This window comes from Trichomycterus rosablanca, chromosome 25 (assembly GCF_030014385.1).
Source record: "Trichomycterus rosablanca isolate fTriRos1 chromosome 25, fTriRos1.hap1, whole genome shotgun sequence".
Lineage (NCBI taxonomy): Eukaryota > Metazoa > Chordata > Actinopteri > Siluriformes > Trichomycteridae > Trichomycterus > Trichomycterus rosablanca.
In genome coordinates, this window is record NC_086012.1 from 4,209,398 (window position 1) to 4,353,576 (window position 144,179).

At 40.5% G+C, this 144,179-nt stretch overlaps 5 protein-coding genes across 10 annotated transcripts in view; 3 read left to right on the forward strand and 2 right to left on the reverse strand.

Annotated features, from left to right (window-relative positions):
• Window positions 1-11,081: 11,081 nt before the first annotated feature.
• Window positions 11,082-88,913, forward strand: dock10 (dedicator of cytokinesis 10). 3 transcript variants are annotated; one of them, XM_062988145.1, is made up of 56 exons: window positions 11,082-11,219; window positions 49,064-49,183; window positions 51,332-51,421; window positions 53,928-54,010; window positions 55,060-55,132; window positions 56,529-56,666; window positions 58,318-58,452; window positions 58,538-58,724; window positions 59,013-59,098; window positions 59,195-59,278; window positions 59,892-60,035; window positions 60,307-60,561; window positions 60,691-60,813; window positions 61,699-61,781; window positions 62,050-62,172; window positions 62,260-62,339; window positions 63,072-63,259; window positions 64,210-64,275; window positions 64,368-64,460; window positions 64,543-64,666; window positions 64,762-64,883; window positions 65,420-65,503; window positions 65,602-65,694; window positions 65,831-65,949; window positions 66,772-66,841; window positions 69,239-69,352; window positions 69,451-69,522; window positions 69,646-69,792; window positions 70,237-70,320; window positions 70,611-70,707; window positions 70,829-70,861; window positions 71,526-71,704; window positions 71,892-72,008; window positions 72,800-72,902; window positions 73,113-73,234; window positions 73,350-73,464; window positions 74,083-74,149; window positions 74,823-74,870; window positions 75,851-75,952; window positions 77,769-77,878; window positions 78,281-78,396; window positions 78,701-78,838; window positions 79,144-79,326; window positions 80,197-80,307; window positions 80,759-80,974; window positions 81,808-81,865; window positions 82,691-82,789; window positions 82,998-83,104; window positions 83,252-83,374; window positions 83,469-83,582; window positions 85,431-85,577; window positions 85,881-86,091; window positions 86,258-86,448; window positions 86,534-86,634; window positions 87,211-87,349; window positions 88,128-88,913. In XM_062988145.1, the coding sequence occupies exons 1-56, from the start codon at window positions 11,109-11,111 to the stop codon at window positions 88,164-88,166; spliced, it is 6,477 nt and encodes a 2,158-aa protein (XP_062844215.1). In that variant the 5' UTR covers window positions 11,082-11,108; the 3' UTR covers window positions 88,167-88,913. The 3 variants fall into 3 exon arrangements, with proteins under 3 accessions (XP_062844215.1, XP_062844216.1, XP_062844217.1); XM_062988146.1 differs by lacking the exon at window positions 82,691-82,789; XM_062988147.1 differs by lacking the exon at window positions 75,851-75,952.
• An 11,062-nt stretch (window positions 88,914-99,975) lies between these two features.
• On the forward strand, window positions 99,976-114,599 carry cul3b (cullin 3b). Its single transcript, XM_062987560.1, has 16 exons — window positions 99,976-100,225; window positions 104,597-104,794; window positions 105,960-106,073; window positions 106,172-106,332; window positions 106,922-107,036; window positions 107,131-107,359; window positions 108,075-108,220; window positions 108,311-108,487; window positions 109,253-109,423; window positions 110,105-110,212; window positions 111,574-111,698; window positions 111,874-111,970; window positions 112,295-112,429; window positions 112,522-112,708; window positions 112,932-113,077; window positions 113,482-114,599. Exons 1-16 carry the CDS (start codon window positions 100,163-100,165, stop codon window positions 113,611-113,613), a joined length of 2,304 nt encoding a protein of 767 aa, XP_062843630.1. The 5' UTR covers window positions 99,976-100,162; the 3' UTR covers window positions 113,614-114,599.
• Window positions 114,600-118,350: 3,751 nt separating this feature from the next.
• LOC134302772 (protein FAM124B) lies at window positions 118,351-123,112 on the forward strand. Its single transcript, XM_062987974.1, has 4 exons — window positions 118,351-118,522; window positions 119,437-119,468; window positions 119,947-120,695; window positions 122,105-123,112. The coding sequence occupies exons 1-4, from the start codon at window positions 118,449-118,451 to the stop codon at window positions 122,666-122,668; spliced, it is 1,419 nt and encodes a 472-aa protein (XP_062844044.1). The 5' UTR covers window positions 118,351-118,448; the 3' UTR covers window positions 122,669-123,112.
• A 577-nt stretch (window positions 123,113-123,689) lies between these two features.
• mmp28 (matrix metallopeptidase 28) lies at window positions 123,690-136,632 on the reverse strand. The gene is made up of 8 exons (XM_062987228.1): window positions 136,546-136,632; window positions 134,373-134,449; window positions 133,250-133,437; window positions 129,751-129,972; window positions 129,180-129,425; window positions 124,949-125,092; window positions 124,540-124,707; window positions 123,690-124,433 (listed from the first exon to the last, which is right to left on the reverse strand). The coding sequence occupies exons 1-8, from the start codon at window positions 136,630-136,632 to the stop codon at window positions 124,027-124,029; spliced, it is 1,539 nt and encodes a 512-aa protein (XP_062843298.1). The 3' UTR covers window positions 123,690-124,026.
• Window positions 136,633-138,185: 1,553 nt separating this feature from the next.
• The window catches only part of taf15 (TAF15 RNA polymerase II, TATA box binding protein (TBP)-associated factor), a 7,207-nt gene continuing 1,213 nt past the window's right edge, over window positions 138,186-144,179 (reverse strand). Inside the window, exons 4-16 of one of the 4 annotated variants that reach the window (XM_062987781.1) lie at window positions 143,657-143,726; window positions 143,480-143,576; window positions 143,229-143,344; window positions 142,946-143,129; window positions 141,158-141,192; window positions 140,661-140,693; window positions 140,469-140,578; window positions 139,575-139,704; window positions 139,396-139,491; window positions 139,197-139,311; window positions 139,022-139,101; window positions 138,700-138,922; window positions 138,186-138,553 (exon numbers count right to left, since the gene is read on the reverse strand). In XM_062987781.1, coding sequence (XP_062843851.1) covers window positions 138,514-138,553; window positions 138,700-138,922; window positions 139,022-139,101; window positions 139,197-139,311; window positions 139,396-139,491; window positions 139,575-139,704; window positions 140,469-140,578; window positions 140,661-140,693; window positions 141,158-141,192; window positions 142,946-143,129; window positions 143,229-143,344; window positions 143,480-143,576; window positions 143,657-143,726 — 1,329 coding nt within the window. In that variant the 3' untranslated portion in view covers window positions 138,186-138,513. Of the gene's footprint in view, window positions 138,554-138,699; window positions 138,923-139,021; window positions 139,102-139,196; window positions 139,312-139,395; window positions 139,492-139,574; window positions 139,705-140,468; window positions 140,579-140,660; window positions 140,694-141,157; window positions 141,193-142,945; window positions 143,130-143,228; window positions 143,345-143,479; window positions 143,580-143,656; window positions 143,727-144,179 lie in introns of all 4 variants that reach the window. The other 3 variants (XM_062987780.1, XM_062987783.1, XM_062987782.1) reach the window with 3 other exon arrangements.

Sequence of the window (144,179 nt, forward strand, 5' to 3'; positions counted from 1 at the left end):
TAAGGGTTTTATTTTGTCTGTTCAAAACCAAATACAGGATTTAATAATAATCTTAAATCAACAGTAAAACATGGTGGTGTGGAAGTGATTTGTGATTTGCTTTTTTTTTTTTAATTTATTTAAGAAGAATGTAAAATCATCTGACAATGAGCTGAAGCAGAAGCATAAGTGGATTATGCAGCAGGGCATTTATCCAAAATACAAAATGAAGGTCCCATCTAAAAAGAAAGTTTTCTTGTGACCTACTTAAAGTCAAGTGTTGAACCCAGTGGAGGCTGAAAACCAAGTAACGTGTTTGATTTAAAGCAGTTAAACTTATACAACATTAAAACTAATATTTAATCATGGAAAATGTTCAGTTGCAGTCATTGCAGCTACAGGTGGTAGAGTCAGTTATTAAACAATTTATAATGACTTTTAAATTAAGTTGGTTTACTCAAGTTGTATCTGTATAATATAATAAATTTTGTTTAACAATCTACATCACACCACTAATAAATTTCACACCACTGTTTATTAGCCTGTTTTGCTAGTTCAAATTCTTCCATTTCAAAATACACATTCCTTCTGTCTCATTTTCCCTATTTTCTCTGGATCATTTCCTCCCGTTGAATTCCACACCCTCTGCCCCGGTGTGGCCTTTTTTTATCCAAAAACCCTCTACCAGCCCATGTGCTAATGATCTTTCAATTTAAGTTTGCGCTTTGCACTATGCTAACTCATGCCTCTAAGACCCAGGCTTAATGAAAGCAAAACAAACCAACGATTTCCTGCCTGCCAGAGGAAAACTGCACAGTTAGGATTTGAGAGAGGCCGACTTCATGATACATTAGGAATAGGAAGTCTGATCTGTATTCTGTGTCAGACAGATTTGGACAGCAGTGAAGGAATGGAGGAATGAATAAAGGAAGGAAATTATTTAGATTACAGAACAGGGTGGTTGAGAGCAGGGAGTCTTGATGTTTTGGTGAATCAGTGTATATATTGTACTGATCTGTATTTAATTTAAATGCATTCCTGAAAGTTGAGACAGGAGCCACAATGTTGTGCTACATCACTTTTCCTTTTAATGTAATAATCATTAGGGGACTGAGGGGGGCTGAAGAGACAAGAGTCACTGGCATTTAGTAGTGATTTTTGGCCTTTACACACCTAAATTCCCTTGGAACTCTTAAATCTTTTGATAATATTATGTACAGTAGAAGGTAAAATATTTTAAATCCTTGCAATCAATTGTTGTAAATTATATATATACAGTGTATCACAAAAGTGAGTACACCCCTCACATTTCTGCAAATATTTCATTATATCTTTTCATGGGACAACACTATAGACATGAAACTTGGATATAACTTAGAGTAGTCAGTGTACAGCTTGTATAGCAGTGTAGATTTACTGTCTTCTGAAAATAACTCAACACACAGCCATTAATGTCTAAATGGCTGGCAACATAAGTGAGTACACCCCACAGTGAACATGTCCAAATTGTGCCCAAATGTGTCGTTGTCCCTCCCTGGTGTCATGTGTCAAGGTCCCAGGTGTAAATGGGGAGCAGGGCTGTTAAATTTGGTGTTTTGGGTACAATTCTCTCATACTGGCCACTGGATATTCAACATGGCACCTCATGGCAAATAACTCTCTGAGGATGTGAGAAATAGAATTGTTGCTCTCCACAAAGATGGCCTGGGCTACAAGAAGATTGCTAACACCCTGAAACTGAGCTACAGCATGGTGGCCAAGGTCATACAGCGGTTTTCCAGGACAGGTTCCACTCGGAACAGGCTTCGCCAGGGTCGACCAAAGAAGTTGAGTCCACGTGTTCGGCGTCATATCCAGAGGTTGGCTTTAAAAAATAGACACATGAGTGCTGCCAGCATTGCTGCAGAGGTTGAAGACGTGGGAGGTCAGCCTGTCAGTGCTCAGACCATACGCCGCACACTGCATCAACTCGGTCTGCATGGTCGTCATCCCAGAAGGAAGCTGACGCACAAGAAAGCCAGCAAACAGTTTGCTGAAGACAAGCAGTCCAAGAACATGGATTACTGGAATGCCCTGTGGTCTGACGAGACCAAGATAAACTTGTTTGGCTCAGATGGTGTCCAGCATGTGTGGCGGCGCCCTGGTGAGAAGTACCAAGACAACTGTATCTTGCCTACAGTCAAGCATGGTGGTGGTAGCATCATGGTCTTGGGCTGCAAGCTGAGTGTTGCTGGCACTGGGGAGCTGCAGTTCATTGAGGGAAACATGAATTCCAACATGTACTGTGACATTCTGAAACAGAGCATGATCCCCTCCCTTCGAAAACTCATGGCAGTTTTCCAACAGGATAACGACCCCAAACACAACCTCCAAGATGACAACTGCCTTGCTGAGGAAGCTGAAGGTAAAGGTGATGGACTAAACCCAATTGAGCACCTGTGGCGCATCCTCAAGTGGAAGGTGGAGGAGTTCAAGGTGTCTAACATCCACCAGCTCCGTGATGTCATCATGGAGGAGTGGAAGAGGATTCCAGTAGCAACCTGTGCAGCTCTGGTGAATTCCATGCCCAGGAGGGTTAAGGCAGTGCTGGATAATAATGGTGGTCACACAAAATATTGACACTTTGGGCACAATTTGGACATGTTCACTGTGGGGTGTACTCACTTATGTTGCCAGCCATTTAGACATTAATGGCTGTGTGTTGAGTTATTTTCAGAAGACAGTAAATCTACACTGCTATACAAGTTGTACACTGACTTCTCTAAGTTATATCCAAGTTTTATGTCTATAGTGTTGTCCCATGAAAAGATATAATAAAATATTTGCAGAAATGTGAGGGGTGTACTCACTTTTGTGATACACTGTATATACAGTATATTGCCCCACTCTGACTGAGGAGAACTAAGTTAACACACGCCCCCTCCGACACGTGTGCAGTAGCCGACTGCATCTTTTCACCTGCACAAGGCGAGTTCTTATGCGGATCAGCCTTGTGTACAAAGAGCCACACCCTGATCAACGCATTATTCCTCGACTCTGTGGCACCATCAGTCAGTCAGCAGAGGTCCTAATTTTATCAGTTATGAGAGATTTCCTATCCGGCTCCCATCTGTATGAACAACAGCCAATCGTTGTTCATGTAGGCTCCCAGCCCAGCCGAATGGCAGAGCTGAGTTTCGAACCGATGAGTTTGAAATGTCAGCACTGGTGTGCTAGCGCGTTTTTTACTGCTGCGCCACCTGAGTGCCCGTAAATGATAATGTATTACATTTAAAAATCTGTCTTTTGCAGTTGGATAAAAAAAAAAAACATTTAAAACATTTAAAGCTTTGTTTTACCTATCTTTATACTGTTGCCAATAATTGTGTAATCTTTGTAATATGTGTCTGTGGCTTCTTTCTCCTCCGTTACTGATTTTTGCTTGGTGTGATATTCTGCTTAGGCTCTAATGAGTCGTAAGTAAGCAATACTTTCTTGTACAGGAAGGCCATGTCAAACTAATTAACATTTAATGAGAGGAAACCACTGATTAGTGTGTTTTTGTTGGCACATTCCAGGATGAAGCAGAGTGCAGGGCACACACACACACACACACACACACACACACACACACACACACACACACTACATTTATGGCATTTAGCAGACATTTATACGGTGCCAGCAATTTAGGGGGTCCAACAGTGGTAACTTGGCAGTGGTGGTGCTTGTATTATCAAACTTCTGATTAACAAATCTTTACCTTATCTACTGGGTTACCACTGACCTCAATAAGTACGAGGGGTGTCTGCATGTTTGACTGTACAGCCAATGTGGTTAAACTGTATCTCCTAAAGCCAGCTGAACATGGCTCAGGTCATCTATTAACACATTAGATTTTTCACTGCAGTTCCTCAGAGATCATTAGTAAATGGTACAATAAAGCACTTATTACACTCACTATGGTGGAAAACTAGAATACTAAGAAAACTGGGCCAATGGTTCTATAACTTTCAATTACAAGACCATCCATGTCCACCATCCCAAAAATCCTCTTTTGTAATTATTGATCGTTCACATTAATAATGCAGTCAGGTCGACAATTATCTAAAAATTTGAGAACTTCAGCAGTCAGTTACTAAAGCTCTCATTGGGAGCGATCTGTTCCATAGTGGGACTCCTTTGATGTTCCGAGTTCAGTCAAAAAGCTCTGAGAGCCTGAGCCCTTCCTGTTTCATCCCTCAATTACTACATTAGTTTGTAGATGTTCTGCCTTCATCTGTCACAATATGGTTCAGATTTGATAAAGTGGCTGAAGAAAAAAGTGCAGAAAGCGAGGCAGAGACAGCTGACGGTGTTTCAAAAGCACCTAGACCCTTAAAGATGATGTGTGTTTCATTTCATGTGCCGTAGCCCAGGTTTACACACCAGGCTCTGGGGTTTCTGCTGATTTTGAACACGAGAGAAAGAAAATCTGTTTGATTTGTCTGAAGTTCTGGAGATTAATATACGGCTGTCACGGGCCCAAGGATCCACACCTCATCAGAGGCCTTTCATCTGTGCAATTTCACCTCGGGCGTTAGACAGGGCACACACACACACACTCACACATACTCTCTCTGTTTTCAGTTTCACACACTCGTGTATGTTTTGAATTCAGTTTCAGTTAAACTACACTATACATGTATAGTCAGAAATGCACAAAGCGAGGTTTGACAAGTTTGATGTGAGGAAAATCCACTGGCTCTCACAGAGCCATGATCTCAACCCCTATTGAACATCTTTGGGATGAACTGGAAAGCCTTTTTGTCCAAATGTTCAATTATAATGCCCAAATTTAAATTTTTTGACTAAATTAGTGCAAATACCCACAGTCACTTTCTAAGATATTGAGAAAAGCCTTGCCAGATTCAAGGATGATATAGCTACAAAGGATGAGAGAGCGATTTGAAATGGGACGTCCATGAAGCTCATGGTCAGTTTTTTTTATTCTTTTGGCCATATAGTGTATACTGTATGTTTATGTGTTATTGTATAATATTAACACGTTTGTCCCCGAGTTCAGTAACTTTAATGGTTTATCATTGTTTATTGTTAATTTTGTGTGTGCAATTGTGTGCACTTAAAATCATTTCGTTTGGTTCCATATTTTTAAATGATGCAATATTTCTTCAAATGAGGATTGCATTTATTATAGTGTTTTTTCCTCATCTTTTCATAATAAAGCTGTTTACTGAAGATTTGGACAGTTTAATACTTGGCACAAAAAGGAAATAAGCTTAAAATAACAATTCAACTACTGTACTTACGTTACATAAGTTTTCTCTGCCACCTAATGGAATCATGTTTAGATTAAAACAAAAAAAGAAATGGAATTGGAGGATAATAACTGTAAATAACTATACAGAAAATATATAATAATTTAAAAATTGTGTCTTCAAATAAATTGTACTGGTAGTCACATGACTGTGTAATATCCAAAACTTGGCAACATTTTATTTGAACCCTCCTACATTATATAAAACTGATATAAGAATGCCATAAGCCTGTCATGATTGGTTGTAAGTGTTGATAATTTATAGTAGGTAATGCCATGGTAGATTTTGGTACAGCTACACTAAACACTACTACAAGACCTGGAATTATAGCTGTTGTGATGACCGTGTTCTTCGTTCAAATGAGATGCTGGATAAAAATGCCTGACTCACAATTTCAATTACAGTTACAATTTCAATTCACCCAAAGATGTTTAATGGTCTTAATGTCAAGGCTCCACACTACCCTCCTCTGATCATATCTTTAAGTTTACACATTGCTTTTGTACAGTATTTGCTGGAACAGTATCATGACTTTTACAAACTTTTGCCACAAAAAAGGTGCAGAAATGCTGAAGAATTCAGGACTGATACTGTATATATAATATAACTATGTAACTATGATCATTAGTGCACATTCAGTCAAAGAGCATTTGTGGGGTCAAGCACCGATGTTGGAAGCGGGTTTTTAACATCAGTGCTGAAAGCCCACCTCACTGCAAGGTTTAAATCTTCTGTGCTTTCAACACATCTTGATAGACTTGATAATTAGCTGATCAGCTGGATGTGATTTGTTGGGAGTAGGAAAAGAATCTCTAAACCAGAGTTGTCTCCTGCAGAGTGTTGGGTTTACACATCAAACCCAAACTCATAATTCATGTAATTTGCAATACTTTAGTTCCACCTACTGCTATAGTAGTGAACTGCAATAGAGAAGATGTTGACTACAGTTTACTGCTGATGGTTAATGCATTATAATTTTTTTTTTTCATTAATTCCTTTATCCTGATCAGACTTAAAGTGCGTATGGCTCCACCAATAAACGCTGATCATGCAACCAGTACAAAACACCAGTTTATTGAAGAGCAACAAACCTAGTGGTACATTTAGCAGAATTGTTATGGATACAATGCAAGCAATTGGGGGTTTAGGGGTTTGCTAAGGGGCCCAACAGTGGATACACCCCTACATGTGACAAGCCAGCTTTCAGAAAAAAAGAAAGACATGGAACTTTCAGAACCCAATGTTCCAGTTTCCAGTATGAAATAAAAAATCACACTAGCCACATTTACATAGGCACAGAGTATGGTAGCCAGTCATCACTACTATCAAACAAGGTACATTAAGGAACTTTCTACACCACCAAACACAATCTAAAGTTGCTGTAGTGTATATCGACCAAAAGATATTGTCATATTTGTTATAAAAACCACAGTAAACATATGGAGTAGATTAATTTATGTTGTTCATTTTATTTATTTTATTTTGTAAAGCGTTTTGTTTTTGGAAACTAAAACTCCAAGACCACTCTTTTACACCAAACTTGTCAAACCATGTTTTTATGGATCTACATTTACATTTTCGGCATTTAGCATAAGCTTTTATCCAAAGCGATTAGAGTATACAGTCTGAGCAATTGAGGGTTAAGGGCCTTGCTCAAGGGCTTAACAGTGGTAACCTGGCAGTGGTGGGGTTTAAACCAGCAACCTTCTGCTCACTAGTCCAGTATCTTAACCGCTAGGCTACAACTGCCCTGATCTGACAACTGATCTGACCTGTCAACAAGGGATAGTCATGCAAGAATAGAAAAAGTGTGGGGAAAACAAAAACTTAATCATTATGAAGGTGGTCCACAAACTTTTGGACATATAGTTTATGTACAGCAGGGGTGTCCAAACATTTCTTGTTGGGGGCCAGATGCAATAGAAATCTGCCACAGACTCTTTTGTAATAAACAAATACAAATATAATACACCAGCCTGATTACTAACAATTCCACTTGCTTTTTATTTTAATGACTAATGATTTATCGTCAACAGTGTTGTGTAAACTTAGATTTTTATACTTCTTTAAATTAAACATACTCACTTCCCTCTGAACTAGTACTTTTAGTATCTTTGGAGCTGCCATGTTTATCCAAAAACTCTGAAACATAAATGTAGATGTAACGTTAATGTTTTGAGTCTGGTTTAAGAAAATGGGGAGAGTTTTAGATGTGTTTTAAGTGATAGTGATTCCCAGATTTCAGACAGTTTAAACAGTGTTTTAAAACTTGCTTAATAGTGGCACAACTTTAATTTTAATTTTAGGGCAAGCAGTAGCCTAGTGGTTAAGATACTGGACTAGTAACCAGAAGGTCGCTGGTTCAAGCCCCACCACTGCCATGTTGCTGATGTTGGGCCCTTGAGCAAGGCCCTTAACCCTCAATTGTTCAGACTGTATACTGTAACGTCTGATAAATGCTGTAAATGTAAACTTTAGCAACTTCATGATGGACTGACTGGTGTTAATGGACGATAATTTAAGCATTAACAGGATTTTCTTGGTTTGTTTGTTGTGTTGTTACAAATTATTGCTAAAAACCTAATAAAAATTGGTAAATATTTCATTTACTGTTCGTTTTAAATGAAGTGTTTTGTTTGTTTCCAGTATTAACACTCATCTTGTTAACGCCATTTTCTCCAAACTTTTTGAGGCGTTTTTGGTTTTAAATTCGAAAGGCTTATATTTATATTTATATGTATTTATTTATACTTATACGTATACTTATCTTTTATATATATTCTAGTTTAAGAATAGTGGCGTTAAGAAATATTTTATTATTCACTGAATGGTTTATTTCCTCAGAGTTGTTGAAGACGTCGTTGGCACAAGATGGCGACATTACCTCAGACATTAGTAACGTCTTCACCCACTAACTACAGCTAAGCTCTTTACTCTGACTACAGACCAGACTACTGAAACGATACCAGATGTTTCACCAAGAAACAACAACAAAAACTTTTCATTTCATTATTTGCTTAGTTTGGTACACTTGTGAAACAAACTGAAAGGCAAGATTTGGTATTTTGTAAAGTCATAATATTTAATACAATTTACTATTATTATCATACAATTATGGGCGGCACGGTGGCTAAGTGGGTAGCACTGTCTCCTCACAGCAAGAAGGTCCTGGGTTCAATCCCCAGGTGGGGCGGTCCGGGTCCTTTCTGTGCGGAGTTTGCATGTTCTCCGCAGGTCCGTGGGTTTCCTCTGGGTGCTCCGGTTTCCTCCCACAGTCCAAAAACATGCCACCAGGTTAATTGGAAACACTGAATTGTCCTATAGATACCTAGCCGCTAGATGTACAAACCAGTGCATTGTAGTGCCGGTCCCAAGCCCGGATAAAATAGGGAGGGTCGTGTCAGGCTGGGCATCCGGTGTAAAAATTGTGCCAAATCAACGCGGATCATGATCCGCCGAGAGCCGACCCCGCAACCGAACGGGACAAAGGCCGAGGAAGAAGAAGAAGTTATTATCATACAATTATTTTCATTATATGCAGGCCGGTAAAACAAAGGTTGTATTTTTGCTTTGTACCACTAAAACCATCTAACAAAAATGGGACGTAGCCTAGTGGGTAGAGCTTTGGACTATCAATTGAAAGGTTGAGAGTTCGAATCCCAGCTCTGCCATGCAGCCACTGTTGAGGCCCTTGAGCAAGGCCCTTAATCCTCTCTGCTCCATGGGTGCTGTAGGATGGCTGACCCTGCACTCTGACCCCAGCTTTCAAACAAACTGGGATTTGTGAAGAACGAATTTCATTGTACTGTATACGTACATATGACAAGTAAAGACCTTCTATTCTATGCTATTATTTGTTAGGGCAGTTGTAGCCTAGAGGTTAAGGTACTGGACAAGTAATCAAAAGGTTACTGGTTCAAGCCCCAACTGTTGAGCCCTTGAACAAGGAAGGCCCTTTACAGTCAATTGCTTAGACAATATACAGTGGACATATACAGTATACGAGGGACAGTGGTAGCCTAGTGGGTAGAGCTTTGGGCTATCAACCGGCAGATTGGCGGTTCAAATCCAGGCTCTGCTATGCAGCCACTGTTGGGTCCTTGAGCAAGGCCCTTAACCCTGTCTGCTCCAGGGGCGCCGTAAGATGGCTGACCCTGCGCTCTGACCCCAGCTTCCAAAACAAGATGGGATATGCGAAGAAAGAATTTCATTGTACTGTACAGGTGTATATGTATATATGACAAATAAAGTATATGTTCATACTGTCACAGTACTGTAAGTCGTTTTGAATAAAAGCGTCTGCTAAGTGGCGAAAATGTAAATGTTATTTTTTAGTAAAATGGTGCATCCTAACAGTGGTGGTTCTGGGGGGGGGCAGCGGGGGCCAGTGCCCCTGTGACGACCAGCTTATACCCACCCACCCCCACCCCCACCCCCTACGGCCCCCCTAGGAATACAGTATATGGGTCATTCTATAATTTGGGGTACATTTCACATCACCAAAAAAGTACAAAAACAATGTTCTCTCTCAATAAAACAATCAGTGGTTCAAGTTAATATATTCTTTAGTGTAACATATCCACTATTTGCAAAGCTTAAACATTATTTTTTTTAATTTTTATTTTAAAGGGACAGTAGATGTAGACTACTAGGTAACTTAGTTGACAGGTAACATAGTTGACAATTTCCCTATTTTGACCCATAACTTCAGTGGTAGACCTTGCCTGGCTGACCACATGTCATTTCTTGAACAGAATAATGTCTAATTTGAACATACGTTTGAATTAAAATTATTTAAAAAAATTTAACCATAACAATGTATGTAACATAGTTGACGGTCAATTAATATACTCATTGACAATGTTCTATTATAGATAAAATATATAAAAAAATAAGAGGACTTTCACCACAGTGTGTTCAATATACCCTCCACAGAGAAAAATGATATCATGTAATGCTGGTCACATAGTTTTAGAACAAACCATTTTTGAGTTGCTGAGTGGAGTTCTGTTAGTAACATAGTTGACAGAACTTTTGCGGACATTAATAAATAAAGATATTTAAATTATTTAAAAGAGAAACTCAATTTAAAAAATATTATTTTTCTTTGGTATTTAAACTTTTAAAATAAATAAAAAAATAGATGTTGTTGCCCTTAATCATTTTATTCATTATTTTAAAACCAAGGCACCCTCAACTTAAAAAACAGACACAGCAAAAACTGTTCATTTAGGAACATCATGACAAATTTCAAGCTAAATGAAGCATAGGATGCACATCATGTTTTTGTGATATTACAACATGTTTTCCATTAATAGGTAAAATATGACATTTTTAAAGAAAATAGTTAGAATAAATATAATTATTATCATTGGACATGGAATGTACCCCAAATTATAGAATGACTCATATATGTAACTCACATTGAATATGAAAAAGAAAAGGACTGAATAAATGACATAATGACTGCATAAATCAAATGTTGAATTCTATTGAATATCGACTGTTATTCAATAGAATGGTCTAGAACCACCACTGCATCCTAAATCAACTCTAATGTTGTTGGCTGATCATGCATGTTGTGGTTCTGTTGTTTGTATATAAAATGATATCGGTGCTTTAAGTAATTGGTGCTTCAGGAGGAATCAGGACTCGCATCTGTACAGCGGTTGTGCTGTGAATGAACAGAGCAGCCCTGCCCGCACAGAGAGAGAGAGAGAGAGAGAGAGACTGGAGCTGGCTGGAACAGCAGTCGCATACTATTGATTTTGATCGGATTTTCCTTTGCTCTTCTGATCCAGAGGTGATTAATCGGACCGCGCCGATGTGCAAATGGCAGCGGAACCATCTACCCGGAGATTCACCAAGAACCTGCTGAAGCCCGGCAGCGCGGCCGAGATCCGCCAAACAGCATCCAGCGCTGTCAGGATATCTGCCCTGTCGGTAAGCTGTTCTCCATCAGCACCCACACACACACAGTACACACGTTAATACATACAGACTACTGCTGTCAGCCAGGAACGGACCTTCATTATTGAATCCATCACGTATAACGGACCCGCTGTGCTCGCAGTACCTGGCACCTTTTTACGCTTTTACGCTTTAACGAGATCCGCCCCCTTCCATAGAACCGCTGCGTTCAGTTAAAGCTTGGGCAGCAATTCGTTCAACACTGCAGATCATCTGCACTGGATGTGTGTGTACGATGTATTGGGTACAATGCGGCACCACTATCGACCTTTTGTATTTGTGAAATTCAGCAGTGTCCAGTCTGTGATGTTAGGAAACGCTCACATTAACCCCTTCATTCACCCAGTCATCCATCCAGCATGGTGGTTGGTTTCTGTTTCTCTTACTGGGTCACACTGTCTCAGTCTTTACCCACATATCACTTTAGATGAACTGTATACACCTGCTTCTTAATGGAATCATGTAGTATTAGAAGAAGATAGAAGATATATTTTATTTGTCATTTATACATATACAGGTGCTTTCTTCGCATATCCCAGCTCGTTTGGAAGCTGGGGTCAGAGCGCAGGGTCAGCCATCGTACGGCACCCCTGGAGCAGACAGGGTTAAGGGCCTTGCTCAAGGACCCAACAGTGGATGCATAGCAGAGCCTGGATTTGAACCGCTTGGGCAGCAATTCGTTCAACACGCTGCAGATCATCTGCACTGGATGTGTGTGTACAATGCATTGGGTACAATGCGGCACCACTATCGACCTTTTGTGTTTGTGAAATTCAGCAGTGTCCAGTCTGTGATGTTAGAGAACACTCACATTAACCCCTTCATTCACCCATCCTTACAGTCATCCATCCAGCATGGTGGTCGGTTTCTGTTTCTCTAACTGGGTCACACTGTCTCAGTCTTTACCCACATAGCACTTTAGTAGATGACCTGTATACACCTGCTGGGGTCAGAGCGCAGGGTCAGCCATCATACGGCACCCCTGGAGCAGACAGGGTTAAGGGCCTTGCTCAAGGACCCAACAGTGGATGCATAGCAGAGCCTGGATTTGAACCGCCAATCTTCCCAAAGCTCTACCCACTAGGCTACCACTGTCCTTATCAGCCAGTCATGTGACAGCATGCAGTGCCAAAAGTAAATGTTCACAACAGAAATCATGATGAAAATAATTGAAATTAAGGCAGGTGAAGGCAGGCTGGTTTCCTGGGATTCTCATGCACAAGCTTCAGAGTTCTCATGGTGCAAAAAACAACAAGAAAATCTTCCATTGAGCTGTGGATTTTAATTCAAAAACACCTTGTTCATAAAAGAGGTCAGAGGACAGGGGCCAGACTGGTTTGACCGGACAGGAATGTTGAATAAAATACCTTTACTTTGAAACCGTAATAGGAAAATAATTAATAATAATTTTCGAACACTAGAAGATAACGTCAGTTTCCACTATGTCAACTAATAACAGGAATCTGAGGCTACAGTGGGCACAGGCTCCCTGAAACTGGACAGCTGTTAGTTTGACTGTTAAAATGTCATCTGGTCTGTTTAATCTTGTTTTTCGCCATAAAACCCAAATGGTAGGATTAAAATTTGGTGTATATAGCATAAATCCATAAACCCAACCTGGCCAGTAGTCTCGAAGTGGTTTTGTGAACTTGACATTAAGTTAAGCTACTTCAATGGACTTCGCATAAATCATAAAACAGCTGACAAATCTGCATATTTATATTATATTATATTTATATTATATTTATGTATACCTACCTATCTGTTAGTCATAAAAGGATTTTTGTGCAGGAGATAGTTCGGATTTGGCCATTTCTTTCTGGAGGCAAAGTGGATGTGTACATGTGGATGCAGTTAGCATGCTTGCTAGCCTTGCAGACGGCTGGCGTCTGCAGCACACTGTCTAATCACTGTCTAATGCCCAAGTTGGATGATTCATACATTCTTTGTTGTTAACTTGTATTGGCAAAGCAGAAAGGTTTGACTGTCTTATTGTGAGTTTGTTTTTATGTAAGAACGACACAGTCTTAACTTAATAGTGCTGTGTTTTTATTTCAATTCCAAAAACATGTAATGTCATACTTAATACTGTATGACTGAAGTGCATCCTTGACCTCAGGGTAATGATGACTGTGTTTTACACAGCATTTCCATGCTTTGATGTGGTTTATTCTCTTTATCGTTTGCTTTGATGTTCTCACAATTTTTTCCATCCCTGTCTGTTGGACAAGTGCATTTGACTGGCACCCAGGATGTTGGTCTATTCTCAGTTTTGCTATCAGATGTTCAGTGGGCCTGTTGGCAGAGGTATGTCACTGTTGAATGTCTGTATCTGTCACACATAAGAGGCTGTCACCGGCAATAGAGAAAATCACACAGAGAATCCATCCAACTCTTTTACAGGACTTATACCTGTAGTTATTCAATTTAGCCATCATATAGTATGGCCCAGTGTTTCTCTAACTGGTGCACAATTCAGCTAGAGTTTATGTATTAAGGACCATTGACTTTGCAGGCATGACACAGATGCTGTGTTCCATCAGCAGTGGCAATGATGTACTCATTAAATTCCAGCACAAGCAAGGACAATAAAAGAACCAGCTTTATTATAATGAAACCCCTACCAGAGAACCAGAGAGTGACCCACCTCCTGCTTGCACAACAAATTAAACACAACCTGCATGCAACACATCATGGCTTTCGGTGGGCCAGACGTCGTGCATCATTAGACGCTGGATCTAAACCATGACTCACCTGACAATACTACAGTTTTCCAGTCATCTGCAGTTCAGTGACAGAAGTGATTAGCTATCTTTAGCCAAGTTTCTTTGTGTGTAGTTGTGAACTGAGGTTTCTTCCAGGAAACTCCAGGCCAATTGTTTAGAAAAGGCAATTTTCTTCACAGTGGTTTGTGCAAAAATCACTCAGAGCCTATTTCTGCCTGATTTGGAAATGGTTTCCAGCCAGCTGTAAGACCTGGTGAAGAGCATGGCTCACACACTGGTAAATTTGGCCATACCAAATGTGAAGAGCTTTTTACACAACGTCATGTGTGTTAATACAGCTTCTCACATGTTCTGCACACATCACAGAGTCAGACCAACATCTGACCTATTGGTTTCCTTCTATCATTATGTAGCTGTACGACCTATTACCATTAAAACAAAATGCTCTACTAACTCTGGAAGTGACAACTGTTTTTGTCAGGAAAGCTATTGCTTAATAAGTGGGTAATTGGCTTTTTGGACGGTTTGGTGGAAATCTCATACATATTAATGGCAGTGGGTCTTATTTGTGCTGACCACTTCTTAAGAAATATAGAACAATGTAAAACCTTCACATATTTTTTAGTTTGTGTATGTCTTTGCTTGCAAGAGCAGATCCAACTCCCATGTTGATTTACAAGCAGTGGTCACAGCATCCAGCAAACCTTCCTTCCCATCAGGGAAGATTTAAGCCTCCTCAGGCAAACCAGATCCTTGTTACTGAGCCACCAGCGTGTTCTAGTGTCAGTGTGGGTGTAAATTAGCAGGTCAGAGTTGGTCTGGTTCCAGCATAAGAATTCTCTTTCACATGGAGTCTGCTTTGGTTGGTGACTATCGATTTGTATTTTTGCATTTATTATATAAAAGATTCTTAATTTCTTTTCCATTGTTTCAAAGATGTATGTGCTAGACTTGTGGCTTTATTTAATGCTCAGACCTGGCATCATTTTGGTCTAGTGTCCACCAGTACTAATTCACCCCAAAAGTGTTGAATTTCCAAACAGTTGTCACAGTGTTGGAGGAAAATCATGCTCTACTATCCCAGTAGATTTTACTTCACTGGAACTGAAGGGACCTGACATTTAGCATCAAAACAGACCCAAACCATTATTCCTTTTCCATCGATTTTTACATTCGGTGCACTTTGTACCCACGTCAAACCCAGATTTATTTTGACAGCATGATCTCTTATTGCTCCAGAGTCCTATAACAGTATGCTTTAAACCATTTGAGCCAAAACTTGGCATTGCAATGTTTATTCAACAGTTGTTAATTCTAGGTGTTTTCACTCTACAATGACAGCACTCACAGTTAATTACGGAAGATCAAGCAGGGCAAGAATTTGCCCAACGATAGGTCATTCTGACCACCTGACCCTTTCTATTGCCAATTTATTTCTGCAATCTTGAATCTCTGTATGCGTGATTTTCTTTTATATTTTTTAAATAGCCGAATCCACTTATTAGAAGTGATGCACACATACTTTTGGCAGTGAGTATTGGCTCTAGCATGAAAGAACCAAAATTAAAATCTAACTCGAATTGTTTTGACCAGACGTAGAATGCAGTCTTCCTAGCACATTATTTAGTATTTGCAGTGTGTGCAAGTCCAAATGGTCTCCCACTGACCTGAATCCTAAAAAGAGGCAGATTAGTCCAAATGTTGTTCTTTCCGATTTCATAGGGGGGTGAATATGCTTTGTGAATATGCTTTGTGTGCCAGCCAGTGCCCTTTTGCTCCCCTCTTCAACACAAGCGCCCAGCTTCCGCATGTATCCGAGCATTCAGAGTTTTCACCAGATTCATCATCTTCATCGGCATCTGCCATGACTGAAAAAGCTCTTTTACAGATGTTTTACTGAATGTAAAGCCTGACCTTGTGTGTGTGTGTGTGTGTGTGTGTGTGTGTGTGTGTGTGATAATAGTTCCCCTCCACCTAGCATATTTATGAGTGAACAGAGGTTGTGATCTGAATATTAATGCCGACATAAGACATTGAGCCATGAAAATCATGGCTGTGTAAACAGCCTCAAAAACATTTCCTCATCTTTTTTTTCTCTTCACATTCACTCAGGCCTTAGCCTTTTTTCATGCTTCTGTTTTTGTCTAACAGTATTTCTTCTCTGTTTTCCCTGCAGCTTAATTAGGGCAGATAGGGCAACGCTAGTCTTCGGTAAAATCTTGTGATGCTTGTAATACAGTGACGTTTTCATTTTCGTTTCGTTATTTCGTTATTTTTTATGTGTTTGCATCTTCTGTTTATTCATTTCCCCCTTTACACCCAATCCAGTCATGCTCAATTGGAGCCTTTCTTGCTGTCTGTCCTTGCAACCACCCCCACCCCCAAACGAGGAGGGCCATGTCTGTCACACTCCCCCTCGCGTGTGGAAAGCCATGCACTGCCCATCCGTGATCAGTCGCCCTCTGTGCAGTCACTTCGACCGGCCAGAGGTTGCAGCACCAAGGAATCTTGCTTCAACCATAGTTGTGTGTCTGTGTAGGTGCCCAGCTGGTCGATAGCACAGCAGGGGTCTTTTAGGGGTCTAATTTATCACATCCTGACATCTGCAATCCAGTAACCGGAGATCCACAAACCAGTAACCAGCTACCTCTTATAACCTGAGCGTGAGGGGGTCCACACGGAGCCATACCAGCGATCCATATCGCAGAGTTGAGACACAACTACTGCTAACACAGCCAAATGTGTTTGTTTTATGCCCAGCCAGGTCGGTGGCACAGCTGAGATTCAAGCTCAGGCCAAATCATTTATTTTACAGTTTGTGCTTTCTGTAGTGTATTTCATTTAAAAGAAATTCTGAGTGGCACCATCCCGGGTTTGAATGTCAGCAGCGCTACACATGGGGGATGGCCAAAGCCCTGAGGTGGATTCCTGTCTTATGATCAGTGTTTCCTGGTAGTACTGGACCCGCCGCAATTCTGACCATTATTAAATGAAAATTTAATTAAATGCCTAATTCTTCAGTGCTGTATTGGAAAACTACACTTTGGTCTGCTCCTGATGCTTTAAAAGCTTGCCCTGCCACGTGCGGTGGTGATTTCCACACCACCGAGCATGCCAGTTTCCTGTGGCTCTGCCTGGCTTTCTGCCCAATCAAGCAAGCTTGTATAGGAATCTGAGTATGCCGACCCCAAAGAACTGAAGATCTGTGCATGTGGGTTTTGGCTGCAACTCAGGCTCTGAAATTCTGCCACCATTTCTAAAAAGATCTTTGTTGAAGAAAAAGGTCACATTGTTTTTTTTGTTTTCTTCCCCTCGCTGCATGTCAGCAGGACGGCAGATTTTTTTCTTTCTGCTCCTCTTTAACTAACCCGCTAATGGGAAAGAGGTTTTGCTTTTCCTCTAGTTCTTTTTCTTCTATTCCATCATACTTCTACTTAACTACGTCAACATACCAAATATCTGTGTAGGTTGTTTGTCTCCCTTCCTGGGCCGGAAGCTGCATTAATATCTCTGTGCCCCAACTTCAGCTTTGGCCCAAGGGAGCTTATGGGAGAGGTCGAAGGTCATTTAGCACGGCTATATTTGGGGACTTTTGTGTGATGGGGGTTGATACAAAGCTGTGAGAACCAGCGACTCTCCTTTTGTGTTTACATACATATATATTAGACATGGTAGGCTGTCTCTATGGCGTAGTGGAGAATATTGGGGTGGCCGAGGCATCTTTTCCAGGCTGTGTTACTACATTTCAGATTTATCAGGATAGCATGGATAAAATGAAAAAATGAAATGCTCTGATACCCAGGCATTATTATGAACATACCAGCGATTTTGCTGGTAAACTGAATGAGAAAAGTCTTCCTTCCTGTCCTGGATAAGACATGACATCTTTTCTCTGATCCTTTTTGTACTCCTCCTATCCTTAAAAGTGCTTCTTCCTCTTAGAAAAGATGTTATCACATCCAAAAATGTGATGTCGCCTTAGCACGATAGCATGCTTGGACTCCAAGCTTGGACTGTGTATCACACTGCACAGAGCTTTGTGGATATGCTAAACCATGGGAGGCTTTTGGGGTTTCCACGCCCCCGTACTCGGTAAGATCTGAGCATGCTGAACAAGCAAAACGTGAGCAATATAACAGGAAGTCTTGTTTTGTTTAGAAAGGTTAGCATTAACCATCAACCGAAGGAAGTGACAAGACTGGTGTTTTACAAACCCCAGCACTGCTGATGATTGTGATTGTCTGGAACTTAGAGGACATTAAAGAATGTGAGCTAATTTCCTCTCAATGGCCGTGCCAACCAGCAATCTAAGCACACGGAAGGAATGCCTTGAGAATGCACACCCTGCATTTCCTTTAGATGTAACTGCTTCCAATTTACTTTATCAGTGTCCCAGCCCAGTCGGAAAGACGATGGAATTCATGAGTGTCGTACTGCCTTCCAAAATCCAACGCCCTACAATACCATGCATAGATTTTTACTGATTTGAATCTTACATTTGTTTATACACAGTTACAGGCCATACATGTAAACAATCCAGAAGCTGCAAGTAGGGTGGCCACATTCATAGTCACAAAAAACATTTTTTGACCAATTAAAGCAGAAATTCTATAACAAATTACTGTTTTACTCACCAAATTTTGGCATTTTTACAGCGTTCCTGAGCATGAGCGCTGACTAACTGACTCAGGTAGAGGTGTATGCAGAACAGAGCGAGCGTGCCAAATTCAACCGCCCAATCACAGACTAGCATTTAGAGGGCGGACCTTCTGCGATTGGCCAGACTCGCCCACCACTGGCCAATCGCAGCAGGTCCGCCCACGATAGGTAGCACTATAAGCAGTCAAATGAGGCTGTTAAACCAATGAAATACAAAGCATTTTTTTTTACATGTACCTGAGCCAATGACAGATAATATTAATCAAAAATGTAACCAGTTCACTCCAAAAGGAGGATTTTTAAGTGTCCGTCCTAGCGTTGCATGGGCGGAGGACTGGCAGCTGAAAAACCGGACTGTCCGACCTAAAGCCGGACGGCTGGCCACCCTAGCTGCAAGTGTGTCATATAAATTGTATTCTCACTTAGTTGTTAGACAGCAGAGCAGACTTTTTTAGATTGATATGCAGTACGCACCAGAAATAGATTTGGGTGTTTTTACACCTTCACTATTTTGTCCGGTTCAATCCTACTCAGGTTCATTTCCCCCCTTAATGCAATTCATTCGGGTAGGAGCGAACACAGTAATTGGACTTGGGTGCAGACCAAAGCAACCCCACTGAGACCATTAAGTGGGTGAGTCTTGGTCCAGTCTCAAACAAACTCTGGAGCAGTTCATTTGTGGTTAGTAGAAGGCATAGTAGTCTAGGACCAACGACCTATTGATCACTAGTCCAGAAAAATCCCAAAATCAGAAAAAATGTGGACACACATCAATGACAGTGTGGATTATTTTTCCCTAGTGCTCTCTGTCCTAGTAATACTGAGGAAGACATAGCAATGTCATTCTTATACATATACAAAAGTGTGAGTGTTTACATACACACACACACACACACACACACACACAGTAGTAGCTGTACTTTGTTGGCTCAGGCCTCATTCTATCTGTAAGCCGTTTTTGTCCTGCCTGGTCTTGATGATGTCACTTTGTTAGTAAACCAGCATGAAGAGTATACTGTACTACTGGTTTTCTGGTGTGTGTGTGTGAGAGAGAGAGAGAGAGTGAAAGAGAGAAGAAAAGGGTGAGCCGATGCTGAATTGCCCCAGTGTTTGAACTCTGTATGATCTCAGTCACAGACGGAGGCTTGATATTTTTTGCTCCCAGTCCCCCGGTCTCTACAATGTGTGTGACCTAAAGATCACGCCTATGGTTTCGAAACCATTATCATTAGCACCAAGTTGTGTTTAGCTGCTTCATCTGCCTTCATTCTTCTGGGAAAAAATCCTACTAGATTTAGAAACATGGCTGCATGGATTCACTTCCATTCAGCCACAATAGAATTGGTGCCAGACAGATGCTGGATGACTTGCATTTGACATTCCATTTGGTCCCACAGTGTTTGGATGTGGTAAGGTCAGGGCTCTGTGCTGTCTTTAAATAACTAAACACCATCTTAGCAAAATATTTCTTTATGGCTGTTGTTTTGTGCTCGGACAGACTGGCATGCTATGTCCGCAAAGTCCCCAAAGTTTAATTCATGTAACTGCTGTAGCATTAAGATTTTAAATGGAACTAATTATCAAACATTAATATTTCAGTTTATTTGGACATTTAGGTACTACACAGTATTTATCATAGTATCATATAGTACTAATGATTCTTTTGATTTTGTTTTTTCATTTGTAATAAGAAACATTATACACCTGCAATTTTTAGTCTGGTTAAATTAGACTCGGGTTAATTTCCCCCCTTAATGCAATTCATTTGGGTAGGAGGGAACACAGTAATTGTACTTGGGTGCAGACAAAAACAACTGCACCAAGACTCTTAAGAGGGTGAGTCTCGGTCCAGTCTTAAACTGGAGTGGTTCATTTGTGGTAAGAGCGTGGTCAGACCTCGATCCGACTCAAGTAGCATGTCTAGGACCAATGACCTATTGATCACTAGTCCAGTAATTTGTAAAAAAAAAATTAAAAACCATTTAAAAATACGCTAGCCCATAACCAATGGGATCCAGGATTCAAATTTCTAGCAGTGCTGGTCAGGCATCTGGCTGCATCTACTTATCATTATTATTATCAAAGTCATGATTGCCATGCAGTATCATATCAAGACAGGTATGCAAGGTGGGTATGCAAAACCCTACAATGAAACAAAAGTTCTAAGTTGATCATAGGGTCTAGAAGGACCCAAACAGAAGACAGCGTATTTTGGAGAATATCTATCCATAAGGTCACTTGGAGGCAAATTGACTTGACGGCACTTTAATAATAATAATGATAATAATAAGTTAATAATAAATGAATAGCAGCATTGAATAATTCGTAATGAATTAATTAATTACAGCCACAACAGTTACACAGCCACTTCATGCATATCATGCATATTCTGTGCCTCCATGCCACCTCTGTCTTCTATATTTGGGAAGGCAGAAAGACATGATTCAATAACTGAGCTGATCTCCAGAGCAGGTGGGCTTGTTACAGTTGGACCTTTTTGGTGAAACTGGGGTTAAGGGTTCTGGGTTTGATTTAAAGCAAAGCAAAGATCAGTTAGGCGAGTCTAGTAGAAGAGTGGAATTTGCAGTATGTGGAGCTTTCTGGAGCATATTCTGGAGAAAATCTATCCATATGGTTACTTGGAGGCGGAACTGACTTGACAGCACTTTAATAATAATACTAATAATAAGTAGTTAATAAATGAATAGCAGCATTGAATAATTAGTAATGAATTAAATAATTACAGCCAAACCAGTTACACAGACACTTGTCAAACTTGTGTAAATGCATTTTATGACTATATGTTTTGTGTATGGTGGTTTTATGACTGTGTCCCTTATTCATGCACTTGTAAGCAGGTTTGGCTGATTAGAAGGGGTGTCAACACACTTTTGGCCATGCTGGGTATCCATCCAGTGCTGGTAATCTCTGGCTGTGACCAGTGCATCCTGTAGATCATGTAGAGTTTCATGCCTACACATGCTAATCCCTCAGACTGACTGTGTGTGTGTTTCAGTGTGACACGTTCCTCAGACTGAGTGGCCCAGATTTAAGGATTAACACAATCATTCGACACAGGGTCACACAGCGTGTGTGTGTGTGTGTGTGGTGCGTGTGTGTGCCTGGTGATTATTCACATTTACTAACAAAACCTATTGTCATTTATTGTAATTCCACATGACTTTCACCTCCATATGCTGATCACACACACACACATACACACACACACTTTATCATGAGTAACATGCTTTGTTCTAATGTTCACAATGGCTGAAGTGGCTCAAGTAGATTGTTGTATTCAGAGCTGCCCACTCAATCAGAATTGAGATTTTACACTGACAGGGAAAATCGTTACATTGAGGATCTTGACTATCATTCATCCTTTGTCTTTCTTTCTTTATTTTATTTGATTTTTTAATGCTGATTTTACATTTGTGCTTAATAAATTGCTCTCAGGTGTTGGGCAGAATACATAAGACATTTATGGTAGAATGATGAATCAACTGGTTTACATGTATTCAAATTAAATAAATAAATTCTGTGAATACAGTTAATTTCCAGCCCTAGATGACCCTATATTATGTTATATACTGTATAAGCAATATCACACTTGAGGTTGTTCTATTAAGGTATAATAAATATCAGCAAATATTAGTGGATCCCAGCGTTGGTCCCACTCATCCAGGACGGTTCCCTTGTGATGCTCAAAAAGTGCCGTCACACCAGCTGAGTTCCCAGAAAGAGATGTGTGCTAGTTTCATATGCCAACTGCAAACTGAAGTCACAGCTTCAGAATAAAGCAGGTTACAATCAGAGGAGCTTGCAAATCTGTGAGGAAGAAACTGTGCTAAATAGAAACACTTCCACCTGGAGAGAAATAATGGCTAACAAGGCGTTAGTGATATTCTGTGCCTCCATGCCCCCTCTGTCACCTATATTTGAGAGGGCAGAAGGACACGCCGTTGATCTCCGTGCCAGGTGGGCTCGTTACAGCTGGACCTTTTTGGTGAACCTAGGGTTGAAGGCTCATATTCAGTAAGCCTGATTCTTGTGCACTGGTGTATAGCAAAGCAAACATCTGTGTGAGGAGGGGACTGTGGGATCTGCCCATGTATTAATAGTCCCGCTGTCTCGCGGCACTCTTTAAACGAATTCTTCCGTTCTCTAAGGGCTTGCAGCATTCCTGAGTAGGAGGGCTCAGCAAGCTGACGTCCCCCGTGCAGTCATTGTGTGCTGAATATATGATCAGAAGTACAAACATTTATGCACACATTTCTGCAAACACCTACACACCAAGTTCACAATATGTTCAAAATCAAAGCCTTCTTCAGATGTCGCTTATCATTGTGATGGGAGAAACAGAAACGTCTTTTGTTCCTGTGAGATCTATTTTGCCCTCTCTCTGCTGTTCAAGGTTGAAGTGATAACGTCTAGCACCTGCAGTTTTTTTTTTGTCAAGGACAAAGTGGGTCTTGTGTGGGGCTGTAGTTTTTCATCAGTGTGGGGAGATGCAGGTGGATGCTGAGATTCAGACTAATTTGTGTGTGTCATCTGTTTCATGTATGCCATGTATAAGTTTTCATTTGGTAACGAAGGGCAGCACGGTGGCTCGGTGGGTAGTGCTGTCGCCTCACAGAAAGAAGGTCCTGGATTCGATTCCTGGGTGAAGCAGTCTGGGTCCTTTCTGTGTGGAGTTTGCATGTTCTCGCTGTGTCTACAGGGGTTTCTTCTGGGAGCTCTGGTTTCCTCCCACAGTCCAAAGACATGCAAATGTCTTTCCAACCGTATCAGTGGTACCCTAAAATATGTTTTACTGTATTTAAAACAATAATGCAAGCTGCCCCCGCATTTGATGTACAGTTCTGACTTGGTAGACAGCAACATGATCAGAGAACCTCTGCACTGTAGCACTGAGATTAAGTTAGTGCTCCCTGAGCCCGACCTTGCAACTGCAGTGCATGACCTGGACGAGAGTATTAGTTTCGTAATTGTGTTAATATCCACAGACTCATAGGGCTTTGGCCGCACATGGGCATCTTGCTGAGGGCACCATCTGCCAGTGCACGATCACTGGGGCAGCATTAATCTTTCATGGGCACACACAATTGCATAAACACATTTACAGTATTAAACCACTCCACGATGCTCCAGGAGTTTCCATAATAAGTAGCACTTAGTCAAGTTGGCTGGCCAGATCGAAAAGCTGATGTATTAGTTAGAAGAGCTGCACTCACTTGTAGAGGCTTCAAAAACACATACAGAAAAAAAGGGACAGTGGTCATTACACTAGCCCACCATGGCTGAGATCCAGGTTGGAGTTTCAGCTATGCTACCAACCGACCAGGCACCTACACAGACATGACTGGTTGTGTGTCTGTAGGGGATATTGACACTGGTTAAGCAGGGGTTCCTCTTTGCTTGTTTAGGTGCCTTGCACTAGGGGAGGTTAATCACAGATGGCAATGTAGGGCTTACTGTACACACCTCTGGCAGGTGAAAAGAAGCGGTATGTGGCTGCAAGTGTGTCCGAAGAAATCGAATAAGATAAGATTGGTGGAGAAAGGGCAAAATGAGTTAATAAATGATTAAAGACAATTAATAAAAGCCCTAAATAAAAACATACTCTTGACAAATGGGTAAAAAAAACAAATCAGTAATAGCTGCTACAGTAAAAGGGCATGAGGGCTGAAATGGGGTGTGATGGGATACGAGAAAAAAAAAACGATTGAAGGAAAGGAAATGGAGGATCAGAGAAATTTGGAAAGTGAGCTCTTGTTCTGGAGTGATACATTATTTTTCCAGCCAAGTGAGCAGCAAACACATGTTGGTCAAAGCCTTTCAAAATCATAAAATAAAAAATGGTTCCGCAAGCTTGCTTTTACGTCCCTGGGACCCTAATCTGTTTCATTTCCGTTACCAGAGTAAGCACCTTTAGATTGGACCATGTGTATAAATCATCCAGGATCTGTTTAAATCTCTAACTCCCAGCAATGTAAGCGACGGCCCGGCGCCCTGACTAGAGCCAAGGCTTTTCTCTGATCTTCATGATCCAGACATGTGAATATGGACACATAAAACCACAGCATATACCTAATACAGCCAAAACATTACCTTCTTGACCTCAAGAAACCTGGCTGATCAAAATCATTTTAAACCAGCAGTTCAAACTGACCTAAATCATGTATCCTCCCTACTACACTTGCAGGTACAACACAGGAAGAATGTTCAAACCTCCCGTTCGACTCTATACATGCCATTCATGGTGTATAAACAAAACGTAAAGCTGAAATCTTCCCAGAGCCCTCAGTATGTCCAAGAACATTACAAGCACGCCTCCAACCTCCACAGAACCCTTGTAGCAATTGATATATCCCTGGAGGCATCACACAGCTGCACTGAGGACTTTTCCATATGGCTTTCTCAGCACACTTTTTTTTTTTTCTTCTTTTGATTCTTTTCTCCTTATATTTTGTGTCTTGGAATCCCTCATTCAAACCCCCCTTTTCTTGAGCTCTTATCCTTTTCACAGATCCATGCTAAGTGCAAGCCAACATGCACGGCCGCCTGCCAAACAATCCGCAGACACAGAACAAGTCCAACGCATTCATACGCACACACAAGCGCAAACCCTGGAAGCCAAACAGCAACCTTTCCAAAACAGAACGCATCACATTTTGTGAGGTTTGTTTCCCAGCTGGTTGAGAGGGAATGGAAATGTTTCGAATTTGTAAGCTTTTCAGATGAGACTGGTTTATGGGAAAGCAACACAAATGGTTGCGCTCGGGTGGTGCGGCGGTAACTTGCGCTGACCCACTACCGCTGGTATCCATGGTTTGTGTTCCCAGCGGTGCTGTCGGTCGGTCGGCGTCTAAACACAGACATTACTGGCTAAGCCTGGAAAGGGAGGGCGTATTTTATTTCATTTTCTAACGCTGTTTTGTCATGGTCAGTGTAGCAGTGGGTCTGATTTCTCTGGAAACACTGGGCGCATTGCAGTAACACACCCCAGATAGGACGCCAATCCATCGCGGGGCATCGGCTGTCCTTCCACCTCAGACATAGCCAATTGTGTCTGTATGTAGATGCCCTACCGGGGTCCCAGTAGTAGGGGCTTTCATGTAACCTTACGAAAGCATTTTATCACACAATATATGGCCAAAAGTATTTGGACACCTGACCGTAGCTGGTTGGACGTTCCGTTTCTAAAGCAAATGATATTAAAATCCCACATAGACCTCTCACAGTGAGCTTTATGTGGTTTTCATGTATGACAGCCACTCTTCTGAAAAGGCCTCTCACAAGACTCGTGTATGTCTGTGGGAATTTGTGCCAATTCAGTCAAATAATAATTTTCTTTATATACAGTATTTGATTTGTTACACCTGCTTTCAATTGTTGTGGCTGAAACTACTTTTGTCCATATAGTTTTGCATATAATAATTACTTTTACTGAGTTTGTCTTTCAACACTTGTGTTTATAAAGCACTTTTTCTCTCTGCTTTTTTACTTTTTCTTTCTTTTTCTGTTTCCTGTCGGCACAAGTTTGACTCTTTAGTAGCAACAGTGGCCGTGAGCCCGATTGCAGCCGACAGCTTGATTCTCCGTCTGGATCCAATTACCTAATTCCAGAGTTAAACAGGGACACAAAGCTCTGCTAGTCAGGAACATGCTTCTATTTCGCTGTGTCTGTCCTTTCTGGAAAGTGGTTCGAACTCAAAGGTTGAATGTCATTTACATTAACACACAGTCCAATCTTGTTAGCATGGTAAGAAGTCATATAGCATTTCATTAACACTATAAATCACATTCATTGGTTTGTAGGTTATATAAACTCAATCTGGGGCTGAATTGTGCGTTTTTGGAGAGTCTCATGCAGAATGTAGATTCTTGTAAACCATGCAGTTCCATTTGGCTTCGTTAAAATAGGTCAGATCTTGAACCCCTCTGGGTCTGGCTCATTGTATCCCTGCCAGGTAATTAATGGGGATCATATATTACGTTTGGAGAGACGAAGTAAAATTCGGTCCAGGTAAGGCAGAGGGGAGAGGGAATCTGTGGTGAATGCACTAATTTACAGTGAGCTTTTGAATAGAAACACAGTAAGGCAAACTTGGAAGGTGATGTGGACAAGTGAGCTGTGTTTTCTCACAGTGCTTTCCAGAATGAATTTACTTTGTGGCATCAAGGAGGTGGACAACAAATTAAAAGGACAACCGAAACCCAGAACAGCGTTAATACCATTCAATGTGCTAGCATCTGTATCAGGGTGGCAAGTGGAACCCCGTACCTGTGAGAATTAAAGATGAACCCGATATGCTGCATGCTTAGCTAAGGTAGAACAATAGCTTAAGAGACATGACCAAAATACAAAAGTAAGCGCAACACAAAAACTTACAGTCCATAGAACAGAAAAGACTCTCAAACAAGGGGCCCGCTTATAAGAGTGTCATCATGTGTTCACCTGTATAATCTTTGCATCATAGGGTGTACTCACATTTTAAGCAGCCAGAAGACTTTGCACTCTACAGTTGGCAGCAGACATTGTGGGTTGGAGTCATCTTTTTGATTCCTTGAAACGTATTTATGTTCATATATTGAGAATATTTTGACGACCCCATTAGTTTTTTATTGCTCAGGGGTCCAGTTCTGTGCTTCAATAAATGAAAGCCCCGCAATAAAGTTTAGCTCTGTAAAGCGTTTTTGTTATGACTGGGTTATCGATGTGCTCATTCAAAACCTGCAATGAGTGTGGCTGAAACAAACGATTTGAATTTAACGTTTAGGAAGAGTGTTCACATACATTTGACTATATAGTGTACCTTGAAATTGTACTAGCAGAAAACCGGACCCATTGTGACTCTGACCAGGATAAAGCAGTGGTAAAAATGTTAAGAATGGGAGGTGCATCAGTCTATTACACTAGCCCACCACTGCTAATATCCAGGTTTGAATCAAAGCGGTTCTGTTTGCTGACTCGGTTGTTACACAAATGATTGAGTTTGTCTAGAACAGGGGTTTTTAACCTTTTTGGACATGTGCCAAACCCCCACCACCATCATGAAACTTCGAATTCGGATGCAGCCATTCTTTTTGTCACAGATTAGCCCTATTTTGCGGGTCAACACTGGCCAATACTTTGATAACATTAGGCGTGCATGTGTGCGTGGTCAGCGAGACCAATCAAATATGCCTAATCAAATATTGCTTTAGTTTTAGAAGTAAAAAAATCTCATAATGTCATGCTACCCTGGACAGGTACTCACGCCCCACAGGTTGAAAAGTCCTGGTCTAGAGGATGGTTGAACCCTGCAATGGATTAGCACCCTGTCAATCCATTTCTGCTTTGGCGCTCAGTGTTTTCCCCCAGTGTTTCCCGGTGGAACCGGACCTGCCACGGCCTTTGTCAGGATAAAATGTTAATGAAAATTAAAAAATTAAATAAAATGTTTAGAAACTGAAAATACTGTAGTCGGTATGCACTGGCATAAGATTGGGGTCATGTGACTTTGGGGTCAGAGAGAAAGCTTGCAGGCACGTGGGCAGATGAATGCCGTTTGTGTGATTTTCTTTCAACTCTTATTTGTCTTCCTTTCCCCTCTCTGCCCATCTCTCCGTATTAAGCCGTGCCCCCCGGTGCAGTGATGGAAGCGCACGAACCCCTTGCTGAGATTTCAAGAAGGTCTTATGTAACCAAAAGTCTGTTTCTGTTGGACGGCGCTTTACTGGAGGGACCTTTTCATCCTTCACTGTGTTGATGCACTGAACTGCAAAGCAGACAAAAGCCAGCTTGATTGACTGCACAGAGAAAGTTCTGCTCACACCGTGCATTCCTTCTCTTCTTCCTTTATTCTTTTCTACTTTTAAATGTTTCAAGGCTCCTGCAGGGTGGCAAAGAAAAGCGTTTTCTTCAGTTCACTGATCTGAAGAAGAGTAAAGCGAAGCAAAATAGGAAACATGACATCCTCTATTTTGGGTGCCCCCTTTCCTCTCGAACTCTCAGGAGTTTTTTTTACTAAAGACACTTTAATAACTTCCTTTCATAAACAAATGCCTGCACAGTCAGCTAATGTGTCTCAGTATGCATCTAAAGGTGATGCTGCCATCTACAGGCAGTACAGCTGACCACAAACACTCGCCCATACGACCACAACAAGGTCTCCTCATTGTACTTTTGTAGCTAGATAACACTCACCTGACATCTATAATTATTATATTATATTATAACTATATAATAATATATGGGGCCAGTGATAGCTCAGTGGTTAAGGTACTGGACTAGTAAACAGAAGGTTGCCGGTTCAAGCCCCGCCACCACCAAGTTGCCATTGTTGGGTCCCTGAGCAAGGCCCTTAACCCTCAATTGCTCATCGTGTTCCGCTTACTGTGTAAGTCGCTTTGTATAAAAGCGTCTGCTAAATGCTGAAAATGTAAATATATAGTAGTATATAAACTTATTCTATTGCCATTACAATGTTTTTGCTGGACAGTATACAGTACAAATACTTGTTTGTTATTTAGATTTATATTTTTTAATACTTTTATTTCTTTACTGCCCAAACCTGTACAACATTATTGGGTTTGTACCAGTGTTTATGAAGAGTGGCATCAATTGCATAAATAAGCTAAATAAACACACTTGCAGCAATAGTTTATGCTTGTTGTGAAATCTGACCATCACTAGATGGCACAGGAGCAGCAGACTAGAATAGAGACTCAAGTTTCTCACTAAACCCTCACAGTGCATTCTGATCCTGAATCAGCTCCCTCACACACACAATCTTGATTCAATGGTGATTCAACAGTCCCAGCAAATGCCGGTCCAGAAGTGATGATTGAAGGGCTGTACATGTGTTAGAGATGTGTTTGAGCTCTTTAGTAGAAGAGAATATATTAAAAATAATAAAAAATGAACTCTAATGGCATTCTAGTCACATCTCAAGGATAATAAGAGCAAACAGCATGGCCACAATTTGAATACTTTTCTGGGTAATTAAGTGCAGATGATTGGAAAAATGGCATTTATATCCATCCTGAAGGCGTCTGAATACTTTTTGAATCCACTGGATAATATTGGAAATCTTGTCAAGGGGACGCTGGATAAAAATGTTAATTAACACCAGAGGTATTAATACATAATCAATTACTACTTAGAACGTATAGATATGCTTAGAGCATAATTGCCAGTAGTCATATTCCAATATTTTAAGACTACTGCTACAATGGAATGTTACTGGAAAGTGGTGTACATGACAAGTAGGGCGTCACTTACATTGTATGACCTTCAAAACCCGGTTTTAGCTGGTTTAGACCAGTTCCTATGTGCTAGCTTAGAAATCTCTAAGTTAATTCATGTTAATGGTGGAATCTTCCACTGTCTTACAAGGTCACTGATGGGAGTCCAACCAGTCTCTGAGGTATTTCATTAAAGGCTTTTCCACCACAAGGATAACAAGGTAAACTGGGTAAACAGCTACCAATATTTTTCCCCATTTCTTCTAATATTGGTCTGATGAAAATATATTCATATAAACTCATAAATGTGGATGCTTTTTGTCTTGGCTTTTAATTGGTTGCTTATTCTGATGAGTGGCTTTTTGGTTTTGCGAAGCTTGCTCTTCAAATCTTTGAAGAAAACAAAGGCTTTATCACTAATTCCTTCCAGATGTAGCCACTCACAGCTTCCACTAACCTGTGTGTGGGTGACTCGGCTCAGTGAGTATGTCCTTAACTGGGCCTAGCTGATCCATCAAATCAGGACATTGACGACCCCCTGAAGGAATCACCACAGTAGTAACCCAGTGTCTCATCTGTGCTCAGGTTCTTCTGACCCATACAGCATGGCTCACTCTAAAACCTCTGTGATACGTTCTGGCAAGATGTAAATAACACAAGCAGACATGTATTTCATTGTGTTAAGAGACAAAATTGATCCGAAGAATGGATTTTCCTAATAAGCGTGCTCGTCTTCATTTGCAGCACAGCTGTCATCATGTCAAGATTTTGGCATGTTGGTGCGGAGACGTGGGTCCTTGTTGAGACTCACAGCTCTGAAATGTTAACGAAGTCCACGTCAAATACAGCCCATCTTGGTAAAGTGCCATCTGAGCTCATCGTTTTGTTGGAGCTAATAATAGCAGCTCTCCTAAACAAGAAGAATGAGAACGGAAGGCGAGCCTGAGAGAACAGAGACATTAAATAGACGAGATTAGCTGCCGTTTCCTTGCCTCAGCGTTCCTTATTTAATTATGAGCAAATTTTATTCCCCATTAGTTAGAAAGAGATTCTCACAATATTCAGTGGATGTATTTGCTGTACCGATTGGGTTTCACAGTGTTAGCTGTTCATGCTTATCACACGCATAGAGTGCTGAGAAAAAGTAGTGGTCGCTTTTTGGGTTGCCTCTGTTCTTATGTACAGTAGTTTTATTTAAACTGCATCTTTAAAAAAAACAAAAAAAAAAACATAGCTTCAGACCTAGAGAACATTAGTAAAAATGTAAGTAGCACAATGCATTTTAATAAAAATAGCTTTATTTAAGATGCTCAGGTGGCGCAACAGACTATTACGCTAGCATGTCAATTACTGACTGAAGCCTGTCTGTTGCTCTTTACATTTGGTCACCCTCCTTTACACTATATATCATATATAGGTTTCAATCTCAACATTAAACCAGATTTTGGTCTTTATTAGTGTCTTATTTTCAGTCATATTATTTCTGAATAGAAGTAACACCAGTTGTTGAGCTCAGAGCATGCTTTAGCGCTGAGTGCTAATAGGATTAGCTATTCAAAGTCCCTTGCTGTTCATTCTGGTAAGCTTCAACGTAATGAAATTGAGTTTTCTCTTCTCTGAAGCCTGTTGGCCTTTTGCCACAACTGTCTGACATTTGAATCCCACCGAACAGGAGTAAGGGCTTAAATTTATTTTCTGGTGTTTAATTAGGGCAGTTGGAACAATTAAGGTACCGGACTAGTAATCTAAATGTCTTTTTCCAGGTTTCCACTGCTAGGCTGTTTAAGGGAATAATGCAAAACAATTCTGCAAAGCCAGATGTTGGAAGAGACATTTAAGCTATCTTCTCTATCAACATCTGCTCCCATGAAATTTGAGGATTAGCTGTTTTAATGGAAAATCTGATATCATGAGTGTTGGGCGGCACAGCGGTAAAATACTCTAGCACACAATCGGCTGGTCGGGTATCTACACAGACATGATTGGCTATGTCAAATGGGATGGGATGGTCCAACAGCCTAGCCATTGGGATGTGTACTTGTCAGTGCGCTCTCATTGCTGGTCTCAATCTCGGGTAAAACAAGGCATAAAACTGTGCCAAACAGGTATGCGGATCACAATGATCCAACACGGCAACAAAACATCATGACTGTCATTGGCACTCTGGTAGTGATTAACTATGCTAGCAAATTACCAATGGAATCCAGGGATCGAATCCTCAGCAGTGCTTTCGGCATCTACAGACATGATTGGCTGTGTCTGAGACATTGGCCAAGGCCCTGTGATGGACTGGTATCCTGTCTAGGGTGTGTTACTGTATTGTATTAAATGATCCTGGAGAAGCAGGACCCACCATGACCATGACCAGGATAAAGCGGTGGTAAAATCCTACAAAATGAAATAAAAATAAAAACAGAATAAATGACTGATACAAGTGAATCATTTTCTTCTATCAAACCTAATCCTCACTGAGATCTTTGCAGGCAAAATGGGACTTACTTCTCAAAGTCAGGCCGCCCTAATGAAATTGTACCAGATCCAGACATCGTCGTGTAGTTTATGACAGCTTCAATCAATTTTAATATGGACAGACGGTCGGGCACCAAAGCACCTGGCACAGATTCCAACCCCACTCAGCAACGTCTGCATCACAGAATACCTGCACACATCCGCCGGCTGTGAGCAGATCACTTTAATTAAACAGTAAAAACCAGCACAAAGAAGTCTGGAGATTTTGCCACCCCACCCCATCCTTCATCCTCCATTAATTTCCTTTATTTGTTGCATATTTAAAATGTTAAGTAAGGTGAGCTCATCTGGTGTGATGATAAGAGCCACGCCTTAGTTTCCAGACTCAATTCCTGGGCTGAGCTCACAAATACTGAAGAAACATGGCGTTACATGAACCTAGCCTTCCTTTGTTTGTTTGGACACTTTTGATCACAGGATGCTGTTGGCGGTTGAAGTGATATTCTCTTTCCAGCTTTGACAGTGAGGTGTTTAAAAAAAACAAAACACTACTGTACCTGAACACAACACAAAGTACGACTTAATACCATGTTAATTACTATGTAAGTGTAATTGCTGTGAATAGTCCCCCACTCAAATATCATCTGGTCAGTGGAGCTCTTATGGGGGTTCCTTTAGATTGGTGAATGAAGTACAGAGAGGTGGCCACGTGCACAGAGCAGCAGATAAGCTACAGTCAATAGTTGTATACCCAAAAAGCTTAGAAAACCACACCCTGTAATAACTTTTATTGTTAGTTTTATTTCATATGTACGGTAGTGTTTATTTTCTGTTTGTGCATTTTTGCACAGACTTTATGTTTCCCGGCATTCGGGCATTCGGGGTGCCGCAGCAGTCTATGACGTTCTAACCACCACTGAGTTTTGGATTCAAATGTCAGCAGTGCCATTGGCTGGCTGGGCATCTACACAGGCATGATTGGGTATGTCCAGGGTGTGATCCAGACCCACAAATCTGACCAGAATAAAGTGGCTAATGGAAATAAACAAAAGCAAACAAACAAATAAAAACATTTGTTTAGACTCCTGCTAACCCCTGCAAAGCTGATCATTGATAGAGCTTGTGTACTTAAAATCCAGATCATAGTGACTGGCCAAGTTTTCCTGGCACTGCATGTGGAAGAATAAATTGCAGCCATTCAGTACATTTCTTCTTCCTATTGATATTTATTCTGGTTTAATGATGCTTTTTCTTTTCTTCACAGCCATCTGTTAGCTTGTTAATTTTGTGTGCAGAGTTTAGCGCTGACACAGCAGTTTACTGTATCAGTAGGACGTGGATTTTTGGACCTAGAAGAGAGATGTAGTGTTTTTCAAGTGATGTGGACACACTGCAGTAAGTGAAGGCGCCGTCGTAAAGGAAAGCTGGAACGCTTTGTTAAAATCATGCCATAAAAATCAGATGTACGGTCTCTGTGACAGATGTGACACAGCTGCCACCCCTTCAAATGTCTCCTTAAGCAGATCTTGAGCTTGTTGCTTATTTTTCCAAGTAATATAAGACGTTCTCAAGGAGGTTGAAACGTTCATGTTTGTGGGGCAGTGAGTGTATATGTTGCTGTGTATTTTGGCTGCTTGCTCCAGTCAGCTGATCCCAAAGGTAGTCTGTGATTGGGAGATCCAGTTGTGCACAGCTGCCCTGTATGCAGATTTGCACAAGACAGGCTGGCCAGTGTCTCCACCTCAACTTTGCTCTGCCAGCATCTGAGTGTATGAGAGAGAGAGAGAGAGAGAGAGAGAGAGAGAGAGAGAGAGAGCAAGTCTGCAGAAACCACAGCAAAAGCTACAGCACAGCACCAAGAATCAGGAGTGGGAAGACCTGCAGAACCCGGAGCTCTCAGAATTAGGATTATTAAATTTATAACATGAAGCTGTGCTTTCTGATGTTTCGGTCCTATTCTGGATAATGCTGATACATTGCTGGACTCAACAGTGCTACCTTTTCAGGCTGGAGCCTCAGGACTCCCTGTGCAAGCAAACTCGTTCTGATTTGGGTACATTTTGAGCTTATTCTACTCTGGAGTGTAGCCTGAAAGCTGATCTCCATTTTGGTGCAATATGAGCATGGTCTATGCTGGGAACCATCCTAAATGCCTAGTTTCCACTAGGATGCATCATGAGTGATAGACTGCAATAGGATGCATCCTAGCTTTAGACTGGGGTGCATCCTGGGTCGTGTTCTTCATTAGAATCCTGACATTATTTGACTTCATCCTATGAAGGTCCTCTTCATTTTTGTGGTGCTACATTGGGCTACTTGAGGTTCCACCAAGGTGCATCCAGAAGTCCACCCTCTGGTTTTCTCTTTGGCGAATCCTTTAGACAGCATGCTGTAACCTTCTTTCGGTTTGCATCCCCAAGAACTGGCCACGATTGTAGTATGAGTCTTGACTTCTTTTTGGGGTGCATCCTAAGTGCTGCTTTCCGTTTGAGTCAATAATACGAACTGTTTGGAGTGCACCTTTAACTCCGGGTGTGGTAACTGTAACGGACACTTGATACGCAGGCATGGGCTGCACAGCCAGTGTGGTCCTGCTCCATGCTTTGCGCTCGCTGATGAGGGGCAACTGCGCTAGGACATGCAACCGTCAGCAGGAGCTAATGTCCCCGGAGGTCTTACCGTCACAGGATGGCGAGAGGGAGGACAGCCGACCGCGCACTATTATCGTCATGGTAACTGCATCCTCCCTGTATTGCTTTTTTGTTTTGAGACTGGCCTGAAGTGCACCCCAGAATTCTTTATTCTGTATGTTGGCAGTTCTGTTTTGCTGTCTCATACCTAGTTTTGGTTAATTCAGCTGAGAATTCGTTAATTTTGGAGCAAATTTAACCCAAAAAATGAAATGTTTGAAATGACCCTTACAGATAAGATGTGGCTGGTTTCTGTGCTGCAGCTTTGCAGATGAAATATGTCGAGAGAGAGAGAGAGAGAGAGCGATGCATTATCCGGCACTCAGAGCTGTTTCCGGCACAGCTGAGAGAGTGTGAGAGAGAGAGGGAAAGTTCGACATGACCAGAGGGGATTTGACTATGGGAATCTGGGGTTCTGTGGGAAAAATGCTGTGTGCGTGTGTTCTGTGAATGGACTGCTGGTCTGGAACCATGTGTGTATGCATGTGTGTAATGTTTCCACATTACATGCCTGTTATTTTGTCATTCACACACACACTTGTTTTGGGTCATTTGGGAATATGATCCGTTGCTTTGTTACTTTAACCCTGGGTTGGCAGTTGAAGCCAGGCAGGCTGGTCTAAGAGGGTCAGAAACTGCTGATCTTTTAGAATTTGTATGCACTGTTAAGAGTTAAAAGTCTGTCAAAATGGACTGAAAAACAAAACACAAAACATCCAGTGAGCAGCAGTTCTATGTGCAAAAATGCCTTGTTTATGAGAGATCTTAAGAAAGAATGGTCATACTGATTCCAGCTTTTCTGTACAATCGAGACAAGCATCTTTGAATGCACAGCACGTGAAAACCTCAAGGCGAATTGGCTTCAGTGACAGAATACCACATGAGGGCATCAGGGCAGTTGTTGTCTAGCAGCTAAGGTACTGGACTAGTTGCCACTGCTGGGTCCTTGAGCAAGGCCCTTAACCCTTGATTGCTTTGATTGTATACTGTCACAGCTGTAAGTCGGTTTGGATAAAAGCATCAGCTAAATGCTGAAATGAAATGAAAAATGAATACCACAGGAAGCTGAGGCTACAGCGGGCGCAGACTTAACAAAACTGGACAGTTGAAGACTGGAAAAATGTTTTCTGCACTGATGAGTCTAGATTTCTGCCGTGACATGACCAGGGTCACTGTAAACAGCATTTTCCTGTCTTACAGGAGTTGAACCCTGTGTTGTCCTTCGCTGTTGTCGTTCATCCACCTCAATATTCGACGTGTTGTGCATTACGAGATGTTTTTCCTCACAGCGGGTGTATAGAGTGGCTATTTAAGTTACAGTAGCCTTACTGTCCGCCAGAACCAGTTTCTTCTGATCAAACATCAAACCTCACTCACTTTCTTAACCGCTTATCCAGTTAGGCTTGCGGGGGGGGGATGGTGCTGAAGCCTATCCCAGCTTTTCAATGGGTGCAAGGCACACAGTAACACCCTGGACGGGACGCCAGTCCATCGCAGGGCACACACACACATACACACAAACACATACACACACACACATACACACACCCATTCACCGATAGTGTCTCCAATAACCTGCACTGTCGCCTCACAGCAAGAGGGTCCTGGGTTCGATCCCCAGGTTGGGCGGTCCGGGTCCTTTCTGTGTGGAATTTGCATGTTCTCCCCGTGTCCGCGTGGGTTTCCTCCGGGTGCTCCGGTTTCCTCCCACAGTCCAAAGACGTGCAAGTGAGGTGAATTGGAGACACTAAATTGTCCATGACTGTGTTTGATATAACCTTGTGAACTGATTAACCTTGTGTAACGAGTAACTACCGTTCCTGTCATGAATGTAACCAAAGTGTAAAAACATGACGTTAAAATACTAATAAACAAACAGAACATGCAAACTCCACACAGAAAGGACCTGGACCGCCCCACCTGGGGATCGAACCCAGGACCTTCTTGCTATGAGGCGACAGTGCTACCCACGAGCCACCATGCCGCCCTAAACATTAAGCCTCTAATTTACTTTCTTAACATAAAAAAATATATATTTGTGTAGGCACTCAAATATACTGGTGCAGTGGTCTACTGGTTTAGCCCACCACCACTGAGGTCCAGGTTCGAATCTGGACAGCTGTGCTATCGGCCGGCAGATGTGATTGGCTGTGTCTGAGCAGGGTGGTATAGGCCCTGTGATGGATTGGCTCCCTTTCCACAGTGTTACTTCTTTGCACCCAGAGTTTCCTGCTGGATTTGACCTGTCGTGACCCTGACCAGGATAAAGATGTTGATAAAAATGAAATAAAGCATATTTACCTTGACGTATTTGCCTCATATGTCCCTCTTATGATTTCCTGTTTATCTTTTGCATACGTCTCACTAAATGGTTTCAGATCCTTATAACAAATGTATTGAAAGGCTTGAGCGTGATAACACCAAACACACTTTTCTAAATATGCATGTTCATTTTACATATTAAACCTTCATTTTTTCATTGTCTGTTTTCTCATTGGTTTATCCTGGTCAGGGTTGCAGTGGGTCTGATTCATTAGGTGAAAAGTAGGAAACACCATGATTAGGTCTCCGGTCCATTACAGGGCAGGCACACATTCACACACACAATCACACGTCACAGACATACAGTGTATCACAAAAGTGAGTACACCCCTCACATTTCTGCAAATATTTCATTATCTCTTTTCATGGGACAACACTATAGAAATAAAACTTGGATATAACTTAGAGTAGTCAGTGTACAACTTGTATAGCAGTGTAGATTTACTGTCTTCTGAAAATAACTCAACACACAGCCATTAATGTCTAAATGGCTGGCAACATAAGTGAGTACACCCCACAGTGAACATGTCCAAATTGTGCCCAAAGTGTCAATATTTTGTGTGACCACCATTATTATCCAGCACTGCCTTAACCCTCCTGGGCATGGAGTTCACCAGAGCTGCACAGGTTGCTACTGGAATCCTCTTCCACTCCTCCATGATGACATCACGGAGCTGGTGGATGTTAGACACCTTGAACTCCTCCACCTTCCACTTGAGGATGCGCCACAGGTGCTCAATTGGGTTTAGTCCATCACCTTTACCTTCAGCTTCCTCAGCAAGGCAGTTGTCATCTTGGAGGTTGTGTTTGGGGTCGTTATCCTGTTGGAAAACTGCCATGAGGCCCAGTTTTCGAAGGGAGGGGATCATGCTCTGTTTCAGAATGTCACAGTACATGTTGGAATTCATGTTTCCCTCAATGAACTGCAGCTCCCCAGTGCCAGCAACACTCATGCAGCCCAAGACCATGATGCTACCACCACCATGCTTGACTGTAGGCAAGATACAGTTGTCTTGGTACTTCTCACCAGGGCGCCGCCACACAAGCTGGACACCATCTGAGCCAAACAAGTTTATCTTGGTCTCGTCAGACCACAGGGCATTCCAGTAATCCATGTTCTTGGACTGCTTGTCTTCAGCAAACTGTTTGCGGGCTTTCTTGTGCGTCAGCTTCCTTCTGGGATGACGACCATGCAGACTGAGTTGATGCAGTGTGCGGCGTATGGTCTGAGCACTGACAGGCTGACCTCCCACGTCTTCAACCTCTGCAGCAATGCTGGCAGCACTCATGTGTCTATTTTTTAAAGCCAACCTCTGGATATGACGCCGAACACGTGGACTCAACTTCTTTGGTCGACCCTGGCGAAGCCTGTTCCGAGTGGAACCTGTCCTGGAAAACCGCTGTATGACCTTGGCCACCGTGCTGTAGCTCAGTTTCAGGGTGTTAGCAATCTTCTTATAGCCCAGGCCATCTTTGTGGAGAGCAACAATTCTATTTCTCACATCCTCAGAGAGTTCTTTGCCATGAGGTGCCATGTTGAATATCCAGTGGCCAGTATGAGAGAATTGTACCCAAAACACCAAATTTAACAGCCCTGCTCCCCATTTACACCTGGGACCTTGACACATGACACCAGGGAGGGACAACGACACATTTGGGCACAATTTGGACATGTTCACTGTGGGGTGTACTTACTTATGTTGCCAGCTATTTATACATTAATGGCTGTGTGTTGAGTTATTTTCAGAAGACAGTAAATCTACACTGCTATACAAGCTGTACACTGACTACTCTAAGTTATATCCAAGTTTCATGTCTATAGTGTTGTCCCATGAAAAGATATAATGAAATATTTGCAGAAATGTGAGGGGTGTACTTACTTTTGTGATACACTGTATTTCAAAGTGTTGTGAGAATCCTTCTCAGATGTGTGGCTGTTGCTCAGGCTGAGAAGACACAGAGATCACCCTATTTTGCCTATTGTACCTACTTATTACTGCCCTTCATAGGCAGAGGCACTGTACTGACACGTGAACTGGAAGACAGCAAATTTTGAAAATCAATATTTTATGATGACACGGCTGCTTAATCACTGACCAGAGTAATAATCCTACTTAGCGTGTAAGATATAGCATGGTGCTGAGATGAGATGGGCTGTTTCACACTGGTCTTTGAGGCTACAAATAGCTTTCAGTTTCAATATATAATCAAGTGTGATGATTGGCAGAGTTGCAGAAGACAAAAGGCATTCTTTAAAGGTATTTAGAGTATATTTGAATTGCTTGGGGGCACTACAGATCATTAAATGATAAATGGAGTCCCCATAAATTGTGTACATACAGATCGTAGAAGTGTTTTTTAGTCAAATATAAAGCCTGAATAAAAACAATAATTGGCCAAAGGTTTTTGGACATCTGACCAGCTTTTTGGACATCTCATTTTAAAACAAATGGTATTAATATAGAATGACCTTTGTGTGACCCCTTCTCAGCTATAACAACAGCCTCTTCTGAGAAGGCTTCTCACTAGACTTTAAAGTATGTCCTTGGGAATTTATGGCCATTCAGTCAAAAGAGTATTTGTATGGCTGGGTACAGATGCTGGTCAAGAAAGCCTGAGTTGATGTTCCAGTTCATTCCAAAGCTGGTCAGTGAGGCTGAGGTCAGGGTTCTGTGCAGGACACTGGAGTTTCTATAAACTAAGCTTTTCTTCATGTCTTTATAGACCTCATTGGAGCACAGGAGCTCACAGGAGAAGTCAAGCTGGAACAGAAAAGTACCTTCCCTAAACTGTCGCTGCAAAGTTAGAAGCATATAATTTCCTTTATATGGTTGATTATTTGTCTTATGTAAAGCGTCTTTGAGTATCTTGAAAAGCGCTATATAAATAAAATGTATTATTATTATTATTATTATTATTTATTACACGTTAGCAATTGTTATTGAGTATTGAGTGTCCCAATATATTTGTCCGTATAAATCAGGCGCTCTGGTGGTGCAACAGTCTATCACGGTAGCCCAGCACCTCTGAGATTTGGGTTTGAATCTCAATCTCAGCGATTCTATCAATCATCTCTGGCTTGTTTTTTCATTTGTTCCCTTGTTTCTGTTATTTTGGCCACAGTGTTGTTCTGCCTTGGTCAAACATCTTGCACTTGTGTTCATTTTTAATTCTTGCTGGTGTGGGGCTTCACCCGGTGCTTCAGTAGCGAAGTGTGTCCCACCCTGTTACACAGCAGGCAGAGCTAAGATACAAACCCAAAAGCTCTGGCGTTCTACGGCCATGACCTAGCGTATTAGACCACTGCACCGCCCAAGTGCCCTAAAATCTAATCATGATTGAACGCTGGAGATGCATTATTCTAACTGCAAGATGTAAATGGCCGTTTATGCGTCTTCACTATCCACTTGTGATCAGATCACCCAAGATCTATGCTGGTACCTAATGTAAATGGGTCCTGTGTGTGTGAGAGAGATTCTCAGAGAGATTCCTGACTGCCCTGCTGCCACTTACAACACATAGCAGTGCCAGCTCCATATGCTTCCCATCTCATATCATTCATCTCTCTCTGTTCTCTCTCCCTTGTTCTCTACCACCGGCTCTCCTCTCATCTCTGCTGATGCTTTTTACAGTAGATTAGCAGTGATAAAGAGCAGATGCTCCAAAGCCTCCTCACAGCCTTACTGGAATAGACTGCTCATTATTACTGGGGTGCATAAAACCCTTTTCCAAATGCTTATCTTCTACTCCTGTCATGTCCAGTTGGTTCTCAAGTGCAGCTCTGCCTCCTTATATTCACTGCTTTTAGGATCTGTATTCATTACACCTAGCGACGCAACAACACAGCCTAAATATTGGTCACAAATCATGGTTATGGCTTATTCTCATGTTTTAGAACGAATCATACTGTCTGTAAACAGAGCGCTGACTCTTTCTAAACATCTTACATCCCATCACCTACTCCTCAGTACCTAACTACTAAATAAGTCAGAAATTACTAATAACTAGGGATGCAAATTTAACCGATAGACACTCCTGGAATGAATCAACACTCAATGAGGTGCAGAGACAAACAATTAAAAGAACCGTGTAGACTGGGTGCCTACACAAACAATGATTGACTGTTGTTCAAGGGGGGTGATTCCTCATAGCTGAAGCAATTACGACCTCTTCTGGCTTATTGATGGTGCCTGCACAGAGACTAGGGATAATGAGGATCAGGGTGTGTCTCTCCGTACACAAAGCTGATCCTCATACGAACTCGAATGTCTGAGGGGGCGTGTGTTAGTCACGAGGAAAAAAAGAAAGAACCCGGCACTGTCAGTCATCCGTGCCACCGTGCCCCCCTGCCGGCCATTAGTGGCATGAAGGATGGGCATTATACTGTAATCCATGCCCTCTGAGCTATGCACCAAAACACAGCATTGGTGTAAAAAAGTTAAGGTCAATGCAGTTCTGGTCGTTGGCAAACCAGCTTGTGGTTGCGGTACAGTAAAAGCTTTGAGACTGTTGCACTTATGAGGAAGCATATCAGAGCTGTTAATTGTTTCTTCCTCCCTTGCTCTCTTTCTCTCACATGTCAGTGTTTGATGAGCGCACTCATTAATCGCACACCCCTCTGCTTCTATTTTGATCCCACACAGCTGTAGTTTGCAGAAATAATCAGTGCTATCACTCCCCCCTGCACAGAGGGAGGGCAGGATAGAGGGAGGGCATGTAGACGCTGTCTAATGAACAGGAAGGGGGTAAAGGTTACAATTAAAGAGGAGAGAGAGGGACGCGGTGATAGTAGAACAGATGAGGGAAGAAGAATGAGCGTATGTGTAGGAGTTTCACGTGGGAAGGCACTTGTTAGGGCCATTTTTGGCTAAGCTTGCTTACTTAATCATTAGGCATGTTAATCAGTCTGTGTAATGTGGCTTTGAATGGACTGGTCAGGGCTGGATGAAGTCATTCTGTAAAAGTCAAATTATCCCCCTCGCCACCCCCATCCCTAACCTAAAATTATACGATGCTGCCTTCACGTGGACGTGCTTTGCCGAAGTGGGTTGCTGGTGTGTTTGTGGCTGAAGGTTAGTTTCCCTACATCATTGACAAGATCATGTCTAAGATCACACCCTACATTATGTTTTATTTCATTTTGAAGTTCTAGCACTGCTTGGCCAGGGTTGAGGTGGGTCTGGCTTCATGGTATGATTCATCTATGTTTGTGTCACTGGGCTATCAAGGCTCGGTGCAGACCAGTTTCTCCCAATTTAGCGTAGTCAATTTGTCTTCCACTGCTGAGGATCCCTGATTGCATTCAAGGAGGGTATATTGCTGCTCACGCCTCCTCCGACCCGTGCACAGTCCTAGCGGACCCCTTCTTCATCCCACGCACATAGTCCGGTCATCCCGCCCTAGCAGACACGGTGGCCAATTAGTGTCTGCTGCAGGCACTGCCAATTATGCCCGCTAGATGGCGCCCATCCAACCGGTGCCAACTCTGAGTTTCGAACCCAGGAGTTCAGAATCTCGGTGCTGGTGTGCTAGCGGAATATCCCGCTGCGCCACCTGGGCACCTGTTTATGTTTTATGAAGTTCCTCATGATTTCTGCATCCATTACCGTTAAGTGTACATCGAATTCTGATCTGTACTTTTACCCATTGCTTGAAGTTCTGATCCACTCGCTGTAAGAGCCACAAATGACTAAAAGTGACATCATGTGAAAGAAAAAGGACAATGATGCAACAGCTTTTGTTTGGAGGATGATTGTTGGGTCGTCATCGCTTCCCAGTTCCACTGACTGTCCCACATTTTCAGAGCGAGAGTTTCAGGCATAATAATCCATAACATATGATTCAATTCCCCGCTGTTTGACATCTACCTTCTCTTAGTTTCTCTTCCTCTGCTAGTGACATCACACGCCACTTTTAAGCTACTTCCTCTTTGACCACACACTCTGAATAAGCTGAAAGGTTTCACATGTAGATCGGAAACACCTACTTCTCTTCTCGCCGTAGTCTCTTCTCTTGCTGTAGTCCCGGTAGTCAGCTCTTAACGGTGGTGCCGGCACGTACCCGCGAGTTCCACGCATCAGGATGAGCTTTCGAAGCAAAATCACCTTTCGGAAGAAAGTAAAATCGAGACGAGCTCGTGCAGATTTCAGCCGAATAAGCTGCGTATGTATTCACACCTTTGTTGATCTCTTTTCTTTACCGTCTTCTTCAGCCTGCATTGACAGTTCCCTCCCATTCCTTTACTGTGTCTTCACAGTAAAAGAATTGGCCCCTTTAATAAAAAATTAAAAAAGACAGTCATAACTGAAAGGTATTAGCAATTAACGTTTTTAAAATCAGTGATTTGTATCGAGGCATTATTGCTAGATCACGCGTAATTTGTGTGTTTATGCGATTTTTGATTCTTTCAATTGCAAGTTATCTTTGGTTACAGATCTGGCTTGTGTTATTCATCATTTAAGCGTGTTAAACACGTGTTGAAAGGCTGTGGGGAGTGTCACAAGCTGGCTTCACCAACAGGGAAGTTGTTTCATTTGACACATTCCTAGCTGAATTTAAAAAGAAAAAAAACCAAAATCATTGTTGCCTTGGTGACTGGGGTTCCCCTCTGAGAAACCAGTGTGGGATCTTCCCCTTTACAACTGCGTGTATGTATGAGAATGTAGACCGGTTTGACAAAACACAGGTGTTAAATAACCATACCTAGAGCGTGATTTATACAACAGTATAAATTGTCTCAACCATACGATCTGATCGATTCCGAAATGATATTGTTCACCAGACTATCAGGGCTTGAATCTTGGCTGGGTGGGCGTCTACACAGATATGATTGGCTGTGTCTGAGGGGAAAAGCGATGCCGATGTATTGGCACCCTGTAAAGGGTGTTCCTGCCTTGTGACTAGTCTAACCAGACAGGGTAAATCCATTTTAAAGCCTAGGGGGGGCCGTCAAAAATATTGTGACGTTGTTAACATTGTTGTTTACGCAATTTGTATTAGCCACCTCATACATCGTTCAAATTTCTTACATGCTGTGTTTTGTTCTCCATATCACAATTTCACTGCTGGCCTATGATTTACTTTATGTCAGATGTAAACAGCCAAACAGTGTGTGTATCCTTTTTTGTCATAAAAAACCCCAGTGATGCAGAGTGTACGTTTTAAATACACATTTGACTCATGTGACTCAACAGTTTGCATACTTTTAAAGGGTGCCATGATGGAAAAAATGTTAAGACATGCTGGTCTAGCTAACTAATAGTTTTATGATCAGTGATGTTAAAGACATTGCATTGAGATCTGTGAGACAAGAAAGTTGGTCCAGCTTTGCAAAATATGGATAGAAAATGCTATGTCTGTTTTTCACTGTGGATTTTGAAGCTTTATTTCATGCCTTCTTCATCTAACCTTTCTGTATACTTTCTTTTTGAAGCTCCTTTCGGTACTGTTTCAGGACATGACAGTTTTTACTTTCACAGGAGCTATTACATCTCCTGAGTTAAAATGATCTTCTAAAGCAGGGGTGTCAAACTCATTTTCACCGAGGGCCGCATCAGCATTATTGTGGCCCTCAAAGGGCCGATTGTAACGTATCCTGCTGTGATTGCAGTCTGTTGTTTTTCTTGGAGGCTGAATTCTGCATTTATATTGTCCTCCTTTACCACAGACACGGCCTCGTAACACAAGAGACGCACCGTTTTCTCTTCCTGAAGCACAAACTTGTTTTCACTTTCATTAAATTTCCTCTAATTGCTAATTGCTTAATTTTCTTACTTATCTTCTTGTACATTTTGGGATTATGTGTAAATATTTCTTAACATCATCTACTGGTGGGATGTGTCACTTTGCAGGTCACAAAATCAGCATGCATTTTGAGAGATGCAATTAATGTAGGATTTTACAGTGTATTTTAAGACAATTGTTCTGCCCTCACTAATAGTTTATCCCCCTTGTTCAGCTAGACAGACAGACAGACAGACAGACAGACAGCTCTCTTGAGAATACAGTTGGTTTTATTTGCTTCCCAGCTGTGTGATACACTGTGGGCACCAGAATGAAATAAAAATACAAACAATAAAAACAATAAAGAACTTAATACAGTAAAAGCACACAGCTGTAGTCGAGTGTTACATCTGGTACAATATGAGATTTAACCAAACGTAAAATAGAGGTAACGGGTTAGCATTTTGTGTAAAGATACTAATTGCTTTAGTAACGGTAACAACTGTATTTAATTACGGTAAATTTATAACTAAAACGCTGTGATATACTCACTAATCATTTACAAACAACTGAGAATATAAACGCCACTACTTACAGACGATGCTTTGGTATTATATTACAAGATAATTATTTATATTTATTATTATTGTTTACATTACTACCCGCGTTCTTTCGCCGTAAAAGTCACATGGCTTCTCAGCGAAGGTCAAAGTTAGTTGCCATGACTACGATGTCACGGTTGCCGTTTAAAGGCGCAGGAGTCCCATTAAATTATAAGCGCGTCTCTGTAACGACTCGAACCATCACAACAATCGTACAGTCGTTTAAGCTCTCGCGGGCCACATAAAATGACGTGGCGGGCCGGATCTGGCCCGCGGGCCGTGAGTTTGACACCCCTGTTCTAAAGCATCAACAGACTTAGATGGTTTGCCAAGTAGGTTAGACATAGAGGAAAGTTTTTTCCTTAAACTGTTGCTGCAAAGTTGGGTGCATATAATTTCCTTCATATATGGCTGAAACACACAAATTCCATAATTAAAAGGGGTGTCCCAATACTTTTGTCCATGTAATGTAATATTAATGCATGGCTAAGTGAGATGTGTGGGATGTGTGGGGGTCAGTTTATCTGTGGGTATTTTTTTTTAGCACTTCTTGTGGTGGACGGTGTCACATCCTGCTTTATCAGTTTAAACATGATATAAAAAGTGCAGTTGGTGTCGTGTCACCTGGGACATTAAACCTCAAGAGGAAAAAAAAGCAAGTTTTTTATGCTGGAGACACTAATTGTGTACTTCATCAGAAGTCTGCTGTTTCATTTTCCGAAGAGAGTGGCTGGGATATTCGTGAAACACTAAGCAGTTGACCTTTTTTAGTTCTGCAGATAAGGCAGCGCCATAAAAGCTGTCGCTGGGATGGATCTGGATCTTAATTACACTGCAGATGTTTAGTGTACAGATCCAAATGATGATTAGCATGTTCTACACATTTAGCATTTATACTCCTGGTGCAGTAACACACACTGGACAGGCTGCCAATCCATCACAGGGCCTCGGCCATCTTCAAGCCATGGCCAGTCATGTCTGTATGTAGTCATTTGACCAGCTGATAGCACCCACATTTAACTTGATCCTAGCACTAGTGGGCTAGTGTAACTTACAGCTGCACCACCTGAGCAGCCACATTCTTATGACTAATCTGACAAACTCTATAAATCACTATCAGGGAAAACAGATGGACTGAAATTCACACCCACAGACTATGGAGTTATGGCATGATTGTTTCCCATACTGTTTATTTTGCTCAGAATTTGAACCTTGTAACCCAGCCAGGCATTTTCTTATTGAGCTTGTCCATATGTACAAATAAGCACTGCAATTTGCATACTCTCTCCACTGGACTACTTGTATATATCTATTCTGTTTCCGAAGTAGAGCACACTGAATCTTGTTGTATTTGTAATTGTACATCGTAATCAGGATGCTAGTCCATCCCAGGGTGCCACACACTCACATCTTAAACCTAGGAGCAATTTAAAGAAGGCAGTTTATATTCTGAATGTTTTGGGAGGTAGGAGGAGAGCATGCTATGCTCACACTGGAATTTAAGGTGCATTGGCTAAGCGAAGGGATTAAGGTGGGCTACACTGCTTTAGGATATCAGTAAGCAACACTAGCAGGGCTTTGTTGTTAGTGCTGTTCACTGCATAAAAATGACACATCAGTTTTTCATTTAATGAAAGCCATAGTGCAGTAATGCTTTCATTCATGCACTGGTCATACACAAGAAGTCCCAGACAACAAACAATCATTTATAACGTCCACCAAATCCTTTTTATTGTGGTGGTTAATTTTATGTTACATAATGGGACTTTTGTGGTGATTTGTGTGAATGGCTGCATCCATTTATGTATGAATGATGTGATGCTAGGGCATTTCTGGGTTCTGAGGCTTAAAGAAATCACCAACCAAAAATCCAGGTCAAGACAATGGTTTACTGAACACAGAATAACGTTTCTGCCATGGCTGTCTCTGTAGAGAAGAGGACCTAGAACTCTGGACGATCTGGAGAGATTCTGTAAAGAGAAATGGTCTCGTATTCCCTGTTCTGTATTCTCTAACCTTATAAAATGTTAAAGGAGAAGACTAAGTGCAGTTTTACTGGTAAAGGGGGTTGTACATACCACTAAATGCCAGTGATAGCTCAGTGGTTAAGGTACTAGACTAGTAAACAGAAGGCTGCCGATTCAAGCCCCGCCACCACCAAGTTGCCACTGTTGGGTCCTTGAGCAAGGCCCTTAACCCTCAATTGCTCATTGTGTAAGTCGCTTTGGATAAAAGCGTCTGCGAAATGATGAAAATGAAAATGAAATGAATGCAGTGGCGCCAATAATGGTAGCACGTGATTTTGTTTAAAAAAAAATCTGGATGAGGTTTTTTTCTTGTTATAAATTGCATACAATTAAAGGTGGCAGTTGTGGAGGGTTACTGGAAAAGCCAGTTTACAATCACTGCTTTCTGTTTTTTATTAGCATTTCAGGTCTTGTTCCAACTTTTGAATTGGAATTTACATGTGTGCAATGTCTTGCAAGACCCTTTAAAAGCAGCTTCTACGATTCCATGGGGAAATACTAGACGCAGGCTGGACACGGTGCCAATACATTGCAGGGATTTGGCCGCCACCGCTCCAGACATAGCCAATCAAGTCTGTATAGACGCCCGACTGTCCAATAGAGTTCATAAGTTTAAGAGAGGCTTTATTGTCATTTCAGTTGTATACAAGTACAAATTGAAACGAAACAACATTCCTCCAGCACCAGCATCAGGGTGCAACACAGAACACAAGTGCAAGACAATACAATATACACAGTGCAGATAAAAAACAGTACAATAAATACAGAAGACATTTCCCTTTTTATGCATTTTTCTTCCCATTTCCCTCCCGATTTAGCACACTCAATGTCTTCCACTGTGAGAGATACCCGATTGCATCCAAGGAGAGCATGTGGCTGTCCACGCCTCTTCCGACATGTGCACAGCCCTCCTCTTCTCGCCCCTGCATCCTCCACAGGCATCTCTTCCGCCAGTCAGGGTCCTTTCACAGCGTATGAAGATCCCACCCACCTACCCATAGTCCGGTCCCCATTAGTATCTGCTGCAGGCACTGCCAATTATGCCCATCAGATGGCACCTATCCAACCGGTGGCAATGGCGAGTTTCGAACCGAGGAGTTCAGAATCTCAGCGCTGGTGTGCTAGTGGAATATCCTGCTATGCCACCTGGGTGCCATTAAGAAGACATTTCTAATCTAAAGGAACTCAGTGGGACGAGACTAGAGACAAGTGTAGTGTTGGTTAGTACTTGGTACTGAGTAGATGATAAGTGAGGTAAAAAAACATATTCTGATATCTCTTCATGCTAAGGGGATCTACCTGTGTGGCAGTAGTTTCTGTAAGGTGTGTAATCTTTTCTCTGTGTGTGTGTGTGTGTGTGTTGTGCAGCAGGAGAAGCCAAAACTGATTGATCCTCTGGACTATGAAGCTGTGATTTCTGAGTTGGAGTCAGAGCTTAAGGAGGACCCACTACAAGACCTGCTGCTCTTCCCAGACCATGACTTCACTGTGAGTGCCCAATTAACTCATACATGCAAACAAACAACGATCCTGCTTTTTGATTCAATCCTTCATACTGTTTTGTATGCATGAAAAGTAAACGCTTGTGGAATTTTCATGACCAAGTTAGACCTATATACCAAATCATGACACTGTTACCTGTTACATACAGAATAATGCAGAACATTTGGTTTTGATCATACCCCAAACTTTCTAGTCTTATATTACCCTCATCTTAAATTATTCTGGAATGTCGTTTAGGCATTACATTCGATTTTACAAAAAATCAATGATTTGATAGGGTTCATTTTTCTTCTCTCTTCTGTTTCCAATTAAATATCAGAAAGGAACAGTTTACAAGTCAATGCTTTCTGTTTAACTGCATTTTACCCACTGTCCCAACTTTTCTGGAAATAGGGTTATATTAAACTGAAAATAGGGTGGCACGGTGGCTCAGCGGGTAGCACTGTCGCCTTACAGCAAGAAGGTCCTGCGATCGATCCCCAGTCAGGGCGGTTTGAGTCCTTTCTGTGTGGAATTTGCATGTTCTCCCCGTGTCTGCATGGGTTTCCTCCGGGAGCTCCGGTTTCCTCCCACAGTCCAAAAACATGCAGTCAGGTTAATTGGAGACACTGAATTGCCCTATAGGTGAATGGGTGTGTGTGTGTGTGTGTGTCTGCGCTGCGATGGACTGGCGGCCTGTCCAGGGTGTTACTGTGTGCCTTGCGCCCATTGAAAAGCTGGGATAAGCTCCAGCACCCACCGCCCCTGCGACCCTAATTGGATAAGCGGTTAAGACAGTGATTGAGGGAGTAAACTGAAAACAAAAGTGGTTGAATTACTTTAATTCAGTCTTTGCTAAAAACACTCATAAGTGTCTATTTTAAGGGTCTTTTACTTTATATGTACAATATGATGCAGTATGATTCATATTTTGATCTATAACAGCTGCATGGACACATGAAGGAAACACTGACCCGGACTGGGATAAAACTCTACAGCACAGAGTTTTGCTCATGGAGTGTGTGTTTGTATAACTGAGTGAGAGCCTTGTTCTGCTCTTTGCCAGAAACAGCCCACTAAACACAGCCAGCAGGCCGAGTGGAGCAACCACATCCTCTTTCATGCAAAGCTACCTACATAGCCCCAGTTTGAAGCATTAACAGTGCTGCACACACACTTAAGCACATGCACGCACCATCGGTGACTGATCAGGGAAAGGATGTATAGCTACAGGGCTTCTTATTTTATTTTTTGACCAAATATTCCATTTTAAAAAGTTCAGATTGTACAAGCCAACCACAGTCACACTTTTTATCCTATGGGCTTCTATTCTAGTGCATTTCTACTAACCTGAAAAGCTGGTACAGAAGGAAAAGTGTAAATAAAAACAAACAGCATTGATTTACAAACTCTTTATTGATCTGTATTCAATTAAAACAGTGAAAAGACAATACAGATATTTAATATTTCACCTAGTCAACCTTGTTTATATATATATATATATATATATATATATATATATATATGACTGCAGACAGGCCGGTCTAGCACTTTCTCTTATGCTGTCATGTCACGCTGCTGTAACGTGCAAAATGTGGTTTTAAACTCATGTTGCTACAGGAGCCTAGATTGATCCTCAGCATTAAGCTGCTTTAACATGATAAGCTGATAAGCTATTTGTGTATCTTTCGCCACGGGGCAGGGTGCACATTGCTGCTTATGGCATGAAACATGGCAAAACTGCTTTATGCTGCCTGTGCCACTGAGCAGCAAAGCTTTGAAGACAATACACAATATTGAGTGACAGGATTGACAGTTTATTCACATGCGTTTTTTATGAAATGTATTTGAGTTTAAAACAAGTGTCATGACGTGGAGACGTGAGAGGAAAAAAAAAAAAAGGAAAGGGGTTAATGAATCTTTATTGCTTGAGTAAATCTTTATTCCAGGATTAGTAAATGTGTAAAATGCAAACTTGGCCTCACTGTTCCACCGCTCACTGCAAAGTCCTCAAGCCATAATTTTCCCCACAATGTCAGGGCTCTAATTCGAAGTGGAATACGACAGTTCAGACTTTTGTGAAACACAGAAATTCCGTTTCTCTCTGGCATGCCTGTGCTAACGTTTATTTTTTGGTCTTGATCTTACCTCTAGGTGTCAACCCTTCCTCAGGAGAGAAGAACGCTGCAGTCCACTGTGCCTGAAGGGGCAGAGGATCAGGCTGAAAGTCTGCTGGTCAGACAGGTGAGTTGTGTGTCTTGTAACGTCCAGCAGCCCTAGCTGAAATCATATGCACTGTACATTAACCCATACCATGACTGATGCTGGCTTTTGAACTTTGCATGAATAACAGTTGGATAGATCACAGCTCATGTAATTTTAAGGGAGTTTTTCCTTGCCACTGTCGCCCTCGGCTTGTTTAACTGGGGTTTTTGGTCTGTCGGTCCTGGATTCTGTCAGGTTGCTTTAAGACAATGTCTAACGTAAAAAGTGCTATACAAATACATTTGACTTGACTTGACATTTCTGGACATTGTTAGTTTATGACTTCATTTGTAAATGCTGTGACAAACTGGACTTACTGAGAAAGGGTTTCCACACACTGAGCCCATGTGGTGTGTTGGTTTTTAATTGACCCAATACCAACATTGGCGAACACTTCCCCATCTCTGTTTATAAAAGTCTGTGTCTTTCATTACTTTATGCTTTAGTTACTATTTGCCTGTTTCCACAAACGTCTTTGACTTACTTTGCCCCTGTCTTAAGTTTTTACCTACTGTTCCAACGTTTTTTGGAAATTGTGTTCACCAGGTCCAAGCTCTAAGTTACTTGATTTTGTAAGGCCAACAACATGGAATTCAACATGCAAATAAGGTCTTAAAATAATGTGTTTCAGTTCCACCTTAATTTCTGGAAACCTACCGGAGGAAACACTAGTTTAGTTCGGATTAAAGCTCTGGTCGCTTTACAGTGCACACACACTCATCCAGGGTTTGATTCAGCTTTGGCTCAGCCAGCTAGCGGTGGTAAGGATTCAGATGCTCCCAACACACTGTCCTCGTGCCGCTTCTCATTTTGCCTTCCTGAGGACTCAATCAGGATGCCCTGTATGATCATATAGAGATGTAAGAAAAATATTACTACACAAGCTTTGTGTAACTGTGTTTAATCTGTTTACTGCTGCGGTGAGTGTAGATTTGGTTGCTTTAGGTACCTCCCTGTATGGTTACAGCCAGTAGTTCTGGGAGGTTTGACCTAATTCAGTGTGGGTGTGTGCAAGTTTGGTGGTTAAGTAGAACCAAAATTGCCTTGTTGGCTCACGTTTTTATAGAAAGCTTAGAGAAAGAAAGAAAGAAAGAAAAATAGAAGACTGATAGACATGTTCCTGTATTTAGGATCATGCTTTTTAAATATTTAAACCCTCCTGAGGGTGCTCAGGTGGCACAGCAGTCTCACACTTGTCCACCACTATATGCAAATCATCTCTGCAAGCTCACTATCAGTGACTGAAGGCAGCTGTGCTTATTCGGCTGCCTGTTAGTTGTATACTACAGGATCTATACAAAGTCATGGTTTTACTACTGTTGAATAAATCACCATAAATATTTCAATGCAAATTGACTCTCCGATACTGCAGTTTGTACCCGTGACCATAAAAATCTTGTTTCTAATTGGGACTAGGCTAACTGTTTAATGGACTGTTTAATTTTAATGTAAATTCAAATTAAAAAGTTCATCATTCGAGTGAGCTTTTATGAATTTAGCCTCATCAGTAAGCATGTGGTCATGTAATGTCATGCGAATGTGGTTTATGAGGAAGTTTATATTTATGCCTGGCTGTTAGATTGTCGCAGAACCCTAAGCAAGCATGGAAGCAAACCAGACAATCTTGTTGTGTGTGTGTGTGTGTGTGTGTGTGTGTGTTCACACATTGGACCTTAAATGCAGGGTCTACATTTAGAAGTTGTCAGATGTGTTATATCTCTCGTGCTCTTGCTTTGTGGTGTGAATGTTTAGATCGTTTCCTGTCTAAATTCTGCTAGCCAAAAGCTGCTCTGAAATCCATATTAATTTTTATATGATGTCTTCTACTGTCTGAGGGGTGGATGTACAGACAGCCCAGCCACTGGGAAGTGCACTTGCGCCAAGAAGGGCATTCATAGTAAAAACTATACTAAAGCAGGTATGCACACCAGAATGTTCTGTTGTGGCAACCCCTAATATACAGGAGTAGGTTGAAAAAGAAAATGTTATTTCCAGACTGAATCAACTAAATTACACACTAGACAGCCGTTTGCTGTTGTCATGGCAATCCAATCAGGAGTACTGTTAAGCTAGTTCAAAGCTGCTTTTTACATGTGTGATTTTTGTTGACTGTGAATAGATGTAAATTATACAATTATTTCCATGAAACATTTAAAACACAATTGCCATTCGTAACTCCGCTGCAGACTGCATACCTCTGTTCTGGCCCAGAAGTGCTGTAGAGCATCTCACACCTCCTTCAACACGTGCCCAGTTGCCAAACGTTTCTTATTACCTGCCAGTGTTTGGTTCACATACAAAGCCATATTGCGTACCATTGCATAGGCACCTGGTTGCACATCGCAGCGACAGCTAGACAATACCCCGTCCGACCTTCGCTCTCTCGAACACGGACTGTTTTGTCTCACGCAGTGGTGACATAAACAAGCCAGTTACCCAACAAAATGTGCTAATATTCACTTTTTGTTCTGCTTTAACGTTTCAGGCCTGCCGGTACTACAACTCTCAGCTGCATGTGGTGGAATATCAGTATCAGGAGTATTCAGGGGATTTTCGCATGCTGCCCAGGTAACAGTTCTGTGCTTTTAAAATGTCAATGTCAGACAGTTTGTCAGGGCTGTTTTCCTGCCCTGCCATGATCCTCATATTTCATTTAGTTTTAGATATGGGCCAGAGACCCAATTTTAAGGTGTTGTCATTTAATATTGCTTTCCTTGAGAATATCAACGGCTTCTCTACAAATAAACCCTAGTCGCTCGCCTTTTATGTAAATTAGAAAGAAATCTGTTGTCCATTTTTCTTCAGACATGACACTCATCAAACGTTAACTGGACGAACCTACAATTATGGATCTTGCAATTACTTAATTAAACCAAGCCAATAAAAAAAGCCAATAAAATCTATGAAATATCTGTTGGGCCATATATGGTTGAGTTGGGTGCCATATTCAACTCACATAGCAAAGGTTCCCCACCCCTGTGTTGGAGAATATTGTTCTTCCAACCAAGTGGCAACCATTTAGAAAGGCTTTTTCCTGTTTTAGATGCCATGCACAGACACTGAACCCCGTTGTCATCCAGGCCTTATTGCCTAAAATCACACTAAGTCAGAGCAAACAGCTGTAAATTGGCCCTTCACAGGAAATACTTGGCCAGGCCTGATTTATTCGGAACTCTCATTCCAATAATGCACCTTAATGGGAAATGTAGTCTTACTCTTCTATGCCCTCCTAATGAGCCCGCAAAACCAGCTGGTCAAATCCGGTTACATCCTGTCCATTTACCCGCTCTTTAGCTGTCTGCTAGAAGGAGAAATAAGAAGCAACCAGAGAAAAGAGTGGAGAAATTGAATCAAGAAGCGGAATCAGAATGGTCGACTTCTTAGCAGTGGATGGATTAGAGGGCAGGGTCAGATTTGGAAGATGGGTGGTGGAAATAGTACATGGCAGATAATATAATGGACATCCTGTCATCCTGCGCTTTCTTTTGCCTTGTCACTGAAAGGCTAATGATGATGGTGGACAGAACACTTTCTTTCTTTGCTGCTCAATGTCCATGTGTCACTCAGACTGATGTTTTTTTTTTTTGTAAACGCTGGGCTCTTCTGTCTCTCAACAGGAAATTGTATAAGGTGCAGAAATTGCCCTCCCACTCATTCGAGCTCGACCATGAAGATGTGGATAAGGATGAGGTCAGTGCCAGTGCTGGATGGCCAGCATGAGGTTCTTTGCTTTCAGTGTGTTTTGAACAATTCCAGGTGCCTGTTTTCATTACCCTAATGGTTCTTATTCATCGAAGTTGTGTACACATGAACACAAACAACACAAGCGCAACAATAAGAGCACCCCACACATAATCACTTTCATTTTGTACATTCCTTTACCTGGATGTGTCTTAAAATCTTACCCATATGACCAAAACTATATGGACACCTGTCCATGTCCAATGTTGGACATCACATTCCAGATCCATTGGCAATAATATTGTGGCAATGGCGAGAAAGAACGAGGCATTTCTGCTCTTTAGAGGCTAGATCTGAATACACAGACCACTCCCGCTACGTCTAAACAAGCACAGAACGGGTTCAACACATCAAACTCAAAACACTTAATGAAAATGGTAACTTTACAAATTTAACATAAATAAACACCAACACACCATTGAACACATCAACACAAAATAACCATGAACATACAAGCAAAAATGCCAATCTAACCACAAAACCCACTTTTTATCCTCTTAAAAATGCTTCGACCGTGGCCGCAGGGCATCATGGGATGCATGCAGGGGAATCCCCCTCCACCTATTAGAACGGCGAACTGGCCAGTCGCCACAATATGAAGGTGGCTATGGCAGCCTAAACATCTACAAATGCTTTCCACTAGATTTTGTATTCTGTGGCAATTCGATTGAGGTCAGGCACTGATGTTTGACAGAAAGGCCTGGTATGCATTTGACATTCTAATGTATCCCAGAGTGTTCAATGGGGTTGACATCAAGGGTCTGTGTAGTTCCTTTACACCAAATTTATCAAAGCAGTCTTTTTGTTATATAGTGTATTATTGTGTGTATTGTCTGTCAGTGTTAAATGCTTGATAAACTATCCATGATCTTATTAGGTTGAGACAGACGTTTGTGGTTGCTATCACAAACAGCTGATCTAAAGATAATAGCACTAAAGCTGTAGCTGACGTGTGGTCTAGTGTTACATGTTGCACCTCTATGTATGTTGTTTTTGGAAGCCAAAGATAGGCTTTTAGCAGAGCTGAAATTCATGAAAGATCAAAGAAGTCAGTAGTATTTAGCTGTTCCTATTCTAGGACATGTGACAGCCACCATGGTCCATGTCACTCGGCTCACATTTCTTAATTATTGGTCTTGGTGTGTGCCAATCAAACACAGGGGCAGGTTAAAGTTGTATTTCTACTTTATTTCTGTTCTATTTCTATTAAAGTGGGAATGGCAGAAATGTGTTTGCTTGTCTTTGCACTCTTCATTCTTTTTGGCTAAAAGCAGAAAAAAAGATCTGGTGGTTTCCTGTGCACCAAGTGTGATCCGTTTGAAGCACCATATTTCTTTTAACACAGGACACAACGTCACTTTCATCGTCTAAAGGAGGAGGTGGAGGAGGAGGCAGCGGAGGAGGAGGGACAGGTGTCTTCAAGTCTGGCTGGCTTTACAAGGGAAACTTTAACAGCACGGTTAACAACAGCATCACTGTTCGGGTGAGAATGTGTGCCAGGCGCTTCATCGTGCTAACTCGTCCAGATGGTCATGCTAATTAGCTAATCACAAAATCTAATCAAGAGAAGTGAGACTTATACAGATAAAATGGTTTAAAATGACAGATTTTTAATTTTTTACAGAGCTCATGTAGTTAGGGGTATCTAAAGTGGATCATTCTGGTCTAATAGGGGCAGTTGTAGACTAGCAGTTATGTACTGGACTAGTTATTGAAAGGTTACTGGTTGAAGCCCCACCCTTGCCAGGTTGCCACTGTTGAGTAAGGGCCTTAGCCCTCAGTTGCTTAGACAATGTACACCGTACTCTTAAGTAAGTCACTTTGGTCAAAACCTTCCTGTTGCAACCCTCCGTCTTTTATCCAGGATTGGGCCCTTCAGTAAGGCCCTTAACTCTCAATTGCTTAGACAATATACACTGTACTCTTAAGTAAGTCACTTTGGATAAAACCTTCCTGTTGCAGCCCTCATTATGTTATCCAGGATTGGGACTGGCACTGAGAACACACTGAGAAAGTCTTGAAATAAACGTCCATTATTAGTGTATTTAAACGTAAATTATACACACATGATTGGCTGTATCGGAGGGAAAGGATGGCTGAGGTCCCTCGATGGATTGGCGTCCCGCCTGGATTGTGTTACTGCATTGCGCCCAGTGATTCCTGGGAAACCGGACCCTCTGTGACCCTTACCAGGATGAATATCATGTGTCATCATTTTATTTAAACAAAACGAATTATTATAATGCAGTTTAATGATGTCCATAAAGGTAATAAAGCCTCAATAAAGGTCTTGGTATCAATATGTGGTACTAAACAGACTTTTTCTAACAAAAAGTGAAGTGAATACTTCTAAAAAGGTCAGAATTTGGTTTTAAGTGCATAGAGAAACTCCACATTGCTTAGTCAGATCAAATGTTTAACAGCCAACTTTTCTCTTTTTTTTTGCTTGTGAAAGCACATTTGTTTTTCCATCATGTCAGCAAACTCATTGTTGTATTATCACCGTCCATTTCAGACCTCACGCTAATGTGATCAGGTACATCACTGTGGTTGGTTTTAGTCCACATGCATTAAGTGTGGCTTTGTGTCCCAATTGGTATTGATGTGTTGGGAAGTTAAAGAGAGCAAAAACATTTTTGTCACAGTTTTATCCCTCACAGATTTGCCGGCTTGTCTTTTGGCAATCTGCTATTTCTGTGAAGCCGAATCTGCTTTTCATGGTGCTATTTTTTTGGAGAGTTCAGCTGGTGTTGCGGTACTTTTCGGCCATCTAACCTGCGGGGTCAGTCAAGGGCACAGTTTTACAGCGCATGTTTCACCATCCCGTCTCTCCTATCCCTTTTCTATTTAATTTCTCTAATGTGGGCTCTGGATGTTTTTGCGGATGTCTTTAATTTATTAGTTTGTTTTTGTTTCTTTGGCCATTGCTTCTATTTTTCCTTATCCCCTTTTTGTTAGTGTTTTTTAGCCACAGTTTTGTTCTACCTTGGTCAGGCATCCTGCAGTTGGGTAAAAAGTCAAGTGAGATGCAAAATCATACAAAAGTATTGCTATACTTCTGAGCTGAACCTTTCAGCAGCTTTTATAAATACTTGTGGTTTGTTGTTTACGCCAGTGCTTGTGTTTATCTGTAGTCCTTTAAGAGGAGATATTTCCAGCTGACGCAGCTAACTGATAACTCCTACATCATGAACTTCTACAAGGACGAAAAAATCTCAAAGGAACCTAAAGGCTGCATATTTCTCGACTCGTGTACAGGAGTAGTCCAGGTTAGTTCTCACTCTAGTATTCATTGCAAATAAAGGTGCAGATTAATGACTGCAAGTGTAAAGTTGCTTGTTTTTGTCCGTACAGAACAACCGGCTAAGGAAGCATGCCTTTGAGCTGAAGATGAATGATGTGACATACTTTGTCCTCGCCGCTGAGAGTGAGCAAGACATGGAGGACTGGATCAGCACATTGAATCGTATTCTTCAGATCAGCCCGCCTGAGTGCCCAGTTGTGGACCGCAAAAGTATAGACCTGACTGACACAAAAAATGGTAAGTTTAGAACATTTCACAGGACTGAATACAGCTTTGGCACAATGTGGATTATTTCTGAGAGAAGCTTGGAAGTAATAAAAAAGTTCACGCTCATTCATTAAGACTATGCAGAAGGAAAGATACAAATTTACAATCTGATGTGTAATGATGAATAAATGTAACTCATACCATTTTGAAGACGATCAGTTATACAAAAATGTCCTTCATATCATTTCAGCAGCATGTTCAAATATGATTTGTCATAAATCCCTGTGTTATTAGTTTCATTTTCTTTCATTCTTTCAGATGTCTTTGATCTCTCGTTGAATGATGTTAATCTCTGTGAAAATGAGGAAACGACAGAAAATGGAATTAATCCTGAATTAGCAAAGGTATACAAATATACATATACATTTACATATGTACTTATTACCTATGTAATCTCATAGGTAAGCAAACGTAACTGATAAAATGTGTTTATCTGTCAGTACATCACTGAAACTGAGGAGATGGTGAGAGCAGCCAGACGAGAAGAAAGGCTTAACCTGTTCTCCCTGGACCCCGACACTCCTGTAGGTTTCCTGAATGCTTCAGATTTATCTACAATGTGTGTGTTTGACTCCAATATTGATTATTTATGTCTTGTATCAATTTATCTATAAAAATATCTACATCCTATATCATGCAATCTAGATTATTTATTAGCATACAAGTAATGGGTGTCTGTCTCAGGAGTACAGCCATGCTGAAACAGCACAAAGTTGGAAGCATATAATTTATTTTATAAAGCATAACCACCTGATTTTAATAATAAGGAGAGATATGAGGAGAGGTGCTTGCATACTCCTGGCCATATAGTGTTTGAAAATACAGTATAGATTTAGAGTTTACAGTAAGTTATAATGTGTCCTAAACCACATTTGCAAGTCTGCACTTAAGAGTGGTAAGACAGACTTCCACTGCTTGTTAGCCATAAACAACGTAAGAAGCAAATGGCACTAAACATGTCTATGCTGATCGATTATGAGGTTAAGAGGAAAATTTACTGCATTGTATTTTACAGCAAACCATTGAATTGTGTTCCAACCTTTTTGGAACTTGGTCTGTAATATGTAAATGCTTGAGTGCTTAATTATTTTTCTTGACCATCTAAATGACGCTCTGAAAATCTATCTATGTATTTAGGTTTCCCGGGGGGATTGTGGAGAGCCCCCACCTATCCGACCCTTAGAGGAGAAGCTTGGAAAGAGACTGATGATCTACTGTCGCTCCCTCAACCTCACACTGCAGGGTTGTGTGAATGAGACTGAGACAGAGCCCATCACTAATGTAAGGTTATTTTTTGAGTTTACAATTACTGACTGTAGCCAGTGATCTGTTGCTCTGAAAATTCTCCACCAACCAAATAACATCTGGTCAGTGGGGCTCCCTTTGTATTAATTAATAGAGTATAGGGTACAGTGGGGTTGACAAAGTGTACAGAGCTTTAGATGCTCTCCAGTCAGTAATTGTATACAAACAATGTTCATCTGTATGGTAGGTACATGTTATGAAGCGCTCACTGAGGGTATATCACTGACCAGTGACTGTGTCTGTTTAGATTGAGCCTTTCTTTGTAACTGTGGCGCTGCTGGACATGCGCGAGAACAGGAAGGTCTCTGCTGATTTTCAAGTGGACCTGAACCATGAGGTTGTGCGGAAAATGCTCAGCGGCTCGGGTAGTCCTGGAGGTCAAGGCACACCCGGAGGTCACGGTGGAGTGCAGGAGAATGGCCTTAAGTCCCCCACAGAGAAGATAAGTGGTGACTGCCAGCTCAGTCAGGAACTGGAGAGCTGGCTATGCTTTCCTAAACAGGTATTAATCCTAACGCTAAAGTCACTCATTATTTACAGCTTTACTGAGTAGAGAATAAACACTGGGAATGCTTTGGTGGGTTATCTTTCTGAGACTTTCTATTGGTGTGTGTGTGTGTTTTCAATTTAGGCTATCTTCTCCATCACAAATCCTCACACAGATATCGTTCTGGTGGCCCGAATAGAGAAAGTGCTGATGGGTAATATTGCCAGTGGGACTGAACCCTACATAAAGAACACAGACAACAGCAAGGTTACTCTCTTTACATTATTCTGCTCTACATTTTAGCAAGTACTCTATATGGTCAAAAGTATGTGGACACCTGATCATGACTTTGGCTTGCGTCTTGGAATTTGTGCCCATTCTGTCAAATTTATGCAATCTATGTTCCAATTCATCCCAAATGTGTTCAGTGTGGTTGAGGTCAGGGAGCGTGATCCATTGTGACCCCGACCAGATTGAAGTGGCGCTAAAACAGACAATGAATAAATGATAGAATGAACTATATGCAGGCACAAAAAGTATAGTTGCGAAATTCATTCAAAGCCTGCCATGATGAATGTCTCTTATAAGTGCATGTAAACCTTTGACTTCAATTGAATATTCAGTCTGTAGGTTGTTGTGTTTAGCTAATCGATGCAGACAAGGAAACTGAGGTCACACAACTCGGGATACTTTACTACAAAGTGGATTTTTTTTTGTAATCCAGATACTGAATAACATGTAATGTATTACATACTTTACCATGTCCTCCCTTCCATTTTCCTTTTATATGGCACTAAATAATAGTCCAAAAAAGGAATCTTGGCTTTCTTACCAAACTTGACTATTAAAACATAGAGGTGATTGTATTTTTCTCCTGAAGGGCTCTAAAGAAATGTACCTTTAAGTCCTATTTTTATTTTTTATTCATTTACAGCAGATTTTTTAACTATTTCTCAAAATGACCCGAAATAACTCCCCTTTTCCTCACTGTCAGCTGGGATGTCTAACCATGGTTTAGCCTAAATGAATCCCACACAGACTTTCTTACAGCTGGCCAAAATCAGGATTCTGTTGAATGATCTAGCTGTAAATATGAGCCAAAACGGGTTCACACTATAAACATTAAGCTGTTTTATTTGATCTTTTTTGTAGACTGTTCAAAAGATGCTGAAATCCAACAAGCAGTTTTGTAGCAAGCTGGGAAAATACTGCATGCCTTTTGCATGGTCGGTAAGGTAAGTGTAATTAATGTCTTAAAACCTGTCCTCAACATGTAAGCTGGTTTTAAAATACAGCTAAAAGAACTATACTACTATAAAATTAAGAAGAATGAGAAAGATGACGACAAATTATAAATGAAGAAAGATTTCGACAAATTATAAAAGATATCAATTATTATGCAGTGAAAGTAAATCGTATAGAAAATCAACATTCTGTGTTAACATTCTAATTCAGCATCTGGAATATATTTAGTATCCTATTTTCTGTCATTTAATCTTTCAGGTCAGTATTTAAGGACAACCAGGGCACGGTGGACAGGGAGTCTCGGTTCTCTCCTCTCTTTAAGCAGGAAAGTAACAAGATCTCCACAGAGGATCTGCTCAAGCTCATCTCTGAGTACAGAAGGTACAGTAATCCTAACAGAGTCTCTTATGAACACTCTTAACTTACCCAAATATACAGAGAATTAAAATAGTCAACTTTGGTTTCCAGGGCAGAGAAGATAAGTAAACTCCAGACCATACCCGGGAGCCTAGAGATCAGCGTGGACTGTGTCCCAATGGAGCACCCCAGTAAGGCTTGGGAAGGATTTGTTTAACTGAGTACAGCACACATTAATCATCATGTCCTGTTTGCATATGGAACACATCCAGACCATTGTTTTAATTCCATATTCACTTCATTATCAATTATTTGATAGTTACTATGCTAAACACATTTAGAGTACTATTACATATTGCAAGCCAGCTAATGACAACTAGCTATTTAGCTGCAAGGGCATTTCGAAATTTGGGGGAAATAAAGACCATTACCTAGACTCTAGAGTGGCACAACAAGAGTGGCCTTTAACTAAGAAGTTCAAAGGTTTAATTCCAGGTGATGGTGTGTAGAATTCACTGTTCTTTGGGCGGGAGGAAGCAAAGTTGTGAGCACACTCCTTCAACTGTACTGATCTCCCCAAGACTTTTGGAGGAACTGTAGTTTAATTATGATACAGTGGATGGCTTTACATGCCTTGGCAGATGTATTGGCTAGACCTTTCCAGACTGGTAACAGTCATCAATTAACATATGGGAATTGAAAACAAGTGTGATACTTTGGGCCAGCTGGAAGAGTGGGTGCTGCACAGCAACATGACTCCAGTGTAATCCTCTGGATTCTAATCTTACCTCTAGTCACTCTTTATGAAGATGTTATCTCTGTATATTTTCTCTGGGTTCTCTGGTTTCCTCTAGTTTTTCAAAACATGCAGGTATAGATTGAATTGGATCAAACATCTTACAACACAATTTTGTACCCTGCAGACTGTGTGACGTCCTCATATGTTCCCGTGAAGCCGTTTGAGGACTGTAGTTTGCACACTCCAACAGTGGAAGTCGATGAGTTCCTGCAGGATTCAGCCAAGTTTGCCCAACCTTACCGTGTTTACAAGAACCACATATATGTCTACCCCAAACACCTGAAATATGATAGCCAGAAGAGCTTTGCCAAGGTAAGGTTGCTGGTCTCAGACGAAAACTATCTAGGGAAAGTGTGTTAGGCCATAAATGATAGTTGAAGGTTGTTGAAAGCTCTGAAAGTGCCTGATCACTGTCGGCCCTGTTTTTACTGTGTGCAGGAGGAAACGTCATTTACTCTAGGCTTTTCTTTCTGACAAAGTGTGGAAACAGTGAGATGTCTGTGGAAAATACAATCCTTTATTCCAAAAGAGTTGGCACAGTGTGTGAAATGCTATTTACAGCAGAAGGCAGTAATTTGAAATTCCGTTACTGGAGAAACTACAAAAACTTTGTGAACTTTATTGTTGTTTTGTAAATGTAAATAGTATTTTTATTTTTTAAGTTGGGATGGGCGTGTTTACCACTGCGCTATATTATCTGTTTTTGCCCCTACTTAATAATGGCTTTTAATTGATTAAAGTTTTGAAAGCAAAGTTGCCAGACAGTTTTTTTTTGTCAGCAAATCTGTAACTGCACAAACGTGCAGGCCATCATTGTCATATCTAATACAATACATGTTTCCACATTAATGGAATGTACATTAATCCATTCCAAGTAAGCTAAAGCCCTGACAAGCCTGCTACATTTATAGATGTTATGGGTAAACTTACAAAAGAACTTACATTTAAAAGCTTGTTGGACATGTATGTTATTTAATTATTTACTCATAGAAAAAGAACAACTGAAACAATTGGGAAAAGCAGGTGATGCATCAGTCTAATGCGCTAGCCCACCCACCCGGCCATGCACTCAACAGTCACATTTGGCTGTGTTTGGGTGAGGGGAGGCCAGATGGGGATTTACCTTCCTACCACTGCAACAGCAGATCTTTACACTTATTCATACTGCACATACAGAGGACCACACAAGTTTTTTTTCCATATTTCACTAAATATGGTGGAGAAATAACATATATACACATTTTTCTTTTTTTTCATCACAGGCCCGAAACATCGCTGTTTATATCGAGTTCAGGAACTCGGACGAAGAGCACGCCAAACCACTTAAGGTAGTGCTTCCAAAGTTTTCAGCTGTTTTTGTTATTTGGATCAAGGTTTGGTCAAAAATAGAGCACTAAAGGCTTTTTTTTTGTACCCACAGTGCATCTACGGTAAGCCAGGAGGTCCAGTCTTCACCACATCTGCCTGTTCCACTGTTCTTTACCACTCCCAGAACCCAGACTTTTATGATGAGGTTTTTTTTTTTTAATCTTCTAGACATTTTTATCGTTCTTTGCTTTATTTGGGGTGTCTGAGCTAATTTGTTCTAATTGCAGGTGAAGATTGAGCTGCCCATACAGCTCCATGAGAAACATCATCTGCTCTTCTCGTTTTTTCATGTAACCTGTGATATCAATGCCAAGACCAACTCCAAAAAGAAGGAGGCTTTGGAAATGCCAGGTATTATTTAAAGAGTATAGGCATAGCTAAAATATGTATAGAATAAATTCATTACATAATTAAAATATTATAACAATCTTGCATGTCTTTATTAGTGGGCTATGCATGGCTGTCTCTTCTGAAGGAAGGACGCCTGGCCTCTCAGGAGTTTAATGTGCCAGTCTCTTGCAATCTACCCAGTGGGTACCTGCAAATTAAAGAGCCTTCATCCAATAAGGTGAGAGCAAAATAAATTATTTATTTATTTAAATGGCAGTTATATTGGAATAAGCTGATAAATGTGATTAATGTGAATTTTTAAAGTTAAAAAAGTCTGTTGTATGTACAGTGGCCAAAAGTGTTGGGTCACTAGTGAAATGCATCAATTTTTGCATTTTTTTCCAATGTAATACATTTTTTTCTTCATCTCCGAGAACTTGGGTTATCATACACTGGTGGAGCAAGTAGCTGGCTCTATCACATCTGTCCTCTCTTTGCTTTGGGCTGTGGATCATGCTTTTAGTTTTCAATGTAGCACTGAATTAATTTCTTTCATCCTCATAGATGCTGGGCCCCTCCTGGCTCCTCTGTTGTGAGGTGTGCTCCACTAACAAAAGGCAAAAAAAGAAAAATTTTCACTAGTGGTCTTAGACTTTTAACCCCCACTGTATGTTATGTGACGTACACTTTGCTCTTATACTGTAACCTACAACTGTGCACACGTTACAATTAAAAACAAATTGAGAAGAACAGAATGTGTATCTTTTTCTCCAGAACGGATCAGATGTAAAATGGGTAGATGGAGGAAAGCCCATCTTCAGGGTGTCTACACTGGTGCTGTCCACAGTATACACTCAGGTAAGAGATAGGTAGGGTTTTAACAGTTAGACTTAATGTAGCCATACAGTGTAATGTCTGTATAAAGATGACAAGTGTTTTGTTTGCTTGTTTTGCAGGACCCTCATCTCAACCGGTTTTTCCAGCAGTGCCAAAAACGAGAGACAGATCTCTCACAACAACCTACCTCAAACTTCCTGAACTGCCTAAAGGTAAAAAAATGAGCGCGGCTATGAACAAATTCCATGTTCAATAAAAATCAAATGTAATTGATTACCATTCTCTTGTAAGCAATACTTATACAATAATTCATACAGCCCTCCTAGTAAATCTTGTCTGTCCCATTAGGGTCTTCTAAGTATGGAGAGGAACCATGTGATCATCTGCTTCCTGCCTGTCCTCTTTAACCAGCTTTTTAAAGTCCTTACTCAGAATGACTCAGATGAGGTTGCTACTACCACCACTAGGTATGTGGATCTTTTAAATGAGTAGTTTCTTGTGCAATTTTGTCTTTTTGTAAATATGCAAAATATTTTTTGGGGCACTGTTGGTGTCTCAGGTTTGCTTATTTAACTTATTAACTATTAATTTAAAGCTACATTTGTACAGAACAAAATTATCTACAAAAATAGACAAAACAATACACTGGAAATATGCATCTAGCATTAAGATTATGCAAATTATCTGCATACTGTTTACTTCTTCAAGGTTGCCAAATTTTTCCTGAGTAATACTTAAATTGAATCTGGCGATGTATACAATGTGTACAGAAATGTGTGGATGGGCCCTGCTGAGTCTGGTTCCTCTCAAGGTTTCTTCCTGTAATTTTCAGGGAGTTTTTCCTTGCCACAGTCGCCCTCGGCTTGCTCAACAGGGTTTTTTTTTGTATCTGTTGGTCCTGGATTTTGTAAAGTTGCTTTGAGACAATGTCTATTGTAAAAAGCGCTATATAAATAAAGTTGACTTGACTTGACTTGACTTGTGGTTGAACTATGTAAAAAAAAAAACATTTGTACTGTTGTATTTTAACTTTCAGCTGTTGGCATTGTCTTTAGGCATCCAACTCACAGATGGATAGTATTACAGTGCAACCATTAAAACATTGACATTTAATTACATGCAAGATATGGCAAATATGTTTGAATGGGTATTACATGGGTATTGACCAACACATGTACATACCTATTTTCCTATTATCAGATGTGCATTTAAACACATTGCATTATGAGAATTTGTACACACTTAATGAGTTCCTTAGCTGAGACCTTGTTTTTCTTTGTCACCCCCAGGGTCCTGGTTCACGTCCTTGCCAAATGCCACGAAGAAAACCTGGATCATTATTTGCATTCCTACATAAAGGTGTGTTCATGTCCCTATCTAAATGGTACATGCGAATACTTACATGTCACTTTTACTCGTAGTTATATGGCTAAATAATCTACCTTCAGTCAAAGCAAGAAACATGTTTTGGAGCGTGCTTTACCAAATGCGTATTACCCTTTATGCAGTATGAGACTTCTCAGTAGAGTCTTTATAACAGTCATAAAGGTTCAAGAGGGAGGCATGGCAGCCATCAAATTATTATTGTGCTACCTAGGGAGAGAAGATATCCATTAGGTAGAGATTAGAAGCATAGCAAAACATCTTTGTCATTTTGGCATTGGCATGCAGTGCATTCACTATTATGAAGTATTTAGCTGTGTAAATAGTATTTATATTATATTGTATTACACTATACGGGCGGCACGGTAGCTCGGTGGGTAGCACTGTCACCTCACAGCAAGAAGGTCCTGGGTTTAATTCCCACATGGAGCGGTCTGGGTCCTTTCTGTGTGAAGTTTGCATGTTCTCCCTGTGTCTGCGTGGGTTTCCTCCAGGAGCTCCGGTTTCCTCCAACAGTCCAAAGACATGCAAGGTGAATTAGAGATACAAAATTGTCCGTGACTGTGTTTGAGATTAAACTTGAACTGATTAATCATCTGTGACCAGTAATTGTGACCTGTCCTGTCATGAATGTAACCAAAGTAACATATTACACTAATAGATATTACACTGTATGACCAATAATATGCGGACACATGAGCATTATTATGGCGACTGTCTGTGGTAGATTGTGTCTGGGTATTTATAAGGTCAGACTTGACTGGCAATCCATGTTTCAATTCATCCCGAAGATGTTCATTGGCTGAGTTTAGGGCCCTGTGCAGGTCAGTGGATTTTTCCTACATTAAAGGATGGTTTTTTTTAGTAAATATTGACCCCAAGCTGTCAAAGCAACAGGTATGGTTTAAAATATAAAATGTCCTTAAATGGTCCAGTAGTGCAAAATGTATCAAAAAGTATACAAAAAGGCTACAGGTATTAACAACCACCAACACTGTCTTAATCAAGGTCTAAACAATTTCATGAATACCTATTAACCATTGCCATTTCATTTTTTAAGTGGAGTGTTTTTTTTTCCATTATTGTTCATGGTCCTTGTCAAACCCCAATCATTTATGAAAAAAAACAATAAATGATGGGGGGTGAATACTTTTTAAGGCACTCTACACTCTACATACTATTGTAGACAATTATAGACAAGACAAAGAACAGAACAGCACATGTTTTATGTTCTGCACAAAACCACCAAGGAAGCACTTCATCTTTAGAGGACACACAGAAACAGAGGAGTGGGAGAAAAGGGTAAACTGATGAGTAGGACTATATAATAGAGACAGTTCCCATAGCAACTGATGTGTGTGGTATTCGGGCTAGTAGCCAGTCAAGAGGTTTTTGCCAGGTTTTTGCTGCACAGATCCAGTGCAGTGTGTGCACATCTGTAGGAATGTATGCATGCAGTATGTGTGCAGCAGACATGTTTGAATGGTCAGTGTGCCTCGACTACAAACATGTATGTTTTAAAAGAAAACCAGTGTCACTAGACAGAAAGGTGTATCACAGTATAAAAACAACAGCAGGCATCAAACCAGCCACATCCTGCACCAGTTGTTTGTGAGTACTGAGGAGTCAGAGCATTTTCACACCAAAGAATACACACTCTACTCTTGCTGAGTCTTGTAAATGCCATACGTAGCATTGTTTACACACCAGTAAAGCTCCCTCTTTCCAACTAGACTAAACAAAGGGAGAAGTAGATTTCTTCTGGGCTTACAACACATTCCTCTTGAATTAATTCAGGTATTGGAGAGCTCCCAAGTGGTGCTGCTGTCTAATGCCTTGTGCACACTATGAGATTTATAGCTTGATTCCACTGTCGCTGACACAATGTACTTGTCTCTACAAATTGTGCATGTCTACAAATAGACTATCATTGGCCATCTCCCACCCTTGAATATTAGCCAATCATGTCCGCATGAAGACACCCACCTGTCTGATAGGACCACTAAGATTCAAACCCCATATCCCCAGTACTTTTTCCCCAGTAATTTTTTCTCAAATTACAAAACAGTAACTAAAAAAGTACAAAAATTATAATAATAACTAGGGGCAGTCACACCTAATGTAATGCACAGCATGTAGCCCAATGCAAACTTTACAGTCTAAATCCAGATAATCACAGGAGAGGGTGAAAGAAGAATCAGCTCAGCCCATCGAGGGCAGTCTAGATCAGATATTTTCCTAACGTGTTCTAAGAAAGGGTACCAATCTTCTTACTGAGTCATTCCTGATATATAAGATAAATTTCTGTCCCTGAAAATTAGCAATGACTAAATTGGTAAATAATTCAGCACAATTTTTATGTCTTTTTAACAGTTTGTATTCAAGACTGAGGCACACGGATTCCGGACTGTGCATGAAGAGCTGGCCAAGGGCATGAACACTGACCTGAAAAGCAATGAGCAATCAGCAGTGAAAAACATCCTCAAGGTGAGCCCAGGTCACAGTGCAATACATAGCTATAATTTTCCTGAAATGAATCAATGAAATATCCATACTTTGTAACCATTCTGTTTTTCTTGGTGCAGTTTTCTTGGTTCTTCCTGGAAATCTTGGTAAAGTCTATGGCTCAGCACCTGGTGGATTCAGACAAGCTAATGGTAACATTGAACTACCTTCTGATTATATGTACTTTCTTACTATTGTATAGACCAGGTCAAACTCTGTTTTATGACATATTTAATGACATCTTATCCTCCAACAATGTGTGTGTGCGTGATTAGGTTTCTCGGTCACAGCGGTTCCCTGGCACCTTCCAGAACCATTTGGAGACTCTGATCATGACAATGTCAGATCACATCTTCTGGAAGAGCAAAGAGCTTCCCGAGGAGACCCGCAGTGCCAGCCAGGCTATAGCCGCTTTTGTCAAAGTGAGTGCCTGTGCATTAATTCATTTTATTTTTTTATTTTCATGAACAACTTTGCCCTGGTCAGGGTTGCACCAGAAAACTCTGGGCGCAAGGCAGGAATACCCTGGCAGGAGAATAGGGATTATAATTGGATATAAAAAATACTTTCTTGCCATGCGTCCAAGCTACATTAGGAGTGATATTGTCAGTGGAAGTGTCGTTAATTCCTAGACTCTCTTCTGTTTTGCTTCTTTCTACTATGTTCACTGTTTCCTCATCTTTGCCATTTTACCAGTGCTATAAACAGCTTTGGTAAGACTGGTTTCCATTGCTCGTTGCCAACTGTGTGCGGCAACCAGTCTCAGTATGAGATTTAAGCATGTTAAATAAAGAGCAGTGTAGTATATTCAAGCCAGACAGAAAAACATAATGCCAACAGAGACTAATTTGCTTTCTTATTCGCAGCGCTGCATTACTTTGATGGACAGAGGCTTCACCTTTAAGCTCATCAGCAACTACATCAACATGATTACAGCCAGTGACAACAAGGTAGCACATTCAGCTATACCCCCAGATATAGCCAATCATGAACGGACATCTAAGGTCTTAACTGAGGCACATACACATCCTGATATAAATATCATTACAGTACAGTTGTAGAGAGACAATAACATGCTGAAGTGTAATTACGACACTGAACAGCTGAACGATAGTGTTTGTTACCAATGTGCTTTATCGTCTTATTTGGCAACCTGGTTCCAACACCGGCTTGAAAGTTCAAATAAAATGACTGTATATCCAGGTCCTACTCTGACTTGTTTCTTGCTGTTTTTGCTCAGATGCTATGCGAGTTCAAGTTCGAGTTCCTGAGGGAGGTGTGCAACCACGAGCACTACATTCCTCTCAGTCTGCCTATACCTTCTGCACGAATCACAGGTCAGCCAGCTCAGACACCACACCATGGTCCAACCTCACTGGTCTTGTCCGAGTCTTCATTATCATAGTCTCATAGTCTACATTACATTAACATTTTGTTCTTCATTTCTGTCCATATCAGATAAAGCCTTCCAGGAACCACACAGTGCACAGGGTAAATATTTATCTCAAAATATTAAGTACAGTAAACAGTATTTCTCGATGAGGTTTTACCTCAGGTGCATTTTGTTGTGTGTAAGACTAAATTTAAAGGTGCAGTTTTATGTCATATGGGGCAAAATATTTAAGCGGATTTTCTAGATCATGGTGCGCCACACCCCTAACTCCCGTGATGTGGAAGGGATGGATAGCTGTATATGACAAAATGTATATTGGGCCTCCTCACAAATGCACCTTTACCTGAATTTAGACTGGCAGATTAGCACCCCCAGAGTCGCAATGCAGAGCAATCCGACTCACGAGCTTAAATGGTCAAGACCTAGTACAATTACTTGGACAAGTGTTCCTAAAAATCTCAACACAGCATGAGAGAGCAGAGAACGTAGAGAACTCCCCCACGATAGGGGTCAAGCATTGTATCTGTGTAACGTTCATCCACATGTTTATCCCCAGATGTTTACGCTCATTTGCTTCTCTCTGTATGTATGTTAGGTAAATCATTTCACACCAGTGCATTATGCATCCATGTCCCCAATTAGCTGATTATCAGTTCATCAGCCCACCTTCTCAGCCCATGGATATTTTGTGACATCTCTAAAAGGTTTACTACATAAAATAATGCATGTTTGTGCATCTCTCTCATTTTCTTCTCCTACAAGTGGACATGCCTGAGTACAGTCTTACTGGCGAGTTTTGCAGGAAGCATTTCCTGACAGGTCTTCTTTTGAGGGAGCTCGGCCTGGCCCTCCAAGATGAACAAGACATCAGGCATTTGGCTCTAGCCAGCCTGAAGAGCCTGATGGCCAAGCACTCGCTGGACTGTCGTTATGCCAATAAGGTAACTATGAATATCTTGTTTGGATGCTGAGCTGGAGCCTGGCTGACAGATTGCTCTATAAATACAGCTTTGCTAAAGTCAACACCGTATGGATCTCAGAGCGTCTGCATTCCTTGCTCTGATTATTGTTTTATACACAATGTATTACACAGTTCCTCACATGATGTCCTGCTGTCTTTGGTTGCAGGAGAAACAGGCAAGAATCGCCTCTCTCTATCTGCCTCTGTATGGTCTCATACTGGACAGCATGCCACGCTTCTTCCTCAGGGACCCGTTCCCCTTCTATATGAATTCCAGTAACCAGGTAAAGTCCACAAAGTCACACATTCATCCAGTATCCAGAGCGACCAACAACAGTGTGTCAGTACATCAGTAGCTCAGTAGATGTTTCCTCATTTCAATACAATTAGGCACCAATCCAAAAACACAATTCAGTTAAAACCATTGAAAGATGGGGCGCAGCACTCGAGTGGTGCAATTCTTGAATCCCAGGCAGTGCTGTCAGTCTGGCTGGCTGCAAAATCAGGCACCATTAGCTGTGTCTAAGGAAATGAGGTTGAGTGAGCTTTGACAACCACTTCCTTTCACCTGCTATTAGCGGAGTCCTACAGACTGCAGTATCTCATACAAAGAGTCACTTACTACCATCCACTGATCAACCACATTTTGTGCAGGTGCCTCGACTACCCAAAAGAGGCTTGACCACTGTCCCTCTCCTCTAGGCACCAGTCCGTTGATAGCACAGCTTAGTTTCAAACTTGGGTCTTAGTGGTGATGGTTTAGCACATTAGACCACTGCGCCATCTGAGCACCCACACCTACTCACTCTTAACTATGAATAATTTGAAGTATCCAACCCACCTTGAGCATGTTTTGTGGAGGAAGGAGCTGATAAATATTTTGTAAAAGGAGGGCTACCTCCACATTAATGCCCAAAGTTTTTGAACAGGATGTACATCAGGTTCATGGTCAGGTGTCCACATACTTTTGCAAATAATGTGCATCTGCTTACAAGTCTAGGTGAACATTTAACTTTATTGTAACTTGTTTTTTTATATACATAATTAGAACGTTTTATTTGTGTCTCCTGCACAGGGTTCCAAAGATGATCTCAGCGTAGGTGGTCAGACTGGTCCCAATGCTCGCCCGGTCACGGTCGATGCTTCGTTCACTAAGGAAGTGCTCAACTCTGTTCAAGGTGTGTGTACAGTTCTAACCTGCCAACTTCATATGAAATCCAGTTTGAAGTTGTTAACGCAGACATAATTGGCTATGTCTAAGGGGTGGCTGACGCTCTGCAATGGTTAGCGCCCTGTCTAAGGAATTTTCGCCTTGCACCCTGTGTCACAACCCTGACCAGGATAAAGCACTTCATAAAAAACTCACACATGCATCTCTTTTCTTTTAGGTTTATCATCACTTGCTGTATCCACAGCGAACAATACAGATTCCAGAGGTTCTCTCATCAGTATTGAATCCAACCCCAGCAACGGTGACCGCAACAGTGAGAAGATGGATGGATGTGAAAAGGTATGAAATAATGCTTCAGTTGTGTCGTCATTGAGCTGTTTGCATTTGATGCTGTTTTGTATTCTTTACAATATTAAAATACTCGTTTTATTTGTAACATAAGTGCTTTGTGCAGTTTGCCAGGCCGCAGTCACTGATCGGTTTCGGCTCTCGCTTTGACAAGCTGGACCAGGCGGAGACCCGCGGTCTGCTCATGTGTTTCCTGCATATAATGAAAACCATATCTGAGGGTGAGAGATCAGACTTACACACTGAAACAATACACTCAAGTTCATTGTAGTTCAGGGTAATTTACTGTATTAAAGGTGCAGTAAGCAATGTTTGTGATAAAACATACACTATATGGCCAAAAGTAATTGAACACCTGACCATGAGCTTGTTAGACATTCTATATAATATGTGTATATGTATCTGTATACTACAGCCTGTGTTATTTCTATTGCTGTCTTATCTCAGCATTGGGGACCACTACAACATTTCATATTGTTTTCATGTTTTTACCACCACCTCTTCCTGGTCAGGGTTGCGGTGGGTTCGGTTTCCCCAAGAATCACTGGGTGCAATGCTGTAACACACCCCGGAGAGTATGCAAATCCATTCCCCACTCAGACATAGCCATTTTTTTCTGTTTGTAGATGCCCAAACAATAGCACCACTGGGGACCACTGCACCACCCAGGGACCTCCATACAAATATGCCACTACATTTGGTCCAGCACTTAAAATCAGATGAACCATTAGTAAACATCACTCTGTGCTTGTTTAATCGGTATCATTAGTATATTTTTCTTGATCATTTTTTACGTATTGACATATTGTAATGTGAGTGTTGTGTGCTGTGTCTTATAGAGGTCATGGTGGCTTACTGGCAGAGAGCCATTCACCAGGAGATTTCTGACTTCTTCAACATCCTGGAGTGAGTTTCACTTTGCCTAGAGGGACTGATGCCATCTTTGCAGCAGCAGTTTAGGTCCTATCCTGCACCAGTATGACTGTGCCCGTGCACAAAGCAAGGTCTATTAAGATATAAAGAAAGCTTGGTTTTAAAAAATGTCATTAGACTTTTAGTGGATAAAGAGTTGGATCAGTGAATAGATGAATTGGTGGGTTGTTGGAGCTTGTTGGTCATCTCATATCAAGACCATGGGCTTTAATATAGAGGTGCCCAACTTTGTGTCTCTAAATCTGGGATAGCACATTAATGAAAAGAGCATTTTTGAGGACAGGCACCATTTTTGGATGAAAATGACATGCTTGCAATAATTGCATTTAATCCCAAAGATTTTCATTGCGGTTGGGGTTGAGGTCAGGGCTCTTGAGGCAGGCCAGTGGAGTTCATCTTCTCCAATGGATGAAGTAACAGATTGCAGATGTAGACTGGATTCAAGAGTAAATATATAGTGATTGATGCGAAGGTTAATATACATGGATGAATTATCTGATGTATATATTGGCAAGATCAATAGATTTTGGATTATAAAATGTAATAAATGTAGCGTAAATGCATGCAGTGGAGGTCACATTCCATTTGCGTTTCCAGTTATCTAAACACTAATTGCCTCTGCTCTCTCTCTATCTGGTTTTAACAGACTGTGTCTCCAGCACTTCAGGTTTTTGGGGAAGCGTCACATTGCCAGGTAAGTTTCAGAGACGGCTCACACTCCTTTTAGGCCTTTATTGTGTGATCGGGTCTTTTGAAAGCTTTTAGTCCTGCAGGTTTTTGTGTCAGCTGTAGGTAAGTCATGTACCACTGAGCATCTGGATTGAATTGCTTTAATGCACTGCTTTGGTGGTTTCTGGCTTTGTGTGTGTCTTTGTGTGAAAGGAGGGAGGAAGAGAAAGAAGTATAAGCCTTTAATTTATAAAGTTGGGCACTCAGGTGCTGAGTGGTCTGTTGCACTAGTCCAGCTGTGCTGTCGGCAAGCAGTGTGTCTACACAGACATGATTGACACGATTGACTCAGCTTGTATGTAGATGCCCGATCCAGATAACACAGCTGGGGATTCAAACCCTGGATCTCAGGCGTAGTGGGTTAGCGTAATTTACCTCTGTGTCATGCAAGTGCCACAAAGTTTATTTTTGTAGCTCATATTTTGATTGTAAGATTGCCTTCAATCCTAGAGCTGATTGTAAATAGATTAAACATGTGTGGGTAAAATGTGTGTATTCATCATAATGTGTTTGTGTGTGTGTGTCTGGCATGGCTTTGCTTTCTCATTTCATTTCGTGTGATGCACATGACTCTTGCTTGATTCAGCTCACCCCTCATTCATTACTTTTGCCTTTTAAAACAAATCCAAATACCTTCCTTACCCTCCTTATGAAATATGCATCCATTTTACTAGCACACACATGCCAGACGGACATAGCTCGCATCACATGACATACTTGACTCTTAACACCTATGCACTAACATTTGCAAGCACTTCAGGCTTACGTCGGACTAACAAAGCACCTGCCAGCTGGAATGCCACCCATGTCCTGGAATGCTGGTCTTTTAGTTAAGCTCTAAGCTTTTTTTTCTCCTTAAGCACCTGCTTGCTCCATACCTGAGCAGAAACATAAGAATGATAATGATGCCCTTAACCCCTGCTGTGATTGGGTCATTGTGCACAGGAAGTTAGCAGCAGCGGTTAAGCTGGCGCAGGCCACGCAGAGCAGTGGCACCCTGAAGGGTTCGAATGCATCCAACCAGTCCTCAGGGCTCCTGCCCCAATGGTAAAACATCCCAGGCCTACACTGCCCAGAACTAAAAAAAGATCAATCTAAACCATTACAGTGAGGTACCTACACTATATGGCTAAAAGTATGTGAACCCCTACACTGCGAGTAGATGTAGAAAACGTAGAACTTTGTGGCAACAGTTTGGAGTAGGTCATTTCTTGTTTAAGTTTGGTGTGGGGGGGGGGGGGGGGGGGACTCTAAGGCCTGAACACTAGACAAACTAAATCTTGGGGAATGCCCTGTGGAGGTTGTTACAGCTGCATACTCTCCTTTTTGAATTTTCCTTGTTTTGGAATGTAATGTACTGACAGCATATTGTTTGGTGTCCAGATATTTTTGGCCATATAGTGTATAGCCAGTCCAGTAGCAGTGCCTTTTTAGGCTTATTATTTTATAGGATTTGATTTATAACATTCATTTGCAATTACAGCCAATTAGAGTCAATTTTTAAGCTCCAAGATGCCCCAAACACTTGTCTGAAATGGTTTGAAATGAATTCTTTAAGTCTACCATCCCATTTCTAAACACCAGATTTGCATTTCTCACAGAGTCAGGCTTTTATGCTGAAAAGCATATTAGCCTTATTAGCATTTTCTCTTCACCAACAAATCTAGCAGTTAGCTCTTTTTTTTATCCAACCTTAGCCCCACTATAAACTGGGTCATAAGTTTATTAAATCTAAATCTAAATAAAATAAAATCAGTTTAACTTGTCATGTGTAGTGTCAACAGCTGCCACAGTTGCAGTAACAAATGATAATACATCATTTCATGTGGTGACAATTGAGCTCAGAAAGTGTACCCAAACCCCTGTGCATACTTCATTTGTCTAGTGTCAAAGCATCTTTTTTCATCATTTCATTTCATTAGTATCCACACGTTCACAATGTGCTACTGTGACACTATGTGGCAGTCTAATATGCTAAAGATACTGTTACCTGCTTTAGCCTGCGTAAAGAGCATAAAAAGTAACAAGAAATAAATCATTTTAAACTATTATATATTTTATTTTGTCATTGTACATTTCATATATACAAACCTTAGTGCCAGGACAGTTGTATGTGAAATGGTAATAACAACAAAAAATAGTTGTTGATCAACTTTCAACCGAGCATCCAGGTAAGGTCTTGTTCTTCTTTATGGGCAAAGGATGGGTTAGAGCTCACCCTCTACTGTGCATGGTATTATCAAAAGATTCACAAAGTTTAAAGAAATCTTTGTGTGCAAAAAGCAAAGCCATGAACCACTACTAAGTTCCTGGATCCAACAGACAGCACTGTATTGAAAAGCAGCATGTATCTGTGATGAATATTACCACATGTGCTTGATAATACTTCGGCTTAACAACAGCAATAAACAAATATTGATCTCTGCATCGCAATTCCATCCTCAAGCTCACTTGAAATGGACTGATGGGCTGACTGCAGTACAGACCTGTCTCCCATTAAAAACCCATTATGAGGCACAAAATATGAGAACACAGGCTCTCAACTGAAAAACTTCTGCTTCAAAAACTGGATTTATTGGTTTCTTTATTCCACAAGAGGTTTGTGAAGTGTTGAAACTGAGAACAACTGATTTTCATACTGTAAAAAAAATCTAAAATGTTTTTAAAGTATTTTTTTTCCATTTCAAATAATGTCCCAGCATTAGGAGTGAAGGCATTGTCAGTTCAGACATCTTAACAGCTTAACATTAAATGAAGGACTCGGACTATACTAGTTATTTACTGTTATCACTGATGTTTGTAGGAAGGAATGAGCTGTTGTAATGGTGTAACTTATTCTACCTTGCTTGTTTTCGATGATCAGGATGCTGTCGAATCAAGATGGGCACAGGCATGCCCGTTCCCAGACTATGCCCATCATCCGGGGCAAGAATGCCCTTACCAATCCCAAACTGCTCCAGATGATGGAACCAGGTAATGTGACAGTACATGGTACACTTACATACTAAATTATGCTTAAATGTTTGAATTATCTTACAAAATAAGCAGTAAAATACTGTAGTCCACTACCAGTGTGTTCAAGTGGTCGACTGTCCAGCTTTGCTATGAGCAGCTGAGTCAGGGGGTGGGGAAAGGGAGTTAGCAAGACCCTGGAATGGATTGGAATCCTTAATCATTAAGCGAATATTATGTCAATAAAATAAATAACAATAAGGAATTTCAAATCAATACTCCACACTTTCTGAAATGTTATGTTTACATCTTTTTCCTCTACTTCTCCTCAATTCAAGAGTATCAATTTACCAATTTTTTTACATGCTAATCTATTAATCTACAGATTGTTTTTCATGTGTCGTGTATGTTTGTGTGTATCAGATGGAAATTCAAGTGAAACTGACACCCTCAACCCAACAGACATTGAAGCGAATCTCTCCACAGAGGTGGCCCTCACCGTACTTGATGTGCTGGGACTGTTTGTTCATCACCACAAGGTAAGCAGCAGTTCTGTGTAGCTGGTCTTGTTTTGATCCAGGTCAAGCCTGGATCATTTTGATCCTAGTCAAACACTTTTTGATAGCACAGTGCCATCTGGTGGATGAAAGATGATAAACACTCGTGCATGCAGTGCCAGCATGACATTTGGCTTTATTTACTCTACTTAAATTGCTCCACAGTTTTGCTGGAGGCCCTTCAATAGATTTGCATCTTGTCCTGGGTTACTTAATATGGTGTTACTGCATCACACCCAGTGATTCCTGTGTCATGTGCTCTTTCCCATTCCTTTTCTCTGTACAGAAACAGCTGCTGCAGGATGACGGTCAGAATTCTCTGATGAAGAAAGTTTTCGACACTTATATGCTCTTTTTCCAGATAAATCAATCAACCATCACTCTCAAACATGTATTTGCAGCTTTGAGACTCTTCATACAGAAGGTGCATGCACACACACACACACACACACACACACAAAGAGTTGCCAATTTCACAATTAAACCTAAAATAATATCCTGTCAGTAGTGGTCCATGACAGTCCTTTTGTATCCATGGATGCGTAGAGAGGGTTAAGAGATTGCACATAACAATGCACCTACACCTACACCTACACAAGCAACTGTAAACTCACTGTGCAAGCTCGTGTTATATCTGCACACCTAATCTGTTGTGAAACAGACAAGACAACAAAGTCAGTTTAATTACTGCACTGCAAATGTGTATTTTATGAATTTTTTGTCTTTTAGTTTCCCTGCGTGTTTTTTCAAAGCAAGGCTGACCTCTGTGGTTCTCTGTGCTATGAGATTTTGAAATGCTGTAACCACCGCTCCAGTAGCACACAGACCGAGGCCGCTGCTCTTCTCTATTTCCTCATGAGGAAGAATTTTGAGTTTGTCAAGGGCAAGTCCATTGTCCGCTCTCACCTGCAGGTTTGTATATTGTTTGTGTCAGTCTTTTTAACTACACCATAGGTTATGTTTTATTGAAAATGGATTTGGGGTGGTGCAGCAGTCTAGCATGATAACACATCATCAAGTTTTACTTTTAGACTCATGTGGCAGTGTCTGTGAGAGAAAGTTGGATGGGGTTTCTCTTTGCTGCAATATGGGAAAGACAAATGCATGGAATCACTCAATATGGCTCTATGTGAAAACACACCACCAGCTCAGAGTCAGAGATTCTGTGGCCCTCCTTTGCCAAAATGTGCGATGGTTCAAGCGCAAGTGAATCTACAATGTACTGCATTGAAAAAAAGCTACATGGGTGGCCCCTTGACCAGTGTATTTCTGCCTTGTGCCCTGTGTTTCCTGGTAGAACCAGGCTTGTTGAAATCCTGACCAGGGTAAAGTGATAAATGTGGACATCCTATTCCAAAACCATAGGCATTGATATAAAGTTGGCTCCCTCTTTGCAGCTTTAACAGTTTGTACTTTTCTAGGAAGGGCCAATAGCTGCAGAGGTAGGATACAACGTCAGGTTCTTATATTTCAGGCCCAAATCTGGTTTACTGGTTTTCTAAACCACATTAAATGTTGAATTGTAGGGTAATTGTTTACCAGAATCTCAGAGGTTGCTACTTGGTCATCTGTCATCTCTTTTTCTCAGCTTTACTGATTACTGGTTTTACACATGCTGTATTTTCTAGATGAATTGGCTGTGAACGTGTTTGTTTTGGGGGGTTGTATAATTCATGCAGCTGTTAGTTAGACTCTGTACTAGAGCTGTTTAAGCTCTACGGTTATTTTCTTCTGCTTCTATTAAAACATTTTTTTAAATCTTATTTCTTTTTAATCTACCAGGTCATTAAGGCCGTGAGTCAGCTGATTGCAGACGCAGGTATTGGAGGATCACGTTTCCAGCAGTCTCTCGCCATCATCAACAACTTTGCCAATGGAGATGCTCCTCTCAAAGTAAGTGGCACAAACTACATTTACAAGTGGCATCATCCTACAGCCGGTGCACAGAGGAAACTTTAATTACGACTCTTTGCAAGAGCTCTTTTGAAAGGAAAAGTTGTCATACTGTCACAGTACTGTAATTCTTCCTCACTTTTATTGCCACTACATATCAGAGTCATGACACAGCAGCTAGAATAAAGGTCTCACACTCTGGAAGAGGATCTGGGCTAAGTTTCTATTCTTTAGTTGTTGATTTTGACCAGTAAATGTAAGAAAAACAATATTAAACAAGTCCTGCACCTACAAGAATTAGAAATAAACCCAATTTGCAGGATACTTAACCAAGGTAGAACAACTTACAAAGTACAACAAAAAGTACTTTAATTAATCTGGCTGTTTTCTAATGTATTTGCTTACCAGCTTCTTCATTCTTAATCACAGCAAATTTTGTTTCTTTCATCAGAACACATCATTTCCAGCAGAGGTGAAGGACCTGACGAAGCGAATCCGTACAGTCCTGATGGCCACATCACAAATGAAGGAGCATGAGAAAGACTCAGAGATGCTGGTGGACTTGCAGTACAGTCTGGCTAACTCATATGCCAGCACCCCCGAGCTCCGGCGAACCTGGCTGGAGAGCATGGCCAAGATCCACGTCCGCATTGGAGACCTGTCTGAGGTAAAATCTAACGTAATACCTTTTATGAAGCTTCCGTAGAAGTATTTGATTATTACATACCAAGACATTACCATGGACCCTTACATTACCATATATATTTATATACATATATAGTCATTGTTATACATATAATCTGTAATTGTACAATTAACTACTGCTTCTGAGACATCAGGTGTAGCCTCGCACATGCAATAATTAAATATGAGCTCAATATGCGGGATGCTTAACCAAGGTAGAACAATACCGTAGCTGATAAAGCATAAACAAGAGGGATATAGGGAAAAAGTGATGGCCAAAATAACAGAAACAAAGATACACATGAAAGACAAAAAACATCCACAGGCAGCTATAAAAAAAAAGTGGATAGAAAAGAGATCAAATCTGGTCTTCTCAATACGGCAAGGCCAAGGACGGCAATGAACAAGCGGCACCCCACCCAAAAAGTGCCACGATCCCGGCTGAGTTCTCAGCTAAAAATAAAGAAAACTCCCACCTGGAGAGAACTGACATTCAACAAGGAACCGACAAGTCAGTCTTATGCGTCTATACGCGCGCTCTGCCGGTCATAAATGGCGAAGCAGAAGGGCGTGACTCTGTAACCGTGTTATCTGTTTAAAATATTATATTAAGGTAGTCAGATTGATGCTTGGTTCTAAAAAAAATAGTAAGTGGCCAAAATTCTGTTTCAAGGTACTAAAAATAACAGTTTTGTCATTCAAATAATTAATATAAATAAATTGTGCGATTACTAATCATGGATACAACGTTAAAACAGTCAAATCTCTATTTCAGGTTCTTTTTAAACTGCATATCTTGTTGTCTCCATTTTTCAGGCTGCCATGTGCTACATCCACATCTCAGCCCTTATAGCAGAATCACTGAAGAGAAGAGGTGAGTGCCCCTTTCTGCCCATTATTCCAGCCTGCCATGCACTACCTGCTACATCTTTCATTAAACACCTTGTATATTTTCTACAAACCTAACAATTTTGTTTATTTTTCTAAGCTGTGCCTTTCTGAGCCCGCTGCTAACTTCTTCTTAGCATAACATCAGGCTTTCTTTCCTTCTGCTAATTCTTTTATAGGGCTTTATTTGCTTGCCTGTCAGTAAAATCAGTGGGTAGAGCTCTGGGCTATCGATTGATAGGTCATGCCTTACAATAACTGACCCTACCGAAACAAGCTGATGTGCAGAAAAAATCATTATACTATGTAAATACATCAGTGTCTGAAATGTTTGACTAAATTTTGTCAAGGTACCAAAACAATGTCCCTAAATTGCAGTGTTGTTCCAGCATTCCTCCTCTCAATTATATACAATAAGTACATCATAGAAGTGTGATTCTATTGTACACAGTTCTTGAGGGCAGGAAATGATTACAGATGTACCTGCTTAGCCACTTGTCCACCACTGTGATTCGAACCTGGATCTCAGCAGTGGTGGGCTAGCACAATAGACCGCTGTACTACCTGAGCGTCTGGAATTGCTGCCTGGAAATACTGGTCCATGAGGACATTTTCTGAGGATTATGGCTGGGATAAGGCCTTGGTGAATGTCTGGCTTTTGCATGTGTGCTTGTCTGCATGCATGATCTAGCATGACTGTCATGGCTTTTGTGCTTCCACATTCTTGCTGTTTTTTGCCACAGTGTGCACAAAAGTTGCCCGGAAAACAGATTTAAACCTGTGTTACACTTACTGCCCCTTTATAACCCAGGTTACTGGAAGCCTGAAAAGGCACGGATCTCATGCACCAGCTCAGAGGAGACCAATGTAATTAACTGTTGCTCTTTACTAACCCCCCAGGAAGGAGAAAGTGAGTGTTCCCCAGCTTACTGTGTTATACTGTAATATATGCCAGCTTGTTACCAGTGTTTTACCCAGGATGCACTAATACCAGTGTATTAGTTCTTCATATAGTCTACAAGTACCTGATTATGGAATTATTTGAGTGATTAACAGGTAAATAATGATTTCCCTGGTTTTTTTTTTACCAACCTGTGTGTTGTGGTTGGAACCTGCAGCCTCTTTCAGTATGGGCTGGCCTGCCTTTACAAACATTTCGCCCAACGTGCAGGAAGAGGGTGCCATGAAGGAGGACACTGGCACACAGGATACACCGTACACAGAGGTACAATAAGAGAATTGAATAATAATAATAAATGGCATGGCAGATGGGCACGATTCTGTTACTTTTGCCCTCCTGCCCATCTCCACGGCCGACGGTATGGTAATTTCCCTTTGCTGATGATTAGTTTGTTATGTGTCTGTCTTATAGGACACGCTGGTGGAGCAGCTAGAGCTGTGCGTGGATTATCTGTGGAAGTCTGAGAGATACGAGCTTATAGCAGACATCAACAAGCCTGTCATCGTCGTCTTCGAAAAGAGACGAGACTTCAAGGTAAGGCAGAGATTTCGTGGTGGTATTTGAGAAAAAAAATATGAAACATTTGCAAAATACAGAAAGTGCATGTGTGTCTGTGTGTATTTAACAGAGGCTGTCAGAACTGTACTACGATATTCACCGCTCGTATCTGAAAGTGAACGAGGTAGTGAACTCAGAGAAGCGCCTGTTTGGACGATATTACCGCGTAGCTTTCTATGGACAGGTATGGACACATTATAAGAGGATTGTGTGTAGAAGGTGAGCCTCACATTATAGGGCCAAAAGTATGTAGACATGCTTCTTAATTATTGTGTTTAAGTGTTGCAGCAACACCCATTGCTACCATATGGACCAATTTCCTCTTAGCATTAGGGTTTTGAGTTTTCTTCAACCTAGTTGTCTGGTCATAATGATTTCGACTTTATGAAAGTCACTAAAGTCTTTATGCTGATTGTATTTGCTACATTCAACATGTGAATTATGGTACCTACCATAAGCGGCATTTAATGAATGTGACATGCCCAATATGTTTATTTTTTGGTGGGTTGGCACAATGTTTTGACACATCAGTGTTAATTTCCTTTATATGTGTACACACTATTTAAATATCATTTGCATCTGTAAACAATGAATGATTGACTAAATCAGATTATTTTGAATTAGCCAGTCATTATGTTTTGGCTTTTTGAAGTCTTTAAATGGTCCATCTGCTCTTTTCTTCCTTTTGGTTTTCTATATCAGGCAGTGGTAAGTTTGCTTTTGTTTTTGTTTATTTTGGAATTTTTTTACCATTTGCTCCACTAAATGGCTTAACCATCCTTATCTCTCCTAAACAGCTAATACTTGCACATATTTTACATACATACATGCACTGAGTTGCCTTTTTATTATTAGATACACCTACCTTGTCACTTCACTTACAATCTATTTTAGCAGGTACCTTTCATATAGCTACACTTTCTGCAGTTCTGTTTATGATCCCATATCAATTACTGTACACAGACAATCACAGTAATATTTTTTAATAAGTACTTTGATTTTCATTAAGTATTCTTTTTTTCAACTGCTCCTGTATTTAGGTGTCACCACAGCAGATCATTCTGGTCTGCATACCCAGATTGGCACAGTTCTTACAGCAGATGCTCTTCCTGACACAACCCACCTTGTTTTAACTGTGATTGGTACCAGCACTGAGATGGCTAGGCTGTTTGACCATCACTCCAAAACCCTAGAAAATTGTAGTGATTGTAGTGATAGTGATGCAGGCGCTTCACCTAATGTCTTTAATCAGGTAGTAGGTGGAATCAGGTGTAGCTCATGTCTGGTTTGTATGAAACCTGTAGGTTTGGCTTTATCTTAACCATTGAGCCACTGCAACATGTAGAACATCTGTCATTTGAGTCTTTTAAAATGCGGGTGTTCTAATTTATGCTGCATGTGTTTGTTAATAAGAGTTGTAAGAAAATCAGACCAGTTTTTAATGAAGTGTCATTTCAAAAGTGAAATGGGTCACATGAATAGCTGTATGTAATAAGAGGGCAACTCTGTGTATTTATGTATGGTATATAATAATGTTTTGCGTTATATTCCTACCACACTACATATGTCTAACCCTGAGCATTCCTATTCACATGGAATGTGAAGGTATATGGATTTAAGTATATACTTTAAAAAGTGTATATTCAGTTATCCCAGATTAATTGCTCATTTCAAGAATCTAAATCTAGAAGTGTGTGTGTGTGTGTTAACCTTATGTGATTTAGTATGTTATATCAGTCATCACAGCCCAACTACTAGCACTGTCATGCAGTGGTATTAACTGCTCTAACTGTGATGGACTGTTCTGTTCTAATCAATCAGAATCAAAGATATCAATGCTAGTGTGCTACCATCACACATTTCAGCCACATCACCAATCCATAATGATGTTCCACTGCTTCTAATAGGCAGCTATTAACATCGCTGCCACATGAGGACAGTGCATACTCAAACAGGCTGGCAGGATTCTGACCCACACACACACATACACACATGTATAAGGCAGTAATGACAATGCCTGTTTTTCCAATAGGGATTCTTTGAAGAGGAGGAGAGTAAAGAGTTCATTTACAAGGAGCCGAAGCTCACTGGCCTTTCCGAGATTTCCCAGAGGCTCCTCAAACTCTACTCGGACAAGTTTGGAGCAGACAATGTGAAAATGATTCAGGACTCCAACAAGGTGTCTACTCACGCTTTACCAGTTACTTACACCTCTTTACTGACATGGTACTGGTGCCAGAACCAGCCCACAATTTCACCAGTTTTTATATCCACAAAGGTGGTGACAAATGGGATGTTCAATATTTGACCATATACTGTAGGTTAGGTCCAAATTAGGATCTGGCACCTTTTAGCAGAAATGGTGTATTTGCAGCTGTTTACCCTTTCAGACACTAAATATATATTACTATATACTAATATATATTTATTTTCCTTTAAAAAGAAAAGGTCTGTTTTAATGCTGTGATTGTCTGACCCTCAGGTCAATCCCAAAGACCTGGACCCAAGGTTTGCTTACATCCAGGTCACCTATGTATTGCCCTACTTTGAAGAGAAGGAGCAGCAGGAGAAGAAGACGGACTTTGAGCGTAATCACAACATCAACCGCTTCGTCTTTGAGACACCGTTTACTCTGTCCGGCAAGAAGCACGGAGATGTGGAGGAACAGTGCAAGAGACGCACCATCCTCACCAGTGAGTTCAGATGTCCACATATACGTATCTATACAGAACTGAAATTAGGGATTATATGAACAATAAAATGTACATTAATTTGAACAATTATGTCTATCAAGATAAAATCATTGTATTAGTAAATATCTCAGTATTTTATTATCATCATGGTTGTGTCATCGAATAGCGAGCTCCATGTTCCCGTACCTGAAGAAGCGGATCCAGGTGGTGAAGCAACAGAGCACAGAGATGAACCCCATCGAGGTGGCCATCGATGAGATGAGCCGCAAAGTGTCTGAGCTCAATCAGCTCTGCAAAATGGATGAGGTGGACATGATCCGGCTGCAGCTCAAACTGCAGGGCAGTGTCAGTGTGAAGGTATGCACACTTTTACTTATATACACTGTACAGTCGATTCAGAAAGTATTCACACCCCTTAACTGTGCTGTAACTCTTTCATCAGGTAAACGCTGGGCCAATGGCCTACGCCCGAGCCTTTTTGGAGGAGAAAAATGCCAAGAAATATCCAGACAACCAGGTCAAGCTGCTTAAAGAGATCTTCAGGTACTCACACATACACATTGAGCACTAAATTAAGTTATATGTTTATGTTGTTAGTGAGCTTTGATTCTTATGGTCTATTTACTATTTATCTATAATAAATTGACATCAAAGAGGCTCACCATCTTACTAAGAGCCTATTTCACCAGCAATAAAAATAAAAATGGCCAAAAGTATCACCTAACCATGAGCCATTTTAACATCCCATTGAGAGTCTCCTTCTAAAGTAAAGGCTTTGCACAAGATGTTCAAGTGTATTTGTGGGAATGTGTTCCTATTTGTTTAAAACATTTGTGAGGTCAAGAACTGCCACTGAACCAGAAGGCTTGGCTTGTATGCAGTGTTCTAATTCATCCCAAATGTGCTTAGTGGGATTAAGGCTCTGTGCAGGCTACATAAGTTCCTTCACACCAAAGGACTTTTCACAGTCTCACTGGAACTGCTGCCACAAAAATGAAAGTATATAATATCAAAAGCATCTTATAAAACGTATTGTATACCCCTGTGATCAATGGAAGTAGAAAAAGTACAAAATAACTTGATTGCATTAACATGCTTGTCTCCACGTGCCACTTGCAGGCAGTTTGCGGATGCATGTGGTCAGGCTTTGAACGTGAACGAGCGGCTGATAAAGCAGGACCAGCTGGAGTACCAGGAGGAGATGAGAGCTCACTACAGAGACATGCTCAGCGAGCTCTCTTCTATAATGAACGAACAGGTCTGTAAGCTTATTCATTTTATTAGGTTTTCACCAACATGGAGCTGGATAAATGATTAAATAATTTTGAATTATTTGATTTTTAATTTGTATAAAGGTGCACAAGTGTCATATATGTGCAAATTCAGGCTTGTCAGTGACAATTTAGCTGTTTTTGGTACAAAGGGGAGATGTTAGCTGGCATGCTAGTGGTTTGAATGGCCTGAGGCTGACGTAATTGCGGTAATAGCTGTCTAAGTAGTGCGTCTGAATTATCGGCCTTATGAGTTTGATGTCTTGTTAGAATCCTCTCTACTTAAGCAGCTGCCTAGGTAGGCAGTAGGCAGCAAGGCAGCTCACTAGGTTTTCAGACAGACCCATAGTGTATCTCACTTACTTTCTTAACTGCTTATCCAATCAGGGGTGCTGGAGCCTATCCCGGCTTTTCAATGGGCGCAAGGCACACAGTAACACCCTGGACGGGGCGCCAGTCCATCGCAGTGCAGACACAGATACACACACACACACACTCATACACACACCCTCCCGGAGAAAACCCACGCAGACATGGAGAGAACATGCACAGAAAGGACCCAGACCGCACCACCTGGGGATCGAACCCAGGACCACATATAGGACCTTCTTGCTGTGAAGCCCCCCCATAGTGTATCTGTATTTGTATATTCATATAAACATGCTCATCCCTACCATTTACCAAGAACTATGGCAATGACTTTTGAAATGCTGTGATTTATGGTCACATATATGTTTGTGTTTGTGTCTTTTTTGACATGTACAGATCCCACATGCAAGACAGCCAGGAACAGGAACCTTCTGAGCTGCCAGTCAGTGTTCTAGAAACTGCTTCATTGTTGAGCTCAAATGATGCCAAGTTCTCGTCTTTAGTGTTGCTTTCGATATGGACCATGAGGACATTAGGAAGAAATGTATAAACTGGAAAAACAAAAACAGAAGAGTGAAACTGGTGAAAGGTTACAGTACTGTGGATGAGACAGACTGGGCAGCTGCTCTTGTATGGTTGTAAAAGATACAGTATATCGTTTTCCTGCCACACATATAGACCTATGCCTCTAATATACATCCGAATTCACATATGCCTTCTCTCCTAGACCCTGTTCCTCTAGAAAACAGTGACCTTAATTAGCTCGAGGTGTGTTCAGCTAAGCCGAACATCTTTAAAAAGCATACTAGACAGGCTTGACGTGATTGCAACATATTGTAACAAATATTTAGACCATAGACTGTTTTAGGATTTGAAGCATGTCGCTATCCTGATGGTTTCCTCGTGTATCAGATAGTCTTGTTGAACACACCTCTAGTTTGTGTATGAATGTAGACCTGCTCAAAATAGCAATGTTGTATCCTAGCATTCGCAAGTCCGAGCTCCCACATTTGGGAAATGAAAAAGTATTGTTTTATAATGTTTTTATGACTGATAATGTGTTACTATGTCCTGTATTGTTTTTAATTTGTATATAAGAATTAATAATATTTAAAAATGTCTCATTTTATATGTACAAAACAATATATGCTTTTTTGTTGTTTTGATAAATTAAAGAAACGTAAATGCATCTTACTGTATTTACATTTAAATTACTGGAATTATCAGTAATGTACACTGTAGGGCTAAAAAAAATATTGAATTTACACCCATTGCTAACATGTTTATAAAATCAATTATGTAAAATACATCCACGCCCTGAACTGGGTGGTAATGGGCTGGCACAACTTTGTGCCAAGTTCTGTTCGTGCCTTATGCCAGTGTTTTCTGGTTGAACCAGACCAACCGTGACCCTGACCCTGAGAGACTTGACCTCTGTTTACTAGAAAACTGTCCTTGCACAACATCTACACTTTTTAGGAGAAAGTTTCATGTCTTGTTCTGATGCTGCAGACCTCTTTGCTAAAGACGTGTAGATTGATGTTTTCCTTTTAATGCTCTACAGCCTGTAATTTACATCTGTATTAGGAAAAGCTCAACCAATTTTCCATCTCCATGTGGGGACTGTGAAGCTTCGCCTGCTGTTATTATCCAGCTGCGTGCTGTTAATTTCCTTCCCCTTTTTCAGACACGCCATAATTATGGATAATTGCTGGGCTTTTCAGCCGCCCGGTGAATAAGACGCGTATGAAGTGCTGCCGCCTGATCACAATCCGTCTGGATAATGTCTGTCACAGGCTTCGGAAAATCAGGTGATGAAACCTCATTTTGGTTGGTAGTTTATAAAACCATCAAGAATCTATCTTTACGTGCTTAAGACAGCTGCATTAGTGGGACAGTCTAAAACTGTGATTTTGGACCAGAGTTGGAAAGCAATGGTGAGCTAGTATTAATATATACAGTATATCCCACCTTCTAACACATTACCATTTGACTCCCCATCAAATGCATTTGACTTTCCAGCCTTCAAATGACCTTAGATTGCTCATTTTTAATCAATGAAGTCACTGCATCTAAATAGTGGCTTCAAAGCAGAAACCATCAAAGAGGTCCATCCAGCTTTGATAGAACAATCCCCTCTGACACCATGAGGGTTGTTATGCAGCCCCCAATTTTCTGTCCTACTGTATATTCAACCACAGCCTCGATTGAGGAAGGTCGAGGTTGTCACACACCCCCTGCGAAACGCACAGCCGACGGGACGCTTCTTTTCACCTGCTAGGGGAGGGGTCTTTCATGCAGAGAGACACACACTGCCATCCGGGATCAGCCAGCCCCTGTGCAGGTACCTTAACTGGTCTGCAGAGGCCACAATTGCCCCAGCCATTGTCCCTAAAAAGAAAAAAAGAAGAAGAGACAAAGATTTGCCCTTACAGCTGGACCACAGTTTTTTTCTTTCTGTTTGCTGTTCCCACAATTAGGGGTTGCCACACCTGTCCTCTCTGGTCCTTCCTCGCTCAACCCTCCTCTTTTTATCTGGGCTTGGCGCACCTCTTAACAGCACTTTTAATTATGTCTTTACGTCTGTGGTATCAGCTGTACTGAGCTAGCGTATTTTACTGCTGCACCACACAAGCACCCTGTTGGACCACAGACAGAGTTTAAAAAAAATCAGCAGAGAAAGACAGAGCGACAGCAGATTTGAGCTACTGATAGTTTTGACCTCCGGCTGAAATCTGATCGTGCCGCTTGTCTGAACTCTTTTTCCATTTCAATGGTATAATTACTGCATTCGGAGTAGCTTTTGACTAATTTATGCTCGGCTGTATGTGAGACAGAGCAGTCCATAGAAACAGGTTAAGTGCTCCTGTGATCAGTACCGGTCTGGGTTTAGTTTATATCTTACTAGGTTAATCCTGATAAACTGCTGCAGGTGTGCTTGTACAATGGGTTACATGAGAAAAGGGTTAAGCCTTGTCTGAACGCTTTGTAAATATTTCAGTTCAGGATTTTGTTAGTGTGGAATTGAAAAGTAAAGAACTTGGTGGTGGCAGGGCTACAAATGAGTTCCCAAACCAATATAATGTCATGTTAATGGGAAAGCATTTAATTTACAAACTACAATCAAGATGATCCTTTTTTTCTACTAATGTATGTAAAAATAGGCCAAGATAAATAATTTAGATTTATTTTTACCTTTAATGTGACCTATAATTTATGCAATATAATTGAAAAACAACCTAAAAACTAATGTGGCTGTGTTCGGAATGAACAAATCACATTTAAACTCATGTTAAATCATACTCAGTGACACCTGTCATCAGTTTAAGTGACCCTATTTAATGTTCAGCTCTTCTAGGAGGATTTTTCTGTCATTTACTTGCATCCTTTTGCAAAAGCCCTGGTCTACAAAAAGACTACAACGGATCAAAGGGATCTCATTGGTGAAAGATATATCAGGTATTATATAATACATATAATTTAAATTAATTATGCAAATCATACATGCACAAAATCAATTAAAACTAGTTACAATTAGCAAAAAAAGAATAAACAAGCAGTTGGAATTCTTCATTATTCTTTCCAGTCTGTGATAAAGTCTGTAGTGAGTTTTGGATATTTTTGGTGCATTATATTTCGGTTTCTAAGACCTAGAACCCCCAAGCTCTGTGCCTTTGTCTATATGGGGTGGGCAGTTCCAGTCCTAGGGGTCAGAAATCAGGCAAAGCCAGACACCAATATGTAGAGGCCAACAACAAGGGTTTATGATCTGTCTAGACAATGTCTATTGTAAAAAGAGCTCTTCAAATACAGTACATTTGACTTAACTTGACTACATATATCATAGAGCAGAGTGAAGATGGTCATTAACAAGTAAATAAAATATGACAGAACAGTGACATTACCAAGACTTGTACTCTGTGGGAAATTCAGTTAAAATAACATTCAAACTATATCTTTATAGACCTTGATTAATGAACGCAGACACAGTCATGTTGGAACTGTTTCCACCCTTAAGGGAAGCATCTAATTTGTTTATATAACTAAATTTATACAGCAGTGGAGGCTAAAACAGAAGGATGTGGCTAAAACAGCTGAACCCACAATAGTTCTTTACATTTTCTCAGCTAACAAACCTTTACATGGTCATCCAGTACACACACACTCACACACACACACACTCCTCAAGCATGGACAGTGTTAATGTGATAGAGTTTCTGTCTCCCACAGACATCATGCATGATTCATAGTCAGTGAGGAAAGCACAGGGGAATCGGGTGTCTCTTGTTGTCAGGGCATCTTAGTCTCATTCAAAACAATGCATTCATGTCAATGCTGTATTGCGTTGATCACATTTTGAATTCTAATCAGCATATTGTGCCAGCTTTTATGCCCCTGGGACATCAAGGTAGCTGGGAAATGCTTAGACATGTTGTCTTGAGATCTAGACACTTTTAAATAAGTGTTTATTTAAGTGTATATTAAACTAAGCTACGTCTGGCTTACCATGAGAGCAAGCACAAACACTTTTCTGGTGTTCCTTGGCATTGCTAAAGCTGGTGTAGATGCTTTCCAAGTTCCTTTGCGGAGTTTGGACCTCCAGTGTGGCTCAGTCTATTGATTTGTCTAGTTAAGGGTACCACATTAGCCCTAGTGATTACTAGTGCCTTCCAAAAAACTTATATTCAGATGTTATTATCCCACCAAGTGAAATTTCACTTTTATTTTTATGCATTTGTTTTATCACAGTAACTCTAGTAAAGCATCCCATGGTGTTCTTAGTCAATTAGCATTTCCGTCATGGTGCTACTTCTTAATTTTTCATCTCATGCTCATTCCAACACAGATTATCTGCACAGATTATATCCCACAGATGTAAGAGATCCATGAACTGAAGAAATCAGGGCAGGACAGGATGTGTCTCCAGACACTTCGGCATGGTATCAGGATGGTATCATTTATCTCCCAACCCAGATAATGATTACAGCGGCACAAAGGCTGGAAGTCATATTTATTAGCAAAGTGCAGCCAGGTACTTACTTTAAAGAAAGGGTGACAATATTCTACTCTTCCCATTAGCTGCAAAGATCACATAGTTGTCACTTTGGCCTTAAAAATGGGCAAAGACAAAAATAATTCCCAGATTTCTAGATTACCTTCAATTTAAGAGTCCACAAAGTTGAATCAGTTCATCTGGACCCAAAGTTTGGTATGGAGATATGTTTCGTCACTCATTCAAGTGACTTCTTCAGTCAAAATGTATCTCCATACCAAACTTTGGGTCCAGATGAACTGATTCAACTGGATTTGTCTACCTGGATTATTGAGCATGCATCAATAGGTTCACATGGTCAGAGTTGTTTTTATTTAACATAAGAAATTACAGGACATCCGGTCCTCGATAGCCAAGACACATTCGGTTAAACAGTACTGCATATGTATGGGTGTCTGCTTTACAGACATATTAATATTAAGACTAATTAATAAACCCAATGGAAGCACACAAGTAAAATCTAAAAAACTATCGATACCAGACGCTTCGGCTTCCACACACAAAAGAGCGCCAATTCATTCATTCATTGTCTGTTTTTACCTCCGCTTTATCCTGGTCAGGGTCGCAGTGGGTCTGATTTATTGGGTGAAAGCTAGAAAACACCACAGACAGGTCACCAGTCCATCACAGGGCAACACACACACATACACACACACACACACACTCACAGCAATTTTAGTTGCTTTAATTGGCCAGACTGCATGCAGTTAGACTTGTGTGAGGAAACATACACAGACACAGGGAGAACATGCAAACTCCACACAGAAAGGACCTGTCAACCTGGTGGGAAATTAAATCCAGGCCCTTCTTGCTGTGAGGCGACAGTGCTACCCAATTCACCAGATGGGATAATAATTAAAGATGCACACTTGCTGTAAGATGTGGCAGCCAAATAAATACAAGGTGGCCTTGTATAATATACCAGTTAGTCATAGACATTTCAGCTGCTGAATGAGAAATCAGTTGTCAGGTAAACAAAGAATCACCAAACACCTGGTGAGCCAGAGGCCGAAGGTAACATGGTAATGTTATACTTTCCACATATTTATGGATAATTAACACCTAAATACATGAAGGCCCTGTACTGAAATCTGAAAAAGTGATCATCCATGTTTAGCAGTTTATTTTGTCAACAGAAACAAAACTGGAAACTTCTATCTAGTGCAAGTTGTTTTTCCCCCTTCAGATTTATTACAGCCATGTGTTGACTGATCTGATGAATATTTAATTTTTCTGAGAAAGCAGAGACAGTGCATCAGTTACTGCAATCGCTTCATCTCCCTTTATCTGATAAAACCTGATGTATTTTCCTCTGTGGAAACTTTTTAAAAAGAACCCTCACATCCTCCCGCTCATCCAGACCTGCTCCACAAAGCTGCATCCCCGCAAAGCTTCCCAAAACAAAACACCCTCTGAAACGAGATCCCCGTCATGAATAAAACAAGCATCTCCCCACAGGCCCATCAGCCCGAGCATGTGAGCTGTAGAAGCGCTGAAAGGCGACATAATCTCTCAGGTACAGGATCTCGACTGAGATTGAAACAGTCAGAACCAAAAAGGGGCATGAAATGGACGCAGCAGTGGACTGAAAAAAAAACAGGAAGACCAACAGGCAGTCTGGTCAGGAGTGCCGTTACCGGAGGGCGCGATGGAAAGCCGCGGATTAGCACACATCATCCATCAACTGCAGGGGGAAATCAGAAAGCTGGAGACTGAGAACCGTACACTGCGGGGAGAGGTTGGTCCTCCAGAAACTAAAGCATCGGCTGAGAGGGACACAAGTCAGGAGACCCAGAACCATGCAAACCTGAGACGTAATGTCTCTGCGCCAGCGTTAGAAGGCCAGTATAAAGGTAATGCAGTTAAATCAGTAGAATTTACTTTATGCAGGAGTGTTAAGAGTTGATACCCTACAATAAATTTAGTGTGGTGTATTCACGCCACACCATATCATTATGATTTTTAGGACAAGTGTTCTTCATTGTCATAAAAACATGTCTCATTGTACCTTATATCATTAGATATTTTATTCTTTTTATTTAATTAGATCTCCTACATTCTGTAACTGGTCTAAAAGCTGCTACTTTCCTAATGACGAAATTCTCTACACATGACTTCAACTTGAAAGGGGTGTCCCAATACTTTGTCCATATAGAGTAAATTGTTTTGAATTTGTTGCCTCAAAAATGGGCTGGTACTCTACTTAGAGTTGATCTTTGCCAAACAAAGTTTAATGATATTAAACACATTGCACAGTGGTTACTACCATTCTGTTTGTTCACAGAGTTCAAATAATCATATTCGTTTAATTTAAGTTAATTTAACCTGAACAAGGTTGTAGAGTGGGTGGCATGGGTTCCATATTGTTCTTTTTTCAATCCATGAGGATAGATTGGCTAATCTTAATTACTTCAGATTATATGATAGTTTTCGACTTGGTCGATTTCTTTATTATATACAGCAGGACTAAAGTCTACCCAGAACTCAAGGAAGACAAGCATCAAAGCTCTTCTCTGTACCTGCACCCAAGTGGTGGAACGAACTTCCCTTGTCTGTTTGCACATCTGAATCTCTCTGTCTTCAAAAGACAATTAAAAACCTTCATCACCTCTTTACTAAGCACTTAAGCTGACATGTACTTACTAATGCTCAGGGTTTCAGCAGATTTGTTTTCCTGGACTGTCTACTTAAACTAGAGTAAGGTAATGTTGACTATGGAAGCACTGAAAATGTTTACGGCATTTAGCAGACGCTTTTATCCAAAGTGACTTACAGTACTGTAAGAGTGTACTGTCTAAGCAATTGATGGTTAAGGACCTTGCTTAAGGTCCCAACAGTAGCAACCTGGCAGTAGTAGGGCTTGAATCAGCAACCTTATGAATCCTAGTCCAGTACCTCAAGCACTAGGCTACATCTACCCTACTCATGTAATCTTATGCAGTCATGAGTTTATTCCAGTGTTATATATTGTACATTACAGAATACTGAACGCTGTCCTTTCGTCCAACAGAAAACATAATCATGACTGTCCGGAGGTATTCCATATCCTCGAACATGATTCACATGCCTCGTAAGAACACAAGTTTACATAAAGCACGGAGCAACGGTGACACAGTGAGTGTTAGTGAATGGTCCAAACAGCACGGAGGAGAGCGAGGACTCAGCCATGTAGGGACAGAAGAAAGGGACAAGGTAAAGGACAAGCCACTAAACAGACGCTCGCTCCAGCAGCGCATCAGCAAAACCAGGTGTGTGAGAAAGTTACTATGTAAACCAGTGGTTGTCAAACTGTGGAACATAAAATTGCCAATCGTAAGACCTGTCTTTCCAATACCTGAGGTTTTCTACATCTTTTAATAAAGCTGTGGACTGTAGATGGTGAAATCTCTTAATTACTTGTGTTGGTGCACGGAGAAACATTGCCATGAGAGAACTGTCTAACAGTTTACAGCAAATGTTCATCCATTCTTGCTCATACACAACTTTATACCCAATCATGACAGCATCACCTGTTTTAGAAGTTATTTTTACATTTTACTGCTTTCCATTTTTGGAATGGTTTGCAGGTATCCATTAAGAATAAGCATGTATCAACTAGACATGTGCCCACACACAGACACAATTGGCACAATTTCAAATGTTGTTGATACATTTTTCTGTTTGTACAAATGTACTTTATACATATAATTTAATTAACCACAAGGATATTTGCCCATGCTCCTTTTTTTCCCATCTTTGCCAAAAGGTATTGGTAATTCTCAGGCTGACTGTATATTAAGTACAATACAATCAAACTGTAGTAAAAAAGAATTGTTCAAAGTGCACCTAGTCTATATTGGGTATGTAGTTTTAACCAGTAAATGTAACATTACATTTTAATAATACTAGTAATAGTTAATTCATTCTGTTTTGATGATGTTGCAGAGCTAAAGAGAAGACCGTCACATTCCTGCTACCCGTAGATGACATCTACACCAACCGGCCCATATCAGCCAGTCACCTGAATGACACAAGCTCATGAATTCTCCACCTGATGCTAAATACAAACTCTTAGGGCTCTGCATGAACCGTATGGTCGTTGCCTCACATTTAATGCAGAGGATCTTAATCATTTTGCCCTGCTGCACTTTCCAGGTCATGCAGACCTTTGATTTCATTCCCATGTCTTCCAGGAGCCACTGATCAGGTGTCACATCCCAGCCAGTGCATGTGACTGCATGTAGAATTCATGTAACTTTTTCAGCGGTATGACATTTCACTCAAAGCTTAATCTTAAAAGACTGAGAATCTGTGCAGGCCAATGGAGTTTGTCCACATCAAACTTGTCCTAATGGAACCGCTGCAAAGGTGCAATAATAATGGAACAGAAAAGCCTTTCTTAAACTATTGACACAAAGTTCTAAGCAAAAATTTATTTATATAATTAATTTTATACATATGTGGGTGTGACTAAAACACCTAAACTTAAAAATTAACACAGATATACGGTATATACAAACTATACAAACTTATTGGCTTGTATAGGTAATATGTAATGTCATTGATGTCATTCTGTGGATTTTACCGCCACCTGGTGGGCAATAAATATACCTCCATCGATAAATATGGTACCTTTATTCACCTGAGTTTTTCACCATGTGTGGTCTGAATATTGAATATTGGAAATTAATACAGTATACAATTATCTTAATGAACCTAGATATAAATCAGAGAAAAAGAGAGAGAGAAACCTCAAAATTAATATTATCATATTATCAAATAATTAAAACGCTCGGGAAGATGGTAAGATATTTAGAATTCTTACTATTTTACTGCCTTTTTACTCTATTTTAGTAAAATAGAGAAATATACTTTTACTGTTTCATCTTCCAGACAGCAGGCTTCACACTGCACTGGGTACGACAGCACACCAATTTATTCATTCATGAACACCTATTATTCATTACAGCTGATTATTTAACTATTTAACATATAAACAATTCACATAATAATAAGAGTCCCTGATTGTATACGGACAGAGCAATGAAAAGGTCATTATTGCACATTTGTTGATAATTTTAGATTATTTAACAAAACCAAATATTACACAAAGGAAATTTGATTAAAACAATCCATCAAACCACAGTGAGATAACTGAATGCCTTGCTCCACATCTGGGACAATGTTTTGTGTGTAGATGATAAAATTATGGGCAGAAATTTGCAGTTTTTAGGGTGAAAATGCACTAAATGAAACTATATCCTCATCCCTTCTGTAAAACATGCTGGGGTTGCTCTATGGTTTGGGACTGAGGAAGGCCAAGACTAGGACTTATAGGATCACTGTGAAATATTTTCAGGAGTTTTATTGTCATAAGCACACTGTAAAATGAAATTCTTACTTTGCTAGTCCTCCACTCAAACACAACTATTAAGACCTAAGTAAAAAATCTATGTGACATAAGTTCAAAACCGTAAACATAGTTAAACTAGAGACATAAGTAAAGACATGAGTAAAGAACTAAAGACATAGGTAAAATATTTTGAACATATATTGCCTGGGCATCCAATCATGATATTTCCCACCTTTTTTTTAAATTAAAGCTCATATTTGCAGGATAACAGTATAAGGAAGTACATAACAGGTGTGTAATCCTGACTGGGCAAATACCACATGAAAACAGTAAACTGTAATGGTAAGGCTGCATGCGTTAAACAAATAGAAGTGATAGCAAAATGTCCTCAGGCTTTGTGGTTTTCCTGATGTTTAGTGAATTTGACTAAACCGGTAAGAATGGGGATTTCCTGAGAACCAACTGATTTACTGATAAAAGTATTGGACCAGTTTAAAATTGTACATTTTCCCAAAGTCTTGAATTTGTGTTGGGGGTATTAGAGTGGCAGACAGTGTTACATCCCAGATCCAAAACCTTTGCTTCTGGTTACTGTCCTTGTGGAGGTTACTATGTCAGGTAGGTTTCCCCTGGATACACTGATCCCATTCCACTTTCAAGAATATGTCAGTAGTTGGATTTGCTCCTAACTGTCTTAAGATGTGAGTGACAACAAATTAGTGAATGAATTTCAGATACTCTGCAGTCGAACTACTGGAATGCTACAGGGAAATGGGATGCAGTGCATGACTGACCAGAAAAAGACATTACTCAGGATGAGTGAATAAATGATCAAAGGCTTATACTGTTACAAAATATGCAAAGTTGTAAGAATGGGAATGATAGTTTGATGCAATGACAATTTACACTGTTAGAAATGCAAATACTCTGTTACTGCTTTTCTATAAACCACTAGGTCCCTGGAGCTATCAATACTATCTGCAGCATCACGTCATTAATTATACATGTATTCATTATCAGTTACTGCTTTTTATGATCAGGAATACGGTAACTTTTAATTTAAGTTGTTGGAAATCTGTAGTAGCCAGTATAATTCTGTCATGTTTTAGCATGTGAAAACTGAAGTACCTGGAGAAAACCCACAGTCCTGACCTGAATATGATATAAATTGTTTAACTTGTGATTGTTAAATAAATGTAGAAATACAATCATAGATTTTATGGCCTTTTTCAAGGTGTTTATTAGCAGTCTACTTAGATATAACGCTTTGCCCAAACATTATAGAGACTCTAAATCCTTTGTGCCAACCTATACAACACAAAGTTAAAATATTTTTAAATATTATCAAAAATAAGCCCAAGTGCACATGTGAAACAAACACATATTTCCTGGCCTGCTGTCATTTAACTTAAATAAATGTTCCCAGTAATTGTCCATGTGTAATTAAAATAATAGCCCATTCCCATTCCCCACATCAGGGCACCTCAAACTAACACTGGTGTATTGTAATGTTGGGACGTTAAGGAACATTAAACAAATTATAAGATACTATATGTATTATGATCGTTTAATCGAATCATTTAATAAATATTATAAATATATCTCGTTTAATTTGTTGATTGTCAATTTAATTGGAGGTGTACAGAGCGCTAAAGTTCAGTTCTGCCAAGTTACGCTATACAAGATTGATTTTTCCCCACCCGTATTCCAGAAACATTCAGCCTCAGGTACTGTGATTTGCTGGTGATGGCGTCTTTTCGCATTCTGATTGGATAAAACGTCATATTTACAAGCTTCATCCAATCAGAGGACCGTAAAAGAAAACGGGTAGGAAAACAAATCCTGCAGAGCCATGTAGGTCCGCCATCATTCGGCAGTAGAGTGCTAGTAGAGGCGAGCGGTCGGTTGTCAACAAGTCTGGAGTGAAGAAGATCTCCGACTGTTACAGCAGCTCTAGTGGAGGCTGATAATCGGCTCCACAAACTTATTCCCCTGCAGGACTAGGAGCAGAGTTTCATGTGAACGCAGAAAAACAAAGAGCCAAACATGTCCAATCTCAGCAAAGGCGGCACCAAAAAGGACACCAAGATGAGGATACGGGCTTTTCCTGTGAGTACTGACCGCTCACAGTGAGCGCCGCGCCGCCCGGCCATTCACTGGGTTGTGGGGATTTGAAGGCCTGGTCTCTTTTTATTAGTGTCCAAAATGTTGTCACGAATCCAATAGCGAACTAAATTATAGAATGTGAAACGCGAAATGAACGTTTATTACATCGTCATGTATATGTCTAACCTCCACGGCTGACTTATCATAGTTTTAGGCTTAAACAAAAAATATAAGCTAACGGCTAACCCGCTAGCTAGCTTGTCAACAGCTAATAGTTGTTCCGCTAGTTGCTTTGTCAGATAGCTTCACTAACATGTGATTAAAATGGTGTCTGCTCCTGACAAAACGAATAATATTTATGTATTTTTATATCTCGTCTGGTTATTATAATTATAATTATGGTTTAATATTTGTCATTTGGGTCATTAAGAAGCTAACGCTAAATTAGGAAGACTGGAATCTTCGGCTGCGTTCCAAACCGCATAGTTCTGTTTTAAATAGTTAATCCATATAAATATATATTTTAGGTTCTGATTAATTAAACCTACTGTGTTATATTATGTATGCGCAATAAAACGCAGCATTTTGTCCCGTAAACCCAGCTAATAAGTTTATGTTCAGGGTTAATATCGAATATTATAAAGATCTCTTTATTACCTGCGTTTGTGTATTCAAATCAATAAGATTTTACTTATTTAATATTTAATGTTCAGTAATACAAGACCCAATGAGGTGATAATATTCAAAAACACCAGATTTCTGCTTCATAACAAACTAATCTGCACCACAAACATGACAAAGTTCTAAGAACATAGATGATTTGATCATATTAATTGTTATTGTTAATATTACTGCCATTAAAGTACACTAATGTGATGAATGTAATAATAATAACAACAATCCAGCTCTTTTGCCCCAATTCGCTCTGCCATGCTGCCACTGTTGGGCCCTTGAGCAAGGCCCTTAACCCTCTTTGCTCCAGGTGCACTGGACTATATCTGACCCTGTGCTCTGACCCCAGCTTCCAAACAAGCTGAGATATGCGAAGAAAGAATTTTGTTGTGCTTTAATCGACTTACTATATAGCTTTAAAAAAATCATAAATACAGTTGCGGTGTTCAAGCACATTCAAATAAAACACAAAAGAAGTCAAATATGCTGAGTGTAGTTGTTTTTCTTTAAGACAATTGCAACCAATACAATGCAAGCAACTAAGTGTTAAGGCCCTTGCTCAGGAGCCCAACGGTGGCAACTAATGATCACTTGTCCCGTGTCTTAACCACTAATCTACCGCAGCCTCTATACATAATGATGCACAAATAAAATAAAGCAAATAAAGTCTAATTTGCTTGACAGCATTATAGTAGACCAGTTCATTTCAGGAATGGCAATTTCATGCCATTGTAAGACTGACCTGAGTGACCTGGGTGAATCCTGTTCCTTGTAAAACTAGGCATTGCACACATTGTAGTTTTTATGCTAAAATTTTAATATACACATTTTAAATTAAGACGTGTAAATGTTTCACTAGCTGCAGTACATCATCAGGTAGAAACAAACCTCCATCACCACCATAAACACAGTGCAAAAACAGTGAGGCTTAGAAATAGGTCAGTCCCAGTAGTGAACTTTCAGATTGGATTAGAAGGTTAATAAGTAATAGAATCTATCCTTTGTAGGATTCATATTTCCAGTGAGTGTAACACTGTTTGTGTAAAATATTTAGGCCTAATCCCCATGTCTCTAGTATGTTGTCTTTACACAACAGGTCAACCCAAAATCAGATTGAGCACCTCATCATGTTTATAATTAGGACATCTGCATACAGCTAGTATGCAGATGTCCTAATTATAAACATGATGAGGTGCTCAATAATCAAAACTTGCATAACGTACACATATACAGTGTATTAGAAAGCCTTGGACAATAAGTAAACACACCCTTTACGGGGGAACAACCAGGATTACTATTAAATATGATGATTTTAGTGCACAAGATTAGAAAGGAGTTTTTTGCAGGGACAGTGCAGGTCAGCGCAGGTTGGCTGTTTTGAAGACAAAGTTGGGGAGGCCAGATTGATGGTTTAGGGATGTACAGAGGAGGGATGAGGGTTATATTGGGAAAGGATGGAGCCAGCAGACGGAAGGAGGAGAGGAAAGCCAAAGAGTTTTATGGATTCAGTGATGGAGGACCCACAGGTGGTTGGTGTTACAAAAGAAGATGTTCAGGACCAGGCACGATGGAGATGAATAATTTGTTGTGGTGACCATGTGGTGAAAAGTTTTGCTACCAAGACTTACTTAAAATACATTTAGTCTCTTATTATATCACATAGTGCTACAAAATTGGCCAAGCAGATACACAAGTTTATGAAAACTAATACATCAATTATTCATATAATTAAAGACAAAGGATACAGCGTGTGATTGGTTGCAATTTTACATACAATACATACTATCCTTTACCAAATTTGGTTTGAATCCTGTATCTGCAAAGGTTTTGTTTTGTTCCACCAGTTTGGCCTTGATCACCCGAGTCTTAATCATGGCCTTGGCCACTGGACACATAACTGACTAATTGGGAGAGAAGAATGAAAACTTGAGCACACCGTGACTCCCCAGTTAGGTATCATAAACCGTTGGCTGTTCTATTTGATGTACACTGGGAGTTCAAGGAGAGTTCTGTGTAAGCTTAGAAAAAAAGTTACTGATATGAAACGTATACAGGGAACGTATATATTCAGAGTCAAACTTTGAAAGGGATTAATTGATAGAATGTGCAGTATATGTGATAAAATTACATCAATAACCACATCCCCTAATGAGAACAGTCGACAGATGAAGTAAAAGTGCACTATTTGAGGTATTTGCTAAATGTCCTATAAACAAAACAAGAAGATTAAATGTGCTTTTGAAGGTCACACTTGCACATTTATGCTAGCACACATTAAAAAAACGAAAAGTGTTAAACTCACTGTATTGATATTCATTTCTTTGTGGGCATATTAAAAACGCACTGTATTTAAATGGAACTGGCTGAGCACATTCATGAACTCTTATGTTTGAAGCAGTTTGTTTCTCATCCGCTGTGCATCAGTGTGAATGCTGTCTGTTTCAATGACTCGGCTAAAAATGTCTCGGGGAAACACAGCCTCTGGAAGATTACCTGTTCAGTGATCCTAATGTGGCATTGCAGTCAAATCGAGTGTTTTCACTCTAGTCATCCTGCAGCACAATAGTACGATAAAAATGAAGAATAACAAATACAAATGTTATATTTTACTGCTGTTCTGACTGTTTTTGAAGCCAGCAACAGCATTTTTGTACATTATCTGAGCTGTTTATTGTTTACTCAGCCTCGTATGTAGGGTGTGTTCTTACCTTCCATCCAGTGCACTACAACCCTGACCAGGACAAATCAGTTACTGATGAGAAAAGTAAAAGGCATTATATCATTATATTGTGATTCACCAATATGTCAATTCAGGGCAGATAAATCTGCCAATGCTGATACTAATACTTCACTTAAAAATAAATAGATAAAATACAGATGTTGGGAATACAAGATAGATCAGCAATGCAATACTGTCCCATAGGGCTACCAAAAAGAACATGGCTTAATATTTTAATAGGATTGGATGCTTTTCAGTCCAGATTTTTCCAGGCAGATTCTTCATGCTTGGTGTCCATATGCACAGATACATGTTCAGATAGAAAAAAAGTGCGGTCAAGTCAATCCTGACTCCTGGTGACCACATGGGTAGTGTTTCTTCAGACTATTCTGGCTTCTGTTGGTTCATTGCTCCTTGAATTGTATTCATTTTGTCGCTAGCCATCCTCTTCCTCTTTTGCTTTCAACTCTTCCATGCATAATTGTCTTTTCCAATGAATTGGTTCAGTTCCAGTTTGGTTGTCTGGGCTTCCACTGAGAGGTTAGGTTTGATTTGGTTTAGTTTTTCTTGCCATCCAAGGTACAGTACTCTCAAAAGTCTTTGCCAACATTGCAGGAAGTTAACAATGAAGAAAGTACAATACAGTCTGGTCTACCTCACAAAGTAGTGCTAGATATCATGTTCAGAAGAACGCTTTTGACAGATAGTAATGTGGAACAATAATGGATCATGTTTTTAAGTACTGAACTGATTCTAGTTGTTTGTTGTGTCTTAAATGTATGTAAATCATAGAAATGTATCAAATATGTCCACAGGTTCTCTGTAGAAAAATTTATAGAGAGACTTTGTAGCTCATCCAGAGGTGGTGATTTGTAACTAAATCAACACTACCTACCAGACGTTGCATTCTTAATCCTGTGAATGTAGTTTTTCCTCTCAGTCTGAGTCTCTCACGTCTTTCTCTTATTTGTCGTTTCGTTCAGATGACGATGGACGAGAAGTACGTCAACAACATCTGGGACCTTCTCAAGAACGCCATCCAGGAGATCCAAAGGAAGAACAACAGCGGCCTGAGCTTCGAGGAGCTGTACAGGAACGCGTACACTATGGTGCTGCACAAACACGGAGAGAAGCTCTACACGGGTCTGCGGGAGGTCGTCACCGAGCACCTCATTTACAAAGTAAGAGAGCGGGCACCAATGTTACGGTGTGAGATATTTACTGATTATATGCCAGCCCGCTAATGCTGAGATCTGGGGTTTAAATCTCAGCGGTGCTATCAGTGGATTGGGCGTCTGCACAGAGATGATTGCCTATGGCTGAGGAGGTGGGGGTTGGCTATGCCTGGGAGTCAAACACTTAGTTCCACTTACCAGTCACTTAAAAGCACCCCCATAGTATCACCACCTGTTTGATTAAAGAGATTAGCCAGGTGATGTGCATTGCCTGTTTTTCACCAGGCGTAATACTTGGACGGTGGTGGCTCAGTGGTTAAGGTACTGGACTAGTAATCCAAAGGTTGCCTGTTTGAGCCCCACCACTACCATCAAGTTGCCACTGTTGGGCCCCTGAGCAAATCTCTTAACCCATAAACCGTATTCTCTCATAATTGTAAGTCACTTTGAGTACAAGCGTCCGCTATATGCTGCAAATGTAATTGTAATGCTGCCGTTCTGCAATTCTGTTTAATTTTTGTCATATCAGACCAGAGAATCTTTTCCCTCATGTTGCCAGAGTTCTGTACATGCCGTTTAGCAATCCTCACGTGAGCTGTCGTGTCGTGTCGTGCCTTTTACTCAACAGTGACTTTCTGTCTTGACACTCCCCGTAAGGGCTTATTTATGAAATGCAACCAACAGGTTCTCCCGTCTCAGCACAGGACTTTTGGATCTCTTAGAATGACCGTTGGGTTCTTTTTTACATTCCTGATAACACCTTCTAATGCAGTGTAATTGCGTTTACAGCCAACAACACATAGCGCACTCTATTCCCAGTGTTACAACATGTACGGTTCAGCCTCAGAATTGATCAGGGCCCCCAGTCAATATAGCTGAGTGTACAGATAGTGACCCTAACAGGCTTTATTACCATTTGTTGTGTGGCACGGTGGGTAGGTAGCAAGAGGTTCCTGGGTTCAATTTCCAGGTGGAACGTCTGGGTCCTTTCTGTGTGGAGTTTGCATGTTCTCCCCGTGTCTGTGTGGGTTTCCTCCCACAGTCCAAAGACATGCAGTCAGGTTAACTGGAGATACAAAATTGTCCATGATTGTAACCAAAGTGTGTAAAATCCTGATGATGTTAAAATCCTAATTAAATAAGATCAAATTTACCATTTGTTTTCATGAAGGTGCGTGAGGACGTATTAAATTCTCTGAACAACAACTTCCTACAAACGTTAAACCAAGCCTGGAACGACCACCAGACAGCCATGGTGATGATCAGAGATATCCTGATGTACATGGTGAGTGTTCATCATGTTAAATGCTGCATGTTTGATCGTTGACTTGATTTGTTTTCACTCTGATCATGAGGGTCCCCCTTTTGTGTCACGTCTCACAGGACCGAGTTTACGTGCAACAGAACAACGTGGAAAACGTCTATAATCTGGGGCTCATCATCTTTCGGGACCAGGTGGTTCGCTACGGCTGCATCCGGGACCACTTGAGGCAGACTCTGCTAGACATGATAGCCCGCGAGAGGAAGGGCGAGGTGGTGGATCGGTAAGAGCTATTACTGCATGATGTTTTAGTTAATGGCAGAAGGAATGCTTTTACTTGGCATATATACATAAACAGTCAAATTAAATGCTTTTTTAGCATATCCTAGCTTTCTTAGTGCAGGGACAGCCATTGTATGGCACCCTTGGGGCTGAGAGGGTTAAGGGTTAAGCTTCTGGCTACATTTTAAAGCTGGGATTTAAACCCACAACATTCAATATTTTATTTTTTTGCTATTTTAGTTATGCATTTTCTTCCCTTTTCTCCCAATTTAGTGTAGTCAATTAGTCTTCTGCTGCTCTGGTCGTGTCCAAAGACTGTATTTTTGCCCATTGTTTGCCCATACTTTCAGTGAATTTGCACTGCCACTCACTGATCTCTGTGCTCCTCCACTTTCTGTACATGCACCTCGGGCTACCACCGAGCGACCTTGCACAGCGTCGAAGACCCCACCCATTTTCAGTCCAGTCTTTTCCCATCCGGCAGACTTTAAAGGCCAATTTTGTCTGCTGCAGGCACTGCTAATTTGCGCCACCTGATACAAATTTGTCTCAACTTTTGGTCCTAATCTTACTCTGTCTGTCCTCACCAGGGGTGCCATACGTAATGCCTGCCAAATGCTGATGATCTTAGGCCTTGAAGGCCGATCTGTCTATGAAGAGGACTTCGAGGCGCCGTTCTTAGAAATGTCTGCAGAATTCTTCCAGGTTTGTAGACTTATCATTTTGTAACATAATCATCTGAAGAGGATGGAGCCATTTCTTGTAGAAGTTTAATCTGTGGTCCTTTGAATGTTCTCAGATGGAGAGTCAAAAGTTCTTGGCCGAGAACAGCGCGAGCGTGTACATAAAGAAGGTGGAGGCCCGGATAAACGAGGAGATCGAGCGAGTGATGCATTGCCTGGATAAGTCCACGGAGGAGCCCATCGTGAAGGTGGTGGAGCGTGAGCTCATCTCTAAGCACATGAAGACTATTGTGGAAATGGAGAACTCTGGCCTCGTCCACATGCTTAAAAATGGAAAGACAGAAGGTACGACTGGCTATACAGTGTACATTTTTATCATCACTCTATAGGCTGTATTACGTTAGCCTGTTTGAATGGAAGCAAGGAACGGTCTATTGCAATTGTAGTCTATTCCGTTTAGATTTTTTATAATGTATTAGGGTGGCACAGTGGGTTCGATTCCCAGGTGGGAATTCCCACAGCCCAAAGATGTACAAGTGAGGTGAATCAGAGATACAAAATTGTCCATGACTGTGTTTGATATTAAAAACTTGAACTGATGAATCTTGTGTAACCAGTAACTACCTGTTCTGTCATGAATGTAACCAAAGTGTCTAAAGCATAAGGTTAAAAATCCTAATAAATAATTATTATAATGTATATTAGAATTATTGGTTACATAGACTTCTGTATGGATGCGTTTATGGGTTCCTTATGCCTAGTGCACAACACACTGTTTCATCTATGAAAGGTTCCTCTACAAGTGTTACTAGCCAATCACAGTCTTGTCTTTGGTATATGAGAAGTGCTGGATCTGTGTATCTCAGAAGAAGCACTGGCAAGCTTCACTCTCATTGTGATTGTAATTGTCCTATGTTGAGAAATTCTATGCTGGTGGGTGGGGAAAAATGGCTGTATACTTTAGTCACTTAGATTTCTTATCATGACCTAAATCAACATGAGCTGCTTTTTACTTAGTAGTTTAAATCCATGTTTTTTTTTTATTTCTGTGTGTTTGCAGACCTGGCATGTATGTATAAGCTGTTCAGCAGGGTGCCAAATGGTCTAAAGACAATGTGCGAGTGCATGAGCGCCTACCTGCGGGAGCAGGGCAAGGCTCTAGTGTCAGAGGAAGGAGAGGGAAAGAACCCAGTGGACTACATCCAGGTACTAGCATCCATCCTATACCCTGAAGTGTAAATGTAAAAGTTTTTGTCATTTCCGTGTCTCGTTCACGCTTTTCCTTTCCTCATATAGGGTTTGCTGGACCTGAAGTCTCGCTTTGATCGCTTCCTGCAGGAGTCCTTTAATAACGACCGGCTGTTCAAACAGACCATAGCGGGCGACTTTGAGTACTTCCTCAATCTCAATCCTCGGTCGCCCGAGTACCTCTCGCTCTTTATTGATGACAAGCTGAAGAAGGGCGTGAAAGGAGTGAGTCATAAAAACAGACTTCTTCCTTATGTTTGTGCAGAGTACATCAACCCGGTAGTTTCTGTCTGCTGCATGTGAGTCACTGTGTTCAGTGGAATGAAAAAAACATCTTATTAATGACGGATTACACAACGTGGTCATAGATTGAGCTGGATGGATGAGGGCTAGCAGAACACCCTAGCCATCTCGGGGCCGGTCCCAAGCCTGGATAAAAATAAAGATGGAATTTAAAATAAAAGAACTAGGCCTAAACAGGTTTTTGGACCAGAATATAACAAGGCCATAACATTAAAGTCACAAGTGGTCACATAGGATCAAGCAGCGTAAAGATGCGTAAAGAATCATTTATGCAGTGTGAAAGTCTAAATCATAACCATATCATATTGTTTGTGGGGCAGTTGTAGCCTAGTGGTTAAGGTACTGGACTAGGAATCAAAAGGTTGCTGGTTTAAGCCCCACAACTGCCAGGCTGTCACTGTTGGACCCTTGAGCATGGTCCTTAACCCCTAGTTGCTTAGACAGTATGCTGTCACAGTACTGTAAATCACTTTGGATAAAAGCGTCTGCTAAATGCCGGAAATGTAAGTATAAACGTTTGACATGACAACAGTTGTGTATATACTGAGAGGTAATTTGTTTGTTACATTGAACATGCTGGTTTTTAGTGATGATTCAGCCCAGTTCCTAAATCATTAATAGTTAAAATCTCATTATTACATTTAACTTCTGCGATCCTGACGTCTTCAAACCTGATCTCTTCCACAGCTTACTGAGCAAGAGGTTGAATCCATCCTGGATAAGGCCATGGTGCTGTTCAGGTTCATGCAGGAGAAGGACGTCTTCGAGCGCTACTACAAACAGCACCTGGCCAGGAGGCTCCTAACCAACAAGAGCGTCTCCGACGACTCGGAGAAGAACATGATCTCAAAGTTAAAGGCAAGTTCTTAAGTGCTCGCTGCACCTAACCGATTTGTTTGATAGGAACAAATCATTTACACAAGATTCCATATTGGACACACTAAACTTACTCATAACTACCTGCTTAAAGGGAGACCAGTCCCTCACTTGCCCCCTTCTGTGGAGCCAGAACATAACACCAGATCAAAATTCTACAATAAAACGACTACAAAGAAATCTTCACCTCATCCCCCCTATATAGCCATAGCAGCTGACATGGCATTAAGAATCGAACAAACAAACCTGTTTTGGTTTTTACTGTTGCGATAGTATTTTCTTTAAGGTATTCCTTATAATGGCAGTACTGGCATAAGACCCGGAATGCATCATTAGTTTAATACTAAGGCTGCGTTCACATGACATGCGGCAAAACCACTTCCTATGAAGTGAGACCTTGCTTGCTATCTACCTCGCCACTGCGCTTCCTTGAGTAGCAGCAGATTTGTTGTGCTGACTCGTGGTTTCTACAGCCTGTCGCGACGCTCAAAGTTTAATCTGATTGATTGTTGACCCAGTTTGCCACTGAACTTTTCACTGACGTTTTATTTCAATCTTTAGCGTAGATGATTTTATTCACAAGTACAGTTAGCAAATTTGATAGAATGCTTATCATGAATGGAACTTAATGACCTGTCTGCTCAAATGTGTCCAAATATGCAGACGGAGTGTGGCTGTCAGTTCACCTCTAAACTGGAAGGCATGTTCAGGGACATGAGCATCTCAAACACAACCATGGATGAGTTCCGCCAGCACCTGCAATCAACAGGGGTAAGAAAAGACTCGTTTCTGAATTTGTCTAATGAATGCTGTTATGATAGGAGAGGGTGTAGAACAAGGTTGAGCATTTTTCTTGTGTTTTTGTCTTTATTTCAGTGCATTTTTATTTAAATATGTCAGTATTACACAGTGATGATTAGGGCTGAAACGATTCCTCGAGTAACTCGAGTAAATCGATTACTAAAAATCATCGATTCAAATTTTTTGCATCGAGGAATCGTTTAATCCGCACAACCATATACAGCTCACGGTGTTTTACACGGACGACTTTCACTTTTGCGCAGCGTGTTTAACGTGAAGAATCTGAGGGCTGCGTCCCAGATATCTTAAACATAAACAGAACTTAACAGGACTTGATCCGGGTTCTTTTTGCGGACAGTTTAATGAACACTACGTATTTGGACACGTTCGCCGCTCCTGCGAACTGAACGTATCGGTTTAGGACGCAGCCGAGATTTGATAGCGCGGACTGCAAAATATAGTGAGAAAATAGCGAACAGGGGGAGACTGGACAGAGAAAACCACAGAAAGTTTGAGATCATTTTAAGCTGATAAAACTAAAACTCAGTATAACATCCACACCATCAGAGCGTCGTGTTTACTTTACTCATGTTTACTTACTTTACTTCGTTTCAACCACCACAGGCTTTTATGAAGATTTAGGCACACACACACACACACACAGACACACACACACACACACACCAGATCTACCTCATCTAGAGACACAATCCTGACAGATTTTTATCCCCCTACAAACACCACAAAACCTCCCAACAAAATATTAAAGCTTTATGTTCTGCGTGAGCTGTAGCTGAAACTTTGAGTTTTGAAAGTTGCACAAATTACAGGCTTATGTTCATGTATTTTTGTTTATTATTATTTATGACTTGATGACCTGATGTTTCAGGTTGCCTGTTTACATTTTAAAAGTAAATTGATTTATTTTTGATTTATTTATTTTTGCATTTAAAAAATGTTAAACTGTCCTGTATGCAAGGAATACAAATGTACAGTTTGGTTTAAGAAACATGTCTTATTTAATCTAATATGTATTTGTTTTTGCTCTTTGTTAAAGCAAAAGTATTTCTTATCCGATTACTCGATTAATCGCTGGAATAATCGATAGAATACTCGATTACAAAAATAATCGATAGTTGCAGCCCTAAACTGGACTCATGTCTGCCAAAAAGTTCCACATCATCAGTCCACAGAATATTATTCCAAACGTCTCGGTGTTGTCTAGATTAACTTTTTTTAAGCAACCCACATTATATATTGTGATTTTTTACGTGACCCAGGCAACACAAACAAGGCATCTTACTCTCTTTGTACAATCTTACCCTTTCTAGGTATCTTTGGGTGGTGTTGACCTCACAGTGAGGGTGTTGACAACAGGTTACTGGCCAACTCAATCAGCCACACCCAAGTGTAACATCCCCCCTTCACCCAGACATGCATTCGAGGTTTTTAGAAGGTATGTAAAGCCAATATTTATTCACCTTTATTCAGTTAAATGACTGCAGTGCTATTAGTTGCCTTAAAATATTCTGCATTGTTATTCTTTATTTATTCTTAAGGTCAGAATTTAAAACGTATTTAGTGTTGTATTTATAAACATGATTTATATCTTTATTTTTTTGCATTTTCAGGTTTTATTTGGCCAAGCACAGTGGCAGGCAGCTCACACTACAGCACCACATGGGCTCTGCAGATCTCAATGCTACCTTCTATGGACCAATTAAAAAGGTACCAATAACTCTTGCTATTTGTTGAGAGTTAAAATAGTATTGATTTTGCAGTAATAAAGCAACAGGGCACCAGAGAGACAGTGTTACTACAAATAATGTTCCATCTGTAATAGAAAGCTGTAGATTGCCACAGCTGTGGTATTTTTTGTTAATACAATGTATGTGTCCAAATGAGCTAAATAAATAACATGCATTAAGAAATAAAAAGCAGGGAATGGATTCATAAATTAGTTATTACATTTACATACAAGCTGGTGGTTCCGTGTGTATTTAGGACAATAAGTGTACGGCTTTGTAATATTTTGTGTATTTTTTTAACCAGGAGGATGGCTCTGATGTGGGTGTGGGTGGTGCCCAGGTGACAGGTTCCAATACCAGAAAGCATATTCTTCAAGTCTCCACCTTCCAAATGACCATTCTGATGCTCTTTAACAACAGAGAGAAGTCTACCTTTGAGGTATTATGACGTGATACAAGAAGGAAAACGGGTGAAACATCTCCATCCTGAATTCTTTAGTTAATGTGTGTTGCTTTTTCACTTCTTTGCAGGAGATCCAGCAGGAAACGGACATCCCGGAACGAGAGCTGGTGCGGGCGCTGCAGTCTCTTGCCTGTGGAAAGCCCACCCAGCGAGTGCTCACAAAGGAGCCCAAATCCAAAGAGATCGAGAATGGGCATGTATTTACAGTCAACGACCAGTTCACCTCCAAATTGCACAGAGTAAAGATCCAGACAGGTACCTGACCCAAAACATAAGTTTTACAGTAATACTAAAAATTGCTTTATTAGGTACACCTATGGTTTGTACAGCTTTAATATGTTAGTCAGCTTTAAAGTAGGTTTCTAGATGTTTAGAACATACCCAAAACCCTCAGAGATTCAAGATTATTTTTTTAGACTAATGGTATTAATAAACACGCCTCATCCCATATGGGTTTGTTTTTGTCATGACACCGCAGTTGCTGCTAAGCAGGGCGAGTCCGACCCCGAGAGGAAAGAAACACGGCAGAAAGTGGACGACGACAGAAAGCATGAGATCGAAGCGGCCATCGTTCGCATCATGAAGTCCAGGAAAAAGATGCAGCACAATGTGCTAGTAGCAGAGGTATGATTTATAGCTTATTTAGAATCCATCAGTCCATTAGCATTCGGAGTTAACTGCCCCTCAAATATAAATATATATATACTGCATCATATCACTGTTATCAAAGGCTCGGTCACTATGTCTTTTTGTTAGATGTTTATAAGGTATCACAGTGATCGAAATCACTATCAGTGCGCATGCTGTGAAAGTGCAGACTAGTTAAGAATTTACTATAGAATCTAACACCATAGCAAGATCAGACAAATCAAACTCTGACATTTTCTTGAAAGCAGCAGTGGATTCACAATTGGGAATTGGAAATGACTAGATTTGGAGATAAAAAGGAAAACTCCAGACAAAAAGAATAAAATGAATCTATTTCTAGCAAAACAGGGTATAATGTTTTCTCTATTCTTTCTCTGCAGGTCACTCAGCAGTTACGGGCACGATTCCTTCCTAGTCCTGTGGTTATTAAAAAGCGCATTGAAGGACTCATAGAGAGGGAGTATTTGGCACGAACGCCAGAAGACCGCAAAGTGTACACTTATGTAGCGTAAATGTGGCATGAATTTCAAATAAAATCTGGAGATGAAGAGTGCAAGAAAGTTATTTTGGGACTTGCTATGCGCATGAACTGGGAGGTTTTCGTTGTTTTTTCCCTTTTTTTTTTTTTTTTTTGTTTGTTTCTTTTTTGTTTTCCACCGTTTCTGGGGTAAACTGAGAAGTTAACCTTTAACCTTCTGTACGAAGTGGTTTTAAATAGTTCCTAGCAGTTCACAAAAAAGCCTTCCAAAGCTTCCATGGAACTGGATGTGATTCAGCTCTGGACTTGCAGACGAGGTGTTTGTCTCTGTGAGAGAACTGTGCTAGGGTCGCTGTAAACCCTATAAAACTGACCTGGAAGAACAACAGAAGTGCCCAAACAAAAGAAGAATGATGGCTTTTCAATGTGCAACTGCTTCCACATAGCATTCAGGTCACAGTGAAATACAGTACGTAAACCTTCCCAGATTTCTTTTTTGTTAGCTTGAGCCTCTTTTCCATGTCTGTGTAAACGTGTTAGTGTTCTGTGGCACCATGTTGGTTCAACAGGTAGAACACTGCCTGCAGAAGATTTTTAAAAAATTGAGGCGGGGTATCAGAGAGCCATATCGTTGCTTTGAAGCATGCCATTTCTGATGCGGGGTGGACTAACAATTTCAAGAACTGGTTTGAACTGGTTTGAACTGGTTTCCTTGTTTTAATGTTTTCTCTATTTGGCATGGCCAAATGTAAATTTAAATATTAGCTTATTTTGTAGGGTCCTTCAGATGCAGTTCAATAAGAGGGTTTGGGGTTTTGTGCGGGGGGGGGGTTTGCTTGTTTTTTTTTTTGTTTGTTTTTTTTCCTTTCAGTAAAAGAAGGAACTTCTGGAGCATTGTGTCTAAAAGTGTATAAATTGTAAAATAATTATTGTACTCATGAAGTGAACTGTACAGGGCCTTGTTTTCATCATTATTAAATGTAGAAAAGGAGATAAAAAATAAATGGATTTGCTGCTTTGGGTCTTTTTTTGCTTAATGACTATCATCCTGGAAAACTAAAAATTGTTTGTCAATATACACCAGTAAACTAAAACATAAGGATCACCCGCCTAATGTTTTTTGACACAGCTCTGCCCCAATGAGACATGGACTCCACAAGACGTGAAGGAGTTCTGTGATATCTGGTACTAAGCCATTACCAGCAAGCCCCTTAAGTTCTGTATGCTGTAAGGTGGATTATTTTAAAGTGCATCCTGATGCCATGTCCTCCGCAAACAGGTGATGTGCATGTACTCAGTCGTCCACATGATTTTTGAAAAAACAGTATTTGTAGGACCAGCCAACTTACTTCTGTTGGTCCGATGAAAGGTCCAGTGAGATGTCATTAGAAATGGTCTGCTGATTGATGATTGCATGCTCTTCTAAGCAGCAAATTAAGGATCTGAGAATGTAACTATTTGCACCTACAAAGCAGGAGATACTTTATTAACATAAAAGTATGTTAAGCTTGCAATTTACATTGTCCAAAATATGATTAAGAACTAGCATTTATGGGCAACAGTAAAGGTCAGAGCAATGCAAAATAAAAGCCCTACATCACAGCACCATTCTACTGTGTAGTGTGATTTTCAGTCTTCATGATGACGCTTTATCTGCAACCTGATGTCTGAAAACAACATCTAGATAAGCCATATGCATTTTGTAAAGAACTTTTTTGAGTTGATGAGACAATTAGCATGGAAACGCATTTAATAAAAATGACATGCTTACCTTCAAAAAACAAGCAAATGGTCCTATATGTCCTTAACACAAATGACTTGACATGTGTTTTTCTCAGAAACAAGCTAAAATGTGGTTTCATCTGACCTTAATCCAGTACTTTGCATGACTTCAGCCCTGCCCCTAGGTGTAGTTATGTTGATTTAAGGAAAAAAAAAAGCACATGCATAATATTCTGTAGCTTTCTCTTTTGAAGGTGTCCTGTGATACCTGACACCAAGATACTGGCAGAAGGTCCTGTAGGTTACTCCTTGGAACTTTCATGGGTCTAACCTGTTTGTCCAATACAGCTCAGGAATGCACAATCACTCCGGTTTTTGTGGAATTTGAAGGCTGAGATAACACCTTTACGTTTCTTATACCATTTACAGTAGTGTTAAAAAAAATAGCAGTGATTTAAAAAAAGTGAATAAAGCACAAAATCATTATAATAACTTTTATTTCCATAAATGCAAATGCACTGAAAATACTACACTTTCAATTCTAAATCAAAACATTAACCAAATTTTGCCAGTTTGTGTTCATCCTTTACAGAAAGTTAAGAAAAATGAATATTAGGCTGTTCAAAAAAATAGCAGTGCCAGCATTTTTCATTAAAAACTCAAAAAAATTATCTATAACATGAAAAAATGTTTGAGGTTTCACTTTACTTTAAATTACTGAACTAATATTTAGTGGCAAAACAATTGTTTCTGAGATCTGTGTTGCATGGAGTCGATCAACTTCTGGCACCTCTGAACAGGTATTCCAGTCCAGGATGATTAGACTACATTCCACAGTTCTTCTGCAATTTTGGGTTTTGCCTCAAAAAAACGCGCTTCAGATATCAGAACACAAGTTCTCTATGGGATTGAAGTCAGGGGATTGGGCTGACCACTCTATTACCTCAATCTTGTTTGTCTGTAACCAAGATGTTTTGGGTCATTGTCATGTTGAAACACCCATTTTAAGCACATTTCTTCTTTGACATAGGGCAACATGATCTCCTCAAGTGTTCTGATATATTTAAACTGATCCATGATCCCTCGTATGCGATAAATAGGTGTAACACCATGGTATGAGAAACATCCCCATATCATCATTTTGTACCACCGTGCTTTACTGTCTTCACAGTGAACTTTGGCTTGAATTCAGTGCTCGATGGTCGTCTGACATACTGTCTACGGCCACTAGACCTAAAAAGAACAATTTTGCTTTCACCAGTCCACAAAATGTTGAGCCGTTTCTCTTTGGACCAGTCAATGTGTTCCTTGGCAAATGTTAACCCATTCAGGACGTCTTTTTCTTAACAACGGGACTTTGCAAGGAGTTCTTGCTGGTAAATTGGCTTCACTTAATCATCTTCTGTACTCACTGGTAACTTCAGATGTTCCTAATTCTTTCTGGAGTATTTGCCATTTTGGCTATTCTTCGATCCATTTGAACAGTAGTTCCACGCTTCCTTCTGCGTCTTTCAGGTGTTGGTTGTCACTTCAAGGCATTTAAGATCATTTTAGCTGAGCAGCCAATAATTTGCTGCACTTCTCTGTATGTTTTTCCCTCTACTATCAACTTTTTAATCAAAGTATGCTGTTCATCAGAACAATGTCTGGAACAACCCATTTTACCCAGTATTTCAGAAGGAAACGCGCTATGACCAAGTTGTGCAACATTTGCCACCCTCCTAAATTAAATAAGGGCCAAATTTGACACACGTTCTTCTGCAGAATGAATGACTTCACCAATTGAACTCCTCACTGCTATTATTTTGAACAAGCCCCTTTCAATCAATGCTTCAATTACTCAGAATGAGTGGCATGCATGTCCTAATTGTTGGGTTTGTTTTGTTTTCATTACTCTACTACACTTTCAAGTAAATTATTTGCTATGTAGAAATAGCATTTCTACTAAAAACAGTGATTTATCAGGTTAATGGTGTTGGACTGCTATTTTTTTGAACACCACTGTATATGTCATTAGAGAGTTCCATTGTCATGGAGGTTTAGGTAGGTGATACATGTCAAGTCAAAGTAATATTAGCTAACAATTCCTAATAACAGCTCTTGACCTGGCTAGAAGCCCTATATAAAGTATTTACAACTTTATACATGCTACAATCAATGTATTATTAGTATCATTTTAGGTTAATTAAATATAAAATAAATTCATTGACGTTTGCAATGGTTGAATATACATCATTTTTCTTCCTCGGCCTTTGTCCCGTTCGGTTGCGGGGTCGGCTCTTGGCGGATCATGATCCGCATTGATTTGGCACAATTTTTACGCCGGATGCCCTTCCTGACACGACCCTCCCTATTTTATCCGGGCTTGGGACCGGCACTACAATGCACTGGTTTGTGCATCTAGCGGCTAGGTATCTATAGGACAATTCAGTGTTTCCAATTAGCCTGGTGGCATGTTTTTGGACTGTGGGAGGAAACCCACGCGGACACGGGGAGAACAGGCAAACTCCGCACAGAAAGGACCCGGACCGCCCCACCTGGACCTTCTTGCTGTGAGGCGACAGTGCTACCCACTAAGCCACAATGGTTGAATATACATCTTGCTGCAAATGCATTTAAAAAAAAGATAAACAAAATATGTAACTTGGTCATTGGTGCCCAAATATTTGCATGTAACTGTAGTGCCTTCCAGATTCCATGGAGGCTTAAGGGGGGGTCTCTCTCTTCCCTAAAATCTGCTTAGTGCCATCTGGTGCCTTTTGTATGAACTAATACAGGGGTGGAAGCCATCTGCTAAATGTCATTAGCATTTAGTCCCACACAGGACACAGGGAAGAAGCGCTCTGCTAAAGTTAATAACTACGTTAGTTAATAACTATGTTATTGCTGCTTTGTATGCTATATTTATTTAGTTGTGTAATAATGATATAATAATATTAAAAGTATATTTTATTATACTTATTAAAGTTAGAGTATGAATGCTAGTATTAGTTAGCTACAAGGAAACTCTAGGTGGCGCCAAATCCGCTGATCTGTCCGCTTCAGGACAGCACACGGGTCGGTACAGTTAGTTCTCATCCCGCTATGGAAAAATGGAAAATGAGTCACTGTTTGGCAGATTTAGATAAAAATAACGGGTAAAAAAGAATGCTCCGCAGACCGTATATATTCAGTAAAAGTGTGGAGGATGAGAACACGGACTCGGGAGCAGAAACTGCAGGGTGAGTTCATTTACAATGCTAACAGCTTCTGTTTATATTGGTCTCTTTGGCTACGACCAAACTCGCATACTTCACTACTAGCTAGTATGAATAGATTCTGTTCCGCTATAGGTGGAGCGTGAAGCGCCGCATACTATCTAGTACGCAAGTATGCGTTAGTGTGTTGGGACGCTGCCTTTGTTTGTAGTGTCTAAGTTAGCGACGGATGGACACTTTAATGTAACTTTACTGTGACCAAATTGGAATTATTGTGTTGCTTTAACTAACTATATAGTAAAAGCAGAATACTAAAAGAAAAGTCAAACAAAAGCAGTACTGTTATTTTAAACTTTAAACTAGTTGTAATGTTGCTGATACTACAAAATGTTAGTTGTATCCACATGAGCTGAACAAATAGTGTTTAGGGGTTCTGTTCTAATCAAAATTCAGTCCTGTATTGATCCAAAATAAAAAATAATGGTTGGTTCACATATAGCAGTGCTTGAATTGCCATACGTGATGCAGCTCTGTAAGACTCCATCTCTACCGGGTGAAAAGAAGTGCCAGAAACTGCGCTGGTGTCTGAGGGGGTCACATGATCTCATCGGTCAGTGTAGGGGTTATATGTATGTGGAAGTTATAACTGAGAAATAAGACACAACTAAATTATGAGGAACAAGGGAGAAATGCAAAAATAGAATCTTAAAATTATAAAGAAAATTACACAACAGTGTATAATTTGGTTGCTGCCGTTGCTGCTTAAGGTGGCACAAGTTTAAAGGGGTAGATTTACATGGGTAAACACTTTTTACAGCGTCGGATTTTGGTTAGTTGGAGATTTCAACCCAAAAAGCCATCTGCCACTAATTACATTAGGTATTAAATAGATATAATAATAAAAAAAAACTAACACAGAAACCTGTTTTTTCTTTCAGATCGGACTGCAGCAAAATGTCACGCAGTAGTAGTAAGTACTATTTCCATATGTATCTGTACGTATTTAATAAAACACATTATTTATTTGTAAAATGTAAACAATGTGGCTTTTATCCAATATAATGACAGCTAGCTGTGGTCGGGTACTTGGGGTAAATCAGTTTTATGTTTAGTAATGCAAGTACAGTCTCTGCTGGCTGGTGGATGGCACCTGCACAGAGATGGGGAATAATGGAGAGCAGTGCGTGACTCTGTACACAATACTGTTCTCTGTGTGAACCCATATCGTGCAGGTGAAAAGAAGAGGTTGGCTACTACACGTGTGTGTGTTGGGTATAAATGATATATAATACATTTCCAGAAATAATTTAAATACAATTTAGAAAAAAATGATTATATTGGTCAGAATTGTATCTATCACCCAGCTATACAGACTTTTCTTTTATTATCCATTTTTACACTTCAAAGGTGGTGCTTTTCTAATCCTCTGCTTTACCATCTCATCCTAGTTGACCTCATGCCCCATGATCCTCCTCTGGTTGCCATGCACTTGCTGGCCAACCCAGGTGATTCTCTCCTCCTCCAGCACACTCTGGACTGCCTCCTGGAGTGGGTGTGCCCAGGCTTGCGACTTTTCCACGTATCCGAGCGTGCCTGCCCAGTGCGTGAAACCACCCGTGCTCACCTGTGCCCACCAGCTGGGTACCCGTCGCTAGCTGTCACCCTGTTCCTTCACGAATCATGCGGCGAAGAGCGCATCCTTCGGGTTCTGGATTTCCTCCAGCGACCACCCTGGCAGTATCACCACTCCGAAAATGGATGCACAAGCTCTGATGCCCTGCTCCGTCCCTATCTGCTGCCCGAGCGGGATTTCTACAGCCTCGGTGCGGGCATGCCAGTGTGGGCTGTCCGGCCAGTGCATTGCGGGGGTGAAGTCCTGCGTCTGACGCTGCACAGCGTGCATGAAAACTTCGAGGATGCTGTGCGGCTTTATGAGACAGTGCTGCGCATGAGAGCCGAGGAGCAGAAGGCCGGTTTTTGCTGGTTTACGTTAATGACAGAGAGGACATTCAGTCTGCAGCTGGCACTCAAGCAGCTCGCACCCGGAGTGAGGGTGGAAACGTGCCACTCAGCCGTGCTGCAGTTCAAGGTGGGTGAGATCGGTCAGCTTGTGCCCCTGCTGCCAAACCCATGCTCACCTATTAGTGCAACCCGTTGGCAAACAGAGGACCTGGATGGCAATAAAATTCTGTTTCAGGTGAGTGCCTGAAATTATATATAGCACTTTTAACACTTTTATTTTAACAGTATGTGTTGAGATGTTTGTGTGGCACTGCTGGCATTTCTTCACCCCTTGGCCCAGAATTCTAATCCCTCTTTGACCACCAAAAGTGAATCCGCGACCTTAAAACTCTGGTGCTGAAAAGTGAAGCACTAAAACACGAACAGCAGTTTTTATGAGCTGTAAATTTGCAGCGATATACGATGCGGCGTTTGCTTCATAAAGCTGTCGTGCTTTTTGTCCGTCCTGTAGTGCAAGTGTTACGTAATGGAAACGAAATGCATGCATGCTGGAAACGAATCGACGCCATAGCAACTGAAACTTTGCACCGAGCTTAAAGAAGGTAGAAAATAAGATTTCAAGATGCTCGCCACCACAAACCACAACTGCTTGGACAGCATTTCTGTAATGAGTTTAGCTCCAGGTCTGAGGGGGTTTCTGCTCCAGATGTGGGCTGATTTATTCAAATCATACAAAAAAATGGAATGTATTCTTTCACAAATTTGAGTACACTGGTCAAAAATATACATACAGCAAATCGGACCGTTCATCTGTAGGTGAAGTGAGGTCTAGAAAAGGGTTTCTTAATCTGGAACGCTTGGCCTATTTTTCACTTCATTTTTATCAACCATTTCCTCCTGGTGAAGGTTGTGGTGGGTCTGGTTCCACCGGGAAACATTAAGCCAAGGTAGGAATACCAGTTCATCACAGGGCTCCGGCCATCCTCCGTTAATTAAAGCCAACAGTGTCTGTGTAGACCCAGATCTCATTGGTGGTGGGCTGGCGTCTGCTCCCCCCCCCCCCCGAGCACCTAATTTTGTAATGGTTATCCTTATTGGCAATAGATGATTGCTATTCTCCAGCTCGTTGGTTTGAATCTCAGCTCTGCTACCGACAGGCTGGGCGCCTACACGAACAACGACTGGCTTGTTGTTCAAGAGTGGGTGCCGAAGGGGATTCCTCAAAACTGGCTGATTGATAGCGCCTGCACAGGGACAAGAGATAATGTGATCAGGGTGTGTCTCTCCATACCCAAAGCTGATCCGCATATGAACTTGCTTTGTGCAGGTAAAAGGATGCAGTCGGCTACTACTCACGTGTCGGAGGGGGCGTGTGTTGGTCACGGCTCTCCTCAGTCAGAGTAAAGGTCAACATCAGTAGAGAGAAAGCATAATGCAATCAGGCAATTGGATACGACTAGATTGGAAGGAAAACTGGGGACATTTCAACAATGTTTAACAAGCTTATGTTCAGGTGTCTACACAATTTAGGCGATATACTAATTTATTATACTAATATATACTAATATTTTATTACTACTAACTGATAAGAGATCTTTTGTATCATTGTTTATAGTATATTATCATTTTTGTACTCTTTTGCAGGTTAAAGGAGGAGCACAGCCACCGCGGCTCCTCTCCTCTGCTTTCCCACTCAGCTGTCCCACTCTTCCGCCACCATCCCTGCTGAAGTACCCGGTTCCAGTCTCAGCCTCACCTGGCACCAGACTGTGCCAGCTTAAAGAGCGCACTCTAGGCAGCCTACCTGGAGCCCAGAGACGAGCAGGAGGTGGCACAGAGAGTTTGGGTTCCAGCAGTGCATGTAGCACTCCTCCCGGTAGCTCATGTTACTCCTCCCAGCGTAGCAGCCCCGCTCCTGTGTTTGTCAATGCCTCGGAGCCAGTCGCATCCTTCAGCTCTGTATCACGTCTCCTGCTGGACCGAGGGAAGCCAGAGACTAACGTAGACACGGGCTGTGCAGTCAGTCTGCGGAGCCCTGGTCTGGACACACTCGCAAGGGATCTACGATGCTGCACACTGGGTGGATCAAACGAGAAGATTATAGAGAGGAGTCAACCAGACCCTGTAGCACAGACCCGGGCATCACAGTCCCGGGCATTACAGCCCCATATTCGAGAGCAAGAACAAGTAGACGAGTTCTTTATCTGACTGACCTCCTTTTAATGTTGTACTTGTTCATTTGCCGGCAGCGTCGAAAGGAATTTTAGGCACAATTGATAATGGACTGAGAATTGTTATTTTACATACAGAGAAATATATTTAGTGTTACCCTAGCCAGTTTAAAATACACTAGTTTAAAGTGTGTGTCATCATGTGAAGGATTAGCACACTGTATGGTGTGTGTGTGTGTGCGCTTTTCTTTTTGGTGTTTGTAAGTGGTGCTGGACCCAGATCATGTTGGAGCTGTTATATACACACTGTGAGAATACATAAAATAGCCATTAATTAATAATATAAATATACAACTATATAACATTAGTACTACCCTATTTTGTCCCAACAAATACAATAAACAATGTTTTTGTTGAATAATTTGTTAATTCTCCTCGGCCCTTGTTTCACTGACAAAAGTACAAAGATTTCTAATGTTTTACTGACCAAATTAATCGTATGTTGTAAATATAAGCACATTTATAATAAACTGATACAGATGTGTGTTTACCCTGTGTTGCATCACCTTTTCTAAAATTTAGGACACTAATTGTTGTAGTTTTGTCAGTGGAAGTTTTGCTGATTTATGCAAGATTTTAGGTGCTCAACAGTGCGTGGTCACCGTAGTTTTATTCTGTTCTTCATGAGGCACAATACATTTTCACTATGAAACACAACAGTCAAGCAAATGCACTTTGTGTTTACCAAGCCCTGCTGTTGTAGCGTGAGCAAATGCACCATCATGCTATGACTGACTTTGGCTCTTGCTTCTTGTCCAGATAACCAAAATCAACTCAATCACGAGAAACTGCTGCACCAATGATCTGCGCCTCCGTGCTCCCTTTGTTAGCCAAAATGTCAACACAGAAGGACATGACACTTTTGTTTATAAAGTGTATATACATCAAATGTTTAATGCAAAATAGTTGCACAACCTATGTCACATTTTAACCGTTTAATAACTTGAACTTGAACACAGAAAATGTGATTTCACATTGTGATTTAATGTTGTGATTAATTCAATAAACAATTGCAATAATTTTGAGATGATATCTATCCCAGTTATATATTTATATTTTAGTATCTTGTGTTTTAAAAGACATAAATAACATGATTTACTTATATACATTAAAAATGGTTTACCAAGCCGAGGTGTTTTATTCTACAGTCTTTAATTAACAAAAACAACCTCAGTCTTGTTGTCCTTGTCCACAAAACATCAGCAATTAGCACCAGACAAGTTTATATATGTAAAAATACCAAACAATGCCTACAGCATACAGTGAATTTTAATTTTATGACCATTTGATCTCATTTTTGAATTGCACGTGGCCCCTGATTCCAGAACGTTTCACCTAAGACAGTGATTTGGTCTGTATGTCGCTCAACTGAGTTTTATAGCAGCCGGTCCACGCCAGCTCCTTCGTCCACTGCCCACTGGCCGTGACGCGCACCTTCCCTGGATCAAACCTCCAGTACTTCTGTTCCCGAAAGAAGTAAAGCCTACCATCGGCCCAGGTTACGACCCCGTTAGCCCCTTCAGGCACTCCTTTCCAATCGGCAAGTCTTCGCGGGTAGTACGGCTCAGAGCGGAGCGTCTCCAGGTTAAGCACAAAGTAACGTGGGCCTTTGAAGACCACCATGTGGCCCAGAGGAGGGTAGAAAAAGGTGCATTCTGGGTGGCGAGGCATGCCACACTCGCTGCTCTTCTTGGGGAATCCAGGGTCCAGGGTAGAACCAGAGTATCGCCAAATGTGCTTCCCTGCAAAACAGCCGTGAATTAGGTAGAGCCTTACTCATAGCATATAATCACACTACACATATAATCACACTACACTGAACTACGTCTAGCGTTAGCAATAACCCACCTCTGAAAAAGTACAGCTTTCTGTCCAGCGGGGAGAACGCAGCAGCGTCGATAGCAAGTGGGAGATGAGGCCAGCGCTTCTGGAAAGGAAGTGGAGCACTTGCATTTCCATCAGATGACACTGTCCAGTACAAGCTGCCTCTGAATACCAGCACTGATCCTTTCCCATCTTTAGAAATAGCATATACAAAATTGAGGGTATAAAATCAATGAAAATATATGCATAATCGAATCAATTAAAAAATCCCAAATAATATTATATACATAATATTCACATGCGTCCAACTTTGTGCGCTTTTTTAACTTCCATGTTGACCAAGTTTATTTGAGACATTTTGACCTGTATTTCACGAAAAAAAAGCAATAACAATAATAATAACAGTACAGGTAATGCAATCTAGTTTTCTTACCTATTGTAATGGCATCAAACAGGTTCTTACAGTAGTGGGGGAGAGAAGGACTGCCTGTAGCTTCCTCAGCTAACTCCCAGTCCTGCATAGCCAGTTTAAGTTTCTCGCCTGGGATTTGCACCACTGTTCCTTTGGATGGTTTTCCTAAACACAAACACGCACATTCGCACACACACAAAGATTTTAATGTGTTTAGCTTTACAGTTTAGCATAAATATATACAGTGTGTGGCCAAAAGGACGTGCACAACCCATAGTAAATATTAGGTGAAGGAATTTCAGACTTGCTCATAGCTATAAAGTGTCTAAAATACATCAAATCAAATATACACTTCCAGTTACACATGACTGTACCTCTGTGCACAAAACGATGTCCATAAAGACATGATTTGATGAGTTTGTGTAGAGGAACTCTAGTGGATGAATTAGAACATTGATAGTGAGCTAGGTCTTCTAGTCCAACATGAAGTCCTTACCTCATTATTGCTCTTCTGACCCAAAAGATACATTTCAAAACACTGTGGAAAGCTAAAACAAATGTGCAAAAGATTAAGAGAATTCAAGATCTGTCTCCTGTGGAAATTGTACAACGTATCAAGAAGAGGAGAATCAGATAACGGTGACCACAGACTGTTGAGCAGCTGAATCTTGTATCAAGCAAGAATGTGCAAACATTCCACTTGCAAAACTGCAACAATTGGCATCCTCAAGTTACAAATAATTTAAAATTCTAATTAATAACAAAGGCGATGTGAGACGGTGGTAAATATGCCCTTGTCCCAACTTTTTTGAGTGTTTTGCAGGTATCTTTTACTACATTTAACAAAATGTCCCAACTTTTCCCAGAACATCCGTTGACCTTCCAACATGGTAAAATACTTCAACTATATAAACTATGGATTTTGTTTACAGAGGCAGAAAAAACAACTCCTGGAATCCCAATACAAAGCATAACACAAAGCTTCCCTGCGTGAGCCCCAGGATGGACCCGAACTCATTTTGTTTGCAAAAGGCTGAGCAAACATTTGTGCTAACCGTGGATAATATCTCCATCCCTGAAGGGAATTTGGGGGGGAAAGACTTGGGAATGACCATAAAGAGTGGAACTCATCAGCAGAAGGAGACTGGATGTCTCTTGTTTGGTTACGGGTGGTTAAGCTCAGGATGTGTGTGCAGTCCGCATGATTTTTTTTCCTCCTCTATGACTTTTTAAGCCCAAATTCTGAAGCTCAAGTGCAGTTGGGTTATGCCACAGGACAATCCAAGGCACACAAGCAAGTCCAGCTCTGAATATTTTGAAAGAAAGAAAATTAGGGGTTTGGAGAGTAAAAATCTTGAATTAAACCTCATTAAGACTGTCTGCAGCAGTAGAGGAGATACAGCTGGGTATCTGGATATGACTAGATTGGGAAAAAAAGGGAAAAATGCATAATTATAATAATACGCAAATAAATAAATAAATAAATAAATACTCTTTATCTTCAATAAATAGAATGATAATTTAAAGGCTGAATTTTGTGTTTACTCGTGTTGGAAGACCTGAAATATTGTTTATGCATCCTTTAAAAGTAGTTAAGAGATCAGGCTAGCAGTGTGAAAATCCTCTTTCATTACTACTACTACTTATACTACTACTAATAATAATTACAATATTATTAATACCATATAAGTGCTTTATAAAGCACTTTATATGGTCTTTATATATAAAAAAATAAATGTTAATATATGATAGAGCATTCTAATAAAATAGTTTTAAAGAACTAAAAAGATGTTGATACAATTTACTGTTATAAAAGATTTAATCAGATAATCAATCCCAGAACTACAAAGGTTTGGTTTCCATTTAGATTATCACCTAGAGCTGTTTTACCCAAACCAGTCCCTGTTTTGTCCTGATATCAGACAAAAAGGACTTGCAATCATAAGTTAAATTTGAAATTGTTTTGTTTTATGTATAGGAACTCGGCTAACAGAGCATTCTTAATGAGGATGCCCATGGTGGGCTATACTGCTTAAGAAGATCAGTAAGGAATTAAAAAGCTGATACATTTAGAGGTTTAATGTCATAAGCAGGACTTTACAGTCCATCTGAGACTTAGCAGGCAGCCAGCAGCAAAGTAAGAAGTGTAATAACGTGTACTGTTATTATAATACATAGGATCTTCAAAAAGTTTCAGCACTTTTATATTTTGGTTGGAAACGGTGAGGGCGGTGAGGGAAGAGTAGTAATCGGTCGTGTCTGAGAGACTGGTGATTTCCACCCTTTTAGACGCTCAAAGAAGCTTGAAGGGGAAGAAGATTTTCATGTGATGATGATGTGAAAGCAGCGGTGCATCAGTAGCTAATGCTGATGGCATTAAAAAGTTGGTACAACGTTGGGAAAAATGCATGTGAAGGTGACTATGTAGAAAAGTGATGTAATTTGTAAATTACTTAATAAATAGAGGTCAAAAAAAAAAAAGTGCGGAAATTTTTTGAAGCACTACTTCAGGTCCTCATAATATCAGTGCAACCTCATGATAATCCGCACCTTGGAGAAGCTCTTCCAGTCAAAATAGAGTGTGGTATCTCACTGTGATACCTCATACCCATCCTTCAGTGCTTCAATCACAAACAAGCCACAGTAACAAAAACACTATCCAAATCTCACATGCTGTTTCTTGTGTGCCTACCGCCAAGCGCCTCATTTCACGATCTAAAACTCTCATTCAAAGCCCATTCATCTGTTCAAATGTATCCTTCTATCCAGCTATTGTCTGAATGGATCTGATAGTGCCGGTTTTCTGAAAGCGCACATCTCACACTAATCTACAGGGAGCTCTCGTAGAGAAGACATGGACAGATAAAGCACTTCCAGAAAGCACGCAGGTCCGACAAGCCTGAAAAAGCCAAATCTGATGCCTGAGCAGACTGAAGACTTGAAGAAGCATTCCTTGCTGAGAACTGCAGAACTGTCAGATGGATGAGTGAAGCGGTGCGTGTGGAAACCTGCCTCAGAGATGCTTACAGAATGCTGAGTTTTACTGTTCTTCATGCTGATTTGTTTTTTCTTTGGCTGTTTGCATCTGCCTTCCTGAGTTTTTACCACACAGAGAGTTTGTTACAAAGGTCGGGAGGTAGGAACGTGGTGGAGTAAACAGGAAGGATGTTTAAGAATGATGATGTTTAATACTTGGTCCTTTGCTGAATCCTTGGTTTTGACTTGTTTTAGATATGGACTGAATTCTAAAGCAAACTATACACCCAAAAGTATGTAGACACCTGACTATAGGCTTGTTAGAAATTCAATTCCAAAAATTGCAGGCAGTGATATGGAGACTAGGGCAAGTCGTAGCCTAGTGGTTAAGGTACTGGACTAGTAATCAGAAGGTTGCTGGTTCAAGCCCCATAAATGGGTCCTTATTGGGTTGCTCAGACTGTATACTGTAACTGTAATGTTAGTTGCTTTGAATAAAGGTCTGCTAAATGCTGAAAATGTACATGGACACCCATAAACAATAAGAATTGATTTTTTTTTTGTGTGTGTGTGTACTAAATTAAAAAACAGTTTTTTGGAGAAGGTGGGTATTTTATTTTTTATTTGTTTTATTTTTTATTTTTTCATGATTTTTGGTACCTATAACATTTTGGCTGCACAATTATACAGCCTTGAGTCTTTGATTTTAAACAATTTGTGCTTTTTACCACTCTACAATGTTTTAATAGGAGACAAACATGGACTGCAGGCAGTTTAGTCTAGCACCCACACTCAAAACTTAAGCAAGGCTGCATAGTCATGCTAAAATAATCAATAATGCCCATTAAGTGTTTGAGATGTTTATAAAATTGTAAAAGCATGAGGGTTTTCATACAGTCTTGCCCAAGTGTCAGGGCTATTTAGTACTGTTTTTTCAGCCTTGCTGTTTACACACAGATATTTCTGCAGATTTTATGAATCTTTTAACATCATTATTCACTGAAGCTGGAAACATCTGAAATTCCTGCAATCACATATTAAGAAATAATGCTGTCATACTGTTGAATAGAAGTGTTGTCCTGACACTTCTAGATAGATAGATACTGCATTTATACTGATATTATAGGAACCAAGAAAGAGGACTAAAGACACAAATTCATTCAGTGTTACCTTCTGTAAATAGTCCCTGTCAAACACATCATGATCACATCCCCTGTTTAAAATGAAACACCATCAATTTCAGAAGAGTACAGAAGAGAAATGAAACACATTTTACCATATAACTGTTGCACAGATGTTATATCATCCCAGCTGAGCAGAAGACTGCGACCAAGCTTCTTGTAATAGGGCGACATGAGGGCGTGACGAACGGGTGAATGCTCCAGTCCCAGCGTGTGGCCAATCTCGTGGGCAGTGACCAAGAAGAGGTTCTGACCTTTGTGGCTGCTCAGAGTCCAGTATTCAGCTTTATCAAAGTGAGCCTCACCTCGGAATGGGAAGAAAGCATGTGCAAGCGCACCACCTGGAAAGTGTCAGAGACAGAAAAGGGAAATAGGCATATCTAAGCATGTTACCTTCATTAAAACACACCAGACATTTGTATTTTGACTGATTTATTGATTTTAGATGGCCTGGTTGGATACCAAGAAATTATTATTGCATTTCCCCTGTTTCTCTCCTAATTTAGTTTCCTAATTCACAGTTTTTCATCAACCAGCAATTTATTCTCATAGTAAGCCTAACTTGTCCAAAACAGCCTAGCCATTGCTCTCAATGCCAGTCCCAAGGACTAAAGATTTGAATTTTAAAATGTTGCTATTCTGATTGAGATATAAGGTGTATTGTACCTGGACCATCAAATGCATTGCTGGTGCCATCGTTGTGTTCTCCCTCATAAAACGCCAGTCGTATGTCCGTGGGACCATCGTTCACCTCCTTGAAGACCAATCCGGACACGTTACTCCAGAGCTGGAAGGCCGTTTGCACCGCCAGTCGCACAGGTCCCTGGGAGAGCTGCCGGGGCCAGTTCAGGATGCGGTACGTTAGGTGACTCTTGGACCATTTTCCTCCTAGAAAAAAGAACACTTGAACACTGCAGCCAATTTAAAGAGCAGGAGCTACCGGACTGTTAGGATTACAGCCTTTGTGATTCATATTAATACTGTACTAGGCTATTTTGTCTTGCGTAAAGTAAGACAGATACTTGTCTGGGCACCAGAGGGCATTATTAAAATTTAAAAAAGCTTTCTCTTATTTGATAATGTCACATACTGTTGTGAGTCACATACAATTGCAGTCATAGTAGCATCACACGTTTTAAGATTTTCATTTGGGATTTGTGACAGACAGTAAACCTCTACCTTAAAATTAACTAGCTGGCAGTTTAGTGCTGCTGGGGCTTGAATCCTTAATTTATTCCATAGCATTGTACAGTTGAGCTTGTGCCACCACTTCCCAGGTAAGAGTGTGGCAGGCACCACCAATTGCGAGGTTAATAGCGATACAAGATACAAGCAGAATTGAACTCCGGTTACTTTTTTTTTTTTTGTACATTTTAAATTGTACAACAAGTGTCAAATAAGCAGTTATGTTGCGCAATGAAAACAGATGGTCTGCATCAGGTACCGACATGAATATAGACAAACCCAGCATGCCTTTACTGCATTCCTGGTGTATTACAATTCCCTGGACTGACAGGAGGGATTTACTGAACAAACCAGAGCTGTATAGTATCGCAGTAGTACTTTGGGAATTTAGGGTATTTGTACTTCACTCAAGTAAAAAAATCTGACTTGTGCCTTTGACTTAATTGAACTTTACTACAAATCATCATAGACAGATAATTAACCTTAACAAGCTAATATTGCTATATTCATCATAGTAGCATTATGTTTTTTCATGCAGATGGTTTAGAGGGCTAAAAGGTAACACACAGGGGTTTCAAACCTTGTCCACACAGACACAGATTTCACCTGGAGTCCTTGAATCTTTTCACAATATTATGTACAGTAGATGGTGAAAGACCTAAATTAGTTGCCCTCAGTGATTTGCACATAACCATTAATATAATTAATATAAACCCCTCTTTAAAGCTATACCAATTTATACCAATTCGGTATAGGTGTTCAATGGGGTAAAGTCCAGGGTTCACCAAACTTGTCAAACCATGCCTTTATAGTACACAGAGACACAGTCCTGCTGGAACGAGTGGCTTCCTTAACTGCTACTAATAAACTGAAAGCACTTCATTTATTTTCTTTAATTAATTTTACTCACTTGTTAGCCATGGGTGTGTCTAAAACACGTGAATTTAATCATTTGGGGGCCATATATTGTAGGTATCAGTGTGGTAAGTGCTCAAAAAATGTATTCGCCAATTTAAAGCAAGCAGAAACGGATCTTTAAACTAATTTGCCGTACTGTTGAAGAAGTAGCCACAGTTCAGACAGCATCCATTGGTTAGTTTTAGGTTGTAAATGTCATGTGCATGTTTAGTATGGCTATTTATTATCATTTTCACAAGTTGACAAAAAAACAGTGCCAAAAAGGTCTCAGACAACTACAGAGACGTAATAGGATCATCTATAAACAGTCTTTAGAAATAGAATTAAACGCTTGCGAAGTAAGCTAAAATATCATTGGTGAAATTAGCATGAACTCAATGCTAATTTCTGCGGATTGAGGAAGTTCTCAGAGCAATTTAGCTGCAATCTAGCTACAGTACTTATACTATGGCGTCCCTCAGGGAACAGAGGGAGAGTTTGTTGAACTGAGAAACACTACATGGCTTCCTCATGGAAGTAATTACAGATGCAAAAATGCTGGTAATGATACTACGTGTAACTTACTCCTGGGATATTCAGTCTTGTGCAAATATTTCAACACTTCTGGTCAGATTCTGATGATTAACCACAAACTCTACATATACAGTATAAGTCAAACATGTTACTTTAGTATTGGGCAAGCCGTTGCCTAGTGGTTAAGGTGCTGGACTAGTAATCAGAAGGTCACTGGTTCAAGCCCCACCACTGTCAGACTGCTGCTGTTGGGCCCTTGAGCAAGGCCCTAAACCCTCGGTTGCTCAGACTGTATACTGTAACTGTAATGTAAGTCCCTTTGGATAAAGGCGTCTGCTAAATGCCGAAAATATAAATGTATTAACAGACTAAGGAGAGCAACGAGAGCAGGTTTCACTATCTCTGCTTATCCTAGATGAGGATGCTGGAATGCTCACTTTGTAAACATGAACAGGACCCACGGTCAAATTCCCACAACAGGTGTAAAATTCCTTTCTGCTAACACAAGGTGTGCACTGCGTTTTCTATTTGCTGAAGCTTCCACACGTACAAAGCAGCTAATGTTCAGGAACTGATCTCACACTGCATTCAAACAGCTAAGAGGACGACTCCAGAATCATCGAATACCATACAGTGACATTATTAAACAAGTTACTGGTTTAATCTCCTAAACTATTTATACTGTATTATTGTTAAATCATCTTCATTAGTGCTTTATCCTGCTTGGGTTTGCTGTGATTCTGGAACCTTCTTTAAAACAGAGGGTGTAACACAGGAGAAAACCATAAAATACAAGAAACGGGGGAAAAATAAACTCCACACAAATCTTAATACCTGAAGATGCACCAGCAAGCTTGAAAAATGAGCTTGGGAAGACTAGCAGAACCAAACAAAAGAAACTGCATCAATTTTCAGACAGGTTTTCCCTAAAGCTATACAGCACAACCCAGAACATTCGGAGAAATGTTCAAAACAGGATTCACACGGATGTACAAAAGAGTAGCTGGACACTGGACCATAAGCTTGATAGACAATTTGTTTTAAAAACCACTTGGATTATTACATTGAAGTTGAAGCTGCATAGCAAATAATTTTATAATCACATTGTGACACCAATCCTGAGGTGTGTATGTGTGTGAGGGTGTGTTTTTAGACCCTGCAGGTGTGGGAGTGTTGTCCTTCTAGCTGAACGTCTGCACATGCAGCATGGGTAGCAATTACCCCTCCCCATTATGTTAGTCCTGAGCATTTACAACAGGACACACCCTGCCCTGACAGTAGTGTATTTCACCATCTTTACCATAAAACTACACTTTTTTATCAGGTTTGTATGACAAAAACAGGCTAGAAGAGTGGAATTAATTGAACAGTATATCAAGTAAAATTAATTGTACAGTATTATGAAATGATACAAAGAAACCTACATTATCAGAGGTATATTTTTTGGACACACAACCCTGAACCTTTCTATAGTTGGCTGTTTGACTACGTTGGGGTCACAACACTACCTGCTGAATTATTCAGACGCAAAAAACAGATTAATTCTGACCTGGCCGAGTAAAGCGCTTCTTGCGTAAGTGCTGCTGGCTTTGGCCTGTAAAAATGGTCTCAACCCGCTGTGCCCAAGCTTTCTGTCCACCTCTGTCCTTTACCCCACAGCGTGGTGACACCATCTTCTCCAGTGTGGTGCTGTCAAGCTTCCCCGTGAGGGGCAGATGGGACAGCCACTGAAACTCTCTGTAATAGAAAATAATGAAATATGAACAGTGTGTTAACAAGTATTCTGCACCATAAACTAGATCTTAATATTGTATGTTTGTCCGTTCATATATAAACACTAAGCATGATGCAAAATCAAAACAAAATTACAGAATTATTTTACATTTTATTGTAATTTACATAAGAAAGGAAAACGTGACAAGTGCTGTACACCCCTTACTTTGCAAGGGTAACTCATCTCTTTGTGAGGTCTTTTAGTATGACAGAGTCTGTCCACAGAACAAATATATTAAAGCAAAATAGAATCAAAACATCTTCTCTCCATTAACACAGAACAACAGATCTTGAGAAGAGTTCAAGATCATATTAGAGTCGCTCAGTTTACATTCTAAAGTGGTGATGAAAATGTGAAACTATAGCCATGCTGCCCAGGTAAGACTGCCTCTCTTAACTTAGTAGCCTTTCTTTTAAGAGCCCATCTACATTGTTGACCGGGATACCCAATGTTGAGACTGAAGGTGATGTTCATGATGTTTTTGCTATCATTATTAAATAAATGTAATTAAATAAACTGACAGTAATCATTGCCGACAGTATCTTAATCACTGGGAATAAATTGTTATGACATGTATACACACAGTTGTCCAGTTGTGCAAATATTTGTGTAAACATGTTCAGGGGTGAATACTTTTTTTTCCCCAAACCACTGTATGCAGTCACTGAACTGAACATAGTTTCATCAGGAAGTAGTTAGGGGGCCTCTAGTTTGGCTGAGTATGTGTACATGTACAGTACATTATCACTGCGGTCAATCTACTTTCCTTTTAAAAGAGTAATACACGTCTGCACAACATATCGGCATATCAGCAAAGGTCTAAAATAAATTATTAATACAATTAAATGAAGTGATTAAATTAAACAAATAATTGCTTTTCCTATGTAATCTGCATTACCTGACAGCTGATGTGACTTCCTCTGCACTGTGTGTGTGATCCTGGTCATTGAAGTAGCCATACTTTTCGAGAAATCCCTGCACAGAAACACAGGCATAAACATAGACAAACATATGGACCCCATCCCTTGTGGCTATAACAGGCTCCATTCTTTTGAAAAGGTTTTCTGCTACTGTAGATTTGTGCTTATACAGTCAGTGAGTATTTGCAATGATAGGCATTGATTGGCTTAAATGTCTTCAGTCAGGCTGAGGTTAGGGCTCTGCACAGGCCACCAAAGGGAAAAATCCAGCTAACCCAAAACCAGACGGCCAAACAGAAACATGCATTGCAACAATAACATTAAATTCTTTGAATCTTTGAATATAATTTACAAGAGAGGTGGCACTCTATGTTTTATGCCTTAAGCGAACATGTTACTTCACAAAGTTCAGATTCCCTCAGGTTTCCAAGGTGTCTACATTTCCAGACCACCCATTCACACACATCTGGTGAGACTGCACAAGGTAGTGTGCGATTACAAATGTGGAAAACACCCATATAGCATACAACGTGTACTAGGAAAAGTATAAGGACACATTTTATGATTAGTGGTTTAGTTTGGAGAAAGCTGGATTAACTGAAAGACAGTTACATAGACATGGGGATATCCTCACAGTAACTAGAGCAAATCGGTCATAAGGCTTCTTAATGGCTTGCTCATTGTTCCTATGATTGTATCCACTTGTCCATCACAATGCTGGTTGTCCTCATCCTCTTTTACCTTCAACTCTTCTAAGCATTACTGTCTTTTTTCAATAAATTGGTTCTTTTCATAATGTGGCCAAACAAGAGCATCAGTTTTAGAAGTTAAATTGTTAAAAAGTTATAATTTATATTTAAAAATAAATATTCAATGATTTAACAGATATAGACACTTAATAACAGCGAGGCTTTTACTAGTTTAAAAAGGGCAGTGATAGCTCAGTGGTTAAGGTACTGGACTAGTAATCAAAAGGGTGCTGGTTCAAGCCTCACCGCCACCAAGTTGCCACTGTTGGGCCCTTGAGCAAGGTCCTTAACCCTCAATTGCTCAAAATTGTGTTCAGTCATAATTGTAAGTCGCTTTGGATAAAAGCGTCTGCTAAATGCCACAAATGTAAATGTACTAGTTTATATGATTAATGTGTATGTTTATTGTGTATTTGACCTCAGTTTTAGTCGTTGGTCACCAGTGGTCTTTAAAGTATAAAAGTACAAGTATCTTACCAGAAATTGACTTTGATAGAGGTAAAAGTCACCTCTTAGAATATTACTTGAGTAAATACTTTTGATACTTAAGTACATTAAACATCAGATACTTGTATACTTTATTCACCACTGTATCAGAGCAAATGTCTGGTAAGATGTTTGTACTTTTATACTTTATACACCACTGTATCAGAGTACATTTCTGGTAAGATACTTGTACTTTTACACTTTATACACCACTGTATCAGAGCAAATGTCTGGTAAGATATTTGTACTTTTATACTTTATACACCACTGTATCATAGTACATTTCTGGTAAGATACTTGTACTTTTACACTTTATACACCACTGTATCAGAGTAAATTTCTGGTAAGATACTTGTACTTCTATACTTTATACACCACTGCTGGCCACTGCTGTTACTCGCTTTAAGGATTTACCGTAATGTCAGACGCACTTAATAGCTTAATGCGCGTTTCTTGTACACTTTACGGTACCAACCCACGTTGAGTGAGCGCCGTTTCAGCATTAAACTCATTCGGTAATTCGGGTGCTGGATCCAGGCTGTAGTGTAGGAATAAAGAAAAATGAACTACAAGACAGATTTAAGTAAAATAAATGCTTAAGTAGAGTACGAATATTTAAAGTCGTATTCAAAAACTGTACCGAAGTGTTATTATGAGCTGGTTTTATTGTTGGTGAGTAAAATCTGTGTAGCCGTGGACGTCAAACACAAACTGTATTTAATTCTACAGGTAATCATACCACAGACAAACCAGTATCAAAACTCCACAATCACTAACGTTAGGTACAAACCTATGGATCCACCATACCAAGCACAGATTATGCATACAGATATTGATCATGTCTATGTCTCTTGCTTTCCCCCCCTACAAACACAATAATCTTTTTTTTAATATTAAATGCTGTATTAGTACCTACCTGTGCATCAGCTGGTTCCAGAGAAGCACTTACACGAACAGATACAATCCCACACAGCAGATAAAACACTGGAGACTTTAAGTCCATGACTGGAGCTCCAGCTTCGATTCACATCAAGTCTTTTCCATTCAGTGCAGTGTCAGTTCGTCCATGTGCAACATTATCTGCTTTCCAAAACAGCTTGTTTAACTTTTCATTGCTGTGAGCAAGATTGTGAGGGGAGTGAGACACTGAAGCTCCTCCACACTGCACAGGCGGGACTATACACCTACTGTTCTGGCCATCAGTAAATAATTAAGATTCTGCTATAATAGACCTCACCATACTAATACTAGACCCCTGTTGCTCTCAGAACATCCTTAATTCTTTGTAGCATGAATTTGATTGTGTTAAAAATATTCATTTTAGTTGTTGGGTCATTTTGTTTTAAGTTGTATTGCACCATCTGATGGTAATCATGCTGCCAATCTACCCTTATACCACAGCCAAAATTTGCTCTATTGAATCCAGATCTGGGCCTTATTTATAAACGGTGCGTACGCAACGTTTTACGCAAAATCTAGGGATTTATTAAGACATACATTGAAGGTAAACGGGAGTACATTAACGGAAGATTTGGCATTTTGGTGCAGTCATTAGACAACATTTGGAAGAAAGCGGGAATTCGCGACACCCTCCGGTAACGTAGAGAATTGCAATGAGCGAACCATCAAGAGTTTATTTTATTAGTATTTTAACGTCATGTTTTACTTTGGTTACATTCATGACAGATCAGGTCATTATTGGTTACACAAGATTTATCAGTTCAAGTTTTAACGTCAAACAGTCACGGACAATTTTGTATCTCCAATGCACCTCACTTGCATATCTTCGGACTATGGGAAGAAACCGGAGCTTCCGGAGGAAACCCGTGCAGACACGGGGAGGACATGCAACCTCCACACAGAAAGGACCCGGATCGCTCCACCTGGGAATCGAACCCAGGACCTTCTTGCTGTGAGGCGACAGTGCTATCCACCCCAAGCCGCCATTCCTCACACAATACTGTAGTTGAAGGATGCTTACTAAAAATAATATGACTTGTTTAGCCAGGTTCGATAACAGGATAAAAACAGGCTTGCGCAGATTAAGCTATTAAGTTTATAGAAATATTGCTGATTTTTATTGTACTTGACGTGCTTTATTTAGTGGATAGTTATTGCAACATTATAAACTCCATTGAGCATTCAAAGCTTCAAAGCATTTTGGCACAAACTGCAGAAGTTCCTGCTCATGGTGGCACAAAATGTGCCCTTATTGCCACTAGATCATTCAATTATGTTTAAAGACATTTTAATAACTAAACAGTTTTATGTAGGAGTATGGTACGGTTAATAGCAGGTACTAAAGGTGCAACATCAGGTTCCTGGATTTTAACCTTGCTTTGTTTGTACAGTTCAGCCTCCCAAAACACGTAGTTTGGCTGCAACTGAATAAATAAATGAGTGGACAAAGCTGTGATTGCTGCCAGGATTGGGAACCCAACAAGTTATTACAAAGCACATCACACAACTACATTTAGTCTAAAAATAAGAGATCAGTGAGACATGCTGATTGAACATTGGAGATAAAAACTTAACCCTATAAAGGACACATTGAGATTAAGATCAGAATCATGTTTAATACCAAGAAAAACACCAAGTAAAACATAGTCTTACAAAAAAGCAGTTACATATCTAACACAAAGTGAATTGTACAAGACCTGGAAAATTAAAAGAAAGTAACAAAAATAATGACCTCTACCCCACCCCCCTTTCACATTGCCCAAAAGTCCTCAGACAGTAGATCAATGATCTTTCTAGACAAAGACAGTCGCTGGCCGCAGTAGAAGATGCTCTGGTGAACAAATTAAGCAGACTGAAAATGGACCCATCCTATAATTTCATACCCAATATTAAACACCCGTCCTTTCCCTGAATGGCATCCACTTTAGTATGGCCGGTCTCTCCTTTCCTCTCTGTGCTCCCCTCTATAAAAACAGATAACACGGAGTTAGGCAATTAAAAAAAGCTCAATTGCTACTTGAAAAATAAACCCAAGTTCTAAAATAAAACACGGCCAGAAAATGTAACTTCAGTTTCATATTTCATGACCAAGGTAAACGGGTATTCTTACCGTCCTCCCATCTTGTATCCACCACCATAACCACCACGATCTCCACGGTCTCCACCATAACTGCCGCGATCGCCGCCGCGATTGCCTCCACGATCTCCACCGAAGCCACGGTCACTACCACGGTCTCCACTGTAGCCTCCGCGGTCTCCGCCTCTAAAACCACCTCGACCGCCTCTAAAACCACCACGGTCGCCGCCATGACCACCTCTACCACCACCACGATCTGAAAAAAAAAGAAAGAAAGCCCATGAGTAAGATTTAATACAGAAATTCGACAATGCAGAAACAGTGTCCTCCATCAGCATACGTGGGTTCTACTGACCTCCAAAACTGTCTCCTGGTTTAGGTGTTCCACATTTGTTGCATTCAAACCTCCTTGCGAAGTTCATGTTGCCACAAGAGCTATTGTAAAAAACAAAAAACAAACAAATACAAAATCAGCTTCAATCGAAAAATCTAACTAGGCCGGACTTCAACATACACAAAACCAAACATACCTGTTGGGACAAGGCCAATCGCCTCCTTTGATATCGAAATTTGGACCTCCTCCTCCACCTCCACCACCACCACCACCACCACCACCACCGAAAGCTCCTCGACCACCTCTGAAACCTTTTAAGGCAAGAAATGTGCATTAATGCAACACTTGAAGGACATTATGAACATGTTAGAAATAACAGGACGGCATTGCATTACCTCCTCCACGAGCTCCCCTGCCACCTCCCCTCTGGGTGAACTCTGCCCTTCTGGTGGCAAATGACACTTTAATGGGCTTGCCATTGAACTCCTTGCCTAAAATAATACGAATATAATAAAAGTAAATACCAAGAGAATAATGGCATGGTGAAGACAACACGTAATGTCTCATATCTTACCATCAAACCAGTCAATGGCAGCTTTGGCAGAAGGAGGGTCATCAAATGAGACTGTGGCTTCACCCTTTAGTCTGCCAGTAGCTTTATCAGTGTACAGGTTAATCATGGGTTTTCCTGTCTTCTTATTGATCTGGATAATAAAATAAATAGCATTGTACCATCAGTATTTTTATACACCGCTAAAAAAATAAGGTAACAAATCACACATTGGACTGAACAGTCTGGGCTGCATCATATGCACAAATACATAACATCCTAAATGTTCAACTTGACAGCCAGCGAACGGCATAGATGCATTTGCCATACAGAAATTGCCTACACACTCTGTCCCTATGAGGCTGGGCATTGTACTGCACCAGGAGAACCCAGGGTCCACTACACCAGTTAAAGTTGTGACTGAGGATTCCATCCTGGTACCTAACAGCTGTTAGGGCACCGGTAGCCATCACATGGAGGTCACGTTTGTGTGACCCTGCAAAGATTCCCAGACCATCAGTGACCAACTGCCAAAATCTTCATTTTTTTAAGGGTTAACCTAAACCCATGCCAGACTTTTTATTTGAGCGATGACTAGACTAAACATGTACGTTACCAAAGTGCTGACATTTTAACTGAAGTGATAGTGAACCCAGTGCAGGACCAATTATAAGAACGATTACAGCAGGTGGGTTAGGGAGATAGATCTAGGAGTTGATATCTGGGAGACTGATGAGTGAAAGTGGAAAATCTCTAATCAGTAGCTGACTGCATAGAAAAAAATTAAGTAGCAAATATTTAATAATCAGAATCTAAGCATTTTAACTTAGAGCTGATATCTCAAGATATACCATCATGACTGGGTACACTTTGCAGTATATACAAAATACTGTGTACAGAAACAATCATAAAACCTACTTTAATAATTCCAATCTGTTTGAAGAAATCAGCAACTTCATGAGTTGCGACCTCCTCCCCAAGACCTTGGACAAAGATGGTGTTGTTGTCAGAGTTGTCCTGTTCTTCAGCTAGAAAAGATGAAGTTAATTAATATCAAAACCAAAGCAGGGGTTTATCATGAGTTATACCAGACAATTATTATTTTTATACCTGAATCATCCATTTCACTGAAATCTCTGGGTCCTGAAAAACAAGACGGGAAAGAAATGAGCATTATGTTACCAATAAAAAAACAACAACAACAAAATCATTAATCTATAACAGTGTTGACTATGTTTGACTTTTGACAGCTGTACACCAGTTTTCAAATGGCTGCACCACTTTTCAACAATGCAATACCACAAATGTCTGTTTTAATTTAAAACCCCCATATACATCTTCCGCTTAAGCATGTGTTCCTTCTTCGCCACTGGCACAGCTGGCATCCAGAACGCTGGCTTTTTTCTGTTTTTTGTTTTGTTTTGCAAAATGTCCTCATGCAACAATACCATTACCAGTACAGTGAGGCATTACCAGAAATAATAACATAGCAGGCATTCTTTGATTTTCAGTTCCAAAATGGTGGCTGTCAAGAGTTCACTTTAAAACCCATTATTGCTTTTTTGCCATTTTCCCCAACTGATACAGTTCTGATGCTTATCACTTACCACCGTAATTTTTGAAGCCACCACGGTCACCACCACTGCAGAGGAAAAATGGAAGATATGATGGCTTTTTCCTTTGTCGTAACCTGGGAGCTCATGACTCCCCTCTTATGTGCATTGTGTCTCGTCATGTTCCATATTTTGTCGAAGTAAAAAAAAAGAGAAAAGGTCTCGCATGTATGTACAAGATGCTTAAGGGTAGGGCCAATCGTGCTAGTGACGTTTTAACTGAAAATGGAATTCATTTTTCAATTCAGGGCTAACGTGTTTAGCTAAAACCGAGCAGAGTGGAGGATTCTCCTCACAGCTCTCTCATAACAGGACTGCAGCTAAATTTAGATGTGTACATAAGAGCTGAGGCACTCAAGTTGAGTGCACTCATGTTCTTCCATTGAGTGCTTATATGAGCTCCAATGGCTGAGGTCCAAGTTTAATTTCATTCACTTTGATACCTGTAGTATAAAATGTAGACCATGTTAACACAAGCATATGACTCCATGTGACAGACATACAACACTTCATTTATACCATTTCTGGGCGAATTAATGTTGAACTGTTTCTGAAAATATTTTGAAATTTTGGGTCTCAGTAAAACTTTTGGGGTGAGCAACAGTTGAATAACCTTACGTGTTCTTCAAAAACTTGAACTGGAATGAAAATTGAACACCCCTTGATTTTAAGTCCTAAACAGTAGGGCTGTCAATTTAGATTTATAGTGCATAGGCAATATAACCTGAGAAACGCAACTGTCTGAAATCACGAGAGCTCAAATTTAATAAAACTGTTGGTGTCATATTAAGTCTTCAATCATAAAAACCAAACCCATCTATTAACCAAACATTTATGCACCACAAACACCAACAATTTTAGATCTTAGAATGAATTGGCTCCTAAGACCATAATTTATTGTTTAGAAACATTGTTCATTAAATGCTGCGCAGTTTAAACCAAGACCAGTACAATGACCGTATTCATTACATTTAACCAATATAGTTAGTTGTTTTTTAAATTTTAAACAAAGCAAAATGCAGTTTCAATGAAGTGTAAACTGTATGGTGCATATAGAACAAGGCATGTTTTAGGTTTTTAACCAAGATTCAGTGATTGATCCTGCAGTTCAGCGTAGGCATGAATTGCATAAGACATGTGACTTAACAGCTGAGAACTTCAATAATTGGAAGAAAAGAGAAATCTACCAAGTTGCTCTTGTGGGCTGACTTCCTTAATTCGATGACTAGAAGCAAAGCGGCAATCACAAAACACATTGACATCCGCTGGATATAATCTCCACTCATCAGTTAGCACATTTTAACCATGTTACAGTTTTGTCTAAATTGATGTCATTAAGATTACTGAGACAGCCCTACTAAAACTAAAGAATGTCTTATCTGCTGAAGGAGAAAGATGCTAAAGAATGACATTTCTTCTGTACCAATATGGGGTTCTATATTAGGTCTATAGTAACAAGTTAGGTGACATGCTCCTAACCCATTTCACAGCCACAGAAAAATCCATACAACATACATCAGTACTTCATATAGCACCTACTGTTCAAAGCTCGTTCTTGATTAACTTGTATGGGTGCCTACAATTGTTCCAACACAACCTACCACACAAGCAGTCTAGACAAGTTCATAGTGAAATGACAAAATGACATTAATTTCCATGACCACATAACACACTATAAATAGTCATGTGAAATTATCTATCTAAAAAATGGAAATCAGAAGTGTTTAACGCAGAATTAACACCAAGTGGTGATACCTGTAGGGGGCAAGCTTTTGAACTTACCCCATACCAGAAGGTGGGCCTCCTCTTCCACCTCGGTCAAAGCCACCGCGATCGAAACCCCCACGGTTATAGCCTCCACGATCATAGCCACCACGACCTCTACCCCTAAATCCATCAGACCTGTCACCACCATCATCATCATCATCATCATCATTATCATCGCCACCAAACCTCCTGCCATCACCTGGAAAAAGCAAGAATACTTAATAAGCTAAGGCACATGCTAGCAAACATTAGATGACCTGGACGATGTGCATGTTTAAAAATCAGACCGGTGGATTACCTTCATTGCGTCTTCCATAACTTCCTTCAGACTGCTGCCCATAGGAGCTTTGTTGGCCATATGAGCTTGGTTGGCTGTAAGAGCTCTGCTGACCATAAGGCTTGCTGTCTCCATATCTTAAATAAATAGGGGGGAAATCCATTCATTTAAGAATAAACATGCATTTGCCTTGAACAAAATCTATTATAAAACCACCCAAATACACTGTGCGCACACTGGCACAATTCAGTAAATCCAAGGAGTGTTCTTACCCAGATGACTCGGAGCTTTGCTGTCCATAACCTTCATAGCTTTGCGGTTGCTGTCCATAACCAGAGGAGTAATTCTGTGTTGACTGTCCATGACCCTCTGCTACAGTAAAGAGTGAAATTACTGACAACGCTTCAACTTTTACACTTAAAAAACACCATTAACCCTTTAATTCATACCTGGCTGTCCATAACCTTCATAGTTCTGTCCACTATACGAGCTGCCTCCTCCACTGCTTTGACCATAGCTCTAGAAGACAAAAATCGGACAATGGAAAATCAAAACATTGACATACATTTTCTAGAAAAAAGGAAAATCCTTGAAACACACAATGTGTCTTTAATAATTAAATATATTTATATCGCATCCTTTCCAAACTCAAGTGCACTAAACAAACACAAAAAATCTACACCAATGCAGAAACAAAAACATGACCTAAGACTTAAATGTGGATGTTGCTTAGGTTTTGCAGGCGAGTTATTGCTCACAAAATGCTTTGCTTACTTGTTTACGTAATTTAAAAGCCACTTCTACTATAAGTCATCACAGTGGCATGTGTAATAGTGGCTGAGATCCCTAAACCTAAAATAAGAATGCACATCAAGCTGGAATTTCATAGTAACCAATGTAATTGATATCTGCACATGTAAAATTAAATGAGACTTTAAAAGTATAAAGACATATCCCAGCTCTGACATGCAG

Excerpts from the sequence above, each read along its gene's own strand:
- dock10 (XM_062988145.1), top strand. The coding sequence starts at position 11,109 with ATGGCAGCGGAACCATCTACCCGGAGATTCACCAAGAACCTGCTGAAG. Across the intron at positions 72,903-73,112 it reads AGTGCTCAACTCTGTTCAAG|GTTTATCATCACTTGCTGTA; the intron begins GTGTGTGTACAG and ends CTTTTCTTTTAG. Across the intron at positions 79,327-80,196 it reads TTGTCCGCTCTCACCTGCAG|GTCATTAAGGCCGTGAGTCA; the intron begins GTTTGTATATTG and ends TTAATCTACCAG.
- cul3b (XM_062987560.1), top strand. The coding sequence starts at position 100,163 with ATGTCCAATCTCAGCAAAGGCGGCACCAAAAAGGACACCAAGATGAGG. Across the intron at positions 112,430-112,521 it reads GAGAGAAGTCTACCTTTGAG|GAGATCCAGCAGGAAACGGA; the intron begins GTATTATGACGT and ends ACTTCTTTGCAG. Across the intron at positions 113,078-113,481 it reads ACAATGTGCTAGTAGCAGAG|GTCACTCAGCAGTTACGGGC; the intron begins GTATGATTTATA and ends CTTTCTCTGCAG.
- LOC134302772 (XM_062987974.1), top strand. The coding sequence starts at position 118,449 with ATGCTCCGCAGACCGTATATATTCAGTAAAAGTGTGGAGGATGAGAAC. Across the intron at positions 119,469-119,946 it reads CAAAATGTCACGCAGTAGTA|TTGACCTCATGCCCCATGAT; the intron begins GTAAGTACTATT and ends ATCTCATCCTAG. Across the intron at positions 120,696-122,104 it reads GCAATAAAATTCTGTTTCAG|GTTAAAGGAGGAGCACAGCC; the intron begins GTGAGTGCCTGA and ends ACTCTTTTGCAG.
- mmp28 (XM_062987228.1), bottom strand. The coding sequence starts at position 136,632 with ATGGACTTAAAGTCTCCAGTGTTTTATCTGCTGTGTGGGATTGTATCT. Across the intron at positions 134,450-136,545 it reads TGGAACCAGCTGATGCACAG|GGATTTCTCGAAAAGTATGG; the intron begins GTAGGTACTAAT and ends GTTTCTGTGCAG. Across the intron at positions 133,438-134,372 it reads GAAGTCACATCAGCTGTCAG|AGAGTTTCAGTGGCTGTCCC; the intron begins GTAATGCAGATT and ends TTTCTATTACAG.